A 144,179-nucleotide genomic window follows, 5' to 3' on the forward strand; every position below is an offset into this window, starting at 1 on the left:
TTTGGTGAAATCTAAAAATAATCCATGCACATGCATTTTTTTGTCTCTCGATTTTAGTATGTTATTTGTAAATTCAAAAATAGCTTCTGATATTGACTTACTTTTTTGGTATCCAAATTGATGTTTGGATAAAATGTCATATTTTTCTAAGAAAGTTACTAATCTATTTAGCATAATTTTCTCTATTACTTTAGAGAAGACCGATAAAAGAGAAATTGGCCTATAGTTTGAGCATTCTTCTTTGTTGCCTTTCTTGAATAATGGTCTCAATTTTGCTATTTTGTACTCACTAGGAAAAACACCCGTTTCTAAAGATGTGTTGCAAATACTTACTAGTGGTTGTAAAATACTATTCGCACATTGTTTTAGTAGAGAACTTGAAAATTCATCTGGCCCTGATGAATACTTATTTTTTAAATTTATAATTACCTTCTCGACTTCTCCCTCAGTTACTGGTGTGAGAAACCTAGTGTTTGTGTTTCTGGGACTGTTGAAATATGTTCTTAATCTAGGTGTAGAGAGTACTGCATTTTTATTTACGGCATTGGGAATGTTCACAAAGTATGTATTATAGATCGTAATGTGTTGGTTTGATGCTGCAGGAAGCATTGATTCAGGCAAAATTTGACATCAGAATACTGAATCAAAGCAGCTGTAATTTTTACTACTGAATTGTGTTTTCAGTCAGCGGAATAGAGAACTATTATGGCCAAATTTCCTTTTCTTTTATTGCGATTTCATCATGTTACGAATGCAATTTTTACATGGTTCGATTTCGATTTACGTCACACACACTGCAGAATTCTAGTGATTACTTAAGATTATGTTAAATATATGCTTTTGTAGTTAGATATGTCTGGTTTGGTTCCCGTAGCATCAAATTAAATTACCTGTTCGATCTCCAGTCAACACCTCTCACTCATTTATTTCTTCATTTTTAACATTCATACTTTCCTATTATGCATTGCGAAAGATTGTTTAAGGTGGGATTTTGCTCTTTCCACGAAAATAATTTCAATTTTTAACATTAACTAATTATTGTTCTTGCTTTTTTCGCTTCCATAACACACAATATGGCGGGCACAGCTGTGGATCATGAGTGGGTATGCAGTGTTTCCAACCTTCTTAACCAAAAAATGCCCCATGAACCATTCCCGCATTGCCCCACAAACCATTCATGGTAAAGATAGGGTAGGGGTCGTAGTAATATCAGGTATGTATATTTAGTTTTTTCATATTCTTGCAAAACAATGGCATGGTTGGAAACACCGACAGGGGGGGGGGGTTTACGTTATCAAACGTACGCAACACGTAGAGGAAGAAAGTAAAAGCAACGACAATTGTGCATCGGAGATATATTTCTCTTTAAAAAAACATTAATTCCCGGTCCAATAGATTCAGCGATGAAAGGAAATACGTCCACGAACTTTGACAATGCTACAGAAACTCATTTTCGTAAGTAGTTTCTTCTGTAAAAGTGAAGAAATCCGTTACCGACCGGAGATCAAACAGTTACCACAATTAAGTCCCCAAATGGGTACTAGTTTACTATCCTTCGGACACATTTATTTATTTTTACAGAAGAAACTACTTACAGTAATAAGTTCCTGTAGCATTGTCGAACATCGGGAAGGTGTTTTGTGTGATGTGGGAATGTTTCATAGCTGAAATTCATGTTGTTTGTTGAAAATTTATTATCCGATGGAGAATAGCTAGCCCCACGAACCATTGGCGCGTGGATAGGTTAGTTCTGTTAGGTTAGGAAACGTAGTTAAAATTTGGTGTCGTGTTAGTATCAGTATCTAGAAATTGGAAATAATTGCGAACCATTGGCGCTATCCCCACGAACCATTGGCGCTAGCCCCATGAACCATTGGCACGTGGTTAGGTTAGTTCAGTTAGGTTAGGAAACAAAGTTAAAATTTCATCAAAACAACGTTGATACACCTTCAGGAATGTTCTGCGAAGCAGATACGTAAGTACGAATGTCAAAAATTGACGAAACGAAAAAATTAGAGGTGTCCGAAGGATAGTAAATTTTTACCCCTAAATGAATTCTACTAATGTTCTGATTTACTTCTACAATCATTCCAACTAGTCTGCGATACTTACAGTTGCTTGCTACGATACTTACAGTCGCTTGTGAATGGAAAATACCTTGTCCATTGCAAGCATGCATAAGGTAAATTTTAAGTTTTTCTTTCAACAAAAATAACTTTTTTTCGAATCCAAACAGTGCTCATTACTTTAAGGAAGGTTCAAAAATGATTTCCAAATTTCTACGATAATTAGTCTTTATGCTAGAAGATTTTTTGGTACTATTATGGTATGGGTGAAACACCTACGAATCATATATTTCGGACTTCTTTACATTGCTAACGTGTTGCGGAACATTTCTTAAGGCGAAATAATGCATTTCTAACTAAGATAATGTTTATTTTCTCTATTTACGAGTACTTACTGTTACTTGTTGTTTCGAATCTGTAACACATTATGGCCGTCATAGCATACAGGTTTAGGGGGCGTTCTGAGAGTGTTTTGTCGATTTATGCAGTGGTGCAACCTCGTTCACCGGAAAATATCTACTTTCGTGCCCCTATTTGAAATTATGCTAATACGTCGCATTTACGTGTAGAACTGGTAAAATAACCTTGCGATTTACCACGTTCATTGTCCATACACAGCAATTCGGAACCATCTTTCTTTCGCAATTCGGAACCATCTTTCTTTCGCAATTCGTTAATGCTCTTCCTTTACGCACAACACTCTTGCAACCTTGAATATTGACGTCAGACGAGGAATGCCTACGTGGTTAGGTTAGGCCTGTTAGGTTAGGTTCCATTAGCATAAATACAAAGAAAAAATAATATTTTCGCTAAGAGATGCGTTACCTTTGTATTGCCTAACATGAAAAAGGTCTCTCCTGCGACGTCAGAACACAATGTTGCTAGAGTGTTGTGCGATAAGTGACACCCATTCGGGTCGGAACCATCTTTCTTTCGAAATTTGTTAATGCTCTTCCTTTACGCACAACCATCTTGCAACCTTGAATATTGACGTCAAACTAGGAATGCCTACGTGGTTAGGTTAGGCCTGTTGGGTTAGGTTCCATTAGCATAGATACAAAGAAAAAATAATATTTTCGCTAAGAGACGTGTTAGCTTGTATTGCCTAACATGAAAAGGATCTTTCCTGTGACGTCAGAACACAATGTTGCTACAGTGTTGTGCGATAAGTGACACCCATTCGGGTCGCCACCATCTTTCTTTCGTAATTCGTTAATTCTCTTCCTTGCAACCTTGAATATTGACGTCAGACGAGGAATGCCTACGTGGTTAGGTTAGGCCTGTTAGGTTAGGTTCCATTAGCATAAATACAAAGAAAAATTGTAAAAACATCTCTCTCCTGTGACGTCCGAACACAATGTTGCTACAATGTTGTGCGATAAGTGACACCCATTCGGGAAAAATGACTTGTTCCGAACTCGACAGGTGGTTCTAGTGAAAACACGGCGAGGCTGAAACACTGGCTACGGGGTTGCATCGTCTTAACACACGGAACATTGCACTCTCATGCAAAAAGCAAATGGCGGGAGCAGAAACAGCGTGTCGGACAGAGATTTTCGCAGAAAACAAAACGCATTCACATTAAAATGGATCAAATCTACATTCAGGAGCTTCCAAAACGCTCAAGAAAATGATTTCCGTAAGTACTTTCTCCTGTAAATTTGAAGGAAATTTGAAGGAATCCGTTTTACCCATACGATAATGTTACCGATTTTTTTAAAAATTATAAAACAATCAGAGGTATAGTTTTACAATACCGGACACTTTCCCAATTTCTTTCGTATTTCGCATACTCAATAATGTAGGCCTTCTAATCACGAATCTGCAGTTAAAATTTGGCGCTCACGTGTGGAACTTGCAAAATAACGGGTAGAAGAAGGCGATTTTACAATACAAAAAAAGGTATAATTTCATTAATAATTCCAATACTCACTAATTATTGAGTCTTGAAGACGTATCTGCAGTTATGATTTGGTGGTCACGTGTAAAAATTGTAAATTAACGTGAAGAAGTTGTAAAATAACGTTGCGAATAACCAAACTGATTCTAGATACATCAACAACCATGTCTACGTATCTGTGACAGTGTTGCCACAATATGAGGGCACAATTTCCCTTTCCAAAGGGCAAAATTTCCCTTTTTGAACCAATTTTTCCCTTCAGCTAAGCAAATTATATAATAATAATAATTATTATTATTAGTAGTTGTAGCGGCATTATTAGTGGTGGTGGTGGAAGGAGTAGTAGTACGTAGTAAAGTATTCCGTTGAATTTGTTATTCTTTTGAATAAAAAATATTTTTAAAAAAAATCACATTTCCGTTTCATCACTTCCTGACCAGACGTTCCAGGTCTGAATCCTGGTCAGGAGTCCATTTAATCGTTAATCCTCATCGTTAATATTTATCCAAAGATGCATAAAAGCAACGTACAATAAACTTAAAAGGAGCAGAAACAAGTAAGAATAGCAAAATAAATAACATAAAAATGTGGATATGAAAATCGAAATTAACATAAACTGAAGTAATGTAGTCAGATGACCTTAAAATTTCCCTGCAATTGTGGTATTTTTCATCGAAATTCCCTTTTCCCTTTAGGCTCAAATTTCGGTCCTAATTTCCCTGCAAAAGGGAAATTTCCCTTCATGTGGCAACACTGATCTGTGAGACGGTTGCATTACACAGATTAGAAATTTGCATTATGTACACAAGGCTTCTTCTTCTTCCTTTTTCTGGCCCACACCGCCTTTGCAGTCTCCGGCCAAAGTTGCTATTGGTGTTGATATCATTCCTCCTCTGTAAAAACAAAGGTAGTGTCTGGTAATTTAGAACCTTTTTCTTTAGAAAGCATTTAGCGATATTATTTTAATGCTAACAGAACCTAACCTAACTACGAGAGAATTTAGGTTTATTATCAGAAGAATGCTAAGGGAGTAGTGTAGGTGGCCCGGTTCTGCAACATTAAGTGAGGATCAAAAAAACCTGAAAAACTCACTTTCTCTCCACGTTCTGTGCCTCATTTATTGCGCTGACGATGTTTCCCAGCGTAGAAAACAGCACCAAAACATCAAAAACTCACTTTAATTCACTGAAGTGAGCCACAGTGTTGCCAACCTACGAAAATTTCATCAAAACCTCAAAAAAAAAAACTCACTTTGTCTCCACGTTCCGCGCATTTATTTGTTGCGCTGACACAGCGTGATGAGTAAATAATGCACTTTCTCATTCTTGAAGTACGAATGCACCTTATCGTAATTTTCCAAGTCCCGGTCAAATGTTTATATATCGTGACCTTTGTAAACCTACCTCTCTCGGAACGATGTGCCACACACACACGCGCGCGCCTCTTATTATCTCTGTATTGTGACGCAAGCAAACAAACAAATAATTTTTTTTATTTTTTTAAGATTCCTGGCCCCTAACCCCGCCAGGGTGCGTGGTGCCCAACCCAAAAAGGTTCTAACGGCTGCGGTTATAGATAACCACACCTCTATAGAGTTTCACGTGTTTCTTTTTTTCTCTCAAACTTCCATGAAACTCTACAGAGGACCTCCGTAATGCATGCAACGTGTACTAACGACTCTAGTGTTATTTGATGTTGTAATTTTTGATATAGAGTTTTATTGTGAGATAGATAAAAATATTATGTTTATTATAATATTTTCTTGATGAAGATGGAGAATGTGTGTGTTATAAAAACTAAAGTTGCATGCTTTTTTTTTCCTAGTGTGTGTGTGTGCTTGATGTTCGACAGCATCTGAAACGATAAAAAAAAAAGAATTTTATTGTTAATTTTCTCATGTAAAAACAACAAAATTTTGTGCAAATTCTGATTGTCTCGTGCTATAGTGCAAAAACTGATTAAAAAAAGATATTGTAACTGATAACTGGTGAAATTGACATTGTAACTGATCTGAACTAGTGAAATTCGTATTATTATTGTGCTAGCACAAAATTCTTATTGTAACTGATTGTGCAAGAAAAAGATGTTAAACCTGTTAAAACTGCTCTGTGACCCTCTCGTTCTTCACGTCGTACGCGAAAGACTTCTCTGCAATCAGGATGACGCAGCACACGGTATCATCGGGCAGCGCGTCGTGGAACTCGCAGACGATCTTGATGTTGGTGCGATCGTTGACCACCACCTGCTTCCTCTTCGTCGTGTTGATGACGGACATCGGCCTGCGGATTTTGAATTCGCTGGGCGTGTAGTACACGTCCACGTTTCCCTCGGTCACGCGCTGTAAGCCGTGTAAGCTTCGTAAAGTTTGAGGTAATCGTCTTTGGTCATGTCGAGGTTGTAATTCTCGCGCGGGAACACTTCGTTCCTACCATTCTTGAGATAAACGTTCTTGATCTTGCAGTCGTCGAACTTACTGGAATCTTTTTCCTGGTTGTTATCGCGACCGGTCTGAAAGAGCACCACGACGAAATCTGGCATGTCGAACTGTATGTTGTTGAACTGCGTCGTCACGTCGAATTCCATGTGACTTCCCGACGCCAACTTCTGCACGCACTGGTAACCGTGAAAGTGAATCGGCACCTGCGGACTCTTCAAGATCTCCGCTTTGTACTTGAGGGCGTAGTTTGTTTCGTATTCCACGATCGGCATTCTCAATTCCATGCTCCGGATGACGCACTTGGCTGCTTCGGGTAATGTGTTGGCTATCGGCGTACCGTCGGCGTTCAAGTTGGTGTATCGCATCAGTGCGTTGTTGTCGTTGGCCGCCCTTCGAAAGGTGACGCGCAGTCCTCCCTTCCACATGATCTCCTTGTAGTCGGAGAAGAATCCCGGCAGCAGACGCATGGGAAAGAGCACCGTGTGACTTCTCGTCGATATTTTGGTCCCCGCTTCGAATCCTCCGGCTTGATAGTATGCCGCGTCCGTTTTGGATAATTTCAATGTTCCCACTGCCGTCGACGTGATGCGTGGATAATCTATTCTGTCGATGACGGTGTTGTGTTTCCTCACCTCCACCTGCGAGAACAGGTGAGGCACGAAGTTGTCCACGAGTTTCAAATTTGCATTGGGCGGAAACGTTTCTCCGCTTTCCTTCTTCACCACGTCGAATTGAAGGTAGAGGTCCGCTCTGTGAGGATGAACGATGGCGACGGCCTACGTCCACGTCGTATTCGATCTCCCGGTTCGCTTCGTTGAGATTGGCGAACGTGCGACGGTTCGGAGGGAAAGATTGCAATTCGTAACTTTCGATTTGCTCCATTTTCACTATGTATGGTTATTTATTATACGTTGATCTCCACGATGGCCGTGGTCGTTGCACCTGCGAAATCCACCACGTCTCCTTTCTCGTTCGTCACCACCAACTCTATGTCGTCTATGCGGTTGCGACATACTGGAAAATAGATCGGCGAAGAGGGCGTGTAGATGATCGGTTCCATGAATTCGGAACTGGGTTTGAACGTGGCGATGATTCCCGTCTGCTTGTGACTTCCCAGCAACCCCCCGTTCGAAGATTTAGTGATCATTCCTTCCGCCACGTTACAGTGAACGTTCAGAGTCTCTATGGCCAGAAGTTTAGGAATGTTTGCTGCCGTGTGCTTGATGCCAGCTTCGAGTTTTGTGTTGTTCTCGAAACCTAAAAGTTCTCCCATGGTGCCCAGGTCCACGGTCTCCGTCGCCGATAGGATTTCCACTCTGTGCGTGACCGAATTTTGAGAAAGGTACGTGCCTTTGGGTAATTGAGCTTGCAAAGTGGAAAGATTGTATTGGCCTGGCGTGACGACGATGTGTTCGCTTCCGACGCTAATTTTGTTGTTGTGCTGCGTGACGTTAGGTATGAGGTACATGCTGTAGAATGCACGCAGAGCTACGGATTTAGGATAGACGATGTCGTCGTGCAGCGTGAGTTTCAAGATCGAAGATTTGCTCGTGAGATGGAACACGCCCATCGTATTTAAGGTTCCACAATGCTTTCTGGAAATCTTTGATCGTAGGCTTATTTATTTTAGAGAGAAACGTGAGCACGGAGAGACAGAGATGACCGCAGTTCACGTCTCCGAAATTTTGAATGCGTTCGTCGTTGTAGTATATAGAGGTTTTGTTTGTTTTCAGATAATGAACTAAATTTGTAGGTGGAACGCCTCCGAAAGAATCGAAAACGAATGCTTTGTTATTGTCGTTTTTGTGGTAACATATCCAATGCGTGCCTGGATTTTCTTGACTGTCCAAGTTGACTACGCCGCATTCTCTTCTTTTAACGCTTGAAGGTAACGAGTCGGACATGAAAACTCCTCTGAAGTTTTTGATTTGTAATGGTTTGATCAGAGATTCAATGTCTCGGTTGGTGAGTGCTGCTGTTTCTTTTTTTTAAACTTTTTCATCACGCCCTTCCCCTCTTTCTTCTCCATGGCCAGATTATGACGTTTCTGTTCTTCCAATTCCGCCTTGTTCTTCTTCGAGTCGATGACGGTTCTCGCGATGGCGGCGCTTCCGCCGGCCAAACTTCCAACGGCCCCCAATGCCGCAAGAATGGCCGGGATGCTGAATATGAAACCTCCGATCATTTGCTGTTTCCGCGAACGCTGCAAGCGTCTCAATTGATGTGTGCTGAGAAGTAATTTCATTCCGTGTACTTTCGTTAAGCAAGAACGTTTCTTCTCGCGTTGTTTCTTGGTGAGTAACCCATCGAGGGCACCTAGATTTTTTAGATTGGAGTATGGTATCTGGTACACGACACCCTTGGGCTTCATGTTTTTTTTTTCACGGTATGTTATTTATATATAAATGTTCTGAGATTTTTCTCGTGAATTTTTTTTTCACGGTATGTTATTTATATATAAATGTTCCGAGATTTTTTTTTGTTTTGTGTAATTTTTTTTTTTCAAGGATATACTCCGCGCAGCGTTGTTAAACAAATTCTATTACGTGCTTCGATTTCTTACCAAGAAGTTCCTTTGTCCCCTTGTACACGATTCGAGTTTTGTTCTCGATTAAAATAGATAGCTTCTCGTCGGATAACATGTTAGCGTATGGATCCGGTAAAAATAGACTGTATTGTGCGTTGAGCAACAGACGCACCTTGGGACCGTACTGGGTAGAAACGATTGAACCGGAAGTTATTGTGTAAGGTTTGTCGACTTCCAATTCCTGAATTTTTACATACTCGACTGACAAATTTAGCATTTGTTTTAATGCTTGGAGTTCACTCATTTTTTTTCCACTTATATCGAAGGAGAAAAATTTCAGTGTTAGAGAAATTTAATTTTTTCACAATGTGTGTTATTTATATATACACCGAAGATTATTTTTTTTTCACGATGTGTGTTATTTTATATATATTTTTTTTCACGAGATTTTTGTATCGAAGATTTTTTTTGTCTGTGTTAGAGGAAGAAAGTTTGCGCTTCGGAAAACGCGATGATGTGCGTGATGATATCTTCCGTCTCTTGTTTCGACTTATGCCAATCATCTGTGAATCGTCTTCTCCCCTGCCTCGCCTCGTGCAGTTCATCTAACCTATTGTTTAATTTTTCCCCTGCGGCCGAAAGAAGAGTGTCGAGATCGCCGCACCTCATGCCGCTAATCTCCCGAAGATAATCCTTGACAGCCATTTCACAAGGGATGCGAAATTCCGGCGTTGATCTCGCTATGATCAAAAGTTTTCTTATATCCTCACAATCTCCGTTTACTGCATGTTTGAATATTTTACACAGCAGTTCGTGTGGCAAGTCGGTTATACCAGACATGATTTTTTTTTTTTACTGTATGTTATTTATATACCCCACCCAAGTTTTTGTTTCGTGTTCATGGCGATGGTGGTGCCCAGTGCCGCAACTCTTTCTCCCAGCGATGCGTCTCTGCTAACAAATCTTTCGAAAGCTGCGTGCTCTAACTTTCTGTCTGCATCGTGACGTGCATCCAGATCCGTCTGCGTGGTGTTGTAAGCGATGTCGTGATCTTTGCATGCGGCATCCAACGGATTCACACCCCTGTCTCCTCTCTCCAATCTTTTCTCGAGTTTGGTACCCGGTCCGCAGTACTGGTAGCCAGGTAAATGCATCTCGAAAGGTAACTTGTTGATGATGTCGTTCACGAGTCCCTTTCCTTCGGCCACGTTCCAGAATCTCGGAGGCAGCGTGTTGATAATTTTGATGAGGTAACCTATGCCCTTGTCGTCGTTCACGATGAAGTTGGAAAGTTTGGCGCTGATCATGTCCACGATGCCAACCTTCTCGTTGTAGAAATTACGATTGCCTGCATTCTCCTCTCCTGCAATAACCAACAATCGGTCTATGAGCTTGCGCACGTCGTCCACCCAAACGAATTCTTTGGGTAACGTGTTGTAGAGTTTGACGCCGCTGCCTGTTTTGACCTGGTTCCAAATCGGTTTGATGAGATTTCTGTACTTCTCACCGCTGCTCGATTTCACCCTATTCTGCGAGGCGTCGTTGTTCTGGTACAAGGCATCCGTCATGATCAAAATTTCCTTGTAACTCTGGTAATCTTCGTCGGTGTAATCTTTCGGCTGCTTTTTGGCAACGAGTTCCCACAGTCCCACCGTACCCGGATACCTGTTCCAACTATGCTTCTCGCCTAAATTAACTTTAATGTCGTTGCCTTCGAAGGTCACCTTCGATTTTCCAATCTTCCAAACCACACCGCCGCCTTCGTTGCTCTCCATGCTCGGATACAATCCGAACACTTCATCCTTGTCGAATTTCCCCGTGCTCAGGTAGTCTCGTGCCAAAGGTCCCAACTCGATCTTATCCAAAGACGACGACGTGCTACCTATGGCTCGACGTCGTGCCGGTACGTCCCTCAGTTCGAACGGCGTCGAAGGAATGCTCGAAATAGGCGTGGGTACGGCGTAATTTTTAGCTGCGAGCTGTACGAGTTCGTTGATCAAATTTTTATTTTGTTCCGTGACGCCTTTAATTTCTTTACCTAGATCGCTGATGGCATCGATCACAGGTTGATCTTGACGTTTCTTCTCTTCGTAGAATCCGCGATTCTCGGATTTCCAACCTTTGAAGCGTTTCGCGAGGTAATCGCGAAGCTTGAGATTTTCGTCTTCGATTTTTCGTTTCGTCATAACGTTATTTATACACGTCGTTTCTCACAACGTTGCAACGTTTAGAAAGTCGTTGATTTTGTTTCTGTATTTTCCGACGTTGGGTTTCCTCGTCATGTCGATCGTCGCGAATCCGAAATCGTCACTGTTCCAACAATGGGAGCAGCGTTCCGAAAATTGATTGTAGTTCACGTCTCCGCCTATGTAGTCATCATACGCGTGCTTGAGGTTGGTGTGATCTTGACGAAACAAACATATGAAATTAGCGTTGTCGCGTACTAACTGTTTTGGAATTTTGGAAAACGTTTGAGCTAGGTAAAAGCAATCCATTCCTTTGTGACGACCCTGCGTGAAAAAGTTGCGAATTTCATTTTGATTTTCCAGGATGACGTCGTCGAACACAACGACTGAATTTTCACGACAATCGTCGAGTGGTTTAATTTCCGAAGCGAACGTTGCAATGTCCAGACCATCGTACAGTTTCATCAATTGCTGGTATTTGGATTGCTCCAAACTTTTCGAGAACACGTGCAGGTGCCTGTTCTTCCAATCTAACCAATTCGGTGCGAGGAGAAAATTGTCCACGAGCAGTGTCGTTTTCCCACACCCCGAAGGACCTACGATTAGACAGCGGATGCTGTCGGGAAGAAACTCACCGTTCTTTTTTTTTTTTTGTTTGACTTTCCGAATCCGGTAGACGCTTTACCACGTTCCACGTACTCACAAGATCACCTCGTTCGCGTCGATCCAACTCTTTTCCGGAAGTCCCAGCCATTTGACAAACAGTTTGTCACCTTTCCTACGCAAAACCTTTTCGATGAGGTACGTGTCGGGGTGTTTCGTTTTAGAGAGTTCCTCTACGTAAAATCTTCCTTTCAAAATCTCGCCGCTACTATCTTTTATTATATACGTGTGTCGGTTTCCGGGTAAAACTCGAACCACCGTAAAAAGTTCCGTGCTCCAATTTTTTTGTGAATCCCTTCTCGAAGGTGCGTTTGAATTTGCTGATCCTCACCTGGTCTCCAATTTTGAATTTTGATTTCTTGGTAGTCGTGGGAGTGTACTTTGGACAGTAAACTGTAGAAATTAAACGCTGCTCGTCAGATTTCGTAACGTCAGCTGGCTTCATGCCTATCGTTCTGTGTACCGTATCATTATAGGTATCGACGAGTTCCGGCAGAATGTCGACCCATTTGTAATTTCCCCGAAGCGTGAATCGTTTCCACATGTGTGTTTTCAAGGTTCGATTAAATCTTTCCACGATGCTGGCTTTGATGTGACTGAAGGTCGAATAATGTCGAATGTCATGTTTTTGAATAAACTTTTGGAATACGGCATTGTAAAATTCTTTACCGTTGTCCGTTTGCAAAAACCGTGGTCGTCTGCCGCCGCTTTCGTGAAAAATTGTTTTGAATGCTTCCGTGACGCATGTTCCCGTTTTCGCCTTCAAAGGTAGAGCCCATGCGAATTTCGAAAATGTGTCTATGACTGTGAGGAGGTACTTGTTGCCCTTGTTCAATTTATGTACATTTTTTAGATTGCCGCTACTCATCTCCACGAGGTCACTTTGCCAGAGGTCGTCGATGCCCTTGGTTACCACGGCCAAACGTTCGTAGTTGCGGCGTGCAGGTTTATGCAATTCTTCGACGATGGCTTGCCTAGACATTTTTTTTAGAGATTACGTTTGAAGAGAAGCACCAGCGTGATGGGATTCAAAGAGGGTGGCACCTCACCTGTGTTTTGAATGATCAGCTTATCGCCGGCACTCACGTCGAAAACGGTAAGATACGTTTCGCGTTTCGTTCCAACGTGCCAGAGGAATGTTTCCTGCTTTCTGGACACCACGATTCGATATCAAAATCATGGTGGGAACGCTAGCTTTTCTGCCGTGAGACCAGTACGAAAATTCGTTTATCTGAATCGTGCCATCGAGGAGAAACTTGTAGTACGGATGATAAGGATGTAACATGTACAGTTTGTTACCTTCGACGAACGTGGAGATTCTTTGTTGATTGGGAACGCTGTTGATTTCGATGGCTTGCAGAGAATGCAGTTTGGCGAATTTAGTGTCGACGCTAACGAGGTTGCTGTGAAGCTGTCCCAGTGTATTTTGTACGGGTAACAAATATTCGAGAATGGTATCCGTTACGGTAGAAAATGACGGTTTGATTTTCACTTCCACGTTCAACTGCTTGTAGTTTTCGTTGAGTTCTTGTAACTTGGCAACGAAAGAGGCCAGCGTCGATTCCTGCGTGGATTCCAGCACTCCAACTTGATCCCTAATGTTGACGACAATACTCTGAAGGTTCTCGACTTGATTCAATTTCGAACTTTTCTCGGTGAGATCGTTCACGATGCTTCGCATCTCTGTAAACTGCGTGTGAAGATCGGCGACGCTTTGCGAAGTGGGCAACGTCGACACCAGCGAACTAATTTCCTCTCGAATCTGTTCCACGTTCACCGTTTCCGCTTCCAGTCGTTTCAGCATACGTGATATGTTCCTTTTCAAAGCGTGTAATTCTTTGGAGGTGGGGAGATTGGCCACCCTACTCTCGAGATCGCTCAACGAACTTTTGATGTCGCTCGATTCGGATAGTGCCGTCACGGCCGTTTTCAATTTTTCCAAATCTTCGCTCGAAGGTACGCTCGTCCGTAACGATTCCAAGTCACCCTGTATGTTGTCGAGGACGTGATGAAAATGAGCAAGATTGGATTCGACGTTCAAATTTTCTAAATATTCGATCTTCTGCTGAACCGTGATTAACGTGTCCTGAATGCTCGTCAACGCGCTCGCTTCAGCGTGAATATTTTTAATTTCTTCGTTGATCAACTCCAGAGACGCCTGAAGCGTAGCGATGGTGGTTTGAATGTGTTCGAAATCTTGATAAGCCTCCAATTGAATTTTTATGTTCGCGACGCTCTTGCCGATGACCTGCAGTTCATCTGACGATGGTAGGTTCGTCATTGTATCTTCCAAAGTCTGTAACTTGGATTTAATTTCTTCCAACGTGCTGGTGAATTCTTCTTGTAATTTGGAAACAACGACTTGCAAGCGTTCCGCATCGATATCCTTCACGACGGTTTGAAGTTCAGATAAATTCTTTTCTATTGCGGAAGTTCGTTCTTCGATTTCGAGTTTTAATTTTTCCAAATCTTCATTTTTCGATTGAAATTGCTGTAATTTGGCCAAATCATTTTGAAGCAAATCCACGCTCAACTGTATATTTTGAACGCTGTCGTAAGAAGGTACGTCGACATAATTTTTTATGAGCGTTTTCAGTTCGGAATCGATTTTCAGAATGGGGTCGAGACATTGCGTTTGGAGCGTAGCGATTTCCGACTCTAAACTTTTGTTTAAGGTCTCCTGCAAAGCGATCAAATCGCTCCTCAACTTTTTAATTCGGACGTCCAACATGAGAATCTCTTCTGCGTGGTCTACACGCTTGGTGTTGCCGAAAATGTCGTTAGGCATTTTTGGTTAACGGTTATTTATAATAGGATAGACGATACGTAATTCTACGAAGAGAGGAATAAGTTTGTCGTAATCTCCTAGGAGTTGAACGTAAAGATAATCTCCTGCAAAAACATCGTACGTAATGTTAGAAAGCATCTTGTCGTGTTTGATTCGAAAAATATTCTTGCCGGTAGATATTTTGATTTCGCCTACGTTTTCCGGATTCACGGTGATTTGAAGTTTCCCGTCGATCGGAATTTCGTAAAAATGTAAATTGTTGTTGAAGACATAAAATGTCTTGCCGATTTCATCGTCCAATTTGGTCCAAATGCTGTTAAGGTGAACGATCAGTAGACCGTTGAGTTTAGTTAACACGGAAGGTAAGAGGTTATTGGAATTTGGTGGTGCAGTTTCCATGATGGTCTGCTTTCTTTGGTTTGAGTTGCTGTTTTAAGTCCACTTTATGCACAGTAAGGCTAATCGGGACTGGACCTACAGTTTAAAGTGGGATACGAACCACTTGTTCCTCCACCGGGTATCGAACCCGGGATCCCTTGATTACAAGGCAATGACGCTACCACTGCGCCATGGGGGAGGCCGGGTGGTCTGCTTTCTGTATCCGAACAAGTTCATAGGCATGGTTATTTTTTTATTTTTGTACGTGCAAGATTTTTTGTCATTTTCAAATTTTTGGTTTGATGTTAGGTTCACTTTTTTTAAAATTTTTGGTTTGATGTTTGGTTTACTTTTTTTGTCATTTTCAATGTTTTTTTTTGTTTGATGTTAGGTTCACTTTTTTTTATGGACATTTGATACATTTTTTTCATCTCTCAAACGATTGTGTCCCCATGCGAGTGTGTGGATTCCACATTGGAGAACGCACCTCTTGTCGTCGTTGGGATCCAGGGCAATCTTCCTCACCTCGTTGGTGGTCAACACATGGTCGACGCTCTGGATGCGCTGTTCTGCTCTTAGAACCGACGACCTGGTCTTGAGACAATCCACAAAGTCCTCGAATGTGAGATGCTCCCGAACCACCTGTCTGCCGACACCCTTGGCCTTCTTGGTAACGCTGCCCTCGGCTTTGATGGCATAGGTCTTAGCGCGAAGACCTGCAAACTCAAGAATCACGTCTCCGTCCTTCTCGTCTTTGAGTTTGCCAGGCACCTTCTTGTTGCGGGCCAGGATGCCGTACTTGTTGTGCTGGGGATAGCCCGAGGTGTCGAAGAGGTTAACCAAAGATGGAACTGTGGCTATATCCCCGTATGCGTCGGCTGTGCGAACGTGGTACACCAAGCTGTCCGTGTCCGTGTAGAGAAGCGAGATGTTGTGGCCGTAGTGTGGACGTAATATGTCGTAGTACGTCTCGAACATGTGGAGCTTGCTCAGATCCAGAACCGTGGCTCCAACGTAGATGGGCTTGGTGAGCCTCACCTCACCTTGCTTCATGTGAATCAGAGCCAGCTGCTCGTTGTAGATTGTTCGAGACTTGAACAATGGACTCGCGACAAGCTGACGACATCGCTCTTTCCTCGTCACCAATTTTATGTCCACGCGATTCCGTACATTCTCCATGGTCTTGCCAAACACCGCATTATTCATGAGCTTGAAGAAATCCCTATCAAGCTCGGACGTGGCTACGGTGCGGTGTTTAGTGTTGACTTCAATATATGGACGCAACCATGGAGAATGCTCGAACTTGAGGATGCGGTGAACTGCGTGGACCGTGACCCCTCGCTGCATCAACCACCGGAGATTCTGGTAGTGAAGGACGTAATTCTTCTTGGGTTCGAAATCCATGACGAGCTTCGTCTGGTTGGAATCGGGTGGACACTTGAACTCGGGTGCAGGGGGAAGATCGCAGAACAAATCCTGCAGCTTCTCGGAGAACTCAAAGTCCACCTCGGCGAAGAACCCATGTTCCGAATCGTCGAAACCTTCAACGTCAAATTTGGAAGGATCAGCCCACTCGAACCCTCTAAAGGGGAGTGGCTGCATCATGGAGTGCCCGTACAAGTTATTCACGTCCGTGTGCATGATGTAGCTCGACGGTTGGGTGGAGTCGTAGCCAGTAGCCATGTGATGGTTGTTGGCGCGCGCGTGCCGTTGCGACACCTGGACCATTCCACCCCGCACGGCACGTTCTACAAACAGCATCATGTCCACGTCCGAAAGAAGCTCAAGCCTGACTTTCGTCACCAGAAACATGGCTGACCACGCCAGTCCGGGGAGACTATAGAAGTAGGCGGGATCCAGGTGGTAGATCTTCATTGCGGTCGCACGGAACGTCTGGAACACGTCGGCGAGGAGCGTCACATCAAGTTTGAGGTAGGCGTCGTGGTAGTCTCCGAGAGTTCGACAACCCAGCTCGCGCCACATGGACTGGGCGTGGTGATATTCTTCGTCGGTGATGTTCGAGCCTCGTAGCTGACTGTAGAACTTCGCCTGGGGAGGTAGCGACGTCTCCGCAAACTTGGTAGAGTCGGTGACGTATTCGTAGGGGTAGACCCCCTTACGCCTGAAGAGACCGGCGTCCAAGTTTGGAAAATTCGCAGAGGTAATGAGCATTTGCTCGTCGCTGAGCTTTTTCGCCAGGGCATCGAGGCTGGCCGGGAGGAACCTCAGGGAGTCGAGGAAGCGAAGCTCGACGGTAGAGCGTGATCCTGGGATTCGAACCCACTTGCTCAAGCTAATGTAACACTCCTCGTTCTGCGCCAGGACGTTGATTCGCATGTCGTCGTACCCAAAGTGAGGCACCAGATGGTGGAAGTCGTATCCCGAGCCATTGTGAAAAAACACAGGGATGAAGCGCGGGTCCCGGGCCATGAGGTTGCATCCGTTGCACCAAGGACCAACGTACCTACCGTTAAAGTGATCGTGGTGATAGACTTTACGGTTGTTGACGGTGTACTCCTCGACGCAGACAGGGCAAGCGATGGCCTCGTCGTGTCTACGTTGATCGTCGGGGGACAGTGGGAGCATAGACTTGGGGGCCAACAGTACCTTCCCTATCTCGATGGCCTCGACAACCATCCTCTCGAGGAAGTGTTTGGCTGCGTCGGGACCACGGTACACGTAGGGCTCGGGGGCGATGTGTTGGTCTCGTCGCACCACAACGTATGCGAAACTGGATGCCTCGTGGAGTTGGTAAGGGGTGGTGGAGGAAACTTCGGGATCGGGATCGCAAGTGGACAGGGGTTTGAGGAAGGCCTCGAAATCCGCGATGATGATAGCGGGGTGCTCTACCATGGCACCGTGCATGTAGAAACGCTCCACGGTGCCAGGTTTGGGCAAGACTGCCACCCCCGGTTCGTTGGCATTGCAATAAAGTTTGTGGTTAGCGAGCTTCTCGGCAGCGATGTTGGAACCTCTGATGCGCTGGTAATCCTGCTGTTCTCGATTACGAAATGTAGACAAGCACCTGCGACACACCTCGACGTGGTGACTATCACTGCCCCGTTGGCTTGAAACAAGCCGAGAGAGCGAGCGAATAAGGGTGTAGTGGTGATGGGTCTCGTCCTTGATGAGTAGGAGATGGATTTCTCGAGCATCATCGTCGTCTACGTCGCTCACCCGGATGGGGTACACTACATTTTTGTCAGTGAGGCCATAAACGTTGATGGCCAACCGCGGGTTGTGTGTGCGGGCCTCAAACTTGCGAATGTCCGAGACCTCCACCGGGTAGTCGATCCCAGCCATCGCATCTTCCAGCTCTGGCTCGTAGGGTAGGTAGTGGTTAACTCGGTGTGGTTGGTTTTTCCGGTGGACAGGGTGCAACGCTGCAAGCACCGACCAAACGAAGCACTTGGCGTCACTGTTCTGAATGTTCAGGACGGCCTTCTTTACCGCGATGGTAGGTGGTAAGGGGACGTAGCTGGAGGCGGAGAGAGGTACAAACTTGCAAAGTTTGACGCACAGTTCGTGAGGCTCGCCACACAGCGAACCCCCCGAGCCCTTCGCTTGATGTTCCTCCTGCTTTGCCACCAGCTCCTCGGCAAACTTGTTGTAGATGACCTCTAGGTTTTCGACATCCGCCAGATGCAGCGTCTTCGCCTTGGTGTTGTGGCAGAAGCTGTAAATTTCATCAGACGGCTTCTTGTACTGGCAACGTAGCGATGCGTAGAATTTGGTGGAGTGCGTTGCAAGCGCATCGCCGAGGATGGAAATAATTTTGGCTTGCACGTTCTCCAAAAAGCTACGAACGTCGCATGAGCCCTCCGAAGTGAGGACAAAGTCCTCTAACAAACGCTCGAAAGCAGACTGGTTCGCTTTCGCCACAAACTTGACACGTTTGCGGATGGTGGCGAGTCGGCTTCCGCTTTCCTCTTGGTCGAGCTGGTCGACGGTTGTGGAACAGGTGCTCCGACGACGACTTTGCATGATGTTATATGCTTTTTTAAATTATTAATGGTAATATGTTTACCGCACCTGGGACATGGTTTTGTAGCGGTCACACGCTTACCAGGTACGCAGGTACGACAGTGCCTTTGGAAATTTTTCCTTGAAACACCAGTTCCACAAGTGGGGCAAATTTGTACCGATTGCATCTTGTTGAAAAAAATAATATTTGTGGGGGTATGTTATTTTATATATATAGTGGAGTGCCACAAAATAAATACTTTTTGCAATAAAAAAAAAACTTGGAAGGCTAATTCGCTATAATGAAATATTTGTGGGGGTATGTTATTTTATATATATAGTGGAGTGTCACAAAATAAATGCTGTGCAATAATTCACGATAGTGCTGCGTTTGGTGGGAGTGTGCTATTTATGTATATGCCACTTCTTGCTTCTTAATGAATCCTGTAAATAATTGAAAAAAAAATAATTAGGCTTGTGTATAGAAAACACAAAAATATTATGTTTATAGTATTCGTCGAGCAATAGCAGAGAGAGCAAGAATCGTTTTCCTACAACCCATAGTTTATGAATTACGAAACATCTTAGAAATTATATTTTGAAATTTTAATCCAAAATAACTCGAAAACACCAGGCACTAGTCATCATCCCTCCAATAGGTTGTAGAGTACTTCTAATTTTGTATCGAATGCTATTAAAATTTTCGAATTAGGGTAAAAACTAAGCCGGCAAACCAAGTTTCTCAAAAAATAAAAAAATATCTGTATTTCCGAAACTTGAGGTTGTAGAATCGATTTTATTTGCTAGTCGAATAGTTCTCGTCGAATCCTATCCAACAAACCTAAAATCATCATCCTAGCTCAATTAGGAGCCGAGAAAATCAATGTCTTGGAAAACGTCTTAAGATTTTTGTCTTAAGAAAATTTTCTTGACAGACCGGAAGTAACATCTTGAGATACCGGAAGTCGACTTTCTTAAAGATTAAGATATTTGTCTTAAGACGTTTTCCAAGACGTTGATTTTCTTGGCTCCTATGGGGCCTAGAACCATGTAACTTTGATCTATGTATATACCAGTACTTGCCCGACCCTGTGGCCGAGTGGTTAGCACATCGCGCTGCGACGCCAAGGGTCCCGGGTTCGAATCCCGGTCGGGCTTGGTTGTTTGTGAATGTCCATTCATCAATTTCATCACTCATCCCCATCTTCGCAAATTAGCCAAGAGGCACAAAACGCGAAGTAAAATAAACTAAATCAATCAATCAATCAATATACCAGTACTTTTCCTACATGTTCACTCACCTTACAACCCACCCGATCAAAAAATAAAATTCACCCCCTGCGCGCATGCGCACATGTATAAATTTAAATATAGGCTCGATATTAAAACAAAATTATCATTTTTTTCCTCCTCTCCTCTCTCTGTGGCCAAAATTGCAAAATAATTGCAGAAATAATAATACCATGATATTTTAGACTGTAGGTCCAGGTCACCCGAACCAGACAACATTTGAGTTGGTGTTTTTTTAAGTCCACTTTATGTGCAGTAAGGCTAATCGGGACTAGACCTACAGAGTTTTTTAAAGTGTTATCCGAACCACTTGTGCCTCCAGAGGGTATCTAACCCATGAATACAAGCCTACCACTGCGCCATAGGGGAGGCTCCAGACGACATATTTGCACTACAACAAGCAAAAATAAATTCATATCTGTGCATATGGGAAGTGTGATGTGATCAGCACCAAACATTTAATTTTTATTTAAGTTTCGTGTTTGCCCGACCCTGTGTCCGAGTGGTTAGCACATCGCGCTGCGACGCCAAGGGTCCCGGGTTCGAATCCCGGTCGGGCATGGTTGTTTGTGAATGTCCATTTTCATCCATTTCATCACTCATCTTCGCAAATTAGCCAAGAGGTGCAAAACGCGAAGTAAAATAAACTAAATCAATCAATCATTAAGTTCCGTGTGTTGCAATCATGAAATTAAATTTTAATTAACTTTTTTTTCCTATCCATCTCTCTCTCAAATCTATATAGCCTGTTCATATTTGGCATGTCGGCCATTTTGTTTACGTAGCAAAAAAAAATCTCAAGCCACTTTTTTGCGAATGCTCGTTCTGTAGCCATAAGTATAATTGGATATAGTTGTCAGATTTTATTTAATTTGAGGTTTAATATCAATAAGCGTGCATAAAAACTAAATATTTTAAATAAATAAGATTCGAATAACTATGTACTTCCACTAGCCTTTGCGATGGCGCAGCGGTAGCGTCGTTGCCTTGTAATCAAGGGTTCGATACCCGCACAAGTAGTTCTTGAAACTGTAGGTCCAGTCCCGATTAGCCTTACTGTGCATAAAGTGGACTTAAAACATCAAATCAATCAGTACTTCCACTAGCCTCTGCGATGGCGCAGCGATAACGTCGTTGTCTTGTAATCAAGAGTTCGATACCCGGTGGAGGCACAAGTGGTTCTTGAAACTGTAGGTTCAGTCTCGATTAGCCTTACTGTGCATAAAGTGTACTTAAAACATCAAATCAATCAGTACTTCCACTAGATATCAAAAACACGCAACTCTCCTCTATTTTTTTTCTTGCCTTCCTCTAACAATTTAACACATTTTTTTTTTTTTTAAATATGCCCCGCACACATATTTTCTACCTACCAACAACGGCACACGGAAGAAAAAAGATATTCCAGCTACCAAGATGCATGCTTCAAATATACTTATAAATCAAAGCCAACTCATGCAAGCTAAGAAACAAAGTTACTTACTTTTGGAAAATACTGCGGAAATGCTCTTCACTAACGTTAAAAATGAAACAGAACTTTCTCCTATAGCGTTTTAAGTTTTATACGGTTTTCTAATGGTTCAAAAGTAAAATGTTAGCCAACGCAACGTGGACCAATAGAAATCCGAGACAATCCGCTCTAGAAGATTCTTCCCCTACATTTCAGCCACATCATTTTTTGCGTGTGTGTGCTTCTACACATGGCAGCTGTATGATGTTTTTTTTCGTTTTTTTTTTTTGATGCAGGATGCGCGTGTATCATCGAAGAGGAAAACATAAACTATGCGTGCGACTCTCGCATGTTAATTCAGCGATCACCAATAGATAGCTGAGGATGCGGGACTCGAGAGGAAATTAACAAGTGAGACGTCGTGATAAGATTGCACGCAATTTCCCACGAGAGAAATAAACAGGTTATGCTTGCTGCTAACTAACGTCACTATTTCTCAACAGTTGCCAGAGCTGATGTTAACAACCTGCTGTACAGATAGCATCATCTGTATAAAACATGAACAAAACGCCAGCGAGGAATTCAGCTGCTAAAAAGCCAGGAAGTATAACTTCCGTCGTACTAAAGCCTACCTATTATTGAATTTGTGTCATTAGCACACGCAGAGAGAGGGAACGAAATTGTCGTTTCTAGATGTCCACAGGTAAAAGCATAATATTTTCAAATACGATATGACAGTCGCTTTTTTCGATACCGAAAAACTAAATACAATAAGTATATATATATTTACAATATTAATGTTTATTTAACAATATCTACCTATGAATTTGCCTCGAACGAAAACATGTTATAGAAAACATTTTTCCAGCCGTAAGTTCAAAATTTTTGGTCCCCCTCTTCCCCCCTAAATCGCATTACATACATACATACATGTGGAAAAAAAACAAAAAAAAAACAATTATTATTATTATTATTTTGTTTGTTTGCTTGCGTCACAATACGGAAATAATAAGAGGCGCGCGCGTGTGTGTGTGGCACATCGTTCCCGAGAGAGGTAGGTTTACAAAGGTCACGATATATAAACATTTAACCGGGACTTGGAAAATTACGATAAGGTGCATTCATCCTTCAAGGATGAGAGAGTGCATCATTTACTCATCACGCTGTGTCAGCGCAACAAATAAATGCGCGGAACGTGGAGAGAAAGTGAGTTTTTTTTTTTTTTTTTTTTTAGGTTTTGATGAAATTTTCGTAGGTTGGCAACACTGTGGCTCACTTCAGTGAATTAAAGTGAGTTTTTGATGTTTTGGTGCTGTTTTCTACGCTGGGAAACATCGTCAGCGCAATAAATGAGGCACAGAACGTGGAGAGAAAGTGAGTTTTTCAGGTTTTTTTGATCCTCACTTAATGTTGCAGAACCGGGCCACCTACACTACTTAAGGGACATAATCTTCAAACATGTTTGTGAAAGTAATCGCTACAACTTCACAGTATGTGTTACATCATTGCATACATAGCGAAATCACGATAAGACAAAGACCGACTCTGCTGCCACGAGCATCTTTATTGAGGTTCCAGCAGAAAAAGAACGTGGCAGCAGACACTACCTTAAAATTATCCGATATGCCATCTGGTGAGATTTTCAGGAATCACTCCACGTAGGACACCTCGCTGCGATTCGCCGTGTTGAAGCCATTGAAAGCATGGAGCAGGGTGTGCTTTTCCGGCTTCCCGCGCTACGGCGGCACGTGAAGGTCTTCTGCTAGAGTGACGTCAAAAAGGGGACCCCTCAGCTGCGGGCCGCTTAATAACATGTAAAATCATACAAGTTTATCGCCTCAAAGAGGCGATTATAACTCTTGGGAAGCAATGTTTATAACATGTAGTTCTTCTTCACTGCTTTCCCGTGCCTTCTCAAGTTAACTGAGGATGGCAAACGAACAAATTCATGCTGAATTCAGCAAAAAGGGAATCAATGTCTTTGGGTCTTTAACACTATTTGTCTACACTTCTACATGCAACAATAAAGTTGGTTGGTTGGATGATTGGTTGATTAAGTGTTTTAAGTCCACTTTATGCACAGTAAGGCTAATCGGGACTGGAATCCGAACCACCATGTGCCTTCACCGGGTATCGACCCCGGGACCCCTTGATTGCGAGACACAGCAATGAAATTAAATGATTATTAGATGAGAGTCTCATATTGAGACGAGCACAATAGATAGAACACCCGAAAAATCGTAAAGTGAAACAATTTTAAATGCCTGTGTGTGCTGGAGGGGGGTGGGAGTAGAGTCTTGTGCGCATATTTTCATGCAAATAGTTTACTAACTTCATTAATTATAGCATGGACATAACTGCAACAGGATCGAGAGAGTAAGATTGAACGGAAAGGATTAAGTAAGTCCCTCTACATGTATATAATGGGTCTCCATGACAGCATAACGCTTTAGGAAGCCAGAGGCCCCAGTTTGAACCATATTAAGGCATATAGCAATGCTTGTCTCATTCTCCACTCATTAGTTCATCATTCATCCTCATAGTAGCGATCAACCCAGTAGAAATTCGTATTTAAATGAACGACACATACATACATATTGATTTGTTATTATTTCGTTTTTCTGCTACTTCTGGCTAATCGCGAAGATGAGGATGAATCGTGATAAGATGAGGCGGGTGAAGGGACAATCATAAACATGTAAGGACAACACAATACGAGCCCCACCAAGGATTATAATGGACCACGAGGCCAGACGCCAGAGCCTCGCTAGTCACTAGTATGTAAAATGCAGTCCAGGGTGTACTACGTGGAAATTAATACAATTGGGCACTCAGTATATATATTTATATATGTGTGTGTGTGTGTGTGTGTGTGTGTGTGTGTGTGTGTGTGTGTGTGTGTGTGTGTGTGTGAGTAAAACTATTATTATTATGAAGTTACAATTACGCAATAATAAACTTCTAAGCCGTATGAATGCAAATATTGCCATCAGTTTCAATAATACGAATGTCTATAACAGTATCCTTCTTATTTAATTTTTATTTAACACGTAGTGGGTTTTTTTTTGATACGGAAGAAACATGCATCAAATTATGTCAATATATTGTACATATCTTCAGGTAGTGTTGTATTTTAAAAATTTTCAGCAACTTCTTTGCAGGGGCGACTTATTGTTGAGAAGAATTAATTGAAGTTACTGCTGCATAACATAATAAGTACGCGTATATTACAAAATCATAGAGAAAATGCAGTGGGTGGAGGATGTCTATGCAATTTATCCTAGTGGGGGAATTTTCTTTAAGGGGATTCTCTTAACGAGAGAGATAGCATTCCAAAACCTTTCCCTCTTTGAGCACTGCTGCCTCTCCTGTGAAAAAATCTTGCGGGCGTCTTTGTCAAATTGCGTCATTACGAGGCAAATATTTTTTTCTTATTTTTGGGTTGCTTTCCTGCAACTTTTACCTAATTGGAAGGCGAGGATGAGTAATGAATAGATGAAATAGATGGACACCCGCAAAGGAACACAATGTCCAGGCGGGACTCGAGCCTTAAACCTTCGCTGGGTAGCGAGATCGTTACTGAACCAATTAACGTTCTCATCTATTTCTATTTTGAGGGCCTCCCGATGGCGTAGTGGTGGCGTCATCGCCTTATAATCAAGGGATCCCGGGTTCGATACCCGGTGGAGGCACATAGTGGCTCGGATCCCACTTTAAACTGTAGGTCCAGTCCCAATTAGCCTCAATGTGCATAAACTGGACTTGAAACGCCAATTCAATCAATCTATCTTATTATTTCACGTCGCTTTTTGACATATAGAGCAAACTAGGGCAATGAAATGAAAATGAAAGATGAAATAGATAAGACACACAATGATACACACCCATGCCTCAACCAAGATTCGCTTCTGAGTTCATAGAGCGTTACGCAAGCCATTCTTCCAGGTAAGGGATATACGACAGACGATTTGACGTACACCGAGGGGGTTCATACCTGCAGTTAGGAACATTCAAATGGAAAGTAATTGCTTCCAGTTTCCGAAAGCGACATGACTTTCATTGTTCGGTATAAGCCAACTTCGAGGCACAGATTTCTTCCAGATGTCAGAATAATCTGCAGGTCCAGTAGTAGCGATCAGGTATTCGTTTACAGAAGTGCTTGTGCTGTTTGTCTTGAATATTAAAGCGAGTAATTTTAGGTCGTATTACGTGTATTCGGTGTCTGTACCATGAATAAGCGTGCCAAAGGTAAACATTCTTATGCTGTTGCAGAGTGTACCAATTGGGGCTTTAAGGAATCTGGCACCATATCTATTTCTATTTTGAGGGCCTCCCCAATGGCATTGTGGTGGCGTCATCGCCTTATAATCGAGGGATTCCGAGTTCGGTACCCGGTGGAGGCACGTATTGGTTCGGATATGGAAAAAGTTATTCAATTTGAGATTGTGTTTGCATCCTTCCATGGGTCAACTGTTTCCAAAAAAAAAAGTAAAGTAGTCCCCTGTGCTTAGCACCACGCCATGAAGGCGTATAGGGGGGTGTGGGGGCAACGCCCCACACTTTCTTGATCCAGTCATGAGTGGGGGTGATGTGATCAGCATCACCCCCCTGACCGCCTCTACCCCCCAGGGTTTCCCCCAGGTACCCATGTTATTCGACGCTGGGTGGGCGCCGGAGCCGCTTCCAACTGTTTCCAAGCAACATAAAGTTATGGACACTCTAAAGACAGTACTTCAGTCAAAATTTCCTGAAGTTAACGAAAATATTATTTCCCTGTATGTCAGAACAAGAACTTTTATTAGAATTCGACATTTGAATAAACTAATGAAACTCAAGTCCATGGAAGCAAGTGCAGCGAGAAAAAGACGACAGTGGGTAGCATCGTCTTCAAAATCATGTCTCCAGGAAGGGTAAGTTGTAATGAATTTTTATTCTTACTGATATTTATTTCCGCCTCGGCCTCCACCGTATAGTGATTAACAAATCACATCGCTAAATCAAGACAGAGGCCAGGCCTATTGTTCATGTATTTGTTATTTGACGTCGCTTTTTTACCACTTTTGGTTAATCGCGGCGATGAGTGTTGATCACATAAAATTGATGAAAGGGCAGGCATAAAGAACATCAATGCCTACGACGTGACTCCAAGTCGAGAACTTCAGTGATGGGATTCAAAGTCGAACACGCGGTTGACCAGATTCGCCATCGAGCTGACACGAGTTTCTTTGAATTTATTAAGGGATAACACTTTCCCACGACACTGCATTTTATCCATTTATTATTTATTTATTAATTTCTAAAAAACATATTTTGATGTTACGGTATTTTAAACACAAATCAGTGTAGGTAGAATATTTCTGCAATTTTACCATAGTGTAAACTTTAATGTAAGCGAAAGCATGTGTGCATCACTAGTTAAAGATTTTCACATCTAAAAAAAAATATCCAAAACCCATTTCCACCTCACTCAAGGATTATGTTAATTCAATTCAAATTGTACGCGGGTTCAGTGCCATGAATCTAACCTTTACTGAACAGAATGAGATTGGTTCAATTTCGCTGATATCCCTTTGTCGCTGTTCTATTTTCATTAGATACGAGCTCCAATTACCATTTTAATCCTTCGTTGTAAAAGTTATTCAAACACAAAAATAGTTGTCGGGGGTCATTTTAAAGTCTTTTTTACTTCATTACTGTCTTCATTTGATTTTTTTATTTTCTAAGAATTTCGGCGGCCTGCAGCCCCTTAAGCCTCCCCCCTCCCTCCCTGCGTACACCAGTGTTTGCCACACTCATCTAGCCTACGCTCCCATCAAATTTATCATTTCATCATTCATTTTTATTGTTGCGGTTACCCTAAATACGTGCCCGACCCTGTGGCCGAGTGGTTAGCACATCGCACTTCGACGCCAAGGGTCCCGGGTTCGAATCCCGGTCGCGCTTGGTTGTTTGTCAATGTTCATTCATCAGTTTCATCATTTCATCACTCATCCCCATCTTCGCAAATTAGCCAAGAGGCACAAAACGCGAAGTAAAATCAACTAAATCAATCAATCAATCAACCTAAATACGTAGAAAAGCGACGTCATATAACAACAGCTACAGCGACATCCTATGTATACTAGACATATAAATTATAATGAACAAATTATTAATAACAAACATCTGTGAAAATTTGAAGGTATGAAGGATAATAAGTATTGGTCTGGTAGCGAAATATTTATTACGTAAAATTGTATTTATTTACCCATACGCAACTTCAGATTTCAATGTAGCGGTGATATAAGAGGATAGTCGTGATTACTTTTTGTTTGATTTGTATAACGCCATTTATTGTAATTGCGTGCTGTAAACTTCTTCATATTATTGCCTAGGTCTTATTCCTTGCGTTTTACTTATTATTCTACTTCAAATGGTTAATAGAACCAAGATGTGGACAATTAAAAATGAAAATATTTCCCGTAAGCTTCCATTGCTACGCGAGCCTCTCCACTTGACAGATCCCCTTGGTCACGTCAGAGCTCGTAAAGGCTTCTGGCCAATGGGAGTGCTCCGTGTCTCGGAATGCTCTTCCTAAAATGCTACTATATTCCTTGAGCATGGGGAACAATAGAAAAAGTACCGTATACTGTTCAGTTTTTTGCTCTAAATCGTTTTGTGGTTCAGGACAAGTGAAAAGCTTACATGTGTTTTCCACCCCGTGGAATCAACAAAATGAACTGTTTAAATAAATCAGGGAAAACAGAACTGATTGACAAGATTGGCATAACTGAAATGCGGCAAGGAAATTACGAAGAATGTACAGTCTGTTCACTCTATTTTCCGAAATAATCTTTCGGAAAGATCATGATGGTACGAGAAAACACTTCCCCGAACTTCCACAACTATAAAGAAACTGCATTCGGTAAGTAATTTCTCCTGTAAATTTGACGAAATCCGTTTGTCCGATACGAGAAATTTACCGTGATTTTATTGCCATGAAAGTAAGTTTTAAATTGTTCTTTATGAATACAAAATTTTTTTGGATAACATTATCGTATGAGGGAAACTGATTCCTTCAAATTTCCTTCAAATTTACGGGGAAAGTACTTGCGGAAATCATTTTCTTTAGCGTTGTGGAAGTTCCTGAATGTAGATTTGATCCATTTTAATGTGATTGCGTGTTGTTTTCTGCTAAAATCTCTGTCCGACACGCTGTTTCTGCTCCCGCCATTTGCTTTCTGCACGAGAGTGCAATGTTCCGTGTGTTAAGATGATGCAACCCGGTAGCCAGTGTATCAGCCTCGCCGTGTTTTCATTAAAACATCACGTGTCGAGTGTTTTTAATTATTTTTTTTAACTATGCTTGCCTAACCTAACTTAACCTAACCTAACCTTACGGAAAATGTTTTTTGGGGCTAACGTGAATGGTTTTCGGGGCTAACGTCAATGGTTTGTGGGGCTAACGTCAATGGTTTGTGAGGCTAACGTGAATGGTATTCAATGGTATTAGCATAGGCTAATTTCAAATCTGGGCACGAAAGTAGATATTTTACAGTGAACGTGGTTGCAACACTGCATAAATCGACAAAACACACTCAGAAAGCCCCCTAAACCAGTACGCTATCACGGCCATAATGTGTTACACATTCGAAACAACAAGTAACAAACAGTAAGTACACGTAAATCTAAGAAATAGACATTGATATGCATTATTTCACTTAAGGAAATGTTCCACATTCGAAAATAACACGTTAGCAAAGTAAAGAAGTCCGAAATATATGATTCGTAGGTGTTTCCCTCATACAATAATAGTACCTTTTTTTCGAAAACAATGTATTATGTATGTAATTTTGAACAGGTGCAAGTCGATTAAGTGCAAAGCTGAAAATAGTTTGAAAATTAATCAATGTCGGTAATCATAAAGGTAAGTCAGAAAAACATAATTGACATGCTAATGTTGCTGTTTCATTCAGTATGTCAATTTTCAGTGAAGACTGAAAATAGCTTCAATGAAATTGTTGTTATTGTAATTACCATTATCCGGTGTTCTTATTAAACCAGCCTGCCTCTTTGGGGAAAAAATGAAACATTTCTTTCCTCCCAAGTTTTTTATAAAGGTGAATTGCTATATTTTCAAATCAATTCTGAGAGCCCAGTTAGGCAGTTACAGCCGAGGTGCAGTTCAGATGAAACAGCACCGCTTTGAAAATCCGTGCGTATACATTAGTTTCGTGTGTGTTTTCCGTGTTATTTTTATCATAATTAAATGCTTCGCTCTCAGCACAGCTTCACCTTCGTTGAAATATAACACGTAATTTAAATGTTTCTTCCATACCAGCAATGACAACACGCTGCTATTACGTACTACTGCTGAATGTAAACAAAGATCTATCCTACATAGAGCGGCCATATTGGAAGTGACACTAGCGCTCAGGTGGTAATTTTAATCACGAAAAGGACATGTTTTATTGCTACTTGCTTTCCTCGACTAGATGGTTAGGTTAGGTGGGAAGAGAGAAAAAAGTGAGAGTAGATCGCGGATGGCTACATAAAATAGTGCGCCCCAAGGGGAATGATTTCTATAAGATTTGTATTGATTGAAAAGAAATGTGGTCATTAATTATCAAATTGATTCTTAACACATGCAATGACATTGTACAGTGGTGGTTGGTTTGGTAATTGAAAAGTGTAAAATAGGAAGGAGTGAAAAAAAAAAGAATGATGGTGATGGTGCATAAAGGTCAAGAAAAGGTCGGGGGAATTTGCGGAAAAAGTGTATCGATCTAGGACTCACTTTATGTTCTAAGTGAGTACATCTTGTTCGGCATTCTTCGCAGGAGGAAATGACGAATGTGTGTTCCTGGATGTGATCGATTACACCCATTTCCCGGTAAAAAGTGTAACCAATTTCTCATGGCACAAGGTAGGCAGTTTGAGAATGGCCAACGGCAGGTAAGGGTGAAGCCAGTGAATGTAATCATGAAGGTGTTTGCATAACAGTGCATTACTACAGTATTTGAACCATGCAACCAACATGAGCCCACCCTTAAGTTTTCCTCGAATAATAGGAAAAGTATATCCAACCTGTGTTTGTTATCGATCCATTTCTCAGTGAAGGTTTGCATGTACTCACGTGGCACATGTACGTCAGAAATCTGGTTCTTGTTCAGCGACTCGCATGTAGTTTGCTGGGTGTGTGCATGTAATAATCAACAGGTACATAGCAATAAATGTACCGTTTTTCTGAGCCAGTAAAGTTGATATATTCAGAATAAATGTTTGGTTTATGACGTGGTGGAAATTCCTTCAAGTAGTGATTATTTCCAGGCCACTTACTGCACGAATAAGCTAACTGTGATTCCACAAGTCAGCGAAGTGATAAATTTCAAGAATAAATTATCATAATTACTATTAGGATTAATGTAATGGTGAAAGTACAGTCTACTTATAGGTCACATAGGGTGACTTCAAGAATAAAGTGGAAATTGTTCATCTATTTGTAGGAACATTTGAAACCTTAACTGCGCAGATCTTTATATGTATGTTCCTTGAAAGTTTGATTTTACTTATGGCCATATCTTTACATGTTATGTAATACAAGGCGAATTACATTATCAAAGGTAAGGACGATTGGGATTGGTCTGTCAGATCTAATGATCTAATGTGTGTCATATACAATTTGTTTTTCCTGAATAAATACCAGTAATGTTAACTGTGATTCTTTGAGATGAATGTCTGACTTGTCCATACAATATTTGAATTTAATCTTGTACTAATCTTGCATTTCCTTCCAGAAGGGGAAGATTTCACAGTGCATGTTAAGATAGTACACATCGTGACACATGGGATGGTGAATGCTGGTTATTTGATTAATTTGTAGCATGACAGTAGTCGTTGAATTCCTTTTCAGCATGTAATTACAGATAAATTTTATGTCTCAGCAATTATGAAAAAGTAGAGAGAAAATATGATGGGGGAGAATATTTACCAATCTTACTTGAATGTTTTGACCTTGCGACTCGATATTGACTGACTGCTGATCTATAGTACTTGCGTTTAAGAAGGACCAATAACCAATTCTGTATAGGGTGCCCGAGAAAGAGGGACAAATTTTAAATCTCTTTATTTTCTTTTCATTGTTCAGTTCTACAATTAATTTTTTTAAAGTAAGCTATTTTTTTTATTTTTGGTTCATGCAAAGGTAACCTCAGGCATAGCATCCTGCGGTACTGCACGGTAGTTTGGTGAAAGTCAATCAGGGAAGGAAGGTTCTCAACTTTGAGTTTTTTAGGATAAGGAAAGTATGAGGTAGGATTTTCACGTAACATCTTAAGTTGAGCAACCACGCCAGGGGCAGACCATAATAATACTGTGTTTAATCAACCGTTAACAATTTCTCTTTCAATAGTTTGTTTTTTACACTCTATTTTGTTTTCAATTGGAACGCCATCTGAAGTTTGTTTGTAAAATATATTTTCAGATTTCAAGTGCCTCACCCTCATCATCACAGATGGAGTTTCATGATCACTCTTTGTCGAACCTACTGAAGGCAGAGCCTGACCTCATGACATGCTCAATAAAGAGGGAATCCCAAGATATTCCTCTTCATGAAGAGTCAAATGAAAACACTTGGCAGCCATGATTATCATCAGTTAATAAATCTGAACAAATGAAAGTCGATAACTCAGGGGATGATGGTGGTAGCTACTCTCATGTATATCTGCACTCTGGTGCTGGGATGAGTGAATTTTTGCCTGAGGATAGTAAATATTTGGATACTAGAGAATACGTTGGACAGTTTAGTGCTGTTGCATTCAAAACTGATGAGAGTGAAAATGTTAAAGTAGAGTCTGCAGATGTGAAGAATGAATTCACAATTGAAGATGAATATCCAGGTGCAGAGACAGAAAGGTGAGTGCATGAAGAATTTTGAAATGAGTAGGACAAAACTTTCATCAGGGGTAAAATAATACAGGGCACCCAGTTGCATGGTGCTTGAAAATTTTCACCTTGCGCCTGAATTTTCAAATCCAATTCTAAAAATACATATATATTAGGGTGGGTTGAAAACATACAAAAGTTGTAGTGCAGATTTGAAACAACTGTAAATTGATGCTCTTCAGATACAAACTGAAATGTGTAAAAAGTAAGTTCTTCAAGATTTGTTTTGATACCTGAACTTTACCTTGATTTTTTTAATATTTTTCACTTACAGACAGATATAGAGTATGTATTGTATACACATTCTGAACTGTTTATTGCAGTAGTACGGTAGTACAGGCTGGAAACAACTTTGGATCGAAGCTCTCTAGAGATACAAAGTGAAATGTGTTGGAAGTTATTTATTCCAGATTTGTTTTCATACCACAAATTTACCTTAATTTTTTAATTTTTTTTTTAAAATTACAGCCAGATATAGAGTAAATATACTCACATTCCTAGATGCTAAGCAACTGACATGGTACAAAATCTCACAGAAAATCAGACTTTTTCTGTATTGAAGGTATTTCTGTTCGAGAATGTTTGGTTTGTATTATTGCACCATGTCGAGAAGTATGACCAAAGACCCTACTAGAAACAACGGAGACATCTTTGACATTTCTTTCAACATTGACCGAATGACACGGATGCTTTGGCAGGAGAATTTGTTGATTACTAGCCAAAATATCATCACTAATATCTTCAAGTAGACGTGGGGGGGGGGGGGGGTGATAGGAGTACTCTCCCAGTCTATTAGTTCCATGTAGGAAGTAGCACTGAGATTGATTTTTACCTGCTTTTTATCAAAGCAGCAGACTTGCACATTGATGGAATTCTTCTTTCTTGCTTGAAGAATTTGTTGCATGAAAATGTTCTTATGCTTTCATGTTAATCTGCAACACCAGCTAGCAACAAGTTTTTTTGGATGACAAAAATAGAAATTATTTAGGACTGGAGAAATGATCTGATCCTCAGGAGGAAGTTCTTGATACTGTGATACAATAAAGTGAAAATTCTTTGCACCATCTTGACAGAAGGGATCGAAGCAGATATAGAACAATATGGGAGCATAGAAGTTCAGTATGAATTGTAGCAAATGCTTCATGTCATCAGATGGGGTTTCTGCTGAAACGTACAATGGAAGCAGTCTGTTAGCTTTAGTGAGCCACCTTGCTGTGCAGTTTTCAAGTACTGCAGATTATTATGATGTGCATTTTGTGCCCCTTGCTGAATCAATAAGCATATTCTTAGTAAATACAGCTGGTCAGAACTTAGATCTTTCGTAACTGTGTTAGGAACATCAACCACAGAGCCTGAGATTGGTTCAAAGTAGTTTGGTTTGAGGATCAAAGAACAGCAGTTTGGTTATAGGTCCTTCATGTGACGATGAGCCAGTTGTCCTCCCATCAACCACACTAAATAACTTCCTGAGTGGCAGTTCATTACCATGTAACATGCATATGAGCCATTGAAGTGGTCTCTTAAGATGTAACGCCAGCATTGTGATTATTCCATTCGTGGGACCCATATTCACAGGAGTTCCATCACAAATTACTGCTCTTAAAGTCTCTGTAGATCTTGTACGTTCAATAATATCCTGAATTTCATTAAATACATCTCGAGATTTTCCTGATTTAGGACTAACGTGATCGATGTAACATGCATCTGAAATGACACTAGCACATAATGTTCTTCTCTAACTTTCCTACGCACACTTCCAGTATCAACGAGTGTTTCGTCTATTTTTCCATCGAAACCAATGCAGACTATACCTGCGTGTTGCAGCAAATTCTCCTCTGACTGTTTGTCTCTCCAGTATTTTCTTTAGCGTTGTAAATTACTTGGATCAACAGTGTTTATTGGTGACAGAAGTTCGAGTTCCTTGAGGGCAGCATTAACTATGAGACATGCATCTCTATTGCTCACATTTGTCCTGTCCAATGCTTTACACAACTCAGGATACTGGTTTCTATTTTGAGGGTGGCATTCTCCATTTGTTCTGATTCTAAGGAGAATGTGTCTTCTAGCACATCACTCTCACTGCTTGATAATTCAATTGAACTGACACATTTCTGTGTATCTTTGGGCCTCGTCTTATTTTCAAATATCAACCTTTTCCTTTTTCTTTCCTGAAGTTTCATGTTCTCTGTTCATTCCTTGTGCACTCTTCCTATTACCATGCATCTTGAGGTGTTTTGATCAAGCCAGAATTCCCATTCCAATGCAGGGATTTGTTTTTCATTGGGACATTGACACTGATTGCATTCAACTACACCATTATGGACACACTTGCATGCGCTAATGTCGAAGAGATGAGAAAATTCTTTTATTTTCTCTCGATAGGTTACAGAGGATTGTTTATTTTTTTAATATTTCATCAAATCATTCACATTCACTATGAGTCTCTTCACTTTCACTATAACACTTCTATCTTTGTTAGATGATTAACGCTGGCATCTTTGTTGGCCACATGATGGAGCTTGTAGGCTCTAAAAACATCCTCAGCCAGTGGTAGCTGATTTTCGACAAGTGGCTGTGGATAACCGATTATTGCATGCCTGTCTTTTTGCCTTGTTGCACATGCCATGATAAGTCTTGCAATAACGGTAACATACACTGCACTCCACAGGACTTATCTCAAGCCTCTAATAGTCTGGATCTGGAATGAGACAGAAATAGCTCTCAATCAGTATTGAAACCGGTGGCTCAGTCGGTAACGCGTCTGACTACCATGCACAAGGTCCCGGGTTCGATCCCCGGCCGGTTCAAATCCGGGAACTTTTCTAACGTAGGAAGCGGCCCCGGCGCCCACCCAGCGTCGAATAACATGGGTACCTGGGGGAAACCCTGGGGGGTAAAGGCGGTCAGGGGTGTGATGCTGATCACATCACCCCCACTCACGACCGGATCAAGAAAGTGTGGGGCATTACCCCCACACCCCCTATACTCCTTCATGGCGTATTGCTAAGCACAGGGGAACACTTTACCTTTACCAGTATTGAAACCAAAGAACAAAACATAGACATTTCATAACTTAAGAAATAGTGAAAAAACGTGAAAGAACTAAAAAACTAAAGTTGGGCACCCTAGACATTGCTTAAATGCAAAATTATTTTTTGTCCCACTACAAGGAAGCCAAGGAGCACCAATTTGCCCATTTTGGTTATCCCACCAAAATTCAACCAATGTAATATATATATATATATATATATAAAAAGCTACAGCATTATACTTTATATATATATATATATATATATATATATATATATATATATATATATATATATATATATTACAATACAGGGTCATCCGTTTGGGATGTCAGAAAAGTATAATGCTGTAGCTTTTATGTTAATGTATATGTATCGATGCAATTTGCGGTAATGTACATGGCAAAGATGGGATTTTGCAACAATGACTTCTGCGAGACAACGCAGCAGTAGTTCATAGTGCAATCAACAGATGGCATGTATAGAGGCGCGTGTGCTCAGTGTTCAGTGTTGATACAGAGTGGAGTGAAGATGGTCGTTACACCACAACAACGCACTCAGTGTGTCGTGTGGTATGCCAAATTTTCGAGTGTAGTAGAGACCCAGCGAGCTTTCAAACGACAGTATAACGTTATGCATGCCCCATCACATCGGGACATTGTGAAATGGTACCACATGTTTTTGGAAAATGGATTGCAGTTGCCGCACACATGTGGAAGGCGGCGTGATCACTACAAGGAGGAGACCATTCAACAAGCCATGATGCGGAGTCCACTTAAGTCACTCAGTCGCTTATCAGCGGAGCAGAATACACCATACACAACATGTCACAGGATTGTGAGGCGTTATCTGAAGATGCATCCCTACCGTATGCAGAGCATGCAAGCATTGACACAGCGGAATTACGACGATCGACTCAAGTTTGTTACGATGATGTGTGAGCGGCAGGAAGGTGACGATCAATGGTTAAAACGATGTTCACGGACTAAGCCACATTCCATGTGAGTGGGCGAGTAAACACGCATAACTGCATTATCTGGGGAACAGAAAATCCACATGTCTCATACGAACTGGAAAGAGCCAGCCCGAAAGTGAATGTGTGGTGTGGAGTGACCTATGAGAAAGTCTATGGACCATTCTTTTTTGCGGAGGAGACTGTTCGCGCCGTCAATTATCTTGACATGTTCGAGCAGTATGTGCTCCCTCAATTACAGCAAGACGGGATACTGGACACCATTATCTATCAACAGGGCGGTGCTCCACCGCATTGGGTTCTCACAGTGAGGGAACGATTGAACCTGATATTCAGTGATCGCTGGTGCGGCCGTGGTGGACCTATCCCATGGCCTCCCAATAGCCCTGACCTAACCCCTCCAGATTTTTTTGTATGGGGCTACGTCAAGTCAATCGTGTATGCACAAAGACCACAGAATCTTGCTGACTTACGGAGGATGATTACAGCTGCCTTTCAGCAAATCACTCCAGAAATGCTGCGTGCCACATGGCGCACTATGGATTCCCGGTAGGATGTGTGCCGCATGCGCGATGGTGGACATGTTGAGTGCTAATGTGCTGTGTCATAAACTCCCGACTCTCCTACACATGTCTGTACCGTCTACAACCAATAAATGTTCATAGTTTCTAGTTAATAGCGTTTTACTTTTCTGACATCCCAAACGGATGACCTGTACCTTTAGTTTGCTGATGGAAAGTTCCATTACTTTTTTTAAAAACAAATAATGAGTACAGTATGTGTTTTTTTTTAAATGTTTGTGTGTTTCCTGCATCATGTGCAAATTTAAATCAGAGCAATAAACATGCCATTATAAGTTTTTGCACTGTTATGCATAGTTATTCATGCTCTGACTCATAGAACCTTCTTTAGGAAGACCACTCTGTCCAAAGAATTAATTATTTTCAATCAAATATCATATTAATTAATAATTAAATGTTTTAAGATCATGTTTCAAAATGTGTAGCTTTATCTTAGTTGCATTCATGGCTTTCTTAAGCTGCATATCCCCCCCCCCCCCCCGAAAGAAAGGCAGTTCTTGAGAAAAAGGAGCTAGCTTCTGAATTATTTTAAGTTCTTCTACCCCTGACTTTCATCATTCTATATGAAAAACTTTCTCAACTTAAATGTTTAGTTGTATTGAAAGTTTCTTCTTATGTATGGGAAGAGGCACAGAGTTTTATGCAAATAGCTATTAAACAATGAAGTATGGATTCCAAGTCACTTTCCCTCCCATTGTTGAAAACGACAATCCATACCCTTGCAAGAAAGATTACAATTTTGCTTTGAATCTTTTTTTATATATGAACATTTTCTCTTATGTTCGCAGAGGCTCATCATAACAAAATAGTGAATGATATAATGTGGTACTATTTATCATATCATAATATCTTTGGCAACTCCATGTGATATATTTTTTCTTGTATGTATGCATTGCTTGCATTGTAGAATTATTTTCCTGTAGTTTATGGTTATTACAAGCATAAGAAAACAGTTTTTCGTTGTTGTCTGAATGTCTGGGAAGCTTCGTTCATTGCAGAAGAACACTGGAATAAATTAAATAATGAAAATGGTAACATAGATCCAGTATGAAGTTTTCTTTTTCACAAATGGAGTAAGCCACCATCTTTAAAATTCAATATAACAGAAAACGTCAAGAGACTTTGTAAAAACAATGATGACTTTGAATTACCTGATGATATTTGGGATTCATAATTTTAAATAAAAAATAATGTGATCATTTGTTTTTTATCTGAAATAGAAATAAAACAGACTGCTTCTTTTCACAGTTAGGTTGCTATATTAAAACAATGTAACATTGGTAACATCCATTATATAACGGATTATTTTTGTTTAAAAAATTGCTAACCATTGTTATAACTGTGTCTTTAGTCAAAATGAAAATAAATGTCTGATGAAGGTAGCATGCGTTTTCCTGAAACGTCACAACGAAAAACTGTTTTCTTATGCTTGTAATAACAGTAAACTACAGGAAAATAATTCCATGTGATGTGTTGTGGATTACTTATTATTTGTTGTAATTTAGATTGTTCTCGCATTAGTGACCTTACTGTGGTACAAATTCCATGTGTCAAAGTGTTTGCATTGCTGATAGTAATTCTATGTTTGTGAAAAGTGTTTGTTTTAATACAGTTAAAATTTCCTCTTTTATTTTTTTTTCTTGTGTGCACATGCCAAAAAGAAATGTGAAAGTTCTCTGAGATGCAATAAATTGGGGAAATGCTTGGCACATAAATACTGACACATATTCATGGAATTCCTTCAACATATAACTGAAAGATATGCAGATCACATTTGTATGGCCAAGTGTGTGGAACATCATTTACTTTGGCTGGGCGCAGCTAATCTAACAGCCGCAGCTCTCACATTTTAACTCCCCCTTTCCTTTCTAGATGGCCTCTCCTATTGGGCTATTGAGTACTCTTATCTAATGATATTTGATTATGCATCAGTCAGTTTGCTTCAAATCTTCTTGAGTGAATGTAGTGACGAAAGTTATCTGTCATGAACATTGTGCCGGATTTCACAACTCTTTGTAATGTAATTATTTTCAAAATCTATTCAGTATATTAAATTATCTTATTCATATAACATAAATAATGTTAGAATACATCAGTGTTCAGAATGACACATGTGTTTTCCTTGCCACACTACTTTTTTATTCCTATGATTTTGAAGTTAATCCTGGGAAGCAAACTGAAGGACCTTTCTTAAAAAAGTAATAAGCCAATTGTTGTGGTTAAAATATTAGCTGAACCCTTATCTGGGGTAACATAACTACATAGCAACTGCTTTAGTCACCTAGATCTTGTCGAGGAACTAAAACAGAAAAAAATGTCCTATGTGGGTACTTTGAAAAAATAAAAGACAGTTGCCACCACAATTTGTTGCTACCATAGAAGGAAAAGTGAGTACTAAATTTTACACTTTGAAATTTAGAAAACACCTAAAATGTTGTACACTTCTGTTCACAAGAACTGGCACACTCATTTGAGTTAAAGATCAGCTTCGGAGCCGATCGAGTGTGGCAGTACAGCCGAAGTAAAGGTTCGGGAAAACAGCACTCTGTAGTGTTGCTTACCACATAAGTTTGTCATCAGATGCAGGGAATTTTCTGACTTGCTGATTAAAACTAAATGACGGTTACAGAAAAGCCTTGCATTTTAATTATTAATGCAACGTAGTGTCCAATTTTACAAGGGAATGGCGGGAAAAAATTCAGGAAAATATGTTCAAAATAATCAGTATCCCATAACTAAAAAAAAAACATTGCTCAATCCCTTCGCTTGCAAAAAGATGATGTTCATTTGAACATCTCTCTAATTACATTAATTTGAAAGCAATACGCTTCATGGTATAGTGTCTCTAAGCTGTGCACACATTGTTCACAGATTATAAGTTAATGTTGTGTGTATATATTAATGAAGACGATCGAAGACATGCTTTGTCCAAGGTTAGTGTTTCCAACCCCTAATAATCTAAGTGCTCTAGCTTCTGTCAACATAGCAGATTCTGATATGTGGCAATGAATGTTATAAGTCAATGGAACATACATCATTTTATTTTTAAACTAACTATTTGATGAAGAATAGTGACTTTCCAGGAAATTATGAAGACATTCATTCAGCCTGTATTGATTTTTGAAGCTTTTTTATCCTACTTTTGTGTTCAAATTACAAGCTAGAAAAGCAGTTTGCATATGTTAGAGATAGAAACGAAAGTAATCCTGAAGTCACATCATTCGGGCCGTTATAGATATTCTTATTGCCTTGGATTGTTTATTTTTTCCCGTCCGCATCTAGAACGTCAATTTGATTTATTTTTTGATAGCTTCGCTTTTCTTCCACTTTTAGTTAATCGCGAAAAAGAAGATAAATGATGATATGGGAAAATTGATGAAGGGACACTTGGAAAGAACATCCACGCTCAGGTTGGAATTTCGAACCCGGACCCTCTTGGTGAAGGTAGATTTTGCTGTTACGTTAATCTAGGGAAAGATGTAATGAAACCACCATCCACTCCCCTCTTCTTTCAAATGAACATCAGCTTTTTGCAAGCAAAGGGATTGATCCAGGTGTTTTTTTCTTTTATTAGTTATGTGATATTGATTATCTCGAACATATTTTCCTGAATTTTTTCCCGCTATTCCCTTGTAAAATTGGACACTACATTGCGTTAATAATTAAAATGCAAGTCTTTTCTGAAACCGTCATTTCGTTTCACTCAGCAAGTAGAAAATTCCCTGCATCTGGTGAAAAATTTCTCAAACCTTTACTTAGGCTGTACTGCCACACTCGATTGGCTCTGAAGCTGATCTTTAACTCAAACGAGTGTGCCAGTTCTTGTGAACAGAACTGTACTTTGATGATAAGTTATTGGAAAAATTAAATGAAATTGGTTTTGTGGTACTTTTTTCAAATTGTCTTTTGGGCTCATTGTGTCTTAAGATGTAACTTCTTATATTGTGCCCGACCAAAGGTTAATTTACCACATAGCACATTTTTTTCTTGCAACCATATAACATATAAAAATGCTTCACATTTCATGAACTTTGAAACTGAAAATAGTTAATATAATAAGTTGTGAAATAGAAATAATAAAATAGACCAAGAATTTTTACGATTCTGCACATTCGATTTGAAATCATAAATTTATATATGGTTTGAAACACTGAATCAGTTTTGCTCCACCTGTAAGCTACAACCATTAAGTTTGAGCAGAGAGAGGCAAATTTCTGAATTTAGGCAACATTTGGTTGACAATTCATGCCACAATATCAAACAGTTCTCCCCGATGGCACAGTGGTAGCTTCGTCACCTTGTAATCAAGGTGTCCTGGGTTCGATACCCAGTGGAGGCACATAGTGGTTCGTATCCCACTTTTAACTGTAGGTCCAGTCCCATTTAGCCTTACTGTGCATAAAGTGGACTTAAAGCACCAACTCAAACAAACAAACAGTCCTCAGAAAATATTTTTTTTCCACAACCTGTACAGAAAATGTGTTTGAAACAGGCAGGTTCATGTACTTTATTCTGAGCCATTAACTTGTGAGTAAACAGGATGTAGTAAAGTGCAGAAGCAGTATCTACTATGGATAGCATTTCACTACTGGATACAGGATACATACTATGCACAGAGACTGTTATTCAAGGATATTACTTGTATTACACTGGCCAACAAATTTTAAACAATTTTTGGTAACTTCGAGAGCAAGTAACTAACTAACTAACTCTCTAGCTTTCTTAAAGCTTAAGGTTCATGGCTGCAGCAACACAGGCCTTCCATCTGTCTCTTTCTTGAGCAAAATCTATATACTCTTTTCCATCCCTACCGATTTCCTTTAGGTCTATCTCAACGTTGTCCCTCCATCTTCGTCTTGGCCTTCCTACAGGTTTCTTACCATCAAGTTTCCCAACAAGAATCCTGCACACTCCTCTTTCCCATTCGTGCCACATGGCCTGCCCACCTAAGTCTTCTTTATTTAATTATTCTAATAATATCTGGACATGAATACAAATTATGTAGTTCTATGCAAGTACTGTTTTATACTAATTTTGGGATGCTGATTGCAGATATGAATTAGAAAAACAACCAGCACGTAAGTTGTTTTTTTTTGTTATGGTAATCTGTATTTTTCTCTTTGTGATGTAATTTATGTGTAGATTTGACCTGTTACAAACATCATTCAGTAATCATTTTACATTGTTTTCTTTGATCTCTACATCTAGAGTATGTAAAGAGATAATATACAAACACAGTTAAACACTAATACGAAATAATATATATAATTATAATTTTATAAATTTATGTAAAAGTGAATAGTCACACATGAAACAACAACAGAAGCCCAAACGTGTTTTTGAGATTTTACTTCTTTCTTTTGTGTTGTGTAAGGTCATCCTTCTGCAGAAGTCAGCAGTAATCTCCCATGATCCCTGGATCCCATTTTCCCTGGTAGTGTTCTTCCATCACTCGTACATCCTGGTGAAATATCTCTCCTTGTTCATCACTGACGTCGCTAAAGTTTTCTGGGAAGAAGTTCAGATGTGAATGGAAAAAAATGGATTTTCAGTGACATTCACCATCCCAAATGTCTGTAATTTTGCAGAAGGTTGTCCACTAATAACTGCCACTAATAACTGCCTCCTTATGCTTCCCAAGGAAACCTTTCGAGTTCCTTAGTCGAAAGTCTGGTTTTAAAAATGTGTATCGTTCATTAGTTTTTGGATCTCAGGCAAAAATTCCTTCTTTTAACTTAACGTTACTAAGTTTCGGAAAAATTTCCCTCAGATATTTGAATCCTTCTCTTCCTTGCTTTGACAGAATTTTTCATTAGTCCCAGTTTAATGTGAAGTGGGGGTAACAGAATTGTTTGAGGGTCAACCAATGGCTTCTACTTGATATTAGCTTCACCTGGAATGAATCTTTCCTCTGTGGCCAATCTTTCATTTCATAGTGCCTCTCTCTTGCTCTACTGTCCCACATACAGAGAAATCAGCAGTATTTCGTGAATCCCCCTTGGAGACCAAGTAATAATGCTATTATTACCTTAAAGTCTGTCATTTGTGTTTCTCATACTGTATGCTTGTGAGAATTCTTTCCATACTTTTATAAGATTCTCGTAGGCCTACGGAATATGCTGTGGGAATTGACAGTTTCTTTTTCCATTTTGTAATAGCTCGGCCTTCAAACTGACGAATCGATAAGTAGACGCCATTCATATGAATCACATTTGAGTCCCAAGTCTTTCATAAGAACATAAATAACATCACAATAGCATAGAGAATTTTCCATACTTAAATGCCACGATGACATTTCATTTCTCTTCCTAAAATCTGACACACTAGTTTTTACAGCCAGTGTATACCATTCTTGCAAACGTGATGCCAAAAGTGCAGGTTTTTCTTTGGACAGGCAGAGGTCTCGAACAAGATCATGAACCGATTCAGCATTTTCACTGTGGTCGGAATTCTCCTCTTTGGTTGGATATGTTGTCCATTCACGTGGTGGTGTAGGAACTGGTAGATGTTCCCCATGCAGAACCGGCCGCAGAGCTGATGGAACTTTTGTATATTCTAATTTACTCTATTTCTTCTTAGAAACGCCTCAAGTTTTGTTTGCCAAAAATAGCAGTCCACGAGATGACTTGAAGGTTAATGCCAAATGGCTGGAACACCGAACGACAAATGTTTGTTCTTTCCTTTTAGCCATTCAATTAAGTTAACACAGCATGTGATACAGCTTACGTGTGGGGTCCACTTCTTGCCCTGATCACCAACTTGACAGCCAAAGTAATAATAATATGCAGTTTTGAACGTTTTTGTCATTGAATGGTGCTGAGACTCAGCAACAAACTGTCCACATGCGTAAGAGAACATATCAGGGGAATTATCACACGCACAGCACAATGATTTCTCCATTGTTAACCCCAGCACAGCAACAACTGTTTACCCACCAAAAACTACTGGTCAAAGCAAAAACTTGGGGATGTTTCCAGTGTTGCCAATGTGCAAGCAAAATATTCTCCGTAAGACACAAACATCACTCGTTTTGAACCACTTAAGACAAAATAACATACAACAGGTTCATGGTGGAAAATTTTCACCTACGTAGCTGAATTCAATAAGAATCAGCTAATTTCATCCATACTACCAAACCCTTGTTGGCCAGTGTTATTAGCTTCAAAATTGCAAAATGTAATTCAATCAACAGGAACTTCACTGAAATTTACACTCAACTATTAATTATTTTTGCACATCACTTAATTTCATGAAGAACATTAAGGAAGTTAATTCCCTTTGTGTTTAATTTAAAGAAGCTGTCGTTGAAGCAAAATAGTGGATGGTGAGTGAGGCTATGTGTTTGAGAATTTTCAGAAGAGGCTGTACATGTCCATTCATCAATTTTATCACATCACCATTCATCCTCATCTTCGTGGTTAGCTAAAGGTGGCAGAAATGTGAAATGAAATAAACCAAATCAATTAATCAATCTAAACTGAAATTAATGCAAGAGTAATGAAAATAATATAATGATAAATTAATTACTAAACAAACTAAGAACTTGAAGAAACTTTGTCTACCTAAATTCTCCATCTTATAATTATAAAGTTACGAATTTTTTAAAACTTGAAAATTTTCAGAAATTTGGTGGACAAACGAACACACTATGTGACACAAAATATGTCATACCTTGGAAACTATGTGTAGTATTTTGATGATTTAGGTATTGTTGGAGACGAGATGGACAGTGCTAACAGAATATGACTATATTACCACTCTTACACAGAAAGTGGAGAAACCTTTAATTAAAGCAATTTGTTGTGATGAAAAACACTCTATTTGGGTAATTGTTTGATAGGAAGTCCCAGGTTTTACCATAATGAAAATTGTTACACAGCATAAACAATAAATGTCAAACATATTAAAGAATCAGAAAGGTAATATCTTTCATAGTGAAAATATCACAGGTTTCAGTATAGGGTGTATGAACCAATTTTCCACTGGCATGCAGCTATATTTCTGACCAATGGCCCTAAGAGACTCACAAATTTCCACTAATATGAGTTCGCATAATATTGTTAGAAATGTTGATTAAGTAGGAGAACCATTTGTAGGATGTTCATCCACTTTTAGAGAAATTGTAGTAAGACCAGATTTTTTTTACAGAATGCATATGGGTCAGTACATACGGAATCTTCCAACACTGCTTGCTTGACCACTTTTAAAATTTTCAAAATTTTTGTTGTTTTAACACATATGCAGGGTAGTTCAAAGCAGGCATTATTTTTCTAAGACTTGATTTTTTTAAAAAAAATGCTGGCCACTTTTTTTTTTGTTTCATAACCTGGTATTTTTTGGCCTTTACAGGCAGTTGCAATAATTATGATAGCTCAGCTAAGAAAAATGATAGGAAGGTGTGGTAAACAACATTGTTTTCAATACATTTCAAGCATTATTTTATGTTATGTTCCTTTTTACATGATCTCTAATAAAAATAGCTTGAATTTAAGGCCAAATTTGATATTAATTTTTTAACGTAAAATTAAGGATTTTTTAGAAAGGAAGTAATATTATATAAGAGCTATATATTTTTTTTAGATAAGACGTATGCATCCAATGTTTTCGTAGAAATTATTTGAGCTCTGCCACTGGTTTCTTCTTCTAGTTTATGCTCTTTAAAAATGCTCTATTTTCATTTTTTAAAAATGTCATCCTCTATATCTCGGATGGGGAAACTAATGAAATTGATATTTGCAGCATAAAGTACTCTGAAAAGTACCGGTAAAAAAATCTAGATTAATATTCATTGGATAACAAAAATACAAGGGAAAATTCATCAACCTCCTTCTATTAGTAGCTGTTATGGATGAAAAGATATGTAAGGCAGAGGTTTGTCTGAACAGGTTAAGCCATGCAAGCGGAGACCATTAGTGGAAAGTTGCAACTACTCCAGTAGCCAGTCTTGATCCCTTCATTCATTTGAATTGTTCCAAGTGCAGTGAATTTCGGAATTAATGTTTTGGCAGGACTAACATAAAATTGATAGGGTACCAGGAAAAAGTTAAATTTGATATCTGACTTTTCAGAAGATGCCTTTCAGATTGTGTGAACAAACATCTATCTTTAGAAAATACAAATTACGTTTAATGTCAAGAGATTAATAACCCCTTTACCGTCATTACCCAGACCCCAAATATAATTCTTTAGCACGCCACGCTAGATTTAAGTCGTCATTCAAAATGTCGATGTTATGTAGCTTGCAAAGTAAGCAAACACCTACATCTGTTTGGCATTTCTAGTTATGAAAGGGATTCTTTCTTTTATTGTACAAATTGCTTGTTTTAATACTTAATAGAATCATTTTATAAGAAAATCAATTCAAAAAAGCAATCGAATTTCATTTTTTAAAAAATGTGACTTTTTAATGTAAAAATAAGGTTTTTAAAAGAGAAACCATGCTAGCACAAGAGAGAAGAAATGAAGCACTAATGGTATTACACTTGCATGTCAACCTGTTCAGATAAAACTCTGCCTTACACATCTTTTCATTCTTAATAGCTACTTACAGACTTACTATGCCATTTGCAGGATGTAATTACTAAATACAATGATATTCATTGCATGATAATTAATTAAGGCTCAACTTGACCTTTGGCAGTCGTAAGGTCGATTTTTGAAGAATTTTCCTCTTCATTCGAAAAACTGCTGTGATATTCCAAAATATGAAAAATTATGTATGCTTGGAATTCTTTCTAGAGCATTGACGTGAATTTTCAAGTAGTTTGCTTTCACTGTTATCTAGATATTCTAAAAAATTTTGCGATTACGTATGTCTGTTAGACTATTGATAATATCTAGATAAGAGTGAAAGTAAATTACACGAAAATTAAAGTCAGTCCTCTAGAAGGAATTATAAACGTATGTAATGTTTCATAATTTGGAATATCTCAGCGATTTTTCAAATGGAGAGGAAAATTTGAAAAAATTCGCCTTTCGGCTTCCAAGGGTCCAGACGAGCCTTAAAGTCAAATATTTATGTGTAACCAATAACGTATAGTTACTTTTTTTGCTCCATGTCTCCATTATCCATGGAATATCAATCTCATTTTTTTTTTACCTGGCACTTCTCCGAGTACACTTTGTGCTGCAAATATCATTTTTTTTTTAGTTCCTTCATCAGATATATAGGAGCTTAATTTTTATTAAAAAATGAAAATCTAACATTTTCAAAGAGCTTTAACTAGATGAAGATACCATTAGATGAGCTCAAATATTTTCTGTCAAGACTTTGGAAGCATATGTTTTATCTAAAAGAAAAAATCTTATATTACTTCCCTATTAAGAAAATCCTAAATCTTTATTTTTGTTCAAAAATTGAATTCAACTTCGGCCTTAAACTTTAGCTAACATAAATTATTGTTTGCAATATACTGAAAACAATCAATGTAGTTTACCACAGATTTCTATCATTTTTCTTACCTGAGCTATCATAATTATTGCAACTGCCTGCAAGGCGAAAAGTAACCGAAATCATGAAGAAAAAAATGGCCAGCATTTTTTTACAAAGTCAAATTTTAGAAAAATAATGGCGGCTTTGAAATGAGTTACGTGAGCATATGAGTTAAAACAACAAGAAATTTGAAAATGTTAAAAGTGGACAAACAACCAGTGCTGGAACATTTGGTATGGACTGACTCATATGCATTCTGTAAAAAAAATCTGGTCAAAAAATACTCAGTTATGAAACAAAAAAAAGAGCAAAGAAAAGTGGCCAGCATTTAAGAAAAAATCAAGTCTTAGAAATGTAATGCCTGCTTTGAACTACCCTGCATATGTGTTAAAACAACAAAAATTTTGAAAATTTTAAAAGTGGTAAAGCAAGCAGAGCTGAAAGATTCCATATGTTCTGACGCATATGCATTCTGTAAAAAAAAATCTGGTCTTACTACAATTTCTATGAACTAAAGTTGGATGAACATCCTTCAAATGCTTCTCCTACTTATTCAACATTTCTAACAATACAGAATGGCTCAAAAAGTCACTTAACACCCTCGGTACAAGACCACTGCACGTGCAACATGGAAATGGTGATGACCAATCATTGCCAGGCCAAGGGGGAACCACATTGAAGTCACCCGCACGGTCGGCGGCCATCTTGAATTCAACTTCAGAATTTTAAATGGGAAGGGGTGATCTGATATATCAAATCAGGCTAGAATTTCATGAGAAATGCAATTGTGAAGGTTTTTTTGATGTATCTTTAACCAGTAAAACGTTATGACTGAAATCTAGTACCAATTTGCTCCTTTTCGAGGTGTTAGAAAAATGCCTATAAAATTTGTTCAGCGAATCGGTAATGCATCGAGATCAATGTGATGTCCAGGGAGATAAGTTCGCATGCCATTGCACAAGATTTTAATCGGATACATCCATGAAAAGCTGCGCATTATGAATGGTTGTCGCGAACAATTACAGTGTGATAAAAAGGAGCAAATTGGTACAAGAATTCAGTCATAACTTGTTACTGGTTAAAGATACGTCGAAAAAACCTTCACCATTAGTAGTTAGAAACGGGACACGAGCGGTCTCAAAATCTAACAATTTCATAGTGAGCTCTCTTAGTGCAATTTAACTGAAAATCATGATTTTAGCTGATTTTCCAAGTGTAAAAAACTGAAAATTTGTTTTACTCAAGAGCTTAAATTTCAATTTTATTGTATAAAAATTCTAAGATTTAGATAATTTCCCCTATGACATCCAATTTTGTTAAAATTTCACTTTTTCAAATAGTAGAGGTATTGGAGTCCTTCTAAGCCGTACTTGGTACAGGGCCTATTATTTTTATTAATTTAAGCACAGTGGTGAACCTATTTTGACAATGTTTTTGTTGATTTTATAGTATTGCAACTCGTGATTTTTTCATCTCGTACTTGGTACGAAGCCTCTATTATTTTTATTAATTTAAGCACAGTGGTAAACTTATTTTGACTATGTTTTTGTTGATTTTATAGTATTGCAACTCTGTGATTTTTTCATCTCGTACTTGGTACGAGTGTCATTAAATTACGTAACACCCACACCCACCCACCCACACCTACACCCACACCCACCCACATTTACTTCCAGTCTACTTCCGGTTTACTTGACAGATACCTGTGGGTTTTTCCAGTTTTTTTCAACTATATAGTTTTACTAAGTATATAGTTTTTGATTTGAGCCCCAAAAAATTATATATAAATACCAAAACCAAAAATAGTAACAGACTAATTATACACACTAATCGATCAGATTGAGTTTTGATGTATTTATTAATTTTTTTATTATATATAAAATAAAACGTCATGAATATTTTTGGGGTTAAGAAGCAACAACATAATCAGCCTGTAGAGAGAATTCCAGTAAATATGGATGTATTTAGAGAAATTTATCATCAATTGAAAGGGTTACTTCTTGTTCACTTGAACAGTATTTGGTCTCATGTTGACGAGGATACTGGAAAGCACTTATTTGTATTTAATAAAAACTTATCATCATATAAGTTACCTGTTAGTGGGAAAATTCAAATAAACATTTCACCACCCAATGCGGCAGTTTTGCACATAGGTCGAAATTTGTATAGAATTAAACATAGTACATTACTTCCTGATACGTCTTATGATGTGGAAGCTGGTGAATTTTTGTATGCTGAGATAATTGGAGAGTATGATAAATTGATTTCTTTGTTTATCGAAATAAGAATAATCTATCCTCTTATTAATATATAAAATTCCTAAAAACAAGAAAAAAACATGGATATATTTGGTAATAGAAGGTGACAGGAGATTCCAGATAATTCCAGCGAGATTGCTAGTTTAGATGCATGTCTAAAGAAACATAAATCAGATTTATTAATATTACAAAATTCTTTGAATGTAAGCTTACATATTGAAATTACCAATCTACAGTCTGAATTAATTAATCCCATAATAAAAGTTGATGGGGAACTCAAGTCTTTAGTTAAAAAATATACTAATTTACCGTCTCTCGATAATGTTGAAAATTTAAAAGAGAATTTAGCTAAATTAAAAATGATCTTGAGAAATTCCGTCAAATTCAAAGAATTACCTCGGAACATCTAAAGCAAGAACTAAATAACCAAGTGAATACTATTCGTACCGAACTACTTTCCATAATTGAAACTTTCAAGACTCAAGAGCAATATGAACTGCTTAATGCAAGCATTCTTGAATTACGGGAGCAATTTAAATCTTTTGAAATTCCCTCACTGGAATATATTAAATCCGAACTGCAAACAGACCAATTACATGCAGCCATAACAGAAGTTCAATCAAAACTACAAATATTAGAAGACTTTATCAATAATTTACCTTCTTCTTCCGAATTAAATGCCATCGCTCGCAGCCCGACCCTGTGGCCGAGTGGTTAGCACATCGCGCTGCGACGCCAAGGGTCCCGGGTTCGAATCCTGGTCGGGTATGGTTGTTTGTGAATGTCCATTTTCATCCATTTCATCATTTCATCACTCATCCCCATCTTCGCAAATTAGCCAAGAGGCACAAAATGCGAAGTAAAATAAACTAAATCAATCAATCAAACCATCGCTCGCAGTGTTGCCAGCATCAAATTGCAATTAGAAACTTATGAAGATTTTGGAAAGATACAGAGTACCATACCTCATATTGAAGATACTTTGACAACCATGAGAAACGAATTGACGATTGTACAAGAAACTCTGGAATTTAAGTTGCCAAGCATAACCGAATCTTTAAATGTAATTCAACGACAAATCACAAAATTAGATAATCTCAACACTGAATCTGAACTATCTCATTTTCACATTCTCATAGACGACATACAGAACAAATTGCAAACACTGCAACAGTCTACCCCTACGCAAGATGACATACAGCAACTTAAAAATGCCTTAACCAGTGTAGCAGATGCTACAGAATTAGATGTAGTTAAGCAAGCTTTAACCTCACTTCAAAACACACTATCCAATTTACCCACTTCGCAGGAGATGAGATCTGTAAAATGAGTAATAAATAGAATATTGAAGTCGGAGGACATTAAGAATATTGAAGCGGAAGTTGCTATAATTCAAGATACTATTGCTACTTTGCCTACCAATCAGATTGTGAATGAATTACATGCATTGTTTGTAGAAATCAGAAGGCAGGTATTCCATCTTACAAACCAGAGCACTAAATTGAAACTTGTAGAAAGTTTAGTGGAGATTACTTCCAACATTAGAGATCAAATTGCTACCCTCGAAACAAGTCAGGAATCTGCTTTATCACGTTTCACATCAGAACTTCACGATCTCGAAGAACAATTTAAACAATTGTATGTCGATGTGAAAATCAAACCCAGCTACGATGAAGTGGTACGCACCATAAGCGAATATCAAGAAACGGTATTAAACAGATTAGACGATCTCGAATTACGTCAATTTTTCATTTTTGAGATAGTTAGTCTTGAGAGTGTACCAAATGTACAAGGGCACTGGACTTATGTTAATGCAGGAAATGTTTACAAAATGTATCCTTACAGTCAGTCTCTTGAATTTTTCCTTGATGGCGAAATTAAATTTTTAAAATTTGGCTATGTGAAGAAGGGAAAGCATGTGGAAGTACCAAATTTCACCATACAGAGAAAAGATAGCATCTACAGAGCACTACAGATACCTGTTGCATATTGGGACGAATCTGGAAAGAAATATAAAATACATGAGGATCAAGAATTATCTGTTTTCCCTGTGCAAGCTAATGACAAATTATTATTTGAGGTGAAACAATTATACCCCGAGGATAATCCATTTTATGTCATATTTTCTTATAGAATCCGATGTCAAGACAAGATATAGTAAATGAATTACACAGACCAGCTCGTCGTAACTACAAACGACTGAATGTGGTAACGAAAGGTGTAAATGATTTGTTTCAGGCTAATCTGATTGAGATGGCCCCCCCAAGGGGGACTTTAAAAAATTTGGATAAGATAAATCATGTTTACAAATATATGTTTACAGTTATTGATACCTTTAGCAAATATGCATGGGCTGTTCCCTTAAAATCCAAGACTGGTACTTGTGTTACTATGGCTTTTAAGTCGATATTTAGTGAGGGAAGGATACCAAAATATTTACAGACAGATAGAGGGAAAAAATTTTACAATTCTACATTTGCTAAGTTAATGCAACAGCATAATATTAAACATTATTCTAGATACAGTGATCTGAAAGCTAGTATAGTGGAACGATTCAACAGGACATTAAAAAATCGCATGTGGAGACAATTTACTCTACAGGGCAATTATAAGTGTGTTCAAATTTTACCCAAGCTAGTTCATAATTGTAACAATACAGTACACAGTACTATTCACAAGAAAAACCTGCTGAGGTAACCAAATCTGATGAGCAACGATTATTTTCTACTTTTTATTGTCAAAAATATACATACACTACCAAGAAGCCAAAGTTTAAAATAGGGGATCAGGTAAGGGTCAGTAAATATAAACAGTTATTCGAGAAGGGATTCACTAAAAATTGGAGTACGGAGTTATTCTCAGTGGTTCAAGTTTTACCAGGGAATAGAAATACATATATCATTAAAGATAATCATAACAAAATATTAAAAGGCAGATTCTATGAAGAGGAACTTAGTAAAACAAGATATCGAGATACATATCTAATCGAGAAAATATTGAAGAAGAAAAATAATAAATTGTATGTGAAATGGTTAGGTCTGCCAGACAAAAGTTGGATAGAAGGAAACCAGGTGATTCTTTGACACCAATATGGAACAGCGTTTGCCAGATGTAGTGGAAACTAATAAAAAAAAATGGAGAATTGTTACCTGATAACATAAGATGCCTCATTGCAGGCCCATCCGGTTGTGGAAAAACCACTTTGCTGGTTGATAATTTCTTGCTTGCCCCCAATTTGCTAGATTGGAAAAATAGACACTTGTATGTATTCTCAAAGATTTTAGAACAACCGAAATAGAAACAACTCATGAAGCTGTACGAGGGACTGGGCATAGCTACATTTGCATCAACATTAAAACCTCTCGACCAATGTTTGAAAAACTCTGTTGTGGTGTTTAATGATGTTATTCTGGAAAATCAGAATGAAATTAGAAATTTTTTACACCGGGTCGTCACAAAAAAATAAACTTCCTTTGTTTAGCTCAAACTTATTCCAAAATTCCCAAACAATTACTACGAGATAATACAAACTTAATGTGTTTGTTTCGTCAAGATCATACTAATTTGAAACATGTATACGATGATTATGTGGGAGGAGACCTAAATTACAACCAATTTTCAAAATTCTGTTCATCTTGTTGGAACAGCGACGATTTTGGATTTGTCACCATCGACATGACTCGTAAACCTAACAATGGTAAATTCAGAAATATAATCAACGACTTTTTGAACATTGAAACGATATAAAATAACCATTAATCAAAAAATAAATATGACGAAACACAAAATTGAAGATAATTCGAAATTACGAGAGTACTTGTCCAAACGTTTCAAAGGTTAGAAATCAGAGAACCGTGGATTCTACGAACAACACAAACGTCAAGACCAACCCATTATCGATGCAATTAGTGGTATTGGTAAAGAGATTAAGGGTGTGACAGAACAAAATAAAAATCTCATCAATGAATTGGTACCTCTTACTGCTAAAAATTATGCAGATTTTCCACCTACCCCTTTATCCAGCATCCATACTCCTCTGATACTCAAGGAACCACCTGCTAAAGCAGCTATAAAAGAATCAGAGAAAATCGAGTTAGGTCCCCTGGCAAGGGATTACCTGAGTACAGGAAAATTCGAAAAAATGAAGTATTTGGATTGTATCCAAGTATGGAGCATAATGAAGGTGTAGTATGGAAAATTGGCAAATCTAAAGTAACATTCGAAGGGTATAACATAAAAATTAACTTGGGTGGGAGAAACAGCTGGTCCAGATATCCTGGTACCGTAGGGCTATGGAGCTCATTACCAAAAAACAACCAAAAATTTTTGCAGAAGATGATTATCAAAGTTACTCTGAAATTTTGACACTCTCTGATGCTTTGTACCAAAAAATAACGTTGCCAGTCAAAAGCGTGTGAAATCGAGCTGAGGGGATAAATACAAAAATCTCATTAAACCTATCTGGAATCAACTAAAAACCGGTAGTGGTATAAAATAATACAATACTTTACCTAAGGAGTTTGTATGGGTAAACGATGTGAGAAAACTTATAGATAGGTTGCTGGTTATAGCAGGGGAGGAAAATGCTGGAAACAATAATTTCCATAATGAGAAAATGGGTATTGTAAACATGATTAGTGACAAATTAGCTAATTTTATTGTAAACGATCCCAAAGGTATAGGATACTTAATTAAAATTATCAATACTTTACGTCCTAAATTCTGGAATATATCAGAGGGTCGAGGTTTAGTAAATGATATTATTAATAAACTTCCGTTCGATTTACACGTACCTGGTTACCAATATTGTGGTCCTGTTACAAAACTTGAGAAACGAATAGAAAAAGGGGACAGGGGTATTAATCCTCTGGATGCAGCTTGTAAAGAACATGATATTGCATACAACACACACAAAGATCTGAATGATCGTCATGTGGCTGATCAAAAACTGGAAGAGGCAGCTTTTGGAAGATTAACAAGCAGAGATGCATCATTGGGTGAAAAAATAACAGCGTTGGGTACAACCATTGCTATGAATACAAAACAAAAATTAGGGTAATATATATACCCTGAAAAATAATAATATAAATAATAAAGCAACATGAAACCAAAAGGAGTTGTATACCAAATACCATATCATGATCTTAAAAATTTAAAACTTAATTCGATTTTAACTAAAAAACAACAAGAAAAGAAGGGGCAATGTATAGCCAAAGGAAATGGAATGAAATTATTACTCAGTACGCCACAATTAAAACGATTGCAAAATACAAGAAAGAAAACACAGTGGAGGATTTATATTCAGCATTCCAGCTATCCTGGCAGCTTTGGGGGCAGTTGGGAGCTTAGCTGGGGGTAGTGCGGCTATAGCCGAAACTGTGATTGATTCGAAAAAGTATAAGGCAGAACTAGAAGAGCAAAAGCGTCATAATCTTGCCATGGAGAAAAAAATAGGCAAAGGTATGAAGTCCAGAGCACTCAGAAATTTAAATAAAGAAGAAGCTCTTACCAACCAAGACATTGAATCTTTAATTAAAATATTTAAAATTAAACACTTCAGGTGGGTTTTCATGTCTGATTCTCTCCCTAAAGGTAGTCCTCACTCTCGAGAATGTGGCGTGGTGAATTTGGACAAGGCCGAAAACGTTGGTACTCACTGGATTATGCTATTATAAACAAAATGACAATGCTTTTATTTTCGATTCTTTCTGAGGGGTACCTCCTACAGAATTAATTCGTTACTTGAAACATGTTAAAATTTATTACAACGACGATCGTATTCAAGATTTCGATCAAATTATATGTGGCCATGTTTGCATTACGATGCTCAGAATTTTAAATAATATACCAAACATCAAATTAAAAGATTTTCAAAAAGCTGTATTATATATTAAATATGGGAATTTTTCATCTCTCCAGCGAGACTTCGGTTTTGAAACTACATCTTCACGATGATATCTATCCAAAATCCATAGCTCTGAGAGCATTCTACAGCATGTATCTGATACCAAATGTAACTACCTACAACAATACTATATTAGTATGTAATGAAAAAATAATTATTCCTCCTGGACAGTATAAGTTATCTACTTTACAATTTGAACTTCCAACCACTGTCTTGCTTTCTCAAAATTCTGTAACACACAGAGTAGAGATTGTAACTACCAATGAAACAGTGGACTTATCTACCATAGGAGAACTTTTAGGATTTGAGAACAATAGCAAATTAGAACCAGGTGTTAGGCACATAGGTAAATTTATACCAAAATTCTTAGCTATTGAGACATTGAATATTCACTGTAACATTGCCAAAGGTATGATTATCAAAGCAGAAGAAAATTCGATTGGCAGTCACAAGTACAGCTATTATTGCTACATTTAAACCGAATTCGGAATTTATGGAACCTATCTTCTATTCCCTAATCCCACCAGTCTATTTCCCTGTTTCTATTGATAAAGTTAATTACATAGAAATAACAATTAGGAATGAGAAAAATGAAATCATCTATTTTGCTGGTTCTAATAGCACTGCGATAATAGAAATTAATATTTAAAAAATATTAATAAATACCAAGATGGAAAATATTGAGAGTTATGAATTACAGTCCTTCCCTCCAAACAGGAGGACATTTGCAAATTTGAATCAGCCCAATAAAGAGATACAGTATGACATTACGGTGGGGGACGGATTCATTCATCCACATAGATCTGATCTGTATATAAAATTTGATATTGAAAAATAAAGTAATGGTGAAGAATATCCCCCATCCGGGGCTAATGTAAAACTTATAGATAATTTTGTTCCATTCTTATTTTCTCAAATTGAAGTCAGAAAGCATGGTACAGTGATTGACAGGATTGATTGTCCTGAAATTACATCCACTACAGTGGGAACATTGAAACTGTCCAAATCAAAGAGTGCATATTATAAAATTGGTGGGTTCGAAGCTGGAACAAAAATTCAAGCAAAAAGTCACACAGTACTGTTCCCCATGAGATTGCTATTTGGATTTTTCTCTGATTATAAAGAAATTATGTGGAAAGGTGGTTTGAATGTCATATTTCGCAGATCACCCAATGATCATAATGCCATCATGAGATACAAAACTTTGAAGTCAGATGGAACAGCTAATGAGGCTAGTTTACCCGAAGCTGCGAAATGTGTGATCCAGTCAATGGAGTTACGAATTCCTATAGTTGAATATGAATCGAATTATGCTCTCAAGTACAAAGCCAACATTTTGAAAAATCCTGAAATTCCGATTCAATTTTATACTTATCAATGCATTCAGAAACCTGTGGAGGATATTTTTTTTGAATTTGACATTACTAATCAGTTCCAATCTCTACAATACGATATGCCAGAGTTCGTAGCTCTGCTGTTTCAAACAGGGAGAGATAGCATCCAGTTTGATAATTGTAAAATTAAAAATGTGTATCTGAAGAATGGCAGAAATGAGGTGTTCCCTCGTGAAAATTATAATTTAAACATTGCAGAACAAGATTATTTGAAGTTATATGAAGCATTTAGTGCTTTTAAATGAGTAACTGAAGGAAACATAGACATGTATTATAATCCAGATGAGTTCATAATTCACAGACCAATGTTTTTAATAAATGCATCAAAAAGAAAATTGATAGTTATAAATGATCGAACTAATATAAAATTGATATGTGAAATTCATGAAACTCTACCAGAAAATACTACATGTAGTGCTATATTAATAGTAGAGAAGTCATATGTATATGATGTAAAGAATGAGAGAGTGTTAGAACAATTTTAAATAGAAAAGAATAGAATATAGAATTTTATTATTTTATTATTTACTTCAGAGCCTTAGGCTCGATAAAAATGTATGAATAATTATATATAACATTAAAAACATTAAATATAAATATTTTTTATCAACTTTTTAATTTACATTTATTACAATGTTTTGCGTCAACATTTTCATAGTGTCCATATTCTCTAGTATGGATGTTAAAATCTGATATTTCTAATTTATTGTCATGGCCATCGAGGGCTATTTTATTTTTTATTGTAGTATAAAAAACATGATTTTTGTTGGTAAGATAATATGCAGACATTAATTTTTTTCATTTTTATTTTCAAATAAACAATTTTTAAAATCATCCATTGTCAGTCTTACTATATTTGGTCGTTTTATACCCATTGCTTTTTAATTTCTTCTTTTTCATCTATTTCAACACAATAAACTTTTGCTCTGAGTCCAGCAGATTCTGATATTATAGATCCTGCTGCTTCGTCTTTCATTTTTCCAGGGATCATCTTGTTATCAACACTGTATAATAAATTATATAATGGACAATCTTTTGGATAGTTACTAAAATCAAAATGTTCTTTCATATCTAGTAAATCTTTGTACAAATCCTCTGTTTCTATTTCGAATATAGAACTATCAGTATCCATGTATGCTACTTTTATGTTTTCGTATGTAGCTTGCATCACATCATAATGAAATTTATACATTTCTAATTTAGATAATTCAAGAATTGTAACACCCACAGCTATTGGCACATCACACACTACATCGGTGTTACTTCTTTAAATAAGAGTCATATTTTCAGTAATTTCTATAAAACTTTTGTATGTAGGATCAGCAATATATTTCAAAAGTTTTTTTCCAATTGGTCACCAAACTACACCTCAATCGATTATTTTTGTTCTCTAAAAATTTTCCATATATGGCATTAATTATTTATTTATAAAGATCTTTCAAAACTTTGGAATTTGTTTGTATTCGATTGTTTGTATTTTTCACAATATATTGAGCTAACCATTTTGTTTGATCAAATTTTAAACCCCTATGAATTTTTGTAAATATTATACCTTGCTTTTGTAATTTGGTAACATTCGATAATGAAGTACATAATTATTTTTGTTTTCGAATGTTAACATTAATTTTGTTTCTTCTGTACCTGGAACCTTTTGAGATAGTGGTGCCATAGCTAATCCATGGTGTTTCTCATGACACCATGGTGGGTATAGCATATCAACTTCCTTTTGGATGATCTTCAGGCCATTTAAAGAAATCCCTGTCTTCAAGTTCTTCCTGGGTCATCCATTCGTAATTACCAATTGGGAGTGATTGAGTCATAACATACCCATATAAATTGTTCATATCAATATAGTGAATATATTTAGATTTTTTATTAGCATCATAATCAGATAATCAGGAATAAAAAAATGTTTTTTGTATTTTCAAGTTACATGAATTACAAATCGCATGGATATATTCTCCATTAAAATGGTTGTGGTGTAGAATTTTTTCATTATCTAAATCAAAATTATTTTTACAGTACACATTGTATGGCATTATTATATTCCTGTTGTTGCTCTGGTGTAAGATCCTTCATTGGTTTTTCTGTAAGTAAGAATGGAGCAAGAATTTGTACCCACTCTGGAAGTGTTTCAATAAATTTTTTGGCTTCATCTTCACCTCGATATATAAACGGTTCTCTTAAGTTAACTGGTATCTGGATCCCATAAGTATTTATTAATTTTAATCCAAAACTACAAGCTTCATGCTTAGCTATATGTCTTGTATGTGATGTACTTGAATCTTGGTTAAAGTAGTTTGCTATTAGCTTTTTTATTGTTTCCAAATCAGCAGAGATTATAAATTGATGTTTTAGCAGTGCCTTAAACATAGAAAATTTTATACTTTTCTTTGGAAATTTGTAAGTTGTATGAGGATCAGTATTACAATTTCTAATATGTTGCTCTAATTGTTGTTCGTTTGATATTTTACCCCTTCCATAAAATGTTTTCAGACATCTATTGCATATAGTAATTTTACCATGATGTGGTGTTACTTGACTTTTTGTCAATTTTTGGAGATCCTGTATGAGACAGTAGTGTTTTTTGTTATTTTTTTAACATATAATAAATTTATAGCGTGTATATCATGTGGTGATGTATAATTCTGTTTGAGTACATAAATATCATCATTTTTTTCATTATAACCATAAACATGAACAGCTATCGATTGATTATTGTGTTCTTTGTATTGTTTTTCAAATTGCTCGATAGCTAAGATGTCTACTGGATATTTTATTCCTTTCATAGCTTTTTTAAATTCTATTTCATATTTCTTATATTGAGAAACATGGTATTTATGATCTTTAGCGGGATCAAAATGTGCTATGATACACCAAAGAAAACATTTATTTTCATCATTTTGAATATTCAATACACCTTTTTTGTTTCTGATCTGTTCGGGTAATCTAAAATAACTAGATCCACTTCCCCCTCCAAGGGGGTGATATTTTGTTAATTTCAATTCAAGTTTATGGTCTGTACCACAAAGTGACCATCCTGAATTTCTTTTTTCAAAATTTTCATGTTTTAACTTAAGTTCTTCACAAAAGCTATCATAAATATCATCTAATTGATGTTTGTTACTATAGTGTAGAATTTTTGTAAGAGTATAATGATAAAAATTGTCTTCTTGATTATTAGAAGAATTTCTATAGTTTGATGATAAAATAAAATTTATTTTGAGAGAACATATTGTAAGTTGACTATTTATTTTATTTATAATTTGAGGTTTAAGTTTAGTTAGAAAATGGGGAATATCTAATGCTTCATTATTTATATCAGTTGTATCATATATAATATGATCTAAGAAATGTTGATTATTCATTTTTTATAATTAAGTTTTGGAATTAGTTTTAAATATACATTTTTTCTTTTGGTTTCTTAAATTAATTTTAAAAATTTATAAAATTTGAGATTGGTTTTATATATACAAAAAACATTTTTTAAGATGACATTATTTTAATTAAAATAGTTAAAAAATATGTTATTTAAAAAACAAACAATATAAAAATATACTATATACTGTAATAAATATTTGTTTTTATATGTTAGTATACAAAACTATATAGTTTTTGGTAATTAACAAACGTCTTCTCTGTTTACTTTGATCAAAAATCTGTTTTAAAATTTTAACAACTGGAGAATATGAGAATATGCAAGTACGGTATCTTCGGTTCAGATATAAATGGAGCGAATGTTTCCTATGGTATTTTGGAAAAAAAATTTAAAATTGACTCATGAGAGACAATTATTTTTTAAGGTTAAAAAAGTAAAGGATTTCGCTTTAGTTATTTGAAAAAGTGAAATTTTAAAAAAATTGGGTGTCATAGTGTGAAATTATCTAAATCAGAATTTTATACAATAAAATTGGAATTTAAGCTCTTGCGTAAAACAAATTTTTAGTTGTTTACACTTGGAAAATCAGCTAAAATCATGATTTTCAGTTAAATTACACTAAGAAAACTATGAAATTGTTAGATTTGGATGGGGGGTGATCGCTCATGCCCCCTCTATGACTATTAATTTTCTCGGGGAAAAATACAAAACGCACAATCAAGTCAAAATTCAATCTGTGTGAAAAACGACTTGAACCACCTTCAAAGTAAAATAATTGTAGCTAATATGATAAAATTTTCAGCTATGTTATTTATACAGAATTTCCGGAGACAACAAGTAACATCTTATCACATCAAAACTCAATCTGATCGATTAGTGTGTATACTTAGTCTGTTACTATTTTTGGTTTTGGTATTTATATATAATTTTTTGGGGCTCAAATCAAAAACTATATACTTAATAAAACTATATACTTAAAAAAACTGGAAAAACCCACAGATGTCTGTCAAGTAAACCGGAAGTAAATGTGGGTGGGTGTGGGTGTTACGTAATTTATTGACACTCGAACCAAGTACGAGATGAAAAAATCACAGAGTTCCAATACTATAAAATCAACAAACACATCGTCAAAATAAGTTTACCACTGTGCTTAAATTAATAAAAATAATAGAGGCTTCGTACCAAGTACGAGATGAAAAAATCACGAGTTGCAATACTATAAAATCAACAAAAACATCGTCAAAATAGGTTTACCACTGTGCTTAAATTAATAAATATAATAAGCCTCGTACCAAGTACGGCTTAGAAGGACTCCAATACCTCTACTATTTGAAAAAGTGAAATTTTTAAAAAATGGATATCATAGGGGAAATTATCTAAATCTTAGAATTTTTATACAATAAAATTCAAATTTAAGCTCTTGCTTAAAACAAATTTTCAGTTTTTTACACTTAGAAAATCAGCTAAAATCATGATTTTCAGTTAAATTACACTAAGTGAGCTCACTATGAAATTGTTAGATTTTGGGAGAGTGGCCGTTCGTGCCCCGTTTCTAACTACTACCATTGCATTTCTCATGAAATTCTAGCCTGATTTGATATATCATATCACCCCCTTCCCATTTAAAATTCTGAAGTTGAATTCAAGATGGCGGACATCAAGATGGCCGTGGGCTGTGCGGGTTACATCAATGTGGTTCCCCCTTGGCCTGATAATGATTGTGTCTTCACCATTTCCATATTGCGTGCTGCAGTGGCCTTGTATCGAGGGTGTTAAGTGACTTTTTAGCCACCCTGTATTATGGATACTCATATTAGTGGTAATTTGTGAGTCTCTTAGGGCCATTGGTCAAAAATATAGCTGCTTGCCAGTGGAAAATTGGTTCATACACCCTATACTTAAACCTGTGGTATTTTTACTATAAAAAATATTACCTTTCTGATTTTTTAATATTATGTTTGACGTGTTGTTTATGCTGTGTAACACTTTTCATTGTGGTAAAGCCTGAGATACCCAAAATAGAGTGTTTTTTTCAGTGTTTTTTTTCATCACAACATATTATTTAATTAAAGATTTTTCCACTTTTTAAGTAAGAGTGGTAATATAGTCATTTTCTGTTATGACTGTCCTCATCTTTTACAATACCTATTTCATCAAAATACTCCACATAGTTTCTGAGATATGACATGTCTTGTGTCACATGGTGCGTTCGTTCATCCACACAATTTCTGAAAATCTTCAAATTTTCAAAAATTCGTAACTTTCAAAATATTTGTTGGTCAAGTCTAATATTACATATTTGTCATATTCGGCCAAATATTTATGTGTAAAAAAAAATGAAGCAAGTTTTTCTTTCAATTGGCTCATTTCACGTGGAATAATCCATGGTTATTTAGAGTGTTGGCTTATTTTGACCCTTTCTGCATGACTGTACCTCAAGGCAACATCTTTCCGACTTTCACTGCTCCAACATCAGATCACATGAAAAATCTCTGTTATCATCCATTCATCTTCACAAATCTAACTTCTATGCCAATTTGTTTACCATTACCTCTGCGGGACACTGGAACAGACTGTCCCCTGAAAACCAAGCCTCCTCCTCAATTGTAACATTCAAAGGACAATTAAAATCACACATGCTAAACAATTGGACTTAGATTGAATTCCCAGAAAATAATGCATAAGACGTTTAGCTCACTAAATTTGCTTTCTCTGTAGGTATGTGTCTGTGTGTGTGTGTGTGTGTGTGTGTGTGGTCATGTAGAATCTGTATTGCTTTTATTTTTAATTTGACTCTTCAGTCATCTTTTCATTGTATTAGTAAAAAATAATGATCACTGTAGTTAATGGTATAACTCCTCGTATGCAAACTATATTACTTTCATTCTATATATATTTTATTTTTATTAATTTATTTTTCTTTTATTACTTTATTCTTTATTTATCTTTTTACTCATTCTTTAATGGTATATAATAAATTGTAAAGGAAAACAATGACCACTGTAATTAATGGTTTAGTGGAAGAGATGGCATTAATACCTTAACTTCGCCATGTGAACAATGTCATGAATATTTTTACTTTGCCCTTAAATCACTGCCTTTCATTATAAGTACGTGAAGAATATACATAAAGGGAGCTCACTCTTTATGTAGAATTTGTAATTTTGATATTTAATGTCACTTTTGTGGTACTTTGGACTTATTGCTATGATATTGATGAGAGTTGATTGAACGAAATTGATGATGGTACTCGAACACCATAGTGAAATTGAAGGATATCTCTTAATGCACTCTGCCACCAAGTTGGCGACTTTCATATATCTTGAGTACCTAGTATTTTTACTGAAGAAATCATAATAAACCTTATTGTAAAACTCCGTAACATTTCTTCTTTGTCTCCCCGATAGTGGAGTGGAAACGTCACCTTGTAATGAAGGGGTCCCAGGTTTGATACTCGGTGGAGGCACATTGTGGTTCGATCGCACTGTAAACTGTAGGTCCAGTCCAAATTAACATATCTGTGCATAAAAGTGGACTTTAGTAAAAAAAATTAAAAAAACTCAATTTCTTCTTTGTTTATGCAACTAATAACAGTAGCAGAAAGAATGACAGCTGTTTACACTCTGGATGAGACATTTGAACATCCACATTGAACTTACTGAAATTCAAAATAGCAAATATAGACTGAAGACTCCCAGACATTACACTGAGCCGAAGATAAAAACATCTACCTTAATATATGCAGACGCAATTCTCAAGAGCGAGAGCAGCAGAGGAGGGAAGGGGTTGAGAAAAACCATGCAAAAGTGTAACATCCTCCAAGCTATTGTCTTTTAACTTTACATCAAATCATGTTCCAACACTTTAAGTGATTACAAAAATAACTTTGAATTGTTTTTTGAGTACTCAGTTATTAAAAACCACCATGTGTCATACAGGACACTGAGTCTCAGACTTCCTAAAATTCCCTCATAAAACATGAATACAATTAAAATTTGTTTGGAACACACCAAAATATTTCGTTATTAAACGTTATCGATGTCAACAATTGCCAAATTAGGAACCAAAGATGAATGCACAAACGTCACTGGTAAGCATTCATTACATCTAGAAAGTAATGAGAATGGAACATTTTTGATCAAGTTTACAATAAGAAGTAGAATGGTTGTGAAAAGCACATATTTTCCCCATAAGAAAATACATCTGTGTACTTGGAAATCACCAGATGACAGCAGAACTAATCAGATAGATCATCTCCTAATTAATTGTAGATATGCAGCTTCAATAATATGTGTATGTACGGAGCTGTAGAGGACCAAATTTTGACACTGACCATTTCCTTGTCAAGACAAAATTGAGAGATAAGATATGCAAAAAAACACATGAAAAAAAGTAATGGTAAAAAGATGGGATATAGAAAGATTAGAAAGGAAAGAGGCAAAGGAAACTTATAGAAAAACGATAAGGAGTAAACTAATCAAAGGTCAAGAAGAAAGTATAGGGATTCAAAATAGATGGCAAGAAGTAAAAACAATAATGAAAGATGCTGCGAGGGATGTAATAGGCTATGAGATGGGAAAAGTAAAACAACAATGGTTTGACGATGAATGTCAAGAGGCAATATAAAAAAAGAATGAAGCTAGAAATAAGATGATACAAAGGGAAACACGGAATAATTGCAAAAGATGTAAAGAAATGGTACAGCAAGCAAACAAAATTTGCAAAAGTAATAAAAGAGAAACTATTAAGTGTAGAATAGAAGAAGTTGAATACCTCATTAAACAAAACGAAATTAGAAAATTTTATGCTGCTCTGAAACGACTGAAAAGAGGATGCAACGACCCAAGTTACGTCATAGCAAAAGATTTATTGTTTATTTGTTTAATTTATGTACATGTTCGTTTGAATCAACGTTATTCTGTAAGTTTGTCACACATATAGGAGAGCCTGTATTGTCATATCTAGTGTCATCACATATGTTGGCAACTCCTCAAAAATAAGGGAGTTGGTAACTATGAAAAAAGATTGAGATCTTTTGGGTGATGAAAGATGACTTTATTGTAAGTCTAAGTTTGTGTTATTGCAAGTCCTTTTGTGAAAATATTGTGATTATTGTACTGCTTATATCTGTTGGAAATAGCAGAACTGAAATTAAGTTAAAATATTCCCTCTGTAAGGCTTGTGTAAAGTAAGTATCTCGGTGGAAGTGTTTTTTATATATGTAGCCACGTGTGTTAACTAGTTTCTAGTTAAATAAATTACAGTTAATAAAACGTTAATTATACGATATTAAGACTATTACGTAAACCCAGCAAGCTATGGGTGTAGAAGAGTGCTCATACTCATAGCTGGGAGATGTAGCAAAAATTTTGGATCCACAACGTTAAGACTTGACAACAATAAGACTTGAAAAGGGATAAGGAACCTAGTAGGTTTAATGCACAATTGATCTATTTGTGATAGTGTTAGTGTGAAGGATACAGTGTTCATGCTCCGAGTGAGGATAATTCGTCCTTATGAGAATCACGAAGATATAAGTGGAATATTAGTATGAGTATTGGCATGAGTCTGAGGAGTAAGTGCAGGAAGACCATGGGTCCTGAATTGGAATTTGGTTGCTGTGAAGATCTGGCGGACAACAAGGAGTACTTCCAGTGTTCCCAATGTTTGAAATATAAGCATTTTTATTGTGATGGACAAGAGGTGGCAACTTTAGAAGGTGATCTGATTTGTAGTAACTGTCAGACCACTGTTCCCAAGGATATTGAGCCAGAGGTAATCCTGCCTACACTTTCACCTCCTAAACGGTTGAGTGGTTCAAAAGGGAGAAAGAAGATCAAAAGAAAGAAATAGACTAAAGGAGAAAGCTGAGAGCAGGCGAGAACTGAGTCTTTGGTAGAGAAGCAAGAACAAGGGAGAAAGCTGAAGAAGAAGCTGAGAGAAGGTGAGAACTTGAGTCTTTGTTAGAGAAGCAAGATCAAAAGAGATGGAAAGAGAAAGAAGATGATGAAGAGAAACGTAAGGTGGATATGAATGAACTTAGAGCTCTCTTTTTACAATTTAAGGAAGACCAATTTGAGGGACTGAGAGAAGAACTTCAGAAGATTAAAGTAAGTAGCCAGCAAGAATTAGAAATGGAGAGAGTCAATGAGAAAGTTGGACAGTCTGTCCAAGAACAGTTACAACCTCTGGCTGATTGGAATGAGCAATGGGATAAAAACTTAAATAATTGCCTCAAATTAATCCAGACAGTTATAAATAAGGAAGGACCAGTTGACATCCAGCCCGAGAAGTTGACAACATTGGAGACTACAGTAGATGCTTTTGGACAAGAATTACAGACTGCTGTTCAGACCATGAGCGAACAAACAAAAGACATTGAGAAAGCAGTGCAGCATCCGAAGGCAATAGTAGATAAGAGTGACACCAGAAAGTTAGAGGTTTCTATAAGACAAGAAATCAAGGAACAGACCGGCTTGTTCTTCCAAAGGATTAACGATTTGGATATGCAATTTCATAGTTTACAATTTCAAACCAAAGTTATGATGCCTGAGAGTTCTTCTACAAGAGTTTCTCGAGAATTACAAGTTTTGAATCCAGAAGCGTGTACTTTTTAATTACCTTCTTCCACTAGAAAACATTCTGGTCATGAAGATCGAGTTATTATTGAGCGAAGAAAGAGAAGCCTTGAGGGAGGAAGCTCTGATGAATATCCACCTAGAAGAAGCCAGGGATTTAAGATGCCTCTCCTAGCCGACATATCTCACATTCCAAAATTCAATGTGGATATTGAAACCCAGTCTGCGGAAAAATATCTTCGGGAGTTTAATGTTAGTTTCGAATTGTTGCAAGTCCCTCAGAACTATCGCTTAGAGTTATTGCAACGCATTTTCACAGGCGAAGCTGAACATTAGCTGTCAGAAAACATTGACAACTTTATAGATTACACAGACTTTTGTGACAAATTCCGCGAGAAATTTGCATCATGAAATGGAAAGCAAAGTCAGTTAGCTGCAGTCAGAATTAGATGATACTATCGGCAAGTACATGAAAACATGGAAAGTTACGCCTTGTGTGTATATGCTGCATATCAAAACCTGTTTGACAACTTCAGTGAAGATGAAGTCATAAACCTGATAATAAGGCAGTTACCCTACAGAATTAGAGGTCTTTATTTAGCTCATGATCCTGAATCCATTGACGAGCTGGCTCTCTTTCTGAAGGATTTTTGTATCTATGATGATCCAGATGCTTGGAAGTGAAGAGAATAAATTAAGAGGTAAGATGCCAATGATCAGAAGAACTTCAAGGTGAGAAATGTTCAGAACCAATACCCTAGATCTGGTGGCCGATTTTCTAGACAAACTAGATTTAATGATACTAGACAAGATTGAAGGTTTGAACGAGCTAGGGATGAAGAAGATAGGATGAACTTCAATAGGAACAGATATCGGAACAGAAACCCAAAATAGAAGTAATGGAGATTCCAAAGAGAGCATTCCGAGTACATATAGAAGATACTCGCCTCCAAATAGATCGAGATTAGAAGATCCTGCTGAAACCAGGGTGAACAATTTAACTTCTGAACAAGAACAAGCTGTGGCTATGGTTCGAGAATTCTATCAGAGCCAAGGTCACAGTCATCTCAGACAAACTAAAGCCATGTCTGGATTCTTTGTTCCCGTTTGGGCATAGGACTTTAAAGGAGCAACCCTACCATACAATTATAGAAATCCAGGAAATACAGGTAAATTTTCAAATAACAGAGACTGAAGAGGAAAGAATGATGAAAGAAATGAGAACGGCTCACGAAAGAAGGGAAATATATAAGTCACCGGTAGTACTGCGTAAGGTGATGGATATTCCCGTGACTTGCGCTATGGATACATGGAACGAGTGTTCAGTACTAAGCTATGCCATCTGGACCAAATTAGTAAACAGTCTACCTGGAGTGCAGCTACAGAATGTTCCAGAAGTAAGACTTGTTGACTTATCGGGCAGTCTAAAGAAGAGGGTGTGTGGTAGCCAATCTGATAAGATAGAGATAGGAGGAATGAACTTTAACACTGAAGTTTTTAAACTCAATGGTTTTGGTACCGATCTTTTATTAGGAATGCCATTTTTACAGCAGCACGAAGCCAAGATTAGTTTCTAGAAGAATGTAGTAAAGTTACATTTTGGTACGACTCCTAATGCGAATGAAGGCAGTTCTTTTGTCGACATTGTCTGGTACATCCAGAGAATCCAAGAAATGGAAGATGATGATGAATGGATGTGTACCCTATTGGACCTTATAGAGAAGGTCGCTGCAGTTGACATATCTGATTCTCAACAAGTGGAGTTGTTATCCATGTTAATGGATTATCAGCAGGCATTTTCTGAGAAACCAGATAACATGAAGGATGTAGAACGTGATATCCTTGTAACTACTGAATCTACATACCAAGCACCATACTCTGTTCCTATAACAAAAAGAAAGGAATTAGCTCTTCTAGTGTAGACAAACCCGATGACAATGTCCGGCCCTATATAGATTTTCATTTGCTAAACGCTGTTATGCTAGTACCACAGAGTTCTGTTAAATATCTAAATGAGTCTCTCCTGCAAATCAAAGGATTTAGATACTTACCCAGCCTAGATCTAACATCTGCATATATCCAGTTAACCTACTGGGTCATTTTGATTGCTCAATTAATGAAACACCTTTTTGCCAGGACCAAATGGGAATTAAAGTTATTCCAGCCCTAGAACAAGAGAGCATGAGAGAAACAGCATAATTGCTCTATCCCAAAACAAAGCAACCAATGGTCGTGTGAACTTTGAAAACCTCAAGATCTACAGTTGCTCCCCAGAAAGAAGAAAGGAACTTGGGTGTGATGCAGTGAACTAAGGTGTTGTGAAAATGTTTTTAGAAAGTTATAAATAAACTTTCATCAAAATTTTTACCTGTTTTTTTTTTTACCCAAGTTACGTCGTAGCAAGAGATTTATTGTTTATTTGTTTAATTTATGTACATGTTTGTTTGAATCAATGTTATTCTGTAAGTGTGTCACATGTATATGAGGGCCTGTATTGTCAACTCTAGTGTTATCACATATGTTGGTAACTCCGAAAAAATAAGCGAATTGGTAACTATGAAGAAATATTGAGATTTTGTGGGCTTTTTGGGTGATGAATGAAAGATATGAAAGATGACTTTATTGTAAGTCTAAATTTGAGTTATTGCAAGTCCTTTTGTGAAAATATTGTGATTATTTTACTGCTTATAATTTGTTGGATATAGCAGAGCTTGAATTAAAGTAAAAGATTGACCTCTGTAAGGCTTGTGTAAAGTATGTATCTCGGTTGAAGTGTCTTTTAAAGGTGTAGAGTCATGTGTGTTAACTAGTTTCTAGTTAAATCAATTACTGTTAATAAAACATTAATTAAGCGATATTAAGACTATTACTTAAACCCAGCAAGCCCTGGGTGTAGAAGAGTGCTCATACTCCTAGCTGGAAGACGTAGCAAGGATATCAACCCCAAGCAATTGCTTGCAAGGATAAAAATGGTGAATTTATAGGAGAGGAGCATATAATATTACACAGATGGACAGAACATTTTAAAGAACAATTAAATCAGGGAGATGAAGAAGAAAAGAGAGAGTAGAAAATATGGAACAAGAAACAGACACTTTGGAATCAAATGTGGAAGAAACACTGACAGAACAGGAAATTGTAAATAAGATCAGAGAATTAAAATCTAAGAAAGCGCCAGGAGAAGACAGAATTACCTCTGACCTATTAAAGTATGCAGGTCCAGAAATGATAAAAGAAATATGTAAATTGATAATGCAAATTTGGGAGGAGGAACAAATGCCCACCGAATGGAGAACTGGCCTACTCTGCCCTATACAAAAAAAAAGAGATAGAACAGACTGTTCAAATTACAGGGTATTATGCAATTCAACGTAGGATATAAAATTCTTACAAGAATTATTAACGACAGACTTAAGAAATATTCAGAGAGCATAATTAGTGAATACCAATGCAGATTCAGAACAAACTGATCAATTATTTATTATGCAACAAATAATTAAGAAAAACTACGAACATGGAATAGATTTACACATAGTATGTATTGATTGAAAGCAAGCATTTGACAGTGTGAACAGAAGTAAGCTTCTACAGGCAATGAAACATGTTTCAATTCCAAGAAATTTGATGAAGCCTCGGCTGGATGTTTCTCTCAACAGCTGAAAACTGCTTCTCCTTCTATTGACAAAATCTCCTAACATATGCTCCCAATTTCGGTGATACTCTGCAAGGCTTTTCTAGAAGGATACACGAGGTGATGTAATGAATAAAAAATCGATTTGGGATTCTAGTTTGGCGTACAAAAAATTGGAAGTGCAGCATTAATTGGATGTGAAAGCAGCTTTAAATGGGGCGTTTGAAGAGTTTTAAACCATTTTACCATTTAGGTTCAATATTGTGCATCTTAGTGTTGTGAATTTATATAGATAATTCCAAGTGTTTGCACAATATCTTCAACAGAAATTACATAATTTTATTACAAAAAATACAAGTATTTAGTTCCCACGCCTTCTGAAAGCCCGAGGATTTTCCGCTTATGGTGCTGCTGTCGCTTCTGGGCAAGCAATCCTCTGAATGTGTATTCTCCCATCTGCGGCACCGGTCATGTGCCTCTTGGAGTGGAGGAGGGGGGAGGGTTTCACACCACAATTTGTAAACTTATCTTGCTTTGACATTTGGTTTATGTTTTGTCCACGCAAAGACCTTGGAAACTCAGAGAAGTGCATTCATTCCTTCAGTGGGTGGCTACTTTCAGACAAGACAGATAGTCTTGCAAGTCGAGGAAGTGAATCGCCATCACTTAGTTTACACAAATTACGTCGGTTTACAAGTCTGATCGAAAACAAGGAAGCCAGTTACTTCGTTGACTTACTCTGTGATGCTCTCCGATTTTTTTTTACATATCTAGGTTGTGCATTATAATGGGAATTGAAAAATATGTAGGATGGAAGAGGGTGGTTCAGAGATTCCCATTTTCGCATTTTGACTTCTTTTTTTACCTAATACAATTATAATACTTATACTAAATCTTTTGTGCTGCGGTGAGACCCGAGAACTGATTTATTTTAATTTATTGAGGCTCAAGGTAAATAATAAAATAAAAATTTAAATTAATGTTCATCATTATATTATTATTATTATTATTATGATCATCATGCGTATTATTATTATGAAACTTATAAAGTGCAAAATTTAATAGGATGACAATGCTCTGTGTGAGTTTGGTGTGGAGTAACAAAATTTTAATAAATTTATTTCCAAACCATGAATTTCATCTGAAATTAATGATCTCCCCGATCGCATAGTGGTAACGTCATCACCTTGTAATCAAGGGTTCCCAGGTTAGGGTCCCACTTTAAACTGTAGGTCCAATCCCAATTAGTTTATCTGTGCATAACATAGGACTTAATACAAAAATTAATGTAAGATTATGTAAAAATTGACAATTTTGACTGTCGTGTCGACGTTAAATGAACCTAAAAATTAAGACAAATTATACAAAAATAACAAAATTTATGAAGGGGAAAATTTATGTTACTGGTTGGAAGATGTAGAGGCTGAGGAAAATGAGACAGGAGACACTTTACTGGAATCCCCTTCAATTTGAACAGTGACTTGACATTGGTAACATTAACTAAGGAAGCATTCATTCATTAACTGACATTCGAGCCTATAGGACTTATGACTTTGCGGTGCATCACAGTCAGAAATCTGGTGAAATCTTAATATTTAGTTTCAAGTGGGATCCAAGCCACTCCTTCGAGAGCGACGTGCCTTCACCGGCTATTGAACCCGGGGGCTTCTGATTACAATTTTAAAATTTCGTTTGCACTCGAAAGTAGGGCGACTTTTTTTTTCCCTCATTTGAGCTGGAATGAGACTTGGGAGAGTGTACAACTTGTAATACAGAAAACTCCCTTTTATTTATAACTCCTTTATCTCTCTCTGTGTGTAAAACCATAGTATCTTTTTCACGATTAGGTCTTGTTCCATTATCCCTCCTGCATTCTATGCTCTCTCTCCCTGGCTCTTCAGAAATAGAGCTTTCTTCATTTCAATTCTCCCTTTCTGTCTCTCCCTCCACTTGCTCGTTCTCTATTTCGCTTTTTACCTTTTGCTTCGGTTTCTTATTCTCTCTTTCTATAGATTTCTCTGTATGCCTCTCTTTTTGTTTCTCTTCCTTTCTTTATCTCTTTATCGTTCTGTACTGTTTCTTTTCTTTGTTCCTTTTCTCACTCCATCATGAGAAATGTGTATCTTCATTTCTCTCAATCCACCCCTCCCTCTGTTATTATAGTCTGTTTTGGTTGCTTTTCCTCTTCCTTTTCCTCTCTTTCAGTCTGTTTTGCCTCTTTATTTTCAATGGAGGCACTTGGCACAGTGGTTCAGATCCCACTTTATACTGTAGGTCCACTCCCGATTAGCCTTTCTGTGCATTAAGTTGACTTGAAACCACAAATCAATCAATCAATCTTTATTTTCACTTTCATTCTCTATCCTTTTGTTTTCAAGCATCACGCTCCAGTCTGCTGTAGCCTCCCCCACCCCAAGGTGTGTCGACTTCCACTGGTACCTATTTATTTCAGAATGGGTGAATACCCAGAGCCACTTTAAACAGAGAGAAGGCTGCAAAAATCCGACCTTACAAAACATGCCCAGGAATCTAATCTTAGTCTCCTGCAGGCCAGTGAGATGCCCAGCCGACTTTAGAAAGGGAAAACTTCCCTGTTATTGTCCTTCAATACTTTTTTTTTTCAAATCAACTTTAATCTCTATTTTCTCATTCCAAAAGATAAGTTTCGGAGAATTAGATATTATAAAAAGGAATTCACCTTGGCTTTTCTGTCACTTACGAGCCAAGGACTATTTATGGGAGGGAGATCCAGAGGGCACTGGCATACGCAGAGTGGGTGCTGAAGGAGCTACAGCTGTTCTTACACAGTCTTTTTGCCTATTCATGTAATAATAATAATAAATTATTAATTAATTTACATATTTCATTAATGTCATTAATCTAATGTGAATACTTTAATTTCATCATTTATATTGTTATTATTTCTGAGACTTGGTTCGGACTCTCCCCCCGAAATATATTTCTTGATACGTGCCTGCTTTTGACTAATCTTGATTGATTGATTGATTTGTTGTTTTAAGTCCACTTTATGCACAGGAAGGCTAATCGGGACTGGACCTACAGTTCGAAGTGGGATCGGAACCACTGTGTCGTGTGCCTCCACCAGGTATCAAACAGACTAATATTGAGTAATAGATGTCCTGAGTTTGGCGGTTATATATAGAATGGTATTTCAAAGGGAAGGGAAAGTCCTCCATCTGCTTGCTAATATTTCGTTATTGTGGGGAGACTATATATGTACAATTTATAATATATCGATGCTTCAAGAGTTGTTACCGGAAATTTTGCAAATACCTCACTTTTTACGTGCATCTATCCATTTTGGACACTTATCAATATCTCCAACTATTAGAGCACAGCCAAATATAATTGTGAACTGATAGCAAAACGTTTGTTTGTTAAACTTATTTTGAGACCAATTTATGCACAGAAAGGCAAATCGGGACTGGACGTATAGTTTAAAGTGAGATCCGAGCCACTCTGTGCCGTAGCACAGATCTTTGGGCCCCCCTGCAAGTAAAATATTGAGGGGGCCCCCTTAGTGTAAAAAAAAAATATGATGCCAGAGTGGGACGGAGGTACAATAGTTAGCTAGTTAGCTGCCCTCCCCCCTTCGTTGTACAAGAAATTAACTTTTACCTCAAATATTATGCCTTCCTATTTTTTTGTTATCGACTTACATCACTGTAGTACCTTCTTGAAACTAAATCAGGATGTTCTGAATCTCTGAAAAATAACTGGAAGAAAAATCTGGAAATATTTGTATTTTTGCTTGAAATATTTTTTTAATGAAGTTACATATATTACACAGATACTAAAAAATACATTTTGGTGGAATTGTAAAAAGATAGTAAACACTCCTCTTTTGGACTTCGAGGTGGATGTGCCTTCAGCCCCTAAGCCATCCCCTGGTTCCTCCAGGCCAAGATTCAATGAAAGAGTCGCTCATATTAGCCTTCTAATACTGAGTGAGTAATATACTCAAGCAACAAACTTATCCTTCAGTAATGGAGGTTGAACCGGACATCTAGATTGTCGGTAGTAACCTATCACAAGGTAAATTTGAATCTGCTATGAAGAAATAACTGTGGACTCTAGTCTTGAGTGATAGATAATAAAGCTGCGAAGGAACTCTATTCACTGAAAATTTGTCACTCAATGAAATGCAGCTTGGAAAAAGAAGATTGCCACAGGTTAGTAGACCTCAACATCATTATTCATAATTTTAATGCTGCCATTCTTTTTTTCGATAGACCAGTGATCATACTTTCTTAAGGACTTTTTCATGAAACAAGAACTTTTTATTAATAGACCTTCAGTGCTCGAATTTCCATAATCATTCTCCACCTACTGCATTATCTTCAAGTTGTTCCACACAAGGATCCTTCCTTTTATCCCCAACGCGAACAAGGAAATTTGCAGCTACGAATTTTCCCTGCGAACACTGCAGATCAAAAAATCGTAACACATTGGAAAATAAGAACTAGTTCGACAGAAATGTCCACAAAATGCCAAATTGTAAGAAAAATGAACTTACAAAATTACACAAAATAATGGTCACATTCAACTCATACGTTGTATACCCTGCATGGCAGAGCATGGGATAATGGTCTTTACAGCAAAGGGATAATTTACTATGGGTCCCACCTTTAAGTGAGTTTTCGGCCCCTTTGAAGTAAAACGTAACAAGTGTAGACAATGTGGGAAATTCATTTCAGCTCTTATTTCAATATGAAAATAATTAAGGCCCCCCTTGAAAATATTTGGTGGGAAGTTACATTTTAAATATCACGTGTAAAACTAAGAGGTTACGAATTAAGAACTTTGATGTTTATTGTAAAATAAGGATCGACTGGTTGAGAAACTGAATATTTCTACTGGATTCATAACTGTAGACAATTGACACACTACACTACATTTACGACAAACTGCGTAGATACAAAGGTATGAGATGAAGGATATTTTACTATCGATGGACATCTGTGAGCAAGTAAGTTAATTCTGTATTTCGGAGGGGGGCCCATATGACAAGTTACTGGGGCCCCTCTGGCTGAGATAATAAGTCACTGCTTGTTATCGCAGACGTCGTATATGATGTTACTGAGAATCAGATTTCTGTTTCGTAAATCTATTTTTTTATAAGCGACACTACCTGTGGAATTTCTGCGATTATATAAAAAATTCAAGAGCACATTGTGGGGCCCCTACACTTCGTCCCCCCCTGCATTGCGGGGGTGGCTGCTATGCCACTGGAGCCACTATGTGTCTCCACCGGGTATTGAATTTGGGGTCTCTTGATTACAAGGCGACGACGTCACCACTACGCCATCGGAGAGGCACTGATAACACAAAGTGTGTAGCTTCTTGCACGAGAACAGTAAGAACAGAATCCTGATTCCAAAGCGGAGAATTTCTATTTTAGGTATTTTACTACATAATCTATGTTAGTTGGCCATTTTACTGTAATGAAATGAATGTACCGACGGAAACAAAAAGAAACATGCAGGTTCACAGTGCATAGGCTGGTGATCTCAAAGGACGATGTGTAAGCTTTCTTTCAACTAAGGAAAGGAAAACAGTTATTCTTCAGGGTTTCGGCACATCTGTCAATGGCCAGTGGGCACGACCATTCCATTCTCCCCCTCGCTGCTTTTACGATCTGTCAGCGAGGTTGGGTTGCTGAAACTGGGTAAGAATATGGGAGGGTTTGTGGATGGAGAAAAAGGAGAATTTCTTGAAAGCAACGCCAGCGCCTCCCTCGTGTTCCCTTGGTACTGTTAGAACTGAACTAACGACACCCTTGAAATTTGGATTTCTTTCAACATCCAGCTGAAGCTTAAGTTAGTAGCAATATCTTTGGATGAAACCACGGTAAAAGTCAAAATAGGACAACAAAAGGGGAAGAATTTCAGTATACAAAAGGAGTAAAACAAGGAGATGGGCTATCTACTACATTATTTATATTGGCTTTACAAACGTCAATAGATCAGGTGGATAAAAGAGACACAATCTTTTTCAAAACTAGTCATATTTGTGCTTATGCTGACGATGTAGCAATATACACAAAAAACAAAGTACATGATTGTGACTTCAAACAATCACAGAAGAAACAAGATAAATATTTGAAATAGGTAGTAAAATATTTGACTGTGTGAGCATGTTCAAATACCTTGGATTTGATCAACAACCAGAATAACATAACCAATGCTATCAGAGAGAGGATTGAAACAGGCAATAAGGCTTATTATGCCAACATACAGCTATTGAAAAGTAAGGTAATAAGTAGAAGATCTAAAGTGAAAATATATAAAAAACTGATTAGACCTATAGTAACCTATGGTTCAGAAGTATGGACGCTCATCAAAGAAAACAAACTTAAGCTATGTATATTTGAAAGGAAGATAATTCGGAAAATATATTGTCCTGTTCAAGTAAACAACGAGTGGAGGATCCGAACAAATGAAGAAATTAGTAGCATAGAAGAAGAGCAAAACATTGTTAGATTTATAAAAGCGGGAAGGCTAAGATGGTTTGGACATATTGTTAGAATGGAAGATCATCGTTTACCAAAAATAATATTTCAAGAAAAGATATACTTATGTAAAAAGAGAGGTAGACCCAAACAGACAAGGTCACAAAAGACCTGGAAATGATGAAGATCCAAGGTTGGAGGGAAGGAGCGTATGGAAAAGCTTGGAGGCGATTAGTGGAGGAAACCAAATTCCACAAAGGGCTGTAGAGCTGGATGGTAAGGTAAGGATGTCAACATCCTTATCAAGAAACATCGAGACTGAATGTTGAAGTCACATGTGATGCCATTCATAAATAATGATTCCAAAATTGGTTTCGGAAATAAAAATTGAATAAAAATATAAACAATATTTTGGGGAACAATAACATATAACAATGAAGTATTTGCACTTTTAAAAAGTTTTTGTTATATTTGCTTTATGGTATAGCTATTAAATGTGATTTGCACTTTGCCATGATTAATCTACAAAAACGTTTTTTTTTTATCTATATTAGCCAATGGCCATAGTTAGAATCATCAACCCTTCAGTTGACTTTGCCACCCCCTCCTCATCGCTCCCAAGCATTCATTGATGAGAGGCTGAATACAGTAAAGAAGACAATTTTTTCTGGGGGAGAGAGAAGGGATCAATAATATTGTTTAAGACCCTAAAATATCAAATGTGAAGTACACTGAATTTATTAACTCTTCCTTGTTTTGTGGGGGATGTAATAGGGTCAGTCTGGTTGACTTGTGATGCATCACCCCCCCCCCTCCCCACTTCCCCTGTGTCATCCTCTGGGGAAAACCCCAGAATCACTTTGAGTGTTGGTAAAATTTGTACATCAGATCAGATATCATCCTCTGGAAGTGAATCCTGGATCTCATGTGCATTTTTTGTCTGACTTTTTTCTGTTCAATGTTTAATTATTTATATATAAGTATACAATATTCTCCTGAAACATAAATAAATGTTATTCAAATTGACAATGGATTCCAAAATATACAGCTGTGTGAAAGCAAGCATGTGTCCACAATGTGTCATTGGTCAACTAGAAAAAATAAAATAGTTGTGATAGTTACTAGTATGAATTATATACAAAAATAATGATTGCAAGTCCTAGTGAACATTATGTACACCATTACCACTTAGTGGGCAGACATCATTTTGCAATAAATATGATGCATTTTGCAATTTGTGTTTGAGATGTTTTTATAGTTACTACTATATTTCTTAAATCAGCCAAAAAAAAATCCAGTTGTACAGCTGACTGTAGGGATGTGCAGAATCATGAAGTTGGTACTTGGATCGGGATAAAAATTTCCCATCCCAGTTTGTGAATTTTTGTAATGATGTGCCATCTTTTCAAGATCAAGATCAGTCGAGAAATTCCAAATGGCCACTTTTAAAAGTGATTAATTCTCAGTGTTCTCTGAATTTTAAGTGTATGAAACTTCTCGGAAATTGTTGGTTTCCATTCTAGAAATGCAAAAATAAATCACTTCAGAGAAAATAGTGCGTATAATTTGAGATTTACACAGTAAAATTTCTTAACTTAGAGGGAAAATTATGAATTGTTCCAATCGTGAATATTGGGATTAAAAATATTTCCTGTCCTAATGTCATTCTGACCAAAATAAAGTCTCTGTACTGCGCACCTCTAGCTGCCTGAAAGCATGCTTGAGACCCATTGTGTTATATTAGACATATGAAAGAAATCATTGAAAATTTTCAAACCACTAATATCAGGTGATTTTTAAAGCACTTACAGTAATGTCTATGTCTTACTAATAGAGATATTTAATAATGATGTAGGGAAAGATTACTAGTGTAATTAGCATATTTTCTAGGGCATGTATCACTTATCATGATCACAGTCCATCACTATGTTTTCAATGAATCACTTAGAACAAAATTTTTGCACTATGCCTTTCAGATGCAGATGAATACTTTCTAGTAAAGCATCTAATAACTCTTCTGATGTGTTGTCAGCTATAAACTGTAGCTATCAGAAATAATTGATTTATGTTATAGTTTATTATTGGATAACAGTGAGAATCGTATGTGGTTTATTTACAATTTATGAAAAACAATGGACCAGTGGAGCATCAGAAAAGCCTGGTTGAATGATCCTATGCAGCAGGGAATCAGAAAGTATGAACAGTATTCAGTCAGCAACGCTCCCGTATTCTAATATCCCACCATCCTTATTTCCTGCACAGGGACCACCTTTATGGCAGTGACCTGTGCTGCCGTGTCTACCTGCAAAGGAATTCGCGGTCAAACAGTCAATTCGCCCACCACTTGGACAAGATATGACAACATTGAAATTCCCCCTCCCCAAAGCAGCCATTAGCAGAGCAGGATTATGTCAAAATAACCGTTCTGCATGTGATTGCACACCGGTTCCTACACCATCCCAGGAATAGTGTGATGCATTTAGCTGGAAATTCCAAATATCACACATGAATATTCATGGACTCCCATCCTTACAAAAACATATGAACATGAACATAAAAAATATTATTTATAAAATACTCATCTTGTCGCCTTCTGAAAGAGCACCTTTTCTTTTGTGATATCATATTGTGTAACTATAGGTTACAAGTACATAGTACTGGAAGTTACTTTTATTGTTTCACAAGAAGTACTATTACTTGGAATTCATGTTTTATTCTTCAGTTGTAGCACATCGAACAAGTGGATTGTAGTTGCTAATTGGTAATTTGCTTAGAGATAAATGTAGTAAATTGTTTAAAGCTGAGTATAGTATCATAACACTTTTTTCTGAAATATTTCTGTGTAAATTTTCTTAAACACGTCTACCTTCTTCCAGGTTATCACTGGAGTGCACATCGATTAGAAGTGAATTGATACAGGAAAAACTGGATAGTGAAAAATATCCATGTCTTAGAGAGACTAACTTTGGTGCAAATAAGAACCTTAGATCCCAATCACTACCAATGAGATCTCCTAAGTGCAGCTCAACACTGCCGACAACACGCTGCTCTGGGAAAAAGAATAGTGAAACTAATTTAAAATCTACAAGGGAAACAGAATATACAAAAGCTTCAACCTCTAAGGGTTATACTGTTTGCAATGATGGCAGCAATTTGTTTGATCACAAATGTCAACTAATGTTTCACATGCAAAATCAGAGTAGTGAAAACTCTTTTGTGTGTTCAACTTGTAACAAATCATTTACACGGAAAGGAACCCTCAGACGACATTTCATTATTCATACTGCAGATAAACCCTATGTGTGTTCAACTTGTAAAAAATCATTTACACAGAAAGGAAACCTTAGACGACATTCAATTATTCATACTGGAGATAAACTCTATGTGTGTTCAACGTGTAACAAATCATTTGTGCATGAGGAATATCTTACACAACATTTAGTAATTCATACTGGAGATAAACCCTATGTGTGTTCAACTTGTAACAAATCATTTACAAAGGGGGCAACCCTCAGACGACATTCAATTATCCATACTGGAAATAAACCCTGTGTGTGTTCAACGTGTAACAAATCATTTTCACAGAGAGGACATCTTAGACAACATTTAGTAATTCATACTGGAGATAAACCCTATGTGTGTTCAACTTGTAAAAAATCATTTACACATAGAGGAAGCCTTAGACGACATTTAATTATTCATACTGCAGATAAACCCTATGTGTGTTCAACTTGTAAAAAATCATTTACACAGAAAGGAAACCTTAGACGACATTCAATTATTCATACTGGAGATAAACTCTATGTGTGTTCAACGTGTAACAAATCATTTGTGCATGAGGAATATCTTACACAACATTTAGTAATTCATACTGGAGATAAACCCTATGTGTGTTCAACTTGTAACAAATCATTTACACAGAGTGGAAGTCTTAGACAACATTTAGTAATTCATACTGGAGATAAACCCTATGTGTGTTCAACTTGTAACAAATCATTTACACATAGAGGAAGCCTTAGACGACATTTATCTATTCATACTGGAAATCAGTAGCGTATGCAGGATTTCATCAAGGGGGGGGGGGGGTTGTCTCTAAAACTTTCTCCAAATTCACATTACCATTGTTTTGTTATACTTTAATTAAATAATAATACCCCTAATTAATTAATAATGCTCATAATTAATTAGTTGAATTACTACTAGTAATATTACTGATACCACTATTAATATTAAGTAGTAGAGGTCTACATAAATATAGTATTTACTTTTTTATTTAATAGAACGAAATTACTTTCTAGTCATGCGATTTTTAACATAAAAACAAAAAATATATTAAAATAAATTGAAATAATCAAAGTATGGAATTCATCCAAGGGGCTATGGTGGTCTGGCCCGTAGGGCGTCTAACAATCACGCGGGAGATCCGGGTTCGATTCCCGGAATTGGTTGGAATTTTTCCAGTTTTGTCCCCGATAATTCACATCTGGATTGTGTCGCTGTTCTTACCAACAAAGCATTTTTAAATAGTTAAGCTTATTGTCGTTTGAATTCAGAAATTCAAATGTGCCGTGCCGCGATAAACAATGGGAAGGTGACTGGTGACTATTCTTGTCCGCCTAGCCTTTGTCTATGCATTAGCCGCTTACAACGAACCAAGAACTTTATTTAGTTAATGCTCATTGTTCGCACACAAAAAAATACATGTTCATTGGACATTGAACGTTGTTGCAGCTGAGATACAAGACAACTTTTTTCTCTTCTAAATCATAGTTGCCCTCATATTTTATTTTCAAGAATTCGTGTTTATTTTCAAGAAAGACGTGTGTGTTTGGAATGCTGTGATTTTCTCTGTGCTGCATAGGAATAATAATTCAAATTATTATTATTATTATTATTATTTGTAGTAGGAGTAGTAGTATTGTCGCAGATCTTTGACTGTCATGCATTGGCCATTTTTAATTTTTTGCACAGCATTTTTCATAATATTTCAAAACATCAAGGGATGGGGGGTTTAAACCCCGTAACCCCCCCCCCTTGCGTACGCCACTGCTGGAAATAAACCCTATGTGTGATCAACTTGCAACAAATCATTTACTTGGAAACAACACCTTACAAAATATTCATTTATTCACTCTGTGAATAAACCCCGTGTGTTTTCAACTTGTAACAAATCGTTTGCATGGAATGTAGTTGTTAGACGACATTCAATAATTCATACTGCAGGGAGGTGCTTTTGCTGTTTCCCCATGCAGCAGATTTTTTAAATACATGTGTGATCTTAAAGAACATTCTAAAATTCATAGTTTTGTGATTCCTTTTGTGGGTTCAACATAGAACAATACATCCCCTACATATCTTACAAAACACATAATATCATAGTGTTGAAGAGTTTTTCATGTGTTCGACTTGTAACAAATCATTTGCATATGAGGAACATCTTAGACGACATTTAATATATCATACTGCAGATGAACCATATGTGTGTTCAACTTTTAACAAATCATTTTGACGGATACAAAACCATAGACAACATTTACTAATTCATACTGCAGATAAACCCTATGTGTGTTCTCTATGTAACAAACATTTGCACAGAAAAGTTCTTAAAAACATTTAAAAATACATACTGGAGATAGACAACTTTGTGTGTTCAACATAAACAGTTTATTTAAATATATGTTGAATCTTGAAGAACATTTAGAAACTCAGTGTTGAAAAGCCTTCTTTCGTATGTTCAACTTGTAACAAATCATTTGCACAAAAGAGATATAGGAGACAATATTCCACAATTGATGCAGGAGAGAAGCCACATTTGTACTGAGCATGTAACAAATCATTCACAACAAAAGCCAATTCTTTCAGGACATTCAAGGAAGCATACTACGGACTCAATGTGTGTGTTATAACATGTATCTGACATGCAGTAAATACATTTTAATAAAGGATTTCATAGTGGAGAGAAGTTACATGCTCCTTAGAAAATAGCTCCTTTACTCTACTGGATTGCCATGATACATATGACCAATAGCTCTAAACTCATTCTTGACTCACATTCCAGATCTGCTCATCCAGCATGTGATAAGAATGTCCATTTCTCAAAAATAATCTGACTGCTCTGAAATATTTTTTAGTACAGAAATCGTTAATGTGGCAACCTAACACTTTAGCATCAGCTGAGAATAGCAGCTTTACAACATGCCCTGTAGTACAACAACAAACACCGTGCTGAGATATTCTTCTTCTCGAATATATCATATAACTATAAACCACCATTATAATGCAGAATAATAAAAAATCTTTATTTGGAGTAATGGTGTTATATATTTATCTGGATATCCATATTTCATCGATGACTTCAACAGAAGTGCAATTTCATTCTTTATTTTATAAATGGGAGCCATGGTAGCTCAGTCATTAGGGCATCTGACTACCAAGCGAGAGACCCAGGTTCGATCCCGGTGGGAGAGAACTGGGACTTTTTCCACAAGTTCAAGCTTTTCCAGCATCGAATAAAGTGGGTACCTCGAGGAGAAACTGCCCGAAGGGGGGGGGGGGGGTAAAGGAGGCCAGTGGTGTGGTGCTGATAACATCACCCCTAGCATTGGCCGAGATCAAGAAAATGTTGGGCCCTAACTGCAGTGTCTCATAAGTAGGGCTCGGAAGTTGAGGACCTATAAATTGCCAAAAAAAGGACCTAAAAATGGAAAAAAGGATTTATAAATGTTTTCCCAATTAATTAATAACTTCAGTTTTAATTACATATTTAATGAATAAAAAAAATAAAAAATTCTGGTGGTATGGAACACACAGTGCGAAAAAACTATATCAACGAAATGCATCTTCTTTCAGTCCAAAAATGTGTTTTTCTCATTTCAGGGATGGTTCAAATGTATGTATTTCTTTCTTTTTTATTTCTTTACAACAGAAAGGATGTTTTAGAAGTGATGAACTGATGATGATTCGAATTGAGAATGGGCAGTAAAAACGTAGTCGAAAGAAGGTCGAGTTGCAAGGAAAAAAGTCCCTAAGACCTAAAAAGAGTCTAAAAAAAGGACCAATAAGGCAAAAAAGGACAAATAAAACCCAACTTTTTCTGTTCTACAATGACCCAAAATGAACATATATTATGTTGGGCCTCGTCTTCGGACACTAGGAAAAAAAAAAAAGGATTTTTCCTCAACTTCCAATCCCTACTCATAAGTAATTACACAAACTGACACAGGTAAAAGTACACAATAACAGAAGCAAAAAAGTCTCAGTAAACATGGGTCTGCAAGTGAGCCATTTTCGAGATAATTGCGAATGTGTGATTACATCCGCCACTGACTACATTGTTTGTAAACGTCGTCCTAGTTGGCAAAATGCTAATAATTTGTTCAAATTAGTGTTTATATGCTGTCATTGATTGCATTATGTAAACACCAAGTGCTTTATCCTTGCGCGGTCTGAGGTTTGCTCTTTGTTTACAAAACAGAACCTTTCTGAGAGGTGGCGTTGTAATGAAACAGAACATTTCCAAGAGGTGAGGTTGTATGGATACAAACAGTACACAGTGTAATCGTACTGTGGGAGTCACATCAGTAGTGCTGGACTGTGTAGTGAAATTGTGTATGGTTTAGCTAACGGCAATGCACGAGAGGCTGCACGCTTGTACCAAGAAAAATACCCTGCTTGCAGGCACCCCGTGAGTCACACATTTACTAGGGTACATCAGCGCCCCAAAGAACTTTGGAGCTTCCAACGTGGTAGGAGAGCAGGTTGTTGAGTGTATGGTGTTGGAAGCAGGAGACCACTCTCCAGGAACTTTGACGGGGAGAATTGGCGCACAAATGCAAATAAGCCACAGTAGTGTTTGGAGAATTTTACATCACAATTCACTCTACCTTTACCACCTCCAATGAGTTTGGTGTCTCAGTGATAAGGATTGTGTTCCTAGAGTGACGTTTTGTCAGTGGATTCAACAACAGGTTGCACTCAACCCTTGTTTTTCAAGTAACAATTTATTTACAGGCGCGATGGTATTGTTTGTTTGGAGTATAATAAACCCACATGCTGTTCATGAGTCACCACATCAGCAACGTTTCTCATTGAGTGTGTGTTTAGGGGTTCTAGGTGATCGTCTCATTGGACCACACAATCTTCCAAGAAGACTCAATGGACAGAGGTACCTTCGGTTTTTGCGGCATAATCTTCCAGGACTGCTTGAGGATGTTCCCCTTGATCCACATCACAGTATGTGGTACATGCATGATGGAGCTCCGGCACATTTTGCTGCTGCTGTGTGACGACATCTAACGAGCAGATTTCATCAAAGATGGATAGGTCGAGGCGGGCCTGTACCGTGGCATCCAAGGTCACTAGATCTAAATCTTTTGAATTCTTGTGTCTGGGGTCACCTCAGAAGCGTAGTGTACAACACTCCTGTTGGCATGGTTGAAGAACTTGTACATGCTTGTAATAAATTCCAAAATGAACCAGTGATGTTTGAAAGAATTCGAAACTCAATGTGGAATCGCGTACAGTATTGCATCCAGATAGAAGGACGACACTTTGAAAACCTCCTTTAACAGATACGAGTGTACAGTAATTGTAACGCAGAACATATGTACTAGTATAGTAGTGCTGTATTCCTTTTCAAAGTAAGTAGAATGTTCAATAAAAATAATGAGATCTCCTGATTTTTCATACTGTATTATTGGTATTTTACCAACTAGGACGACGTTTACAAACACTGAAATCAGTGGCTGCTTGTAATCACACATTCGCGATTATCTCGAAAATGGCTCGTTTGCAGACCAATGTTTACTGAGACTTTCTTCCTTCTATTCTCGTGTACTTTCATCTGTGTCAGTGTGCGCTATTACTTTTGAGACATGCTGTATGCCTTCATGGTGTGGTTCAAAGCACAGAAGAGCACTTTTACTTTTTAATTTTACTCTATTATTATTTCACCAATGGAATCAGTCATGGATCCATCACGGTTCACTACTTTCATCACAATAAGGTGATGCATTTTGGTAATTAAGGGGAAAGTTACCCACAAATTAAGCTTAGGATCTAATGAACATGAATCTGCCACGTATAAGGTAAGAAGTACCTGTGATTAATTTATATTGTTTTGAAATGCCATGAATCAGAAAGTGGTTTTTGTATACCGTCTGTCACTTTAATAACCATAAGCTAGTTATTGACAAGTATCCCTGAATGAAAGATGTTTGTGAAAGTTTAGTAATAATAATAGCCATGCTCATTAGGGTCTATCGAAAAGGCCTCCATTTTTTTTCTTCAGAAATTCAAAGACATATAGTGTGCGAAAGTTGCGTAATGGTAGCAAAACATCTCACAAAAAGTTTTAGCCAAATTGAAGAATTTCTAGCCGCGCTTCCCAAGGTGTCTAGTTATTGTGCCAAATGGAAGAAAGTGCAGCTCTTCACTTGATGCAAACTGCAACTTTTATAACGAAATGTAACATTTTATATTAGTTACAACAAGAAACAAATATAGCAATGAATCCAAAATATATTCATGTCTGGTCTAGTGTAGTATAATGCTGCAGGTTGCACCAACACAGAACTCACCACGTGAAGGTGTTTGCCAGCAATTGCGATCCCAACCTCCCTCCATCCACTTTTCCTTCCCCATAACTGTTATTTTAATTTCAGTTTTACTTGTTTGCTCAAAATAATCAGATTTCTTCTCATATGTTGGTAATTGCTTTCTTGCATCAAGTTTAGATCTGATATAAGCATCTCTTTCACCACAAACAGATGCTGAAGCTTCACTCACTATTTTAACTGGTCTCTCAACTGCTTGAGTGTGACATGGGAAGGATGCAATTGTTGTTTCAGCAAAATTCTGGTCATCCACCATCTTCTCAATGTCCTTGGAATTAAATGGGCAACTAAGGGAGGCTCTGTTACAAGGCGCACATCCCAGTCGATCATGTTGATGTAGTCCTCTGCCATGAAATTTATTTCTGGCACTTTGAACTTACATATTGACCCTTTACTGGATGTTTATCTTGCCCGAGTATCTAAAATCCTTCTCACAGATATTTCTCTGACTTCACGCCTATCATCTGTCAGCATACTGAGCAGCAAATTCTCTGGATGAGCAAAAAACGAATTCCTGACAATCACCTTATTCACTACAGTATTCAAAGGTTCCTTAAGGTACCTTGAGAGCTTAATTGCCAGATACAAGTGCCTAGCTCCATCTTTGCATGTCGGGTTTGATTTCACAGAACCAAAGAGGGACATACACAACGAACTTAACAAGAATTTTCAGAGATAATTTTCCGGGCTTCTTTCTTGCTAAATGTGTTGTCATACTTGCCACTGATTACAGCTTGACATATTTGCAGAAGCTGCTGATCTGAGCTCAAATCTTGTATAGCTAAGGCTGGCATTTCGACAGGTATAGCCTCAAAGTTCATAACTGGCCTGTCCTCACAATTATGGAGCATTTTTCCTACAGAACCCGCAAATGTGTAAAGTCCTGTTGTGTGTCCATCAATTGTCTTCAGCACAAAACTATGGTTTTTTGCAACCTCTCTTTTAACCATACTTTTGTCTATCACATTCTGTTGATCTTTGTGAGAAATTATGTTTAAATCTTCTAAAATGGCAGAAGCGATAGCATCGACCTTTCTTAAAGTCACACCAGTTTTATCCCTTACGTTAGCTAAAGTTGGAAGTGGTGCCCTCATCTGTGTTGAAGATTGTCTTTTTCGCCTCTTTGGTCGAGACTCTAGGGGATAGGACCACTTAATGTCACTGTCACTTACGGTTTCCACTTCTGATGAACTGCCTGAATCACATGCTGTCGCTTGCATCCCACTGGTCGATGGTTCTTGCAAATCGTCATCTACTTCAGCATGTCTATAGCATCTCATCACATCACTGTATGAATGTAACGTCCTGGAACTGAAAGCACATGGAGTTCCGAAATGAGATTCATAACTCGTACTTATGTTGCTTCTTGTGCGAACAGTTGATTTAGCAGTAGCCATGGTCACCACAAACACACACACATCCAAATCTGTTCTCAGCACAAACACTACTGAATTCTGAAATTTTGATGTCAAACTACAATGCAGGGCTGAAATTAAGCTTACTTGAAAACGTTTAGCACAACCGTGTGAACCACTTTGGCAGCAACCGTTCGCCCATGCAGTACCATGTAGTGACGATGGTCTCTGGCCTCCACTCCACTCCACCTCCCCCTTCCCATTCCCAACCCTATAGACCAAAAACTTTCTATTCTCGCTGGTTCATTGTACTGTGTAGATAAACACAAAGATATTCCCTTCACCATTTCCTGTTAATTTAATTACACAATACATTGTAAATCCACCAAGTGCAATCTTAATGATATCATTGAAGAAGTAAAAGTTCAAGCCCGAAGAGGCGAGGCTAGAAATCTTTCAATTTGGCTAATTTTTTGTGTGATGTATTGGTACAGTAATGCAACTTTTGCGCACTACATGTTTTTGAATTTCGAAAAAAAAAATTCAGTACATCCCAGACAACCACCGCACCTCCAATTATTACCTACTACCCTAAATTCACAAACCTGGCAACACTGGCAGACTCATCATGTCCAGCTACAACTAACCCATGAAAAGTATATTCAGCCTTTCTTGATTTACACTTTAAGCTTCTTGTGAAAGCTCCATGATACCAACCTCTTCCTTAAGAGAATCAGCATCCTTCCACCATTTCCTCCCACATCATCCTTGCCATCATTCACATAACTTCCCTCTACACCAACATACCTCACTCCCATGGCCTCGGTTCCATGGAATCCTTCCTCAATAGCAGACCAGAGCCCCAGCTATAATTTCCTGACCCACCTAGCCCCTTGTCCTCACATGCAGCCACTTCCCCTTTCTAGGACAAGCACTAACTTCAAACCTGTGGCCCAGCCATGGGCACAAGAATAGCCTCGTCCTATGCCTAACTTTCCATGGGCAAACTCGAACAAGAGTTCCTGAAGACCCAATCCCTGAAACCTCTCCCCTTGCTCCATTTCATCGACGACATCTTCATGCTCTGGACATATGGAGAGCCATCCATATTCAACTTACTAGATCAACTTAATCGCTTCTGCTCCATCAAGTTCACCTTGGCCCACTCCACCAACCAAATCACCTTCCTGGATGTGAATGGTCATTTGTAAACTTCTATCCATATGGAAGCAACCAACCATATGCAATACTTACATGTCTCCAGCTCCCATTCATTCCACACCAAGAAAGCCATCACAATCTGCCTGGTCCTCCTACCTCCTGACAGAACTACAACCTCCGCCTACACCAAGCCTTGGTCAAATGTGGATATTCTTCTACCGTGATCACCAAACAAATATTCCAAGCTGCTTCATACACCTTCACCAAAAATCCTGCCACCAATCCTTCTGTACTTGTCACCCAATATCACCCCCACCTGTTCCCCCCTTTCCATCCTCCACACTGATTCTGACACCAGAACATATTTCCTGGCAGACAAGACCTGTGTTGTTTTTAAACGCCCCTACCTCCAAACATCCGGTCCACCATACCCCACCAACTCACAATCAACTTCCCATTCCCACAAACACATCCACATAAGGTGCAAAACCTGCCCCATCTTTGTCACTTTCCGCACCTTCCACATCCACACTGCCACAGGCAAATTCACCCTGTACCCCCAAAAGGAACCCACCACAGCTTTAACTTCCTTTACATCCTCACCCGCAATATCCGTGGTGGCTTCTACCTGGAGGAAACATCCACAGAATGAGCAACCACCGCTACAAGCTTACATATCGACGATGAATGCAACCACATTCCCTCACCTTCATCATCACCCCCACATTACACCCACTTCCACCCCACAACACACACGGTTTTCAACAAGCCCTTCAAAGAACAACGTTTTTTTGGCACCATCTCTTTCTTTTTGGACTTGGCAACATTGCAGCTCACACCATCTCAGGTGTTTGTGGCAAAGATCTACACTTTATTTCCACACTTGAAGATAGGGCTCGCGGCTAAAAATAATTTTGAATTTTTCTATTCTATTCACTATTTTCTTTTAAAGTGTACTTAGTAAACTTGCTAATTAGTATATTTATTTATTTGTTTATTATTACCTATTTAACAAAATATGACATATCCGTGACTCATATTGAACTTCTGCTGTGTTGTTGTTGTGATGAAAGAGAGAGAATGAGAATCAATTTATTATGTAAGAAATCACAAAAAAACAGGGCTGTATCCAATGACAGGTACAACGGCATACCAGTAGTAATTTATTTCCAATTCTATCACTGAATACACACACATTGTTGTTGAAAAAGTAATGCCTCATATTTTTTTTTTTTTGATTGAGAACTATTTATTCATCATGAATAAAATTCAAACTGGGCAAGATTGCCGCTACAAGCGTAAGCTACATATGTTATTTCTGTACAAAGTCTCCATTCAGTTCTATGGCCTTGTGCCATTCATGGAATAATGGCATATATGCCATCTTTGTACAAGGTTCTATATTATTCCCGTAGCCATATCTTGAGAACAACGCTTTCACGGTAGCAGCAAAATGTGAAGAATTAATGGCCCCTGTTACAGTTCAGGCCTGCTGGTATAGGCCACTGTAAACTGCTTACTTGGTCTTCTAATGCACCGACTTCTAGTGTTGCTTGTAGACATACCTTCATGACCAGTGATTAAATTCAATAGCCAGAATGGCAACCACAAATTAATCAACATGAGTACTACTACTGATGATAATAATAATAATAATAGTGATTGGTATTGTTGTTATTATTACATACAAAGTAAATATAAACAAACTATCACATCTGTTATTTCAGGAAATTAAGATCTTAAATGAATAGCACTGGACCAAGTATAATATTTTTCCTAAATTTCCATACTGCTTACTGACAGAAGACAAACTAAGTACAAGAACTTTCTCTTCATCTATTGTTTGCAAGAAATGCTGTAACAAAAGACAGACTTTTGTAGAGTGTAGTAAACAAGTAATTTGAATGACCAGCAGGAACTGATTTTTGGCACAAAATTGATTTACCAAAATGGAGTTCGAGCTCACTTTAAGGATAGGGAGACTCAGGAGGACCACAAGTGTCAAGATATTTACTATCTTATTTTGCATCAATCTTTGATTCTATCATTACAATTATTATGAATGGGAATGAATGGCAATTTATAGTCGATTCAGTTGCTGAATACATTTGGGGATCACATTTCAAACTTGTCACTGAAATTCTCATGTTTGAGTCCCAGCCTGGTCAATGAAGTTCTTTGCTGGTTTGTCTACATCAATTTCGTCCTCATGACGATTAGCCAAAATGACACAAGAGGACTAAAAGTAATGCACTTCTTTTTCTTTTTTTTTCCTCACTCCTGATGCAAGATACCATAGGAGGAATTTGTATCCAGCAAATTGGACATCTTGAGCATATATGTGCATAATTTAATTGTTGTCCAACACATCGTGCCTTTGAAGCAGTCATCTTAAAATACTGAAGTAAGATACACAAGTCAGGCAAAGCAAGCTGTCATTGAATTTTTAGTGTCCCTGAGAGCAGTAGAGGCAATTGCTAAACTTGGTTGGTCTGTACTTCCCCATCCCCCCCCCCCCCCTAAAGCCTGAATCTTACCACGTCAGATTTCCTGTTTGGGCCAAATGAAGGATGTAATGCATGAAACAAGGTTTGAAGGTGATAGAATACAATAGAAAAGTAGTTTTATTTACTAAAGAGCGAGTTTCAGCCTTGGGCTGCTTTACCACATAACTCTAGGTAGTGGTGTGACTTTTTCAAAAGTGTTATTGGCCATCAGTATGACAATTATGCCTGCTAGATGTTATTAGCTGACCCCCTCCAAGATATTTAGATTTTGTTCATTTCGATCTCTTTTTATGCAATGTGCTCCACTCATACACTCCTAGAAAGAACTACCATTCATGTCATGATACCTCCAAAATCCAATGAATAGGGGTCGAGCCTTGCCAATTCCTCATATCTGTTTCTTTGCAATTGAGGTGGAAAGGCAAAGAAGAAGAACCACACATTTCTTGGGTCAGTTTTACGTTTGTGGGGTGAGCAAATGACAGGATCCCGCTCCTCTGACAGTCAAATTGTGGAAGGGAAGTTCAGCTGTACGTACTACTGTTGCCAACTTAGTTTTTTGGAGCAAGGATTAACCAGATCACAAATCACACCAATGGACTATATTTTTGTCTATTACCTAACCAGTCTCAGTTGTAATTAAATTCAACCTTGGCTTTGTAGTTTAGCTCTTGTTGCTTCAGAGAAATAGTATCCGCATTTTAGGTGGGATTTAGCTCTTTCCTGACAACCCAATATGATAACACTGGATTATACCAGCAGGCCTGACCTGTAACAGGGGCACTTAATTCTTCACATTTTGCTGTTACCTGTGGTAACACCAATTACATGCACTCTGGTGGTAAGTGATGAAAGCGTTGTTCTCAAGATATGGCTACAGGAACAATATAGGACCTTGTACAGGAATGGCATACATGCTATTATTCCATGAATGGCACAAGGCCATAGAACTGAATGGAGACTTTGTAGAAAAACAACATATGTAGCTTATGCTTGTAGTGGTACCTGTGCACAGTTTGAATTTTATTCATGATGAATAAATAGTTCTCAATAAAAAATAATATATGAACAACATTTTTGTGCATGTGTGTGTTCAGTGATCGAATTGGAAATAAATTAATGCTGGTATGCCCGTGTACCTGTCATTGGATACAACTCTGTTTTTTTGTGATTTCTTACATAATACATTGATTCTCTTTCTCTTTTAACACATCAACACAGCAGAAATTCCTAAGTCAATATGAGTCACGGACGTGCAGTGGCGGTCCCTCCATGGAACAGAGGGAACAGGCTGTTCCCTTCTACTTATCGCCCTTTTTAGCAATTTAAATTATCTATAATAACATAATAAGAACACTTCTTTCTTCCGAAATCAACACACTGAAGAAAAACTTTCACCCTGACTTGGCTGGAAGTTTGTTTACTTCACCTACCCTCGTCGTCCCACCCTCTGCTCTAACGCAGAGTATTTCCGACCACGGTCAAAGGTAAACGATTCTCATGGAGCTACCTCCCACCGCAGAAGCTGAACTCTCAAGCTGTTCCCTATGAGAGACATAGCGAATTCGTTTTCCTTCGAGTTTTTGCTATGTGCTAAAGTTTAATTGCGTCGTAGTGATAGTTTTGAGTGTAGTAAGTCTATAGTTTCCTAATCTCATTGCAAAATTGCATCTGCCAGTCATAACGAACTGGAAAAATCTTCTACAGTCTAAGCGTCTGCTAATGCCATGGCTAATTGCTGCAAACTAGCTTCCGAGGGAACAGCTCACGTCCACCTGTTCCACCAGCAAGACAACCGGAGGGCATGACAAGTAAGCGAATGTTGCGAATGTTGTATGATCGACCAGCTGAAGGCTGAGGCTTTTAGTTAATTGAACTTTACAGAAAAGACAGCAGATATACACCTATCCTAACCTAATTAGAAACTAAAACCAAATCGTATACAAGGCATTTTCAAACTAGTTACTACAACTCTGTAAAATGATGCTCTTCCAGTGGCAAATTTTTGTTGTCCTTTTTTGTTCCTGAGAAGGGAGTTTGGAACAGTTCTGGTTTTGTCACAATTTCTACAAATCTAGCGGAGTCATGAAAAAACTCGGCCATCTGATTGCTCATCAATTGCTTTTATTAATGTTTCCTTTGTTGCGCATCAACAATTTTGTTTTTAATGTTTTCTTTACATTATACCATATTTGCTTTATCATTGGTATTTTCATAATTTTAACATGCTTCATGTATGTCACTTCTGAAGATTTTTAACATATGTTTCATATGTTTATTTGGTTCATTTAAACAAGGGTTGAATTTTACTTGGTCTACTGTATTATATTACACCAGGTATGGGAGAGGAGGGGGCAAGTGCAAGTCACCTGTTCCCCTGCCTGATTTAGCACTGCACGCCACTGCGGACGTGTCATATTTTGGTAAATAGGTAATAATAAACAAATAAATAAATATACTAATTAGTAAGTTTACTAAGTACATTTTAAAAGAAAATAGTGCCAGTATAATTTTTGGCATTTTAAATTACTATTGGTTATAACACCATTAAGCCTTGTTTCCATGATTATGAAAAACTAAATATGCTGACCAAGGCAGTAATTTATTTTATTAAAAACATAAACTAAACATAACGTTTCAACCTTCTAGCAAGGTTTTCTTCAGACTCTGTATCAAGTACAAAAGTACTTGGTCAGCATATTTAGTTTTTCATTACTATCGGTATGCAATACTGGCCCAATTCGATCACTGTATATATTGGATAAAAGGGAGAAAGGCAACAAGGGCTAAAAAAGTAAAAAAGAGGAAATATTGCAGGCTGTAGGTCTCTACCTTCCATTTCCACCTTTTCTTCTACCACTGATGATGTGGCTAGTGGACGCAAAATTTTAAGTTTATCTAGTGTTTCCTCTTTACTTTCGTTCTCAAGGAAAGATGAAACACTTACCAGACAAAGGAAAGACGAAGAAACACTCACCAGACAGAGGAACAATTCAATTTTTTTTTCAGCCGCGAGCCCTATCTTCAAGTGTGGAAGTAAAGTGTAGATCTTGGCAACAAAGACCTGAGATGGTGTGAGCTGCAATATTCCCAAGTCCAGAAAGAAATAGATGGTGCCAAAAAAACATTGTTCTTTGAAGGGCTTGTTGAAAACCGTGTGTGTTGCGGGGTGTGATGGGTGTAATGCAGGGTTGATGATTAAGGTGAGGGAATGTGGTTGCATTCATCGTTGATACGTAAACTTGTAGCGGTGGTTGTTCATTCTGTGGATGTTTCCTCCAGGTAGAAGCCACCACGGATATTGCAGGTGAGGGTGTAAAGGAAGTTAGAGCTGTGGTAGGTTCCTCTTGGGGGTACAGGGTGAATTTCCTGTGGCAGTGTGGATGTGGAGGGTGCGGAAAGTGACAAAGATGGGGCAGGTTTTGCACCTGATGTGGATGTGTTTGTGGGAAGGGGGAGTTGATTGTGAGTTGGTGGAGTATTGATTGATTGATTGATTTGTTGTTTTAAGTATACTTTATGCACAGTAAGGCTAATCGGGACTGGACCTACAGTTTAAAGTGGGATCCAAACCACTTGTGCCTCCACCGCGTATCGAATCCGGGACCCCTTGATTACGAGGCAACGACGCTACCACTGTGCCATCCGGGAGGCCCGGTAGGGGCGTTTGAAAACAACACTGGTCTTGTCGGTCAGGAAGGATGTTCTGGTGTCAGAATCAGTGTGGAGGATGGGAAAGAGGAACGTAGTGTGTGCCTGACTTTGTTGAGGTGGGGGTGATATTGGGTGACAAGTACAGAAGGATTGGTGGCAGGATTTTTGGTGGAGGTGTATGAAGCAGCTTGGAATATTTGTTTGGTGATCACTAGGGCCCGGAACTTTATGTTATAACATATTTTTCAATTGGCTTCGGATCTATTATTGGGGTGAGATCTTTACATATCTGATGAAAATCAGACAAAATAGACAAACTTGACAAACCATATTTTGACATATTTCACCAATTTTACGTTTTTACAACATATTTCTTCAATTTTGTTGAAATAAGACATATTTCTGTACAATTTCGTAATTCTCTCGCACATAATCAGTTATTTCATATTTTTTTTCTTCGTAGCTTTAGCACAACGGATATTTCATATTGTCGATGGCAGGATATGGAATTTACGGAGGAAGAAAGGTGCCATCTTTTCTTAGTACAGAACAATATGATACCACACTTTTTTATCCCGCCGACAATTGATAGCCATGCAAACATTATTGAAGCACAGGAAGTAAGAAGTTTCATTCTCATTTCTTTGCCTTTTTCGCTTTTCACAAAAATCAGTCAAAAGTAAAATTAACATTAGGTACATTACAGCCCCTACTCTACTCTATCGGGTATGGAAGAAATTCGAGAGTGCTGTTGTGCATATTTTTGGCTTTACTTTGAATATTTCTGCATTTCTCTGACATATTTGTAATTTTTCATGACATATTTTCCAATTTATATGACATAATTACATAGATATTTTACAGTTTTTTAGGACATAAAGTGCCGGGCCCTAGTGATCACGGTGGAAGAATATCCACGTTTGACCAAGGCTTGATGTAGGCGGAGGTTGTAGTTCTGTCAGGAGGTAGGCGAGGTGTTGATACCAGAGGACCAGGCAGATTGTGATGGCTTTCTTGGTGTGGAATGAACATATGTATAGATAACAGTTTCTCTGCATAACTTCTATCAGTTCCTGCCAACATAAGTACTCAGAAAGTACTTTACAATTTGAATTACACTAATTAGTGTCCAGTGCTCAGAAGGCCTGTGCTTGCCAAGCAAATTTTTCAATTTAACATGTCAAAAACAATGTATTCAACATTCTGTATTTATTGAATATAAAACCAGAAAAGAATTGTAAATCTACTTACTCACTATTTTGGTGTGTTTTGGCCTGGATTCTCCACACGTTCTCGTCCCTTGCAATACTACTGCATAGTGTCTGCATGCACCTGTAACAAAAATATTTTGTTTTTCTTGAAGGTAATGAAAAAAATACTCAATACATGTTAATACTTTACGAACAAAATGAAACCTAAATTATTTAGGGACACTTCAAAAGGGTGGAAACTATTCGAAAGGTGAAAAATTACAGCCCTGACACAACAGTACATAAAAGTGACTTGGTATGAAAAAGAAGAAGAAAGAAAACATTGCAAATAAATTATCATAAACAAATATTTTAGCAGTCACAACAGGCCAATACCCTAAACTAATAAGAATAATAATTCCTTTATTTAGCGGGCGAGGTTCAGCCGTAGGCTGCTCTGCCACCTAACCCTTGTCATGAGCTACATACGAAAATATAAGTATATATAATATAATATAATATATGGATACAGATGGAAAGCTTGATTACACTAAAGAGAAATAAAAATTCACATTACATACAATTACGAATTACGAATATTCTCATTTCAGTCATATTAGTCATAGGATGATATAAATGTGAAAGAACAAGAAAATATTAAAAAGAAAATATACAAATGTGACTAGAAAAAAATATAACTGTAAATGTTATCATAAGGCTGCATTTAAGTAAATAATAACAATAATAATTTGAAGATATTAATAAAATTCCAATAGTTACAGTTATAAGTAGAATATGAGTGTTTTGTCATTTGTCGAGTGCCAGTTTACTTGTAATATGTGCCTCTGTTCTGCTGCTGTTCCTGTAGAAGTATTTCTTTCAATTTAATTTTGAAACTCTTATTGAGTTTTATGGATTTAACATTTGTTGGTAGTGCATTCGATGCTTTCGGGGCAGATATAGAAAAGGATGATGTATATAGCGTAGTCGAATGGTGAGGAATGTCAAGTTCGTTGTGACGACGTGTCCCGTGTCTGTGAATTGTCTGTGCGATTACATAACTTTTCAAATAAGTACGCGGGTTAACGTTCGGTTTGCAGATCATGAATGAAAGATAGATAGTGCAGTAGCCTCCTGTTGGCCATTGTTAAAATATTATACCTGTTTAAGATGGGAAGGTTGTGATCGCGTTTATCCAGGCCAAAAGTATATCTGATGCATGCATTTTGTGCGATTTGAATTTTTCTGCTGAGTTTTTTTGCAAGTTTGGAACCCATACACAGTGTCAAAATAATCAAATAGTGGAAAAATTAAAGATTGAACTAGTCTAAGTTTACATTCTGCAGGTAGTTGATCTTGGAAACGGTAGAGGTTTCTCAGAATAAAATATGCTTTTTTACATTGTGCATTGATTTGGTCCGTCCAGTCCAAAGTATCGTTAACAATCAAACCAAGATTTTTTCATGCTGGTTGCGGTAAACGCGGTTTGAAATTACATACGCCGTACCCTTTTGTGAATGAAGACAGTGGATCTTCGAAATTAATAGGATTGAACCTTTAAATTGTGCAACGCGGAAGTACGAAATCTTCTAAATTTCACATAAGCAAGATTTTTTGCTGAATTTTTACATGGAATGGTTTCATTATTAATTTTAAGTTGAATTGGCTCAACAATAGAATTTTTTTGCAATTGTTTCGTTCCAATTAAAGTGATTTTTTAGGGTTTATCTTAAGTCCATTTGATGTACAGTCTTAGAAAAAAATACCTGGGCCACGGGACGTAGAATTTCGTCACGTCTTAAAGCCTGTTGTTTATGCAACCCAAATAACAAAATTTTCGCTTAAGTTTGCCTGGTGATTCTGAGTTCTCGGGAAGGATTGAGCTTTGATAGCATGAGTCACATGACTCGTGCCCCAGCCACAACAAACAGCTGGGTGCTACGATGCCTCCAGAAGAAAATTTCAGGAACTGGTTTCTTGACAAGACCTACTCGTAAAGAAATACTATTCTTTCAAGTGATATTAGAGATTCGCTGAAATGATGGTTCTCATCACAGACCACATGCCACACGTTAATTGTTTAAGTCCAGTTCATGCACTGGACCTACAGATTAAAATGGGATCCGAACCAAATGCCTCTCTATTTGGTATTGAATTCGGAAGCCTTTCATTACATGGCGAAGACGTTACCACTACGACATCAGAGAGGCAATGGAACCCCTTGAGAAAGAGATAAGCGAAAATTGCTACGTGACAAACCATATTTGCCCGTAAATTTTAAAAATAAGACAATATTTTGTACTGACAGTTTCGAACCGTGGGAGAGGCATATATTTTTTTGTACCATCGTCCATTTCACGAGTTTATAATTCTTCCTCACCGACACGAGTAACGCGAGTGGTAGAAGAAAAGCGAAGTAAAATAACTGAAACAGAAATAAAAGGAAAAAGCGAAATAAATTTTATTCATAATATTCTGCAGTCACTTGAGTTGTATTCACGGGATGCTATCTTTAAAGAAAGCCGTGGTCTCTTCCTTGTCTTTTTCGCTTTCTTTGTGCTCTTGCTTCCCCCGTCACGATTGGTCTAAAACTAATTAATGCGACGTTAATTAAACAATCCAAACAACGAAACAATGCACAATCAACTGCACAAAACAACATTCCAAATGTTTTCGAATCGGAAAACAATTGAGATGCTGTAAAATGACTTAAGATGCAGTAATAAAGTGGGAATTCGGTACCGTATAGAATTAAATCGGTAGAGATGTTCGATTTGATTGGATGTTTGTTATTTAGATTTGCTATTCTTTCACTTTTGGCAAATAGCGACGATGAAGATGAGTGATGCTATGATGAAATTGATGAAGGGACACTTACCAAGGACACCCACGCCCAAGTCGAGATTCTAACCAGGGACCCATGGCATCGTAGCGCGTTGTGCTAACCACTCCTCCATGGAGTGGACATTATAGCATATTTTGTGTGCTCAATTGGGATCAATCAATGGAATGAATAGGCATATTATATGATTAATAAATTCATATCATAATACCACGTCATATTATTCGGCACGAAGTAACATCAGAGACATTCAATCCTGCATTTTTGCCTTTCAACTAATTCTTTGAATTCAGGTTAATCACAACAATAAGATAAATTATGAAGCAAATGATAGTGAATGTGGGATATTATTACGAATTACCTGACAGAAACAACATTAAGCAGGCTCGGTGGTCAAGCTCATTAAGTGATTGACATTCGATATCGTCGCCAAAGTTCCCGGGTTTGAGTACCGTCCTTGTCGGGGGTGTTTGACTATTTCGTCATCAATTTCATGTAATGGTCACTCGTCCTTATCGTCGCGATCATCGAACAGGGAATAAAAATTATAAAAATAAATACGATGGAAGAGTACTTATTTCATCTCTCACGAAATCTCCTACAAAACCGGAATATATAAAATACATGTATATTCATTCACATACATTTTCGATTTCTATATTTAACTAATCGAGACCGAGAACGGGAGAGCAATTTTCAATTCGACAGACCGAGAGACGGAGAAACTGTCAAGTCTCGTTTCTTCTTGGCACCTCCGTAATCGAGTTGTTCTGTTTGTCATTGGCTTTGTGTTGGCAATTATTGCCAGTATTCTTCCCCTGCAGGTAAACCATAACGATGAATTATGATGAAATGAAGCAGAGAAAAGGGCAAGAACAAGAAAGTCATGCCTGTTCGGGACTCCAACCCAGAACCTTATGTAACGAGATTTGAAATTCTGGAGAAGGCGTCCGTGTTTCGCTTGGTTTTCTCTTTCCTCTACTTCTCTTATATTATCATACATGTATAATAAAAATGGATCTGATACGATATGTTGCGATTCATAATTGTGCTGGTTAGATGCTACAGATGTGAACTCCAAACTGCAATATATTATTCCCTTGTGTTTCGTATGTGGTTGAACATGAAATTTTCTTACACTGTGACAATTTCTTTCTTAGTTTTGGTTTGGTGCACAGATATGCTAATCTGGACTCGACCTTCAGTTTAAAGTGGGATACTAACCACTATGTGCATCCACCGTGTATCAAACCCGGGATCCACTGATTACAAGGCGACGACGTTATCACTACGCCATCGAGGAGGCCCCATGACAAAATGTTATTCACTCGATCTCTACCACAATTTATTTCAGCATTTACATTTTCGATTTCTTCTTCTTTTTTCCTTTTGTTAACTACTCTTATACAACTCTTTTTGCGTCTTCGAATTTCTTCTTGTTTCAGGAAAAAATAATACATGCAGGCTGTATAAAAATCCCCCGTTCAAATAGATAAAACGTTCACTCTCGAGAACTAATTTACATGTTTATCACTAAAGTAACCATTAGGAAGGAAACTATTGAAATGGTAACTGATATAACTGCAGATGAAACAATACTTACAGCCACTAACGAAATATCTATTCTTGTGTAGCCTCACAGACAAGTATATGGTGAGTCATTCACTCTTGCTGACTACGGGCGAAGGTCACTGAACTAAAGGGTGGTGGCAAGCAAGCAGGCTTCTGCTCTACCAAAGACGAGGTCACGTGTTACAGTTATCAATGGCATACGAAATAAGGAGGAACACAGCTATCTGCCGTATGTTTTGGTCCCGTCATTGCACTTTATCGTCGTGGCCTTGAAGTTCCCTCAGGGCACTCCTACGTAAGAGGCTTCTCAGCTAGAAGGGTATCTTCCCCATTGAGTGGAGGAAAAGTGGGTGCGTATAGAGGTCCTTCAACTTTCGTATTATTTTTCATTTCAGAACCTGTGCTGTATCGTCGACTTAATCCAATCTATCCGATGTAGGTTTTAGGTTCTGTTTCTGTTCGGTTATTTCACGTTGTCTTCCTGCTTATGTTATTCGCGACGAAGGTTCTGGATTCGATAATCTGGACAATAACGGGATTGTGTTAGTTGCTTGATTTGGTGTCTTAAGTCCACTTTATGTCCTGTTAGGCTAATCGTGAATGGACCTATAATTTAAAGGGGGATCCGAACCACTATGTTCCTCCACCGAGTATCGAACCCGGGATCCCTTAATTACAAGGCGCCCACGATCCCACTGCGCCATCGGGGATTGTGTTCGAAACGAATGAATCAAATTTGAGTGATTTGATATGCAACCATTGGAAGACTATTGAAAGAAAAGCTATGGGAACCTGCCAGTTTTTCTACTGCAGACAGGAAACCATAAACATGGAAGAGAAGCTTATATTCTATGAAACCTGACGCTATGTGCTCGAATACTGGCTAAATATAATCCATAGAGGCATAGCAACGTTAAACAACCTCTTATATGATACATATAGGTTTAAAAAGGTCAAAATACAAAGATTGTGTGCGCCTCACTGATGGCGTAGTGGTAAGGCCTTGTAATCAAGGGGTCTGGGGTACGATACCAGGTGATCGCACATAGTGGTTCGGATCCCACTTTAAACTGTATGCACTTCAGATTAGTCTATCTGTGCCGGTGGCTCAGTCGGTAACGCGTCTGACTACCATGCTATAGGTCCCGGGTTCGATTCCCGGCCGGTTCAAGCCCGGGAACTTTTCTAACGTTGGAAGCGGCCCCAGCGCCCACCCAGCGTCGAATTCCATGGGTACCTGGGGGAAACCCTGGTGGTAAAGGCGGTCAGGGGCGTGATGCTGATCACATCACCCCCCACTCACGAACGAATCAAGAAAGTGTGGGCGGCGTGATGCTGATCACATCACCCCCACTCACGAACGAATCAAGAAAGTGTGGGGCGTTACCCCCATACCCCCTATACGCCTTCATGGCGTAGCGCCAAGCACAGGTGAGAACTTTACCTTTTTTTTTTTTTTTGCATACAGTGGACTTACAACAAAATTTCAACTTGCGATAAAGATTATGATAAGGTATTAAAGAATTGGGTCTAACACTTTTTTTTATTGTTTACCAATGACATTATTAACTAATATTCTTAATTTCAGTTTCAAGATGAAATCGGCTAGGAAATAAAAGGAGTGGGTTCATATTTCTGTTACGAAATTCCACTTTTGTCGTAGACCTGTGCCACACTAAGTTGTGACAATAAACAAATCTGAGACACTTTCAAAGTATTAAATTTCTATCTACGTATTTGGGAAAAATCTTTCAATATAATACTTTTTTTGGACGCGTCAAATCATAGTATTTAATTCCTGTTTTAGCAGCTTTAAGAAACCTGATTTTTTTTTGGTGGGGGGTTACAAATGCCCTTTCTGCTCCCGTCAAGTTACGCCTATGACAAACAGGAATTCAAAGTAAAAGACTGTCCCGACTAAATCGGGAGACACGTCTGATAGATTTACAATTGGGAAAATCATAATTAGGCGTGTAGTTGAAAACAACCTATTTTCATATATTGCATGCAGCTCTACTTTTTCTGCAATGTGGATCAAGAACTGGGGACGTGGAGAAGCACAACACTCCACGTACCCAATAGTCACGTGACCCTCTTTGCTTTCCTGTCATGTTGACCTTCGCGTGGAAGACATTTCTCGGTGTTAAGACAGGCAAAATCACCCGATCGTCGAAGGGTGTACAATATGTGTTGCCTACCCTCCTGCATTACTTGCTCCTATTAAAGCCTTATGGGGAAGAACTTTTTTCCATGACTGTACACCATGTGTAAATATTATTTAAATCGGTGTTGAGTGAGGAAATACTACTTTCTACCTCTGTACGTCTAGTCGAAAAATACAGTTGTGTATCATCTGCATTAAAAAATTTTATAACTTTATTTAAGTCTGCGGTGTAGAGGGTGAAAAGGAGAGGCCCTAAAATTGATCCCTGCGGAACCCCTGCTTTTAAAACTACAGCTTCGGAGATATGCGAGGGTGAATTTTGAAGGAATGTTCTCTGTTTTCTATTAATGTCTCCATAACAGGGTTACTTTGTACAGTCATGGACACTTCTGGGTTGTAATGATTCCATTGAAAGTTAATGGAATTGTTATAAGCGAGAAGTGTGCGTGACTGCATATACAATATACCATACAAAGCTTACGGTGCATAAAATTCTATTTCAAAGAAACTGAAAAATCTGTCATTTCGCTACGAAGTTCCTGCAAAAATGTACTAATGAAAACTAAAAACACTTACAAATTGCAGTCAAAAACACAAAAAAATCTGGCTTTACATACCAGCTTTGCAAAAAACTGACAAGATCAAAAATATATTTCTTTTTACTGTCATTATTGACTATTTTCCATTTGCCATATGGCTGTTAGTAAACTCTAGCCAAGTCCGCCGAAGGTGGCTACAACTGTTCTTAAACTCAATTCAAATACGGGTAACTCCACCCACTTTCGGTTCCGTGACGTCACGGTGACGTATCCGTCTTACTTTGCTCGCAAGACTTGTAAGCCGTTCTCGATGCGACTGAGTTCGCTGACTGCAGACGAACACTATCAGAAAACACAACGCAGCAGCTTTCAATGGCCGGCAATCATTTATTTGATATCTTTGTAAGTCAGACAAGTCAACTGAAGGAAAAGGTGTAGTTAATATTATCTTATAATTCTTTCCATAGATGTATATATGGGGAAAATATGCAAAAACTGGTATTCAGAAAAAAATAATAAAACAATGAAAAAGTAGTTTTTGATCTGAACTGCAATGAAATAAATATTTTTAAAGCCCTTTCATTTACCATAATCCAATGTTATTATTTGGTTTTAATACAAGGTACACTAAACTAAATTCACCAACCAATAAAATACTACAAATTAATTATTTTTGATATGTATGTGCATTTGCGCATATAGTTGATTCGTTTATTTTGTTATTTATTTTTGCAAATTTATAAAACTTGTCAAAATATTATATTAATTTCTATTAATGTTGCCGAGCTTTATTTTAGAGATGAGATTTAGTGCCATTTACAACTAATACTACTTCCAAAAGAAAGTCAACTGCTTTTAAACATGCTCATGAGTCAAGCAGACCATGATCCACCATGCCATAATCAACACTGTTCGTAAACTGCAGCGTGGGTCAGCTTCACTAGTGACGTCGACGTGACGTTTCCCGTGACGTCTGTGTAATCCAATCGTCAGACCTGGGCTGAGTTGGTTGGAGTTTACGAACAGCAGTATGGTTACAATAAAGTGCATGACATGGAATCAACCTGAGTTAATTTTGAAAATATGGTTTTCACAGTAAATCTGGATAATTCTTGTGGTCATGAAGGCTACTGTCATTGCAAATGGTTGCACAGATATTAGAAAGCCAAAATGTTTCATGTATCGCCAGAAATGTAAGGTTAAAGCAAAGGACAAAACTATTATACTCGTTTCCAGTGGAAGGCTATCTGTCACCTGCAAAAGAATCAAGAATTAGTTGTTAGTACAGATTAAATATAATGAGGTACAGTTACTCCTATATTACCAAACAGTGACAGTTAGAAAAACCTTGCTAGCGACTGTTATCTTGTAATCAAGGAGTCTAGACTTAGATTCCCGATGGAGGTAGCCTACATTACAGAGTGATTCACATCAAACAATTATTTTTGAAGCTCAATATTTGTCTGTGCCTTATTTCAATAGTGGCATAAAATCTATCAAGATAAAAATTAGGCCTCTGTACATAATTTCTAATGTTAAGACAAAATATACACAAAAGAGACATGTCACTAAATTTATGTTGTGTAAAGCATAAAAATGGATCTATTAAAAGAATAAGAGATGTAAATTTCGAGAGTGGACATTTGGTCACCAGCTCCTTCTATACATACATTCTTCACCCTTCTATAACATTGAATTTTTTTTTTGGCATAAAATTTGATTGCTTTCAAAAAAATATATGAAATTTCTGGTGCACGGAAATAATGGAGTTTGGGAGTAAAAATGAACTCTGAAATAGTAAGTTTTTGTCACAACGAACTTGTAAAATAATTTGGTAATGGTTTTAAATGTTTAACGATGTTCCCAAATTTTATAGAAAGTATTAGGAAGTGCCTTAGAATACTTGACACATTTGTGGCTGATTTCCATGTGAGGCTCAAAGGGGGTACGTGCTTGAGACCAGATGTTACATGAGCATGCATTGGAAGCATTTAGTGATGTCATTTTAATTCTAAAAGCCATAAACCTGACTCACCTATCCTAACAAAGAAAGCATTTAGAGATGGTTTGTGAATGTTAAGAGCCCTAAACCTAACATACCTAACTTAGCAATGAAAGCATTTAACATGTGAAGTAGATGGTAGTGGTAGCCCGTATCCAAGCCGACAGTAAGCGAATGTCTGTTCACAAACAATCACATAGGAGTATACGGAAGCAAGAAAATCGTTCTCCAGAAAGCATGGAATAAGTTATCACTCATATTCGAAGCAAGTCTTACCAGACATAAATGGGAATCTAACTGTGTAAAAAAAAAAACATTTTAAAAATCCATGTACATTCATTAATTCGAAGTTAAACAATCGGAATTTGGGCCAATACCTTTAATATCGACAATTCTTACCATCATTAATCTCGAATGAAATCACTTTATATATCATGAACAGCATTGAAATTTAAAAAGTCTCTGCAAAGGGTAAAACTTTGATAGCGTCCCAACACCTCTCACTCGTTTATTTCATCATTTTTAACATTCGTATTTACCTATTTTGCATTGCGAAAGATTCCTCAAGGTGTTATTTTGCTTTTTTCACGAAAATAAATAAATTTTAACATAAAAGAGCAATTACACTGAGGAACAAATTAAAACTTTTTGTTTTGCCGCAGGATGAAAATAGGTGATCTTTAATAAATCGGGTGCGCTGATTTCAAAAATCATAACAAAAATGCTGTATCACGTACCATTTCTGGGGGAAACCATTTTGAAAAATTTTCACCGCACATTAAAAGAAGGGTAAAATATAGCATTTTGCTCCAAACCTTAATGTGATAGTGTGAATTTTAGTAATACATTGGGTTCATAGAAAACCAAATATGATTGTAAATGATGTAGTTATGACATGCACTAAAATTTGCAGTTGCAGTAAAATAGAAAACAATAAAGTAAACAGTAAAAATAATGCATTTTCAAAACGTATTTCTGTATGATTCCTGCTTATAGCAGGCTTGTTGAACATTTGAGACTGTGTTCAAGCAGTAATCCGCTAGTAAACTGTTAGACCATCTGCCTTTATAACGTTTTTCCATTTCTGCAATTTGTTGGTGAAAGAGCTCGCCCTGCTCATCACTCACTGCAACCAGATTAGAGGGGGAAAACTTTAAATTGGAACACAGAAAGTGTATCTTGAGAGACATATTGCATCCCATTTCTTTGTATGTTGCCAGCATACGTTCTACAAGTTCAGAATAATTGTGAGCCCTATGGTTTCCAAGGAAATTGCAACACACACCCTTGAACACACCCCATGCTGCTTTCTCACATTCACATAACAGTTCTTCAAAATTGGGATCGTTCATTACCTCCCAGATTTGAGGGCCAACAAAAATCCCTTCTTTCATTTTAGCATCACTTACACCAGGAAATTTGCTTCGTAGGTACTCAAACCCTTTTCCTTCTTTGTTCATGGCCTTCACAAAGTTCTTCATTAACCCCAACTTGATGTGCAGTGGGGGGAGTAACACATGGTTGGCGTCGAGAAGAGGTATGTGAGTGACACTTCTCTCTCCAGGTGTGTAACACTCTCTGGGAGGCCTGTGTTTAGTTTTGTAATGGGAAACTGTCCCATGCACAGAAGAAACAACAGAATTTCGTGAAACCTGATTGCATCCCCTTCAGATCAGCACAGATTTTTCACTGGTGTTTGTCGTAGTTAACACTTGTAAGAATCAAAGCAATGATTTCATATGTGTCCTTCATTTCACTCGCATGAACAATTGGTACTGAAGGTTTCTCATTTCCATTATGCAGGAGCTAGCCTTGAAGCTAGTTTTTGACGCATCGATGAACAACCTTCATTCATCTGATTTATAGTTTTCTCCCAACTCCTGCATTAATCAAGTGACATTGTTGCAGGATACCAGGGACCCATTCATAGAAAAAAGAAGAAAATTTTAGTTGACATTTTCTGAATGTAATACTTATCCCTGGTTCCAGCAGGTTCCACCCTTGCAGTCTTGAACCCAGCAATTCCGCTTCTTTCTTTGTAAGGTTCAAATCACATACTAAATCATTTAATTCTGGCTGGGTGATAAGATGCGGTGTCTTCCGTGACTCTTGAAAGCCAGGATCATGTCCGAGAGAAGATATCGGTTCATCTGATGAAGTATCCGTTTCCTCTTCCAAAGACCATTTCAATGGTGGCTTTGGAACAGATAATGTCTCATCATGTTGCACTGATCTTATCGCAGAAGGTAAATTTGGATACTGTAGGATATATTTGGACTTTCTTGAGAATCCCGTTACATTAGTTAAAAAAAAGTAACAATCAGTAATGTGATCTCGAGGTTCGCGCCATACCATAGGAACAGCAAAGTGCATGGATAGATGGGTACCATGCAACCACTCTCGTAAATATCGCCAGCATCTACTGCAACAGACATGAAAAACCCATCCTTTATCTTGATCTCCGATTTTGCATCCGAAATATAGCTCGTAAGATTTCTTCACTATTGGTGTAATTGAGTTTCAAACTCACCACACTTTTAGCAAAACAGATTGGGTGAATTTACACAGTTACGAGGCATCACTGCACTATTTTCAAATACCACACAAAACAATCATGATGAAGCACACAATCTAACACACAACCTACACTTCCAGCAAACAGAACGCAACTGATAAATACACAGTACAATGCATCACCTTGCATCTTTAACAAAGACTTTTCTCTACTCTTATCTTATCGGATAACAAAGTAAACAACAATGTTTGCCCTCTTTTTGTTGTTACAATGCTTTCTTCATATTATGCAGGAAAAACAGCCACACGTGTTCTCTTGAAGAATCCTTGTATATCATATGGGGAAGAAAAGCTGTGTTACATGTATTTTAATTTCTTGTTATTTCAAAAACTAGATGTGGTGGAGAAAAAAGAACATCATTTTCGTGTTCAGCAAGTCAAAAAACATAGAAATAGGTTGTTTTCCGGTCGCGGCAAATTTCATTGTTCCTCAGTGTTATTAAACCATTGACGTTATCCCCAAAAACCATTGACGTTAGCCCCAAAAACCAACCATGGGTAGACCCAAAAATTCACGATAACCCCACGAACCATCATGGGGACGAGGTTAGGTTAGGCCTTTTAGGTTAGGTTCCATTAGCACTCATTTTGTTCAATTTAGCATATACGGACAACATCTGTTTGATACCAACAAGAACTTCTAAATCTAAATGCTACAGGAACTCATTTCGATAAGTAGGTTCTTGTGTAAAAATGAAGAAATCCGTTGGGACGCTGTCGAAGTTTTACCCTAAAAAGTGTCAGATCTTAACTGCCTGATCTGCGTATAAATCCCGGCTTTTTTTCTTTTATTTTTAAAAGCCATCTAATATAACTACTTGACTTAACAACAAAAGCCATAAAAGAACCTCGCCCGCTAAATAAAGGAATTATTATTTTTATTATCATCATTTCTGTCATTTTCCCAGACACTGCTAAGAGTATTGTGAAAATATATACGGTATTGTTTGATATCTCACATAGGTGTGCATTTTTGCTGGATTGTTTTAAACCAGTTTTAATCACTATCCAACAATGGTTTTGTTAAAAGTAAAATTTCAACGGTTCTTTGTTTTCCCACCTGCCGATTCCGAAAATGAAGTCAGAAATTGTCAATCACCCACCATTTTATTGTAACAATAAAAATATAATTCTGCATTATTATTGCAGTATGCAGTCCATAATAAGCTGATTGGTAGGCAATGTTTAAAATATTTTTATGTCTTTGCTCCAACAATACACTAGTAACTTTAGGCCATTGATGTCTGCATGAATACAACAATTAAACTTATTAAACAATCTAACTGAAAAATTTGACAACATTTAACATTTCAACACAATGCTGTGGTTTAACTGTTATGTCTACTTCTCATTTCAGTAGCAAGTTGTCTGGAGGGGAGAAGCTTTTTCTGAGTGTTCTTCAGTTTCAGTGAGTGTTTTGAAGCAAAGACAGAATCATGCCAAGAAGTTGCATAAACAACAGGAACAATTTCTGTTATATCTGTAGTGAGTTGACCTTAAAAGCAAATAGGAGAACATTTACTCCTCGTGTAAGAAGAGCTTATGAGTGTTACTTTGACAATAAGATAGACAAAACAAGAAATGAGCCCCTGATATCTGTTGTGCGAACTGTGTAACACTTTTGAGTGGTTGTCTGAAAGGTTCTCGTCATATACCTCTTGGAGTTCCTATGATATGGTGGGAACGTAAGGATCATATAACAGACTGCTATTTTTGCTTGACAAATATAGCTGGGATAAATTCGAAATCAAGGCATACAGTGAAATATCCATCACTAGAATCAGCAATTCGACCGGTGCCTCATGGACTTGGAGTTCCCATACCAGATGACATAAGTGTAACGGAAGAAAGTGAAAGTGAAAGTGTTCTTAACAAATGTAGTGAATTGCATAATGATCCTGATTTTGTGGGGAGTGTTTCAACAGCTGAACCTCACTTAATAACTCAAGAGGATCTTAACGATTTAGTTCGAGATCTAGAGTTAAGTAAGAATTCATGATGAATGTTGTGCGAATTACTCACAAATTTAAATATATATTAAATATATTAATAACTTACGTTTTGCGAGTATCTAGGTAACTCCTGCGACGTTTCGGAATGCAACTGCTCCCTTCCTCTGGCTGCTCACGTTTAGGCTATGTTTAAATCATAACCACGTCGAACTCTCCATATGTACAGGATATAGGATTGGTAAGAGGTGTGTGGTTAAAAAACAATAAACATCTAAAACCCATTACAGGTGCACGTCAGAATACCATGCTGTTTCCCCGATTAGAAACGGCTCCTTGGAATGTTAAAATTTTAAAACTGTGAATAGCCATGGTCCGTGTGTGCTGCAATACTACAATGTTTACCTGTAGAGCGCAAGGTCGGGTGCTTCCCCTACCTTTCTCCTCTATTTCCACCTGTGATTTCCCCCCACTCCTCCTCCGTTTCAGTTCACGTCAAGTCCAGAGTGAATTCCTCTTCCATTTGAGCTTGGTGTGCTACTTCCGGAGTTACATTAAATCCTAATTTTACGTATTCCTTCCCATCCCATTTCTTGAACATCTTTCCCGACATCTCATTGATATTCCCATCATCCCTGTTTAATTTATGCTCTCTTCCCTTACATATATACAACCCTTCATATACATTCCTTCTTATAGGTTTCTCCTCTTCCCTTAGCACTTTCCGTTTGGGGATTACATTATAACATTAAAAGTTGTTATAGCTTAAGAAGGAGCTTACTGCTTTCGTTCAAGCTAAATAGGATTTTCAGCTTTCTACAAAACCTGATTTGCTGTATAAAGCAGAAAAGAAAATAACCTATAACAAACTTTTATTTCTGAAGTTCTAATTAACATTAAACAATTATGAAGGAGGTCCTTGGTAAGTCTCCTTCACCTGATTTATACTGAAAGGTTCAGATACAGGAATTTACGGAGAGTGCCCCGATTGCATCGGCGAAGATTAAAAAATGTAACCATACTTAAAAACTAACACAAGATAGAAGCTAATAAAACACATTGAAAAATATTACTCACAGTTGTATAGTTCAGCGTTGTACTTTTAACTTTGTAATGATCGACGCTATAAAGGCCATATATTTCAGAGCTCTCAACTCTTAAAGAAGACTCACTATCAAAATCACTGAGCACCCATATTCTTCAACTTCTGGTTAGCACTTCCTCTTCATTCCTCCTGTCTGTCTCTTTAAAAAGTTGCGGTAGAAGCCACCTCTCGCCGATTCATCATGCTACAAGTCTTTTCGTCTTTCAAACTACGAGTTCACCATTCGTGTTCTCTTTTGGGCTCGAACTATCCATGCACTTTTGTGTACCGCGGTGACGAAATCTAAAAATGTCAATAGCTCGAACGACCGCAAACTTTTCGCGTTTTTCCAGCAACACGCGCACGGACATCAACCACAAAGACCAGACGCTGTAACTCTCTTTTGCCGACTGTTGCAACAAAACCCGCGCCCGAAATTCACGAGCACTTATTTTCCATTAGAAATAGTAAAGCAGTAATCTGTGTATTTGCTTGATATGAGTATTCTGTGAATGTTTTTGATGTGAATATTCTGTGTATTTTTTTGCGGGATACTTATTCTGTGACCAGCAAGAGAAATGTCGTGTACTGGTTGACTATGTGTGAGATTAAACCTTAATTTACTTATATTTGTGTTTTGTTTTTAACATTTGGTGACCTTGTGACATGAAAGGGAGACTTTGTGTAAGGCAAAGATTGAGACGCAATGGAAAAGATAAGTACAGATTAAGAACAGTAACGAGATCGTCGTTTACGCGTGAAGCGAATAACATTGAAGCGACGTGCAATGGTGATTGCGCGGATTTAGTGGAAGTGAAGAGTAATTTCCTGTTGTTGCAAAATAAATTCGGCAAATTACAGGATTTGGACACACAGTACAGTGATTTGTTGATGGAAGATGATATCAAAGAAGATTATTTGATCGTCGAAGCAGAAAATGCAGATAAGTATGCATGTAACTTTTATCGAATCAAGACTAAGGTGGAACAGTTATTAAGTAAGCATTTGTTGAACAATGGTAGTGACGCAGTTAGTGACACATCGGTAAACTGCAAACGAAAAATCAAATTACAAGTGGAACTTAAAAAATTTGATGGTAACGTTAAGAACTAGTTACCCTTCTGGAGCCAATTCAAACGAATTGACAAGGACGAGGGCACTCATAATTGTGATAAATTTCAATACCTTGTACAGGCTACCGTACTGGATTCAAAAGCGCGTCAGTTTGTAGAAAGTTTTCCCCCAGTGGTGAAAACTATCCCAAGGTCATTGAAGGACTTAAGTCACGTTTCGGCCGTGATGATGTGTTAGTGGAAGTTTACGTTCGTGAACTTTTGAAGTTGGTGTTACACAACTTAAATGGTGACAGTAAGTTGGAACTGGCTGTTCTTTATGACAAAAGGGAATCATAGTTACGAGCATTAAGTACATTAGGAGTAACGTCAGACAAGTGTGCTGCAATGTTATACCCTCTTGGTGAGTCATGTTTACCAGAAGAATTTTTCCGAGTGTGGCAGAGAAGTGCTGCAAATTCCACAGATTGTAAATAGGAGAGTCGGCTGGAAGAAATAATGTCTTTCCTGAAGAAAGAAGTGGAAAATGAAGAAAAAATAGCACTTGCTGTAGCTGGGTTTGATCTGAAGAGAAAGAAGGAACGTAGTAGTCGTACTGAATCTATACCCACAGCAGCTGAATTGATTAATTGCAAAGGGGATTCTTCAAAGTGTCTATTTTGTGGTGATTTGCATGTTAGTGAGGAGTGTGTGAAGGCACGCAGTTGGTCCTTTGTGGAAAAAGCTAAGATGCTTAGGGAAAAGGTGTTGTGTTACAGATGTTTGAAAAAAAGCCACCTTAGTAGAAACTGTAGGGTAAAATTAAAATGCAGGATTTGCAAGGGGCAGCATGTTGAAGTGATGTGCTCTGGTCAAAGGACTAAGCAGGGAACAGACTTTCCAGGGAAGCAGACTAAGTTACAGACGGTTGTTGAAAATTCCTTCACGAATAATGAACATGTTGAAACGTTTCTGCAAACATTAGTTTTAAAAATAAGAGGACAAAGTGCTGAAAAATATGTAAGAGCAATCATTGATACTGGTTCGCAACGATCCTACATTTGTACATCTACAGCAAAGGAAATGCATTATGAGGTTGTAAAAAGGGAAAATGTCACACATGCACTTTTTGGTGGCATTCTTTCTGCACCATATGAACATAATTGCTATCGTGTCAGACTGACTAGCATCAGAGGTGATTATGCTTGCAATTTTAAAGCCATGGATCAGCCTAATATTTGCGACAGTGTAACATCTGTTACTGAAGGTCCTTGGTTAGCAGAGTTGAAACGGATAGGTGTAGAAATTTTCGATAGAGAAAATGGTCCAGTGGAAGTTTTAATTGGTGCTGATATAGCTGGTAAAATTTTCACTGGCAAGAAGTTTGCTCTAAAATGTGGATTGGTAGCAATGGAAACACTGCTTGGTTGGATACTAATGGGCAAAGTTACTGCACATGAAAGTCATAGAGTTTCATCCATGATTGCAGCTTCAATGTTCTGTAAGGAAGCCTCGGTTGTAGACTTGTGGAAATTAGATGTTCTTGGTATAACTGATCCTGGAGAAAAGAAGTCCAAAATTGAAGCTCAAGAGGCAGTGATGGATTATTTTGAACGAACTCTGACAATTGACGAAGAAGGAAGGTATGAGGTAAAAATGCCATGGGTGGAGGAACATCCACATCTTGCTAGTAATTTAGAAATGTGTAAAAGGAGACTCGATACACTTGTTGGAAAACTGAAGAAAGATGACTATTATGAAGAATATTATCAGGTTTTCAATGAGTGACTAGAAGCAGGCATCGTCGAGGAGGTTTCATCTGAAGAGATAGACACCAAGGGACACTATTTACCTCATAGACATGTTGTAAAATTGAACAGTGAGACCACAAGGACACGCCCTGTGTTTGATGCTTCTGCAAGAGAAAAGGGGTATCACTGGTTGAACCAGTGTTTAGAGAAAGGCATTAATTTGATTGAAATAATTCCTTCAATTCTGACACGTTTTCGGTTACACAAATTGGGAGTCGTCTGAGATATAAGGAAGGCTTTTCTACAAATTAGTTTATGTAAAAGCGATCGTGAGTTTTTGAGATTTCTTTGGATAGATGAGAAAGGTGACATAAAGGTTTATCGTCACAAGCGAGTTGTTTTTGGTGTAATTTGTAGCCCATTTTTATTGTGTGCAGTAATTGAACACCATCTGAAGCAAGCTCTAAAAAAATGTAATGAAGAGAGCTGCAGCTATTCCAAGGATATCATTGCACAGCTGTTGCAGAGTTTTTACGTAGATAATTGTGTTACTAGTGTGAACAATGCAGAGGAGCTCCACCAGTTTATTGAATAAGCTAATCATTTGATGGCAGAAGCGAAATTTGAACTGCGAGGGTGGGAGTATACCTCACTAGGAAACTTGTCGGAAGATAACAGAATATCTGTATTAGGTTTGGTATGGGAAACAAGAACAGATAATTTGGAATTGAGACCAGAATGTTTCCAAGTAATGAAGTTTCCAGTTGTCTCCAAAAGAGTTATTTTGTCAACTGCCAACATAATATTTGACCCTATTGGAATTACCTCTCCAGTGACATTGTGTCCGAAGATCCTTCTTCAAGAAACATGGTTGTTAAAATTAAGTTGGGATGAAGAAGTGCCCGAAGAAATGGGAAGAAAATTCAGACAGTGGGTTGAAGAATTACATTATTTGAAAGGGCTTGTATTTCCTAGGTGGATTGCTGAAGGCTAAGAAGATTGGAGTTTGCATGTGTTCTGTGATGCTAGTGAAAAGGCATATGCAGCTGTAGTATTTTTGAGAACCATTGCTAAGGGACAAGTCAAGGTGCAATTAGTACAAGCTAAATCAAGGGTAGCTCCGATAAAGAAGTTAACCATACCCCACTTGAAATTGATGGCAGCTCTTATTGGAGTGAGATTAGCAGCTTCAGTAACCGAATCATTGAACATTGGGGACATACCAATTAATTTTTGGACAGATTCGATTACAGTTCTTGCATGGATTAGAGTCAATGATCCGTGGAACACTTTTGAAGGAAATCGTGTGCGTGAAATAAGAACGATGAGTAAGATAGAATCTTGGAATTATGTACCGGGTATTATGAACTGTGCTGATCTTCCTTCGAGAGGGTGTTCACCCAAACGGTTAATGGAATCAAAATGGTGGGAAGGTCCATCGTGGTTAAAATAAGCTAAGAGCAAATGGCCTGAACAAAGGTATACATGTCAAGAAGAAATTATTGCCCAAGAGAAGAAGAAGACAATTGTATCTACTTTAGCCAATATTGAAGAAAGGGATGACTGGTACTATCACAGATTTTCGAGATATGAACAGATTGTTCGACTGATAGGGTGGATCAGAAGATTAATTTTCAATTGTCGTCATTCAAAGAACCATAGGACAGCAGAATTGTCAATAGAAAAAGTAAATGCTGCTGAAAAGATAGTTATTCGACTTCTACAAAGAGATTCTTATGTTGGTTTGGAAGACAAGAAGCTGAAATCTTTGTGTCCATTTGAAGACAAGGAACAAATCATAAGACTGAAAACTAAAATCCTAGAGCTTACAGATAAAGAAACATTTCGGTGTCCGGCTGTCTTGCCAAGCTCGCATCCAATTGTGAAGAGGCTTATTTATTATAAACATATTGAAGCTTGTCATGCAGGTGTACAAGGTCTGATGAGTATTCTTAGAGAACAGTTTTGGATATTGAAAGGCAGAAAAACTATTCGTTTTGTGGTGAAGGGTTGTGTGATTTGTCGGAGACATAATGCTAAAAGACTGGAAGTAATGCCAGTGTCTTTACCTGAACATCGAGTCAGAGATGCAGCAGTATTCGAAATAACAGGAGTGGATCTAGCCGGACCTGTTAAACTTCAAAGTGGAGAAAAGGCTTGGATTTGCATATTTACTTGTGCTGTTTATAGAGCTGTACATTTAGTTAACTTCTGGCTTATGATCTGGAGATTTTATTCAGTCATTTCGAAGATTCATTGCTCGACGAGGTAGACCACTAGTTGTTTACAGTGACAATGGGACGAACTTCGTAGGCACTGAAAATCTGTTGAGCAAGCTAGAATGTGCCTGACCTTGATGAAATACAGAAGGTAAATCTACATAAACGGTGGAAGTATTGTCAAAGAATTCGTGAGACACTAATAAGTAGATTTCACAGTGAATGCTTGGGTCAGTTAGTGCAGCATTGGAATGCTAAAAGTGAAGGTTGGCGAAGTGGTTCTTGTTGGTAATGACAATTCTAAACGTCTGTCCTGGCCTTTAGCATGCATTGTGGAGCTGATACCTGGACGTGATGGTGAAGTACGTCTCGTAAGGCTGAGGACTGCAACGGGAATTATGATGAGACCACTACAGCGTGTTTTTCCTTTGGAAATTCAGTCAAGTGAGTTGCCCGAAGTGCCCAAAATGAAGAACACTGAGGAAAAGACAGTACCTGAAAAGAAAAGTGCTCCAAGAGTCACCACCACTCGACTGGGAAGAATAGTGAGTTTGTTAGTACAAAACTCATGTTATGAACACTATTGATTGGGTAGAGTCACTAATTGTCTTTGCGTGACTCTAGGTGGAAGAATGTTAGAAATAGTAAAGCAGTAATCTGTGTATTTGCTTGATATGAGTATTCTGTGAATGTTTTTGATGTGAATATTCTGTGTATTTTTTGCGGGATACTTATTCTTTGACCAGCAAGAGAAATGTCGTGTACTGGATGACTGTGTGTGAGATTAAACCTTAATTTACTTATATTGGTGTTTCGTTTATAACAGTCTTTGGGACTCAGTCTATTATTTAAGAGGGGAGTGAAGTCTTTTTTATAAAAGCCACCTCTCGCCGATAAGTTCTACAACAATCGGTTATAACATGGCCTTCGTCAAGGATATGTTCGGAGAGCCCTGTCTTGGAAACTCCTTCCCTTATATCCCTGTCGTGCTCTCCCTACCGAACATTCATGCTTCTTGCTGTTTGACCCATATATTCCTTGCCGCATTGGCAAACTATTCCATACACACCCTTCATCCCTCCCTCGTTTATTTCTTCCTCTTTTCTATCTTTCTTATACCCCGTGAAATGCTTTCCTAAAGTTTTTGGAGCTCGCATCCCACACCTTACGCCATATCCTCTTACAAGTCTTTCGATTTTCTCCGATATTCCGGGAAAGTACGGAATGCCTATATATTTAAATTCCCCCTGTTCATCTCTAACTTCTTTTCCTTTTCCATCTTTCTTCAGTTTATTCCTTTCCAATTCTTTCCCATATGTGACCTTAGCTTTGCTTAAATTCCCCTTTAACTCCTCCTCTCTGTATCCGTTCCTCTTTCCTATTCTCATTATCCATTCGATTTCTTTACGCATATCAGCTTGGTTGTTACATAATCTGTGAGCCCGCAGGAAGAAGTTTTGAAATACGTTATTCTTTGTCCTGTTAGCATGGACCGATTCTTTGTTGATATATAGATTTCCCGATAGTGCCTTATGATGAATCCCTGTGTAAATTTTCTTTCCCTCTAGTTGAATTGCCAGGTATATGAAACTAATCTTATGGTCATCCATCTCTTCGTTAGTAAATTTTACCCTTTCCTCTTGTTCCCCTAGGGTTTCGAATAGTTTCTCTACCTCCTCCCCCTCCCCCTCCCCAATAACAAGGATATCATCTACGTATCTGCCGTAGAACTTAATTCCCCTGTTTATGAGGCTAAGTGCTGTCTTTTCGATAAAGTGCATAAATATACTCGAGACAATTCCTGAGATTGGGTTCCCCATTGCTAGCCCTTCTTTTTGAATGTATATCTTCCCGTTTCCCTAAAAAAAGTTAAACCCCATACACAGATTAAACCATCTAACATATTCCCATGCCTCGACGACATCTATTCCCTTACTTATTAACCATCTTTGCAATGCGTCAGCTGCTTTTCTCTAGGAACACTGGGGTATAAATTTACGACGTCAAAGCTGACCATGCGATCGGAGTTATTAACTTCAAGTTTTTCGATCTCTTCTTTGACGTCCATGGAGTTCTTAATACTAAAAGTGTGTGGAAAAAAAACAGAATTTAGCGCCGAGACTATGCACCAACGAGAAAAATGATACTGAGAAAAGTTGTTTGTCTTGATGTCCTCTATACGAATCTGTGATCCGTTTGCGCCATTAAAATTATATAGATATACAGAGTGTCATTTGAATGGCGCCCACGGATCACAGATTCGTATAGAGTTCATCAAGACAAACAACTTTTCTCAGTAACATTTTTCTCGTTGGTGCATAGTTTCGGCGCTACAGTCGCCCCAAAAAAGACCGTTTTGCTACCTGGATGCTGGCAACCCAACACAACATTTGATCGTAACTGTGATGTCATTTCCTGCGACGAAACAGCGCATGGCAGGGTTGTAAGGAAAACACAAATTTTGTGAAAAAGGACAAACTACCTACTGCTCTAAAACGAAGCGAGAAACACGTCCAGTAGACCGAAGATCATAGTCTACCAGCCAGAAGATCAGCAGTCATCTCAGGGAAAGGGGGAAGTGAACCAACGATATGATAAAACGTAAAAATGTATTTGAAATGAAGTGTCAATATCGGATTTTGTCTCAGCCTACATGTCAAATATCAACAACAATAAATTTTATTGGACTTGCAGCTTACATGTGGCTGTTTACCCCCAGCTACATGTCAAATATTTGCAAATCTCATTGCAAGGTTGATATCTACAGGTTTGTGTCCCATGCCTTGTGGTAATTTTATGCTGATAACGGAAGTATCCGAGGTTCACATTGTTACATTATCGCTAAAACACGTACAACCACAGTAACAATCTAATGATGAATCAGTAGCGTATATACTGCCCTGTTAACAGTTGCAAACTATTACATGTGCATTCAACTAGTATCAGAAGGACGAAGTGGATAGACAAATTGTAGATGGCAACTTGGTAACTAGATTGGCAAATATTTGACATGTAGCCTCAGACAAAATACGATGTGACCACTTCCACTTCAATTCTACTTTCTCTCTACCATTTTTCGTATCGTTTGCTTACTTCCTGTTAGGTTACAGAACGTGTTTTCTCGTTTTGTTTTACGGTACATAATATGGTTGATTGTAGCTATGTAGTTTTTCACAGAATATGTGTGTTCTTGGCAACCCTGGAATGGATCGCTTCACGACGGGATATGACGTCACAAATGCAATCAAATGATGTGTGTGGTTGCCAGAATTCAGGCAGCAAAACGGGCTTTTTTGGGCGACTGTAGGGCCGAAATTACGCACAAACGAGAAAAATGTTACTGAGAAAAGTTGTTTGCTTTGATGTCCTCTGTTCGTTTCCGTGGTCCGTGGGTGACATTAAAATGGCACCCTGTGTGTGTGTGTGTGTGTGTGTGTGTGTATATATATATATATATATATATATATATATATACAGGGTGTATAAAAACATGTGTCAGAAACTTTAGGGATTTATTCTTGACATCAAAACATAACACAAATTTCATATGAACATGGGTCCGAAAATCCTTCGTTAGGGAGGTATGAAAGGAAATAATATTCATGGTACAAAAATGAGACAAAAATTGCTCGAAGTGACCACCTCCTGCTTCCATGCATCCCCTGAGCCTGCGTTCCATACTTTTCCATACGTTGTGGAAAACTCCTGGTGTGTTCCGTATTTGGTCAAATACATGTTGGATACGCTCCCTCAGAACATCGACGTTGTGTACGGGAGGTGAATACACCAAGGATTTTAAATGTCCCCAAAGGAAAAAATCCATTGGGTTTAAATCTGGCGATTGGGCAGGCCATGCAATGGATCCCCCGCGACCAATCCATCTGTTCGGAAACTGGTTATCGAGAAACTGGCGAACTATCCGTGTAAAATGCGGTGCAGCACCATCGTGTATAAACCACATTCGTTGGATGACGTCTAGATGTACATTCTAGAGGTCCGCATTCCCATCTGCTAGGCCGTACATGTAGTGCATATCTGTCATTTCAGACACTGAATACATCGTTGTGATGTGTTGTGATGGAAGTTACTGTAAAACAGAACAAACGACAATCAGACAACAAAACAAAACAAATGCCATGCCCAACTGTACACAAGAAAGTGAGTACAAATGCACATTTGAGGTACATTACACAACCAGGAGTCACTACAGGGAATTCCTTTCATACCTCCCTAACGAAGGAGTGTCAAAAGTATCGGGACAGGCCAGTAATAACGAGACTCGTGGACGGAAGAAAATCACATGTTGCAAGTGGGTATTGGTGCGGAAACTGCATTGAATGGGGGTGTGGCCATCATGGCAGCCATCTTGGATTCCGCCATATTGGATATCACACAATATTTTCAAATGGAAAGGGGTATGTATGACACATCAATTTAGGCTAGAATAGTCCCACAAACGACAATCCGAACTCATTTTGGACCTATTGCCATTCGTGGAAGAGATAGGGTGTACTACGTTAGACTGCAAAAAATGAGATTTGTCTGAAAGAATTGTTTACTGTATTCTTGTGAGTAACTGTACACTGCAAATTACAGAGAGCATGAACAAGAAAACATGACATTGACTTACAGAATGCCTCAAAGCAAGTGCTCACACGGCTTCCCGTCGACTGTCTGACAATACTATGTCAACCGATCGTAAAAATGGCAAAGTGCACGTTGTAGCATATCCCCAGAAAGTCCTCTTGTTTCGTCCACAATGCACTTCTGTAGATCATTCAGGGAGTGTGGTTTGTTGCGATACACTTTGTCCTTCATGCGCCCCATAGAAAATAATTCAGGAGCAATAGATCGGGAGATATTGCAGGCCATTCGATCATATGTCGTCTTCCAATCCATCGTTGTGGAAAGGTTTCATGTAATTATTGTCGAGCACCCCGTCCATAGTGTGGCGGCGCTCCATCCTGTTGGAACTAAACACCATTAAAGTCCCGTGTCGACACTTGGATGGCAGGGACAATTTACTCACGAAGCATTGTCAAATACTTCTCACCTGTCAGATTACCGTCAATGAAGAAAGGGCCAAGAATGATGCCTCTTATCATTCCTACCCAAACATTCAGTTTCTGTGGATACTGGGTATGATGTACTATCATCCAATGCGGGTTTTCATTGCTCCAATAGTGGCAGTTTAACATAAATGTCGCTTCATCAGAGAATGCAATGTCAATGAGGTGAATACTATCGCTATCGATATTTCTCATCATTATTTCGCAAAATTTTTTATGGCGATCAAAGTCATCTTTTGTCAGTTCGTTCCTAAACTCACTTTGTAGGGTTTAAACTTACTGCGCACTTAAATTCTTTGCACTGAACTCTGGGAAATGTCCAGCATGTTGGCAACGCTGGTTGTCCATGTATGCGGATTTTCCACAGAAGATTGTAACACATCCAAAGAAACTGCCTGGTAGCTACATGACTTCGACCTTCCTGATCGCACACGGTCTTTAACAATTTCACTTGCTGCAAAACGTCGAATGGTTCTTTCGACGGTTGACTTCGAATTTGGGTTACATTCAGGGAATCTAGCATTAAATAACTGTCGCACCTCGGTATACGATCGCTTGCGATCTCCGTAGCCATGCATCATTAATAACGTAATACGTTCTCGTTCACTGAGCTCCATTTTGACCACTGACACGGACACAAATCTATGTGTTAATGGCTGTGTTATTTCAGTATCACACAAATTGAATTTTGATGTGAGAGGTTATACGCCACAAACTTTGTTAGTAGAATTTTTCCTAACATTTAAACATTTTCCTCGAGTAAGGTGGGTAAGAGTTATATGATAAGACCATGGGCATCACCAGAAATGTCTGTAGAAGGGTTGCCTGGTCATTGATAAAACTTGATTAATAGAAATAATTTTTACAATAATGACCATTATAAACTAATGTTTTTATTATTAGAGTATTATTATTATTGTTGTTATTATTATTGTTTATATTCTTGGGGATGAGTGAATATCCAGCACAAGTCGTTTTCCGTTAGCTTTACATTTCATCCAGTAAGAGTACTGAAATGCATAGTTATTCCATTTTGTTATTAACGTTTACATTCCTAGTTCAAGAAAATGTTGAATGCTATAAAGTCTTTTCTACTTTTTGTATCACATAAAACTCTAATCATAGAAACGGTCGAACCATTTATTCTTTGGATTGGTTTGTACAACGTGAGCAAGGTAACCTGGTTCCTGTTTTTTTTTTTAACATAATATCTGTACTTGGTTATAAAAATAACAAGATTTCTGTTGTTTTGTATCTAGAAATGAACAATGCCACTTTCAAGGTGGGTCTACGGACCTGTTCGACCTTCCCCCCGTCTGACGCCAATGAATAAGGACCGTGTATTTAAATGTATTTATGTAATTATTTAAATAAATTAAGAATTGAACACAGTAGTTCCAAATATCATTTGGTGTATCGAGTAAAAGGAGTTTCCCGTAGGATAAAACAATAAAACTGAATTAAACTTAACTCCATGGTGTCTCAGCCTTTCAGGGCGAAGGCTTTCCAAGAGGCTTGCATTGGATGACCATGAATCAGCGCATCGAGTCCCACCACCGCTTTTTTTTTTCTTCAAAGACCTGATTCTACTATTATTGCTTTCGGTAGCCTCTCAACGGTCCTCATGATGTTGAGTCAAACCAGTAGCCTAGCAGCCACCCGTGCATCCTCCGGGATTATATTTGTGATAAAAATGAGAGTCTTATTGGCTCCAGCAGAGGTTTAGACGCTACTTGTCAAGTGGGTCCCATACGAAATGCCGAATTAACTTATTTGCCGACACATGGCCCATCAATTGCGAAAGATCGCTGAGATCATACTGTTATACTTCTTCTTCTTCTTATGGCGCTAGAGTCCACGGCCTCCTCTGTGATTTGTCTCCATCTATCTCTACCTTTTTACCACAAACTTTCCAATTTCTATACTGGAGCTTCCGAGCATCCTCATCCAGTCATCTTAATTTAGGCCTTCCTCGTTTCCTTTGTCCACCTGGGCTATCCAACATCACTCTCTTTGCAGGGTCACTATCACTCACGCGCATCACATGACCTCCCCATCTTAATCTTGCCACCTTTATTACACCAGTAACTGTTGGTTCTTGATATAAGTCGTGGAGCTCCTTATTACATCGCTTTCTCCATTTTCCATTCTCACATACTGGTCCCAATATTCTTCGTAATATCTTCCTTTCAAAGGTCTCTACCAGCTCTTCATCTTTCCTTGAAATGGTCCAAGGTTCCGCAGCATAGGTCAATACAGGTCTTATCAGTGTCTTGTAAAGTGTTAACTTAATTGTTGTGGACAATATTGTGCTCTTAAAATGTCTCTGTAGTCCATAATTGGCCCTATTCGCTGCTATAAATCGTGCCTTTACTTTCTCCTGTGAATCATTCTCATATGTCACAACAGAACCCAGGTAGATAAAGGAATCCACTTAATTAGCCATTGTTATGGTCGGTGATGGATTACATCCGTGTGCTTTACCTGCTGCCATGTACTTAGTCTTCCCTTCATTCACCACCAATCCCATCTTCTTTCATTCCCTTTCTATGGCTAGAAATGCTTTTTCTACTGCATGTACAGATCTTCCTACTATGTCCACATCATCCGCATATGCTAGTATCTGGATTGACTTATAACATATGGCACATCTAATTTGCACTCGAGCTTCCCATATAACCAGGCAATGTTAAACAACAAACAGGACAGCACATCATCTTGTCTTAGTCCATTTTCTATTTCAACAGGTTCAGAGAGTTGACCTCCTACCCTTATCTTACTATTAGAGCTCTCCATAGTTATCCTCACCATTCTTAGTAATCTTATTGGAATTCCAAGATCTTCCATTGCCAGATATATTTGGGCCCTGTTTATAAGATCGTATGCAGATTTAAAATCAATAAATAGACTATCCCAAACTCCAGAGTTTTCTCCAGTATTTGCCTTAAGGTGAATATCTGGTTAATTGTAGATTTTCCTTGCCTGAACCCACGTTGATATGGTCCAATGCACTTTTCTACATATGGTAGAAGTCTTATATATATAATTCTTGGAATTACTTCATAGGCAACGTAAAAATGTAATTCCACGATAGTTTGCATACTCCATCATGTCCCCTTTCTTGTGGATAGGTACTATGATACCCATCCTCCATTCACTTGCCATCTGTCCTTTTTTCCAGATTATGTTTATTATTTCATTGAAACCTCTAATGACACTCTCGCCTCCATGGTTAAGCAGCTCTGCTTGCAAGTTATCTATCCCAGGTGTTTTACTACTTTTTAATATCTTGACTGCCTTTATACTTCATCTAACGTTGGACTATCTATGGCCTCTTCTCCTTTCTCTTCTTCATTTAATCCTTCTTCCAGCATACCTGCTACATCTGCACTGCCATTCAATACATCATTAAAATGCCTTCTCCACCTTTCTAAAATTTCATTACTGTCACTAATTATATCGCCTCTTTTATTTCTACAGACTGTTGTACTTGGCTTAAAAACATATTTTGTATTATTTACCAGCTTATACATCTGTCTTATATTCTTCTGCTCATGCAGGCTTTCCAACTGCTTCGTCCATCCCTTCTTTTTCTTCCTATGGACTTTCTTCTCAATTCTTCTTTTCTCATGATATTCATCCCTAACTCTCCTTGTTGCACTTCTTTGCTGCATACTTCATTATTTTATTTGGTTACATTTTGACATTCCTCATCGAACCACGTTTCTTTCTTTACTGGCTTTTGTGTTTCAAGTATTTCCTTTCCTACATTACTGATCCTCAGCTTATATCTATCCCACCTCTCATCTACATTTTCCACTTCTGCCGGTTTCGTCCCGATGAATCCCTCTTGTAATTTACTTCTGTACCTCTCAACCACGTAATTTACTTCTGTACCTCTCAACCACCGTTGGATTTCTTAACTGCGTGGCATTAAATTTCCCCAGGCTAGTCGCTTTCATTTTTCGACTATTAGATATTCTTGATCTAATCCTTACCAGAAGCAAATGAGGACTAAAAGTGGTAAACGTTGTAAGTGTCAAAAGCGAAACTGTTGGGAAATTGCATTTTTCTGCACATCAGCCCGTAAGAACGTGCACATTAGTGACCTCTTTACATGCCCTTTGAACTACTTAGAGAGCTATCAGCCACATTTCACGTTTACCACATTATAAAGCATGGCACATTTCACAGTTTAACGTGGAAAACGGTACTGAATTATTGTGGCACTTACAGCGTTTACCAATTTTAGTCTTCAAATAATGATCGGAATCAATATATTAGCCCCTCTATACGATCTAATATCAATGATATCTGATCTCATTTCTACAATTTATCAGCATGTGGTCAATTTGATTGTAAGTTTTTCCATCCGGTGCTCTCCATGTTACGTATTTTATGAATATTCTTATGCTGGAACAGAGTTGTTGTTATTACTTAATTATTAGCCTCACACTATTGTTATTTGTTACTTTATGCATAATTTGTTTACCAGTTGTTGGTTGATACACGTCTTCAATGCCTGTCTGGGCATTAAAGTCTCCAATTACTACTTTTATGTCATTTTTTGGGCAATCATCAAATGCTTTCTCTAACGCATCATAAAAATTTTCTTTTACATCATCTGTGGATACTTCCGTGGGTGCATGTGCATTGATTATACTGTAATTAAAGAACTCTCCTTTAACACTTAATGTCGATAATCTTGAACTTATAGCTTTAAATCCTGTCACTAGATGTTTTAGTTGTTTATATATTGTAAACCCAGTTCCTAGCATATGCAGCATTTCATCACAGCTATAGAAGACAGATGCTTCTCTCTTTTCCAAAACTCCTTTTCCAATCCAACGTACTTCTACTGTTATACCCCACATGTAATTTTTTTTTTTTTGAGTTGGTGTTTTAAGTGCACTTTTTGCACAGTAAGGCTAATCGGGACTGAACCTACAGTTTAAAGTGGGATCCGAACCACTATGAGCCTCCACCTTATAAATTTATGTCAGAGTGTCAATTGTCTGAACTCAAGAGGAAGATTCAGTTTGTCAACCAATCGGTCTCTCATTACCACACAATAAACACTCAATCTTGGTGATTCATAAGCTTCAGGGTCTACACCGACCATTTAGAAATCCACTTAAACCTGCTGCACTGAAGCTGACTTCCGTGGCAGAGTGGTTAACACAATGCGCTACGACGCCAGAGTTACAATCCCGGCCTAATTGATGAATGGACAAACCATTCAAACCACTCCGCCACAGGGGCCGGCTTCATAGGAATATTTAAATACATGTTATGTAATCACAAAATCCAGTTTTACAAACAAAACTGGTGTAAAATTAAAATAAACTTTAATTTTTCTACAATTTCCAGTTGAAAATTAGATTGTGGAAAACCAAAATGCCAGAAAGAATATCGGCTAGTATCGGTAAATAAATTCCAACCAATACTTTCCGATACTGATGTATCGGTATCATTATCAGCTCAGCCATAGCATAAATTACATAAGAAATGGTTCCTTATGTGAATATTTAAACTATTTCTTTCGGCAACAGAAAATATCCAGACAGAACTACTAAACTATTACAAATAACAATAAGTGAAAGCCAAGAAATCTGAGAGTAATCATAAACACAAAATATTAAAAGAATTTAGAATTTAAAAGTTTATCCAAACTAAGACCTGAACGTAACAGGGAGGGAAATAATGGAAGTGGTAGAAGATAGAAGAGGAATGATAAGTGAGATAGTGCAACGAGTGGGGAGGTATTTGCGGGAAGTGAGGGAACGACGAGAAAATGAGATAGCGGACAGTAATAAGAACGAAGAAACCACAGAAAGTGACCGTAGCTTGTAATGCTTCAACCGTGGAAGCAGCATTGTGCAATATATATGCGTTTTGTGTTTTCTTTTGTTCTATCATATTCATACATGTGCCAAATGAATAACCAAGGTGAATCATCACGTAGTGCGTACAGCCAACGGCTCGCACAAAGAAATTCAAATAAATTCAATTCAATCCCGGCCTGGGCGTGGGTGTTCTTTGAGAGTTGATTGATTGATTGAATTCGAAATTGTGGGTGTGTCAGCACTTAGGCTATCTTGCACCCGTCACACTACACGGGGTCCAGCCCCTTACCATAAAAAAATTATAACTATATAACATAACTATATTGTTGGAGGACTCGAATATTCTTACCCGGGTTAAAAGCTGAGGCTGTAAAGGGCATTCAGCACACAAAAGACAACATATACACAGCCCTACAGATGATTATGCTGGGCGTAGGTCCAGACGCCAGAACCCCGCTAGTCTGCAGTGCAGGGTGTACTACGTATAAGTGAGGCTGACATTTGGATGTACTGAGTGGAAGGGTCTCCCCTTACTCCCCTGTTTTTGCTTTGTGAGTGTCCATTAACACTCCTTGCTACCTATCTATCAAAAAATGGCGAAGATGTTTGGTTGGCAGAACCTTATTCAGGTCCTTCCGGCAGAGCCAGCAGATGCGATGTTATCAAGAACCCACCAGGACCGAGCCCATTTTCCAACAGAGAATGCGATAGTGAAAGTTCCTCTTTCTTGCTGTTCTTCCGACGCCAACTGCTGGAGGAAATGTGCAAGCGGACTAACCAAGAAGGATTGATTGAAACTAGTGTCATCAATGACTCTGCCCTCATCTTCGGAAGAAGAATCGGAAGGGATAGCAGCATCCTCTTCATTCACATCCGTGGAAGGGTCAAGAAACATTGTTAGTACGACAAATAGCAAAATAGTTTCAGGGCAACGAGCACCATTTCCCCAGCGCCATCTACATATTCAAATGGAAAATATTAGTGAGTCTCAAAGACCCAGTTGGTACCAGTTGCTATTATATTCCGTAGAAGTCTACTGGCTAACTCAAACACGAAATTTTCGCCAGCGTTAGCAAGATGGCTCGACCACCATGTGAAAGCCATATAACAGACTTACTTGAAGAAGACTTTCCAAATTCTGATGGAGATGATTAATTGCCTACTGTGCAGTAGTTCTTGTACCAGTGTAATAAAACCAGAAACACATAAAATTAAAATTGTAATAAAACTAAAGAATAATGTTATAAAACTGAATATAGTGTAATAAAACATATGAATATGTATGTAGCAACATTGAAAAAAATAAAATAACTAATGATAATGTAATAAAACAGAATAGAACTGTAATTGCAACAAAACATAATAAAGTGCCATAAATGAATAAATCAAAACATAATCACATAAAAAATTCTTAAATCAAAATCTGTTTGTTATACTTCTCCCAGGTAAATTTCAGAATTGTTAATACTGGGTCTGAGAGACCCAGATGGTACATACCAGATGCTATAGTCAATAGCCGGAATGCCAACCTCAATTGAATAGACACTAGAACAACAACAATGGCGCAGTGGTAACGTCAGCTCCTTGTAATCAAGGGGTCCTGGTTCGATACCCGGTGGAGGCAAGTAGTGATTCGGATCCCACTTTAAACTATAGGTCCAGTCCCATTTACCCTAACTGTGCATAAAGTGGACTTAAAACACCAAATCAATCAAACAACAATATCTACTACTACTACTAATAACAAAGGTGCATTAAAACAACAATGGCGCTTATTATTACTGCTGCTGCTGTTATTAGTAGGTTTTTTCTTGGAAGAAAGGTTTTGTTACTCTTTCAGTTCGTTTGTTTTTATTGTTATTAGGGGTTGTGTTCATCAAAAGAACTACTCTAAATATTGTGGTATGTTCGTAAATCATCGTGCTGGGTGACGCTTTCACAAGACACCCGAATGTCAACCTCACTGGACTGCATTATGCAGACTACTGAGGCTCTGGCGCCTGAAACCATGGCCAGTAAATTCATCTGTGTGTCCACAATTAACCAAAAGTGGCAGAAACGCGAAGTGAAATCAATCAAATCATTCGTTCATTCATAAATGATCTTGCATCTACATATAATCACACACACACACACACACACACACACATTTATTTTCTTAAAATATAATATTTTTAATTTTCTTTTCACCTATAAAAATATGGTGGTAAAGTGCACCACCAGAAAAATGGACTAGTTATTATTATTTATATTATTATTATCACCATTATCATCATCATCATCATCATTGCATCCAAAGTAAATGTACAAACACAAGATCTATCACATCTGTCATGTCAGGAAATTCTGTTCTCATTTACATCTTAAACGATTAGCACTGACCGAAATGTGTATGAATGTCTGTATACTAAATGAAAACATAGCTGTCTCCAATGCACTTCCATTTAAAACGATTGGCAAAGAAAGAAAAGTCATTCCGTGATGACGTCACAGGATTCTGCTACAGCACGGGTTGGAAAGCAGTCATGGAGGAATCTTCTCAGGTAGGGAGTACTGAGCCACTGTGCAATCTGCCTCCACCTACCGGGTGGACGAACAAGTCCAGGCAAGAAACAACACAAGGACCTTCTTGGTGGATTCAGATAAAAACTGCCTTCAGTTCCTAAAATAGTTCTAACCTGACATATTTTAAAACTCGTTATGCTGACCAAGGCAGTAATTTATTTTATTATAAAACATAAACTAAACGTAACGTTTCCACCTTCTAGCAAGGTCTTCTTCAGACTCTGCACCAAGTACAAATGTAACAAGGTACAAAAACAGGATGATATATATACACAAACATTACTCCCCTTCAGACTATTAGATGGTTGTTTCGGAACATTCTAGCAGGTGGCTTTCCCTTGTCAACTGTACTTTCACCTAAAAGGCTAAACATATATTCTTTCATCTAGAACGTGGTTGGACTCTTTATCTCACGTTCTTTTTCCTTCATTCTTCTTCCTTCTTCTCTCCTCTTTTGGAACCCTTGGAAAATAAATTTAAAAAAGTTATTGAAGTGTTAGTAACACAGCAAGAAAGCAGAGCAGTTAAGAACAGTGAACAAGTAGTGGACCTCATAAGAGGACTTAAGTTAAATGAGATGAAGACGACAATGTTTAGCTTAGACGTGAAAATTATGTTCCCGAGCATCAAGAGGGGATACGTTTTGGACTTTGTTAAAAAGAGAATGGGACAAGAAATTATAGGAGAATGGGATAGTGAAAGGGTAGTGTAGGCGCTGGAAACCATTTGGCATAACGGTTACAGTATAATGGGGGATAAAATAATGTTAATCAGTAAAGGACTGAATATAGGTTCTAGATAAAGCCCAGCATTGGCTGAATTGTTTTTGAATGAATGGGAAAAGAAAGTGATACAAAAAGGAGGTGACAAAATAATTCTGCTTTGCAGATATGTGGACGATTGTTTTGGCATTTTCAGCGATTTCGGAAGATGATCGAATTGTCCATAATTATCTGATAAACTGTAGGTCCAGTACCGATTAGCCTCTCACTGCATAAAGTGAACTTAAAGGAAGAATTCAATCAGTCAGTCTTACATGATATACAGTACATGCCTCGTACATACAATAGTAAATTACAGGAATGGTCAATGACACCTGTTTCGCTGAAATATGTCAGATTATAAAACCATTAAGTCTTGTTTACATGATATGGAAAACTCAATATGCTGACCAAGGCAAAAATAATATTGAGATCGTCTTCTAAAGGATGTATTTGCCTGGCCGTGGTCTCAATCCTAAACTTATTTTTGGTCAAATTTGTTTTATTATAAAACATAAACTAAACGTAACGCTTCAACCTTCCCTCAGTCCCCCATTCCAGTTCATTGTGTCTTGTTCACCTTTCTTCTCTATTTTCTTGGCCTCCTTCTATTTTCTCACTAGTATTCTCTTCTCCCTTATTATCGTCTTAGCCTCATCCAACTCTATGTCATGTCCTGTTTCTCTTGTGTGTTTAAATATCGCATATCTCTCTCTCTTAAGTCGTACATCATCCCTATGTTGTTTCATCCTGTCTTTCAACCTCTTTTTCATTTCTCCTATGTACACACTCTGACATTCTTTACATTTCACTTCGTAGATAATCCCTTCCACTTCCTCTTCTCTGTTTTCCTTTTTCTTGTTCACTATCCTTAAGATACTTCTCCCTCCCTTCCTGTAAGTTTTAATGCCTGCTTTTCTAAGCACTTTGCATATATTTTCTGTAGTCTTCCCCATACTCCTTATTCCAAACCTCCTCTCTTTTACTTTCTCTTCTTCTTTTTCTTTCTCTTCCAATTCTCCTCTGACACTTTTCTTCCTTCTTCTGTTTATGTCCAGTGTATCCTCCTTCTCATAGCCATTCTTTTCCAGCTGTTTTCATAGGCTATTTATTTAGCCTTCTTTTTCACATTCTTTCGTGCATATTTTCTTGATTCTGTCCTCCATATTCTTTATAAAATTTATTTTTGTCACCTCACTTACATCACTTCTTTTGTGGCAGAATACCCCTTCTGCACTCTTCTTCTGATGCCAAGCGGTTTCAATTTCGTGTCCTCTCTTCCTTTTCATCAATATATCTAGGTAGCTTAACTTGTCTTCTTCTTCTATTTCAAATTCCATTAATATCCCTCTTTCTTCATCTTGTATTTCTTTGGCAAAAATGTCGAGCTGCCTCTTCGTTCCGTTCCATATGCCAAAACAATCGTCCACATATCTGCAAAGCAGAATTATTTTGTCACCTCCTTTTTGTATCACTTTCTTTTCCCATTCATTCATAAACAATTCAGCCAATGCTGGGCTTTATCTAGAACCTATATTCAGTCCTTTACTGATTAACATTATTTTATCCCCCATTATACTGTAACCGTTATGCCAAATGGTTTCCAGCGCCTACACTACCCTTTCACTATCCCATTCTCCTATAATTTCTTGTCCCATTCTCTTTTTAACAAAGTCCAAAACGTATCCCCTCTTGATGCTCGGGAACATAATTTTCACGTCTAAGCTAAACATTGTCGTCTTCATCTCATTTAACTTAAGTCCTCTTATGAGGTCCACTACTTGTTCACTGTTCTTAACTGCTCTGCTTTCTTGCTGTGTTACTAACACTTCAATAACTTTTTTAAATTTATTTTCCAAGGGTTCCAAAAGAGGAGAGAAGAAGGAAGAAGAATGAAGGAAAAAGAACGTGAGATAAAGAGTCCAACCACGTTCTAGATGAAAGAATATATGTTTAGCCTTTTAGGTGAAAGTACAGTTGACAAGGGAAAGCCACCTGCTAGAATGTTCCGAAACAACCATCTAATAGTCTGAAGGGGAGTAATGTTTGTGTATATATATCATCCTGTTTTTGTACCTTGTTACATTTGTACTTGGTGCAGAGTCTGAAGAAGACCTTGCTAGAAGGTGGAAACGTTACGTTTAGTTTATGTTTTATAATAAAATAAATTACTGCCTTGGTCAGCATAACGAGTTTTAAAATATGTCAGGTTAGAACTATTTTAGGAACTGAAGGCAGTTTTTATCTGAATCCACCAAGAAGGTCCTTGTGTTGTTTCTTGCCTGGACTTGTTCGTCCACCCGGTAGGTGGAGGCAGATTGCACAGTGGCTCAGTACTCCCTACCTGAGAAGATTCCTCCATGACTGCTTTCCAACCCGTGCTGTAGCAGAATCCTGTGACGTCATCACGGAATGACTTTTCTTTCTTTGCCAATCGTTTTAAATGGAAGTGCATTGGAGACAGCTATGTTTTCATTTAGTATACAGACATTCATACACATTTCGGTCAGTGCTAATCGTTTAAGATGTAAATGAGAACAGAATTTCCTGACATGACAGATGTGATAGATCTTGTGTTTGTACATTTACTTTGGATGCAATGATGATGATGATGATGATAATGGTGATAATAATAATATAAATAATAATAACTAGTCCATTTTTCTGGTGGTGCACTTTACCACCATATTTTTATAGGTGAAAAGAAAATTAAAAATATTATATTTTAAGAAAATAAATGTGTGTGTGTGTGTGTGTGTGTGTGTGATTATATGTAGATGCAAGATCATTTATGAATGAACGAATGATTTGATTGATTTCACTTCGCGTTTCTGCCACTTTTGGTTAATTGTGGACACACAGATGAATTTACTGGCCATGGTTTCAGGCGCCAGAGCCTCAGTAGTCTGCATAATGCAGTCCAGTGAGGTTGACATTCGGGTGTCTTGTGAAAGCGTCACCCAGCACGATGATTTACGAACATACCACAATATTTAGAGTAGTTCTTTTGATGAACACAACCCCTAATAACAATAAAAACAAACGAACTGAAAGAGTAACAAAACCTTTCTTCCAAGAAAAAACCTACTAATAACAGCAGCAGCAGTAATAATAAGCGCCATTGTTGTCTTAATGCACCTTTGTTATTAGTAGTAGTAGTAGATATTGTTGTTTGATTGATTTGGTGTTTTAAGTCCACTTTATGCACAGTTAGGGTAAATGGGACTGGACCTATAGTTTAAAGTGGGATCCGAATCACTACTTGCCTCCACCGGGTATCGAACCAGGACCCCTTGATTACAAGGTGCTGACGTTACCACTGCGCCATTGTTGTTGTTCTAGTGTCTATTCAATTGAGGTTGGCGTTCCGGCTATTGACTGAAACCTCTGTAAGCATTGAGCATTATCATAAGGATTCGATTAGAATGAATTACCAACCTAGTTAATCCGGACCCCAATATGCCAGACTTCGCTTATTCCTGTCTGGACAGGAGGAAAAAGAAAAAAAAACAGAATGCAAGGTTTTAAATGTGGTTAGATGTCAACAATCGCATTCCTCATATTCCTCCCTAACGGCTAAGAATACGTACATCCAAAGTCCATGGCAGAACTTCCCAAAGAAAAGGCAGTCAACCACTGATGAATTTCTGTTTCCAACAGACTTTCGGGAAGAAGCCGCTTTGAACACAGGAATACCCTCGGCATATTCTAGTAAAACTCTGGTCATTATAATACGTGGCCTTACAAATGCACTTTCTACTGTTGTTTTAGGTTATTTCAGTTAATCCGGACTTACGTTAAACCGGTCAACTTATCCCTCCCCATTAGTCTGGATTAACGAGGTTTTACTGTAGCTTTGAATTGTCAATACCTGCAGAAATTAATGAATAATAATAATAGCTAATAGTAATATGTTATATTTTCATAACCTGGAACTAACAACATTTTCGTTAATCTATAAATTTCCCATTTTACTGGTTATTTCGGTATGATTTTTTTTGTAGAACATCCCATTTTTTGATAAAAAGAAATAATAATCTTAACTAAAAATAAGCTAGTTAATGATTTTTTAACATGTATATACTTATGCCATCTCTTTACTATTCATGCACGTAAGGTAAAGTTTCCCGCACTCATTGCACCATACCATGAAGGCACATTTAGGGAGATTTCATACCGAAGCAGCAAGCGACACGTGAGTTTCGCTTGGACTGGGCCGTTTTCTCAATACCGTGCATCATGTCGCTTCAGTCTGTTGTTCGCTAATGTGCAGAGAATGCTTCACCCTAACAAGCTCTATTTAAACTCTAGAGCAGTGCCCAACCGGAGGCCTTACATCATGTTTGAACCTCTATTTTGTTGATGTAATTAAGTATACATATGTACAATGTTCTAAGAATAAAACACAACGTTCTTTTGGCTTGATCAAGTTTGTTGGTGCAGTTATCGGCTGCAATGTGCCTTCAACATCATATAAAGAGGCTGTATTTTGGCCTCTTTTGTTTGACAGCCAGCACATGGAGGCGTTGACAAATAACATAATCCTAATTTCATGTTTGAGTTGCAAGTTTTTGTTTTTTAAGTCCATTTTATGAACAAATAGACTAATCAAGACTGGACCTACAGATTAAAGTGTGATCCGCACCAGATTGCTTCCGTTAGGGACTGGAATCCACTTTCACATGAAATGAGAAAATCAAATTCAATAGGTATCTTCAAAAGAAGATTAAGAGAAAGTTTTATGGAGTAATGCTATATACTCTTAATTCTGGTTCGATTTTTTTTCAAGTAATTAACTCATGTTTAATAAATATTTGTAGTAGCCTGTTACGTATATAAACCTATGTATGAGTGTCTGTACATATATATATATATATATATATATATATATATATATATATATATATATATATATATATATGTATTTCTTCGAATTACATATTTTTACCGCAGTTGGTTTGACTTGAAGGATATATGTGTGATCGTTATTTTCAATGTTTATATATGAATCAATTTATGAATATGTTTTATATTATGAACTTTTTGTATGTGGTTGGGTGTAAGAAAAGGCATGAGCCTTAATCTCCGCCACAAATAAATAAGAGACAAATAAATAAATAAATAAATATTTGTGCCTCCACCAGGTATTGAACTCGGGATTAATTAATTACAAGGAGACGACCTTACCGCTTCATCATCCATGTTTTTATATTTGTCGACACGCCCACACGTAATCGAACTATTATTATACAGTTTTCATTATTGGATTAAACATATTTTCACATCACTGTGGGATGTTATTAATAGTTTGTCATCAATTTCAAAAAAGTGTTTTCAACTTCCTTGATTGTTGAGGCATACATACACATGTCAAGACTATTAGAAACAACAATGAACACCATTAAGTTATGGATGTTATGACATGTGAGGAAATAAATGTTAAAATAACTGATAACTGATTTGTACATGAAGTAGATATATGTTACATGACGTTACAATATATTCTATTATTTTTGTATTATTTTATTCAGTAATATGTAAAATAAGTGTATAACACCCGTTGTGTTGTAATATTTCTTTGGTATGAGTGCATTCCTAGCATTAAGAGAATATTCCCAAATAAATAATTTGACAAAGATGATTTTCATTATGATATATATAGTGTCTTATGTATAATATAATGTTTTTAAAAGTTTTTTCATTACTTGGAATTGCTCAGTTTTGTCATTCCATGTTTTATTAACATTGGTAAGCAATGCTACAGATCCTGTTTAGATTAAGTATATACTGAGCTATATCTCACATCATTTAAACTGCTAATTTAAAAAGAAATGTACACTTGTTATTTTCTTGGAATGTAAATTTTATAACAATTGGTTTAGTATAAGAAATTTTTCATGTGTAAATATTTGTTAATAGTGAAATAAATGTGAAAAAAAAGAGGAAAAGAAAGAAAAATCCTATGGGAAATGTTATATATGATGTTTCTTATTCTGTCTTAAGAGAAATACATTTTCAAATTAGCATGATTTATTCAACCTATCATGTTATTCATGTATATATTTATGTGTGTGTGTGTGTGCTTGACAGTTTACAACTGAACCTTGCCTGCTAAATAAATGATTTATTGTTATTCAATTTTTATTAGTATTATGATGAACAAGTATGTTTTTAAAACTGAATTTGGAGTTTTTCATTCGTATGATAAGAAGCAACCAATCACATTTTCAGCCTGCTGGAAATTTCTACTGTTTACAGTAGACATAATATACTGTTATTAATTGTACTCTAGTGTCTCAGAAATCTACTAAAACTTGATGGTTCTCTTCTGAACACCTTCAATGACCTATGTACCTTTACAGTAGAATCACTGCAAATGAAATTTTCTCTTCAGTATTACATGTAATATTGTTGGCTGTAAATATAATATTTCATTCCTCCTGATTTACAATTTGTTTTTGTACTACTTGAAAATCTAAACACAGTAGATGCTTCTAAACACTTATTGATGCTGACAACAGTACAGTAAAGAAACTACAGTAGTACAGTATTGTATTTAATAGGTAGGCTATGTAGTGTGTTAAGCTTAAGATGGTGTCTTTGAATCTTACATTTTATTCTTTCTTGTTAACAAATTTTATCTATTTGAAATTCTGAACACAGTAGATATTTCAAAACATCTATAGATCTACTAAAAAGAGTACAGCAAATTTTCAGTAGGGATGCTCAAATATTTCATCTTTTCCAATTCCTATGTATGAAATCAGGTGCCTCTTTCCAAACCTGATCCATCTTTCTCCCACCCAGAAAGGTAGCATACCCCCTCTCAGAGTTTTAATACACCCCACCCCACGTGCACACACATTGTCCTGAGTTAGAATCATGAATAAGGTATGGATATTCATGAAGTTCTCTTCAGTTCACTAATCATCGCACCATGTCCATTATCCATATTACGTAGAGAAATAAAAAAAATCCCTTAAATAATCAAAAATGGAAAAGAGAAGTAATCATCCACATATTAATGAAGAAATTATATTATATTTTCAATGTTTGTTGTGTTTGTCTCACTAAAAGTTTACGTGATGTGGAATGCGTCGTAGGAACCTTTAGGCACCCCTGTAGCAATTACGCAGATAGTATATTTTCCCTTTATTCATCACTGTTCCGCAGATTAAATACTCAATTTCTAAAGAAAATAATATTAATTAAGTTTAATGGATATTTTTATTAATTATTCAGAATTCCTCACAAGTACGTCATTAAATATGTAACCCCTTTTGTTTTGTTCTCTTCGTCTTTACATGTGTATTTGTTGTTACTGTATATTCATATCATTTTGTGTACTTTCCCCTTTTATTACACACGTATAATTTATCTTTTGGTGTTGCAGACGATGCATTTTTTCCATGTTCCTTCGTGGCAGCCAATCAGAGGCTTCTACATTACAAGCCACGCCCTCAATCTCTATTTCAATGTGCACATGTGAAATACGTGCCCCGGGTTCGAATTTGGCCTGAGCTTGGGTGTTCTTCATCATCGCGAGTAGCCGAAAATAAAAGAAAAGCAACACTAAATAACGAAAAGGTAAAAGGCAATAAGAATAAGCAAGACAGAAATAGTGCTGTTGCAATTCCTGAAAATGAATGCAAAATAAATATTTCGGAAATAGTGTTATCCTAGTCCAGGAGAAGGCTTGGAGAATAAATAAACCCCTTCCCCATACACTTTTGCAAATATAATCGCAAAGTTGGCACTGAAAATGCGATGGGAAAATATAAGAGAATCCTAAAGGAAGAAAAGTTTATGTCACAGCCAGGGCTTACTGAGCTTTCTGTTAGCAATCTCCTGGAGTAGTTGGTTAGATGGCAGCACTTTCGTTTTTTTACTGTTTTCGTCAAGATCGAAACATCGTTGGTTCAAATCCCACCCTTTCCTTATTATTTTTTCCTTTTAATTTACCGAGTGTTCTAATAATGTAATATAATATTATATGATATTACTGTAAATATATATGCAATGCATGCTCAGTGGTGGCGATTGGGTTTCAAAACTGATGGGGCAGGGTGGGGGGAGGGGGGCAAGGACAGTTCCTTTCCCTTGGTTGATAATGTTTAGCATAGTGCTGGGTCATCTGCCCCTCCACACTCCATAGTCGTCGCCTCTGTGCATGCCTCAAGTAATGCTTCTACTAATGTTTTTAATCTTTCAGTGATTGGCAGGATTTTAGGAAGTACTTTTCCTTTCATTCAGCTGTTATAAATTAACACATATTAAGAACTTACATGTCAACTTTCTGCATCCGGAAATGCTGGACATAAATCGCATAAATATCAACGGAAATATCCAAGAAACGTAGATAAGCATTCTCGTCCAAAGCCGTTTACTTCCCGAACAAGATTTTGCAAAGAAGTAGGTTTGAACCTATGACCTTCCATTCCATAAACAAACGATCCCCTTACACCACACGGTTCACGTTATTTTATCCACTCGGTTTGGATCCCACTTTAAACTGTAGGTCCAGTCCCGATTAGCCTTACTATGCATAAAGTTGACTTAAAACATCAAATCAACCAATTCATCTCCTTTCAGAGTGGGCCTTCTATGATACTGTAGTCGGCCAGCATCCGAAAATACAGTTCTGCTTCGCATGTACCAGAGTGTAATTGCATTTAATATTGTGACTAATTTTACTTTAAAACTACAGATTAAAGCGATAATAGTGTTTTTCGGCTCTAACTGAAGGGGAACGGACATGATATCAGGTTTAGCATTGTTTTTAAGGGTCAGAAAAAAAGTTGATTTTTCATCAACTTCCGGACCCTAATTAGTAATTATGACCATTGAAAAAGTTGGAGGTAGCTTACTTAAAATTTTCTTGTTGAGGGATCGTATCGTCCCATATCTCCACTTCATAATACAGAAAAAAATCAAGTTCATATTTCGAAAATGACTTGGAGTTTTCCACCACGAAAATATGTCTTTCATAGTTTGAAGTTCGTTAGTATTATCTTTCAAGGTTCAAATTACTCCTTTTTGCTCTCCTGTTCCTACTTAAAACAAACAACAACATACTTCGTAACTAAACGATTGCTTGTTCAAAACACGGAATTTTTACACAATTTACAAAATATGACAAAACAACAATAGACATGTTCATCATTTTTCCCTTTCAGCGATTCTCGATTTTATCTGAATTCGTTTCCTCATGAAAATTGCCATGAGGAAATTATAGATATGACATTATGTGTGAATTGGTTTCTTCAAACTGGTAGCAAATTTTAACATGAGCTATCTGGACAAGATTCTGATTCTTACGAGCGAGGTCGTAGGTTCGATTCTCCATGTAGGCAGGTTTTTTTCAGGAGTATATCGTTGGGTGTAAAGTTTATCCACCGTGTTCAGAAGTTAACATTGGTCTCTGTATTTCACGAGAGGAAAGGAAATAGTAAGAGAAAGTTATTTCGATGATAGGAGGAAGTCACATGCCACGTGGAATGCGCTGAATCAAGTTACATAGATCTAAGTCTGTAATGGTGGTTTCAAATATTGCAAAGTTAGTGCGGAAAGTTTGTTATATCTGATACTCGTACTTTCTGTTTAAAGAAGACAAACATTTTAGATACAAAGCAGTGAGGAATTAACGATCATTATGAGGTTTTGAATTTTTTGTTTGTCACTCACTATATAAATACTTATTAGTAGTTTCTTATCGAATCGGCCTTCGTCGCAATAACAATTTATTTATGTTAATTAGCGATTTACTATTAGTTTTAGACACATGGTAAGATGGTGGTGAGGGGATTGACAACAGTCATTACGAAGGAACGGACATAAAATTACCACTCTTAGCAATTTGAACTCATTAAACGCTCTCCTTCGTTACAGTACTGCACTACATCACTACTTAACATAACTGTATTTGTATTTTTAGTATACCGAAATCAAATAATCAATATTTTAGGTGTCAGGGAAGAACAAACAATACATAACTTAAAACATTACATTTTTCATCCTGAATACATATATGTGATTTGTGAATTAATCATGATGTGTGTGTTAACACAACATATCAACAATAACTAAAAAGAAAAGTTTTAATTTTAAATCCTGGAAATCTCCAACTTCTAAGGGGAAATATGCGCAGAAGGGACGTCCCTCAAGTGTGCATCGGATTCAATTTTTAAATATTCTAATATCAACGGTATCTGTTATAGCGTGACATGTGTGGTCAAACGCAATCGCACAAATTGATCAATTGGAAACGACTGGGCTGCGATCGCGTGCAAGGTAAAAATAATCTTAACGTCCACACTTCACGCTACAAGCTTTTATCTTCTTGTGTCGTACTTCCTGCACCGTACTGCGAGAGTTTACGGGCAGCAAGCACAAGAAGCACGAGACAAAAAGGACCCTGGAATAAAGAAACTTATGAATTATGCACACCTATGCAATAGTTTCGAAGGGATTCGCCAGTGGATAGCAATGCTTGCCTTCTCCGCTGTAATCTAGATTTTATGGTTACGTTCTCCCGACGTAATATCCTTTCTCCTTTTCCAACGTTGCCAAACGTGTAATCCAATAGTTGTTCTTTAAGGTTAACTTCAAATCGGGCTTCCGACCAGTCCCACCTTTTTGTAAATCTTACTATTTAGTGCACGTAACCAAGATAAATTAAATGATCTCCACAATTCAATTTAACAAATATATGTATATTCAAAGTTCCAAAACAATACACTCTGCGAGTATACACAATCTCCAAAAAGACTAGAGTTGGGAGCAATTTTAACAATCAATGTGACATTAACAATAACCTGCGCGTCCTGCGCGCTATTTTAATCTTCTCGCGTAACTTTTCCATTTTTTTTTGTTAACAAAGCACGAGCATGCACCTAAAATACAGTTTAAATCACAACCTTATTCTTTGATGGGGCGAGACACCATGAATAGTTGGCGTGTGCCAATTCGTGTCTCTAAATTACCTTGATAGGTACAATTTGCAAATATAGCGTACCGCTATTTCTTTTGTTTAAACCCAAAAATGCCTCTCTTTTTTTTTATGCTTAATCAAATGCCTCTCTTTTATGATTAATCAAATGCCTCTCTTTTATACTTAATCAAATGCCTCTCCTTTTATGCTTAATCAAATGCCTCTCTTTTATACTTAATCAAATGCCTCTCTTTAAGCTTAATCAAATGCCACCCTTTTATACTTAATCAATTAGTGCTACCGAAAGGCGGGCAGGTAGGTTATTAACTACAAGATAGTGAATTGGGATAAGACAGCAAAAGTCGCTGTTTTCTAATCAAAAGCGCACATGCGTGCATTCGACTCCGCCGACAGCAACTTAGGGCAATCAAAAAGGGAACACTTCACTGTCAATCTTCAAACGCTGGCCATGCACGGATAGACTTTGTTAATTAGTTCAATTATGCAGCTAGTCACGTTTAGTGTAAGGCTTTTTTTTTTTGAAAATATCAGATTATTAAACGCGTCGGCAATATAGGACAAGTTCATGCGTGCATACGCCCGCCTTCTTTCCTTTTACTCCCCTTTTTTTTTGTTTAACGCCCACTCACCAATACTTGCGTTGGTTTTAAACACTTATCAAAAGTTCACCGAGAGTAACGCACAAAGCCAACAAAGGGGGGGGGGACTACTGAAGTAGAAGCACTGTTTGTTTTCTAGAACTCGTTACTCCGAGTTCCGTAAAAAGTCAAAGCAAATTATCAAAATGTTGGCAGCGAACGGCAAGATCGCAAGATGTAATCACCATTTCCATATCACGGTCAAAAGATAGTTTTTGTACATACCTCCACTAACGTTCAATACACATAAAGGTCCACGCCTTCCTTCCGCTATACTCGTTCAACAGGCTTCTCCTCGTTAACGGATGGAATGGCAGGTTTCACTTCAGAAAGCTCTGGTGGAGTTGTATCTCTTGCCGACGAAGGATTCGACGTCGTGCCCAAGGACAGGCACCTGCCGTTCGGAGCGGGAGTAGGAAGTAGCTGCGAGAGGCGAAACGCACACGCCGACTGACTGAAGCAGCGTATTTTACGAGCTGACCAGTGGTTTCAGAAATCGCCGCTAGAGGCAGCACAAGAAGTCATCGTGAGGTAAAACGAGCTCCGATGGCTAAAAAAAAGGGAACGTCGCTTTTTCTTCACTTTTTTTTTGAATGTGTAATGTTTGTAAAGTAAAAATAATGCAAACGTTACAAATACCCCCCACTAGAAAAGAGAAAGGAAAAACCCACTGATATAGAGAAGGCAATACAAATATATACCCATTATGAACCAACCACATAAGAATGGTAAAGCAAGTAATACTAGTAAAAAAAAATTCCAAAAAATTAACAAAACACACATGAAGCACACTAAATCGTAATTACCAATCAGAGTTCAACTCTGACAATTTTTATAATTAACACGTAAAGTTCAAGATTTTTGAAAACCAATTCTGTTGTCAATCCTCCAATTTGCAGAACATCGTGCACACCTCCCGGTCGAAACACCTCGATGTCTGACAAAATTCCAACACTCTCCGGACTGAAACATATCTGCAACGTTGTCATTCCTAAGCATGCATGAAATGGCTACGACGAGTTGTACAGAGAGTTGTAACACTGAACCATTTCCCAAAGAGCACCAGTAGTATATCACATCCTCGGAGGAGTAAAAACATAGAAAAGAAAAAAAAACCAGGAATCAAAAACTAGAAAAGAGAGAAGGAAGACGTAAGAAATAGAAAAGAAGAGGAGGGAAATTACTACAACTGGGAAAAGGAAGGTAGCACTATTACAAAAGATGCAAGAAGCAGGAATAACAATAGGATACAGAACATATACAGAGTCAATATTCAAGAGAACATAATGAACAGTATTAACAAACACCTTTGCAAGAATGAAGAAAATCATTCATAAATACACATAAAGCCTTAATTATAAGAATAATACCTGTGTGCATGACAATAAACCTTGGAAATAATTTACATCATATATATATATATACAAGAGCGATCTAAGAAAGGGAGCTAGGATATACATCGGAGGAACCAAGCACTACCCCATAAAAAAAATATCAAAGCCCATTATGAACCGGAAGGGACAGGTGAAGACTGGAGAGTAGCAGCAACATCTGAATCCGCTAAATCGACAGATTGAGGAACAACTTCCTCGTCACGAATGACATATGGCTTGATATGGGAGACATGAACCTTTCGGACGATTTGCTGAGTGTCAGGGTCGACCAGCATGACGGTAACCGGACCCAGCATTTTAAACACCTGGGCCGGACCCAACCAACGCTCTTGAAGCTTCGAAGATATGTGAAGCAATGCATTGCTATGGGGAAAGGTACGGTAAAGTACCATATCGCCTGGTTTCACGGAAACCTGGGATCGGGAAGGATCATATTTAAGTTGGCGAGAACGCCAAGATTTTAACAGATGTTGGTAAGCCTCTCCCCAGCGCTGTGCCCGCTCCGGCGAAGGAGGAGCTGCCA

General features: G+C 37.7%; 1 protein-coding gene across 2 annotated transcripts; it reads left to right on the forward strand.

The window, feature by feature from the left end:
* Positions 1 to 3,690: 3,690 nt before the first annotated feature.
* Positions 3,691 to 81,353, forward strand: LOC145981297 (uncharacterized). Of its 2 annotated transcripts, none has more exons than XM_083114486.1 (3): positions 3,691 to 3,705; positions 32,111 to 32,541; positions 80,080 to 81,353. In XM_083114486.1, the coding sequence occupies exons 2-3, from the start codon at positions 32,300 to 32,302 to the stop codon at positions 81,254 to 81,256; spliced, it is 1,419 nt and encodes a 472-aa protein (XP_082970612.1). In that variant the 5' UTR covers positions 3,691 to 3,705; positions 32,111 to 32,299; the 3' UTR covers positions 81,257 to 81,353. The 2 variants fall into 2 exon arrangements, with proteins under 2 accessions (XP_082970612.1, XP_082970611.1); XM_083114485.1 differs by lacking the exon at positions 3,691 to 3,705 and adding an exon at positions 28,613 to 28,631.
* The last annotated feature ends 62,826 nt before the right edge of the window (positions 81,354 to 144,179 follow it).

This window comes from Lepisma saccharinum, chromosome 29 (genome assembly GCF_977018435.1).
Source record: "Lepisma saccharinum chromosome 29, izLepSacc3.1, whole genome shotgun sequence".
In the NCBI taxonomy this organism is placed as follows: domain Eukaryota; kingdom Metazoa; phylum Arthropoda; class Insecta; order Zygentoma; family Lepismatidae; genus Lepisma; species Lepisma saccharinum.

Bases quoted from the DNA above. Each gene is read 5' to 3' on its own strand.
- LOC145981297 (XM_083114486.1), top strand. From the start codon at position 32,300: ATGAAAGTCGATAACTCAGGGGATGATGGTGGTAGCTACTCTCATGTA. The intron at 32,542-80,079 runs GTGAGTGCATGA...ACCTTCTTCCAG, and splicing joins CCAGGTGCAGAGACAGAAAG to GTTATCACTGGAGTGCACAT.